The following is a 141,241-nucleotide window of genomic DNA, read 5'->3' on the forward strand; positions in this document are numbered from 1 at the left end:
TCGCATCAGGCAAAGGTCAGAGAAGCCCAAACACTTTAGGACAGAGACACAGGAATCAACCCCTCCCCCCCAGCTGCCAGCAGCCAGGGCTGGACCAGCGGAACCAGGAGCCCTAGCCGGGTCTCCCCCATGGGTGGCAGGGGCCCAGGAACTTGAGCCGTCATCTGCTGCCTCCCAGGTCATGGCACCATTAGGCTCCGGAGTGCGGGACAGAGCCTGGATGCGAACCAGGGCCCCATACTGGCTGAGGGCCTCCTAAGGGTGTCCCCATTGTGCCTTTCACTCCTTGCAGCGTGATTCTCAGAGATGCTCCGGGAAACCTTGTAAAGGGAGCATCACGGGCAAGAGCCCGCTGGAGTGGGCACTCCCGGCAGCCTGGGCAGGGAGGGCACCCTCAGCACATGCCCCACGTCACCCTGGCCAGCCGCCGGAAGCGGCTTCCCTCCGCCCGCGCAGTGTCCTCTGGGGTGACTACGAAGGGACCCTGGGGTCTGCTCACACCCCCAGCCCTGGGCAGGGGCCCAGTGAGACTGGCGTCTCAGCATACCCTGTGCGCCCCGCTAGGGAGCCTACGGTTCACGCAGCCAGGGGCTTCAGGGCCCAAATCCCTGCGCACGAGCCGGGTGGGCCCCCCTCAGCCCTTGCCTCACTTCCCGGGGGGCTTCCCTTCCCCGCCCCGGGAAGGCCTCTGGCCCGGCCCACAGAGCCCGCGGATCCCAAGCCCGGCCAGCTGAGTTCCGCAGCCGCGGGCGCAGCCCTGTCCTGGGGCCCAGCAAGCCCACTCCCCACTGCGGTGTCTCCGGGGCCCGTGGCCCCAGCGCGCTCCCGGCTTCTTCAGGGCGGAGTTGGGGGACCACCACCGGCTAGCCAGAGCCCAGAGCTCTGGTGCGCGAGGGTCCCGGCCGCAGACTCGCCTGCCGCCGCGCAGCTCCACTTCCTCCCTGCGCAGGGAAGGCTCCCCGGGCCGCGGCGCGCCCGCCGCACTGGGCATGCTCAGTGGCTGCCGCCGCCCGGAGCGCGCTGGGCTGGGCTGATCCGCCGGGCGGGACCCATACCGGCCCCCCGGAACCCCCGCCCCGGCCCCGGCCCCGTGCACGCCCGCCCCCGCGCCGGCCCGGCCCCGGCGCCCTCCCAGCCCGCGCCCGCCCCCGGCCCGGCCCCGCCCGCCGCCTCCTTCCGGAACCCGCGAGCCCAACTTCGCGCCAAGTTCGGCTCGGCATCTGCGGGAGCCATGCCGATGATGACCAGGAACGTCCTTCTGGACCTGGAGGAGGAGGACGAAGACGACGGCGAAATCGGTGAGTGGCGGCTCCCCGCCCCTCTGCGCCAGGACCACGCGGGGCGAGCCCGGCCTCGGAGCAGCTGTGCACCCGGAGTTGGTGCGGGGAAGGCAGGCGAGCTGCCCGGAGGCGCGGCCCCGGGCACCCCGCGCGCAGGTGGACGGGCGCGGGCACCTCCTGCGGGCTGGGGAACGGACCGGGCAGGACTGGGTGTGAACCAGGGCCCTGCCGAGGGGCTGCTGTGCCGAGCGGAAACGCGAACAAAAGGGGGCGGCAGGCTGGGAAGGGAGAGGGAGGCGCGCGCCTGGCCGGCCCTCGGGGCTCCCCGTCCGCGGCGCCGCTCGGGCCGCTCCCTGACGCCCTGAGAGGATTCCTTTGCTCCTTTCGCCGGCCAGTCCCGCAGGCTCGGTCGGCGTCCGCCCTTAGCAGCTGCAGCGGTGGCACTCCCAATTCTCCAGTAACTGCAGGACCAACTTGATTGCTGGGCGTGGGCTTCCTTTTTTTCTTATCCGAGCCGCCGACTCCAAAGTCCCAGAAGCCGGCGAGTCCCGGGTCTTGGGGGCTCGTGGAGCTGAGCGGGGACCCCGGGTGGCCCAGCTTTCGCTCGCCATTCATTCATTTCTGCGGGACCCTCCCTCTGGTGCGTATCCCAGCGCCCAGGTGGCTGTGTTCGCTGCGCATGCCTTGAAGCCCAGGTTTTCTGAATCGCAGGTAATGAGCAGATCTTCCCACCTGAGGCTCTGGCTGTCCGTGCCCTCTGATGCAGAACCTCAGCCGGGCACAGTAGCCGGGCACAGGATACATACAAGTGATGGTTGTATACAAGTGAAAAAGTTATAGTGAAATCACCTCCCGCCTGCCGCGCGAGCTGGTCCCCTTTGCCACCCAGGGTTGTGAGCAGGTGACTGGGACCTCCGGTTGGAGATTGCACCCAGCCACGGGTGACATGCGCAGTTCAGTGTGGTGTGGCTGCATAAAATTTGCCTTTCTTGTGGCGGTGAGCCCTTTGTGTTTTTAGTCGCAATTGAATTTTGTGCTGTTTTTTTTCTGAGATCAGATCATGTAGCTCATTTAAGAAAAAGAACTTCTGGAGTCCTCCCCACCCCTCTCTCCAGAAGCCTGATACTCCTCGGTGCAGATTGAAAGCCAGCCCCAGATGTTTTATGTCATGTGACATTCATTTAAATGGGCCTCAGCAGTTTTTGGTTGCTTATTTGGAAATGCAAACTTAATGTGTACTGAAGGGATTTTATATCAGATCCTGTCGATGTCACAGACATGTTACATATGTGTGGAGCTGGGTCCTCTGGTCGTCTGGGCTGTGGTGACTAGCCAGATCCTGCTGACACCACAGATGTGTTACATACGTGCACACCCAGGTCCTCTGGCCGCCCAGGCCAGCTGTGAAACACAGCGCCTTCCTCTTTTGGAGCGAGCTCATCTGCAGCCTGAACTAGCGTGAACTTGAGGGCATGAGAAGCGATGCCTGGAGGTTTGCCAGTGAGGCAGCTTGTTGGCACCAGAGTCCCTGCCTTTCTCACGCTCTCAACCACCATCCCAGAACTTAGGTCCAGGCAGTCCTGGCAGATGTCTGGGGCCCTGGGGCCCTGTGGCAGTGATAGGGACCTTGTGTCTGGCACACCAGGGCTGGCAGCAGTGTGTCTTTGGCTGCTTGCTGCCGGGCTGCCCTGCCCGCTCCTGCTGGGAGCCCTGGGTTTGGCATCTCTTCCTTAGAAGCTGCTGGGCCCATCTCTCCTGCCAGCAGCTGGAAACAAGGTTTCACAGGCCCTGGGAGGAGCATGGGACACTTGCGTGACAAGGCTTGGGTGGTGGGTTGCTGGGGCAGTGTTTGGCCATCTGACTGTGCTGATACCGCCCACCCCCCCCCCCCCCCGTGGCCGACACATCTCCGCTCTGGGTGGACACAGGCTCAGGAGCCTCCGTCACCTGCCATCACTGTCACAATCTCAGCCAGCCTGGTGCCCCACTCCATGCAGATTTCACTGTTAGTCACCTGCCTGTCCTCCAGCACCAGGTGTGCTGTGCAGCATTAGCGAGCAGTCCTCCTATGGGAGCTGCGGGACTAGCAGCTGGGAGCCTGACTCTGAGGCAGTCACAGCTCTGTCCCCTTGGCACGCCTGGCACCAGCAGTGGGAGCTGTGGAGGGATGGCGCCAGCAGTGGGAGGCGTGGAGGGATGGCAGTGACTTGTTGGAAGAGGTTGCCGGGCAGGTGTGGAAGGACCGTGCAGAGTGGGTGCCCAGGCTGGGCAGGCATGAGGGGCTCTACTGGTAGGCTCCTCCCAGGAGTTTAGGGTTTGGAGCTTTGCCCCCTGTGTGTGTTGGAGCTCCCAAAGTCTTTCAAGGAAAGACTGAATGGAAGGACATCCGTGATGGTATTGGAAACAGAGTGTCAGGGTGAGGGCTTTGGAGTGGTTCATGGTGGCCGTGGGGAGAGGAAAGTGAGAACCTTCTGGAAGAGCTCACCTTCCAGGGACTGATGGTTGCAGCTGGAGAGGAGCTGGGTGGCTTCCCATTGGGGCTGAATGGTTTGTTCTAGATAGTCTGGAGAGGAGCTGGGTGGCTTCCCATTGGGGCTGGATGGTTTGTTCCAGATGGTCTGGAGAGGAGCTGGGTGGCTTCCCATTGGGGCTGAATGGTTTGTTCTAGATGGTCTTGGGAGCAGTCAGCCCCGCTTCCTGTCTCAGTGGTGTCACAGCCTGTCCCAGTCCTGGGAGGCCCCCGCAGCCCACTGTGTCCCTCACCACCCTGAAGCCCCCTCTTTCTTCCCGGTCCTGTGCTGTGCCGGCCTCTGCTGTTTGCTAGCTGTCCGCTCATCGGCACCACAGCTGAAGGGCACGTTCTTGGGGGTAGGTCTGTGGAAGTTAGCTTTTCTGGCACTCACACAGAAGACTCCAAATGCCATGTTACAATTAGGAAAAGAGAATCTCTTCCTTACCTTCCCCAGCATGTAAGCACTGGGAAGGCAGCTGTGGGTCAGCTTGCGAGTCAGGTCCCTGATGGTGCTGGGGTAGACCCAGCATGTGAGTGCCAGGTGCCCGAGGGTCAGTGACCCCGTGGAATCCTGGTCTGCGGCATGCGGGATGCCTTCAGCGACCTGAAGACAAGGAGAGTGCTCCTGTACCAGCCCAGTGCTGGGTTCAGGTCCCTGACCTTGGTGTCTGGGAGGAGACCAGTAACTGAACAGGTAATTGCCATAACTGATTAACGCTGCAATCAAGATGTGTATCGGGGAAGCGTGGCACCCAGTGGTACCTGGAGATAGGCAGACCCCTGGACTGGGCACTTTACTGAGGCCAGCCCAGGAGGGATAAGCAGACAGGTGTGGCTGTGGTGACAAGCACTGAGCTGTTTCTAGAGACTTGGTGACTTCTTGGAGATCAGCCCTTGCCCTGAGCTGTTCAGGGGCAGGAGGTTTTGTGTTACAGACACACACGCTCAGAACACGAAGCTCAGAGCTTGTCCTTTAAGCCCGTTCATTCCTCTCCCCCACCCTTCATAAGTGAGTCTTAACTTCCATACCAGATCTGTGCTCAGCATCCACCTCCCATGTTCTGATGCTCACCCTCCCAAATGGCTCCCAGCTCCTCTTGTGAAAGCCCTTGCTCTCGGATGTGACCTATAGGCCTCTTGGAGTGGGAGGATCATGCCTGCACTGCCCCTCCCTGTGTCCTTGTGGGCTTGCAGTGGTCACTGGGGTGGGTCACTCTATGTTCATTAGTTTTGAACACTACACAGCATGTGCTAGAGGCTGGGATTAGGATTCTGGTAGGAACAGTGAGTGCTGTGTGATATTTAGAAGATTTATTTATTTGAAAGATACAGTTATGATATGAGAGGAAGAGATCCTGCATTCACTGGTTCACTTCCCAAATGGCTGCAATGACTGGGGCAGGCCAGGCCCAAATAAGGAGCCAGGGACTTCTTCTCTACGACCGGTGGCCAAGAACTTGGGCCACCCTCTGGTGTTCTCCCAGGCACATTAGCAGGTGCCTGGTCTGTGAGCCCTAAGGGCGGGGATTCAGTAGGGCCCAGGTCTCCTGGCCTGGGCCTTGGACCCATCCGTGAAAACTGACCCTCAGTGGGAAAGACGGAGCAGTGGACAGCAGGCCTGGATACACATGGAGGACATGGCAGAGCACTGAGGCCTGCAGAGGAAGAAGAAAAGAGCAGATTGGACAACTATCCAAGCCAAACGATAACAGTGAGAATTTGAGTGAATGGAGGCTCTAGGATTGACTATGTCAGCCAGTGAAGATTGGAAGGGATCCCTCATCCTTCGATCGGCGAGATTGACAGCATTTCACAACCATTGAAACTGCGCCTGGTGCGGTAGCCTAGTGGCTAAAAAGTCCTAGCCTTGCATGCGCTGGGATCCCATATGAGCGCTAGTTTGTGTCCCTGCGGCCCTGCTTCCCATCCAGCTCCCTGCTTGTGGCCTGGAAAGCAGTCCAGGATGGCCCAAAGCCTTAGCAACCTGCACTCATGTGGGAGACCCAGAAGAGGCTCCTGGCTTTGGATTGGCGCAGCTCTGGCTGTTGCGGCCACTTGAGGAGTAAATCAACGAACGGAAGATCTTCCTCTGTTTCCCCCTTTCTGTATATCTGACCCAGTGGCACCTGGGTGGGTAGCATCTTCAGCCCCAGGCCTTCGTGTGTCTCCAAACGTCTTCTGGAGTTGTGATGCTGTCAACTCCTGGGCCGGGCCATGCTGAAGCTCGGAGCTTCTCCCAGGTCTCCCACATGGGTAGCGGGGGGCCCAAGCACTTGGGCCGTCCTTCACTGCTTTCCCAGTAGCATTAGCAAGGAGCTGGATCAGTGATGGAGTGGCTAGGACTCAAACTTGTGCCCATATGGGATGGTGGTCTTCTCTGCTCCACCACAGTGCCAATCTGCAGACTTCAGTTTTTGAAAGTCTGTCCTTCTCCACATCTGTACCTTCTGCTTCTGCAGTTCCTTTAGCGTCTGACTCCTTCATTTCACACTATGAATGCCTGTGGAAAACAGTGGGGTGCCGGGCATGTAGTGGATGGCCCTGTGCTGACCAGAGGGTCCCTCGCTTGGGCGAGCATGGCTCCGGGCAGCTGCTTCTCTTGCCTTCATCACCAGCGAGGTGGCGTGGACAGCATTGCGCGTGGGCGATGGACTAGGGACTGTCTAGTAATGTGTGTGCATGCGAAACACCTGTGCCAGCTGAACCAGGGAAGGCACTGCTAGGGAACTGCTAAAAGGAGAAGTGTGGGCGGAGCACTGAACTCCAGCTGGCTCTTCCAGCGGGCCTGTTTCACAGTGGAGCTGGGTCGACCCTCTGAATACGTGATTGTAGTAGGAAAGGTGAGAGCATGCAGTGTGAAAGCTCACCCTGGAGTGTCTGATGACACTTCGATGGCCCTTTTAGTCAAGACAGTGTAAGAATTCAAGATTGTAAGGCGTTGTGTCGTAAGGCTCCAAGAGCGGTGTTCTTGATGCCCACCAGTCACGGGAACTTTTATTAAAGCTGCCATGTTTTACTGATTCCAGCAGCAAGCAATTTAAATGGGGAGCGTAAGATAGTTAGATTGCCAGGAGAGTAAAATTTCTGTCGATTGGGCATTACTGAAACATTCAGGGGTCAAACAAAATCCATGAAAAGATGAAATGATCTAAGTGGTGAGACTGGAGACAGAACAGGCCCAGTGTTACTGTCGCAGTCTGTGGGATCAGGCGGATGGAGACTGCGTAGCTGTGTGCATGGCGCCTGTGTGGAGGTGCTCTGCCTGTCTGTGCATGCTGCGATCCAGTGCTTACAGCTTCCACGCTGGCCTGTGGAAGGCCTGAGTTGGTGTCCCCTTAGCCGTGAGCACGGAATGGCAGGGTGAGGGGGAGGGCTCACTGTATCCTGAGTTGGAGCTGATGCGCTCGGTGCTTTGGGCTTTCAGGGAGGTGAGAGCCGAAGGCGCAGCTGTTCCTGGTTTCGGTCTTTGCCCACCAGGAGCGTGGCCGGGCCTGCTCACATTTCCTGCCTTAGATTGAAGTCTTGTTGGGTGCCCTGGGTACAGCTTTCTAAAGAGGGCTTGCTGCAGCCTACTAATGATAGAGGAGCCCATGTGGGTCCTACGGGCCGTCTGACCACTCCCAGGGCGAGCGGCACAGCCAGGGGGCCTTTTAGCAGTGGGATAATCATGGTGTCCCTGAGTTAGCACTATGGCTGTTGGCTTGTTCCTGCTTTCACGTACTCATTTGGAAGACTTCAGTCACAATCTTGACTAATTTTGCCAAGATAAGCAAATCTGCCCCCTTGCACTCTTGAAAGCTGACTATGGCATTTGCTAGCAGTGAGGAGTACACTGCTCTTTTTTAAAAAGCACGCGCAGAGGTTTTGCTGAGCCCAGTGCGTGGGGTTGGTCCTGTCCCGCAGTCTGTATTATCCGTTGATTGTTCACCCAGGACCTCCTGTGGTTGTGCTGGTCAGGACTGGGGTGTCGCAGCAGACAGGACCCCTTCTTTGGGGCAGCCTAGGTTGTGACTGGTGATGATGGAGCAGCTGGTGGCTCACAGAGACTCACATCTGTCTGGAAAGTTCTGCGTGCCCAGGGCTGGGAGTTGGGCAGCAACAGGACAAGGTGTAGCCTGACCTGGAGATGGACAGTGGAGCGGCAGATGTTGTGTGAGCCTGGGCCCGGGTCTCCCGGGGGGGGGCCTCCAGAGCTAGTTCCTGGGGAGAGGCCAGCAGGACCTGCTGCTTGAATCCTGGTGCCCCTCATTCCCTGCCTGGCTGTTCCTAGATCACTTGGCGGCGGCACAAGGGCAGTGAGGCTTGGCTGTCCCTGCCAGCATCCTGGTGCTCCCTTGCGGCTCCCTTCCCTGAGTACAGGGGATGGCACTGAGAACTCGGGCCAGAGGCGGAAGGGAACTGGACCCTGAGGCCAGGGGCTGGGGAGAGGCAGCCCAGCTGGGGGCTGAGGGCTGTGGCTCACTCCTGGGGGGTTTCTGTCCCGTGGAGGGGGCTGGTTCTGGAACCCACGTCCTAGGACTGTCCCAGGGTGTGGTAAGGAACACAGAATGAAAGTCTGCAGGTCCTAGGAGAGAAAAAAAATGGTTTGCAGACAGAAGGCTGTCGTTACTTAATTTCTTTTATGTCAGGATCTTGCATGCCTGCATACCGGAATGGAGCAAACCCTATGTTATTATTCCCTGTTGGACTCTTCACATTATGTTGTCGTGGCCTTTTCTATTCCCTCCCCGAACCCGCTATCCTTATTAATGTTTATTGAATTCAGTGGTATTTTATTTTGCTTTATTATTTTTTTCTTGCGAATGTCTTAAAAACATGTTTTACCTAATTTGAATACGTACTATAAAGGTGGGTTAGCTGCGGCAGCTGTTGGGAGAGTTACTGATGGTGTGATCGCCTCCTGGTTAGGACGCAGGTTGTTTCCTCTCTCGCCTGGGCTTGGTGCTGCTTCGGAATCATCTAGAATGTGGTCTTTTGTGCGAGACTTCTGTCAGCTGCATCGGGTGTCAGTAGTAGTCCAGTGTATTTGAACTTGAAGCATTTCTGGGAAAAGTGTTAGATCTTGGAGTGTATTTTTGGCAGGTGACAGAGTAATGATACTTAACCTTTTACTTCTGATTTTACTTGATTTTTGAGCATTTTTGGTTAAGTTTGTTGCTCTCTGGCAGCTGATGCCATGCCTTGCCTGTGGGAGGAACTTGGCAAATGCTTTCCCAGGTAGGAAGAGAACATGTGAGGAAAACAGAGCCCTGAGTTATGGTGTGGACGCTGCGAGCTCATTGAGCTTGCTGTGGCTGTGTCCTTGACCGTCCCCTGGCCTCGTCCCACCAAGGGTCCAGGGAGAGTGATTTGGGCCCAGAATGGACGGTTGGCAACGTTTGCCTTCAGCAATGGTAATACAAATAGCCACTTGTTTTTCTAAAAGGTCAGCTCTTCCCTTGTTGGTGTTTTTATTTTCCAAAACTGGTAAAAATGTCTTGAACATGACCATCAGCTCCTTTTGGTAACTGGAGAGCTGTGAGCAAAGAAAGTGCCAGTGAGCTGTCCACTGTTACGGCCCATTCAGGCTTGGCTCAAGATGTTGGATTCCAAAATGTTTGTTCATGTACACATGTTCCAAGCTCCCCGGGAAGGAGTTGTGATGACGTGGCCTTCCCCCAGCATGACTCAGCCTGTCTTGAGTCAATTTCCATGTTAGTCATCCTGGCTGCCTGGGGTCTCCCTTCCCAGACTTCCCCACCCGCTTCCCACCTCAGGCTCCCACCCCAGTTCCTGGAACTGCATCAGACTGTGGTGGACTGGAGGGGCCAGCTTTTCTGTGCAACCATCACCCTGGGCTCAGACCCCAGCTTGCTCGTGTCAGAATCTCAGGGTAGACCCTGACGGGGTGTGGGGTAGTCCTCTGTCTCCTCCTTCAGCAGCTGTGGCTGGCAGGACCATGTGTCTCGCTGCATGGCTGTGCTCATCTATAGTCTCCCTAGTCAGGGCTTCTGGCTGTGCTGAGGCAGGCACAGGGTATGAGCCTTGGACAGTTTCCTGCAGTGGGAAGCGGGCCCTTAGCCGTAGCCTGGCACATACACTGGGGCATAGGACAGACACCTACTGGGCTTGGCAATGATGGGGCTTACTTAAAAGCAGTGCCATATGAGTGGAGTGGGCAGAGATGCCATGGGCATGGCATCCTGGGAGCTGGACTCCCGGCCCCTGTGGCTGCTCCCAGCCATCCCAGCCATCCCTGACCTCAGCTTGGCCCACTGGCCTTCCCAGACTGCACAAACACATTGTCAAGAAACATCCTCTTGTCAGGAATTGCAGTGTGTGCAGAGGGACCTGGTGTCTTGGCCTGCACCTTCCTGACTGGCATGGAGCATCCCTGGGCCTGCCGTGCTGCCTGCCTGCCTCTGTGCTTTGTGGTGACCTCGTCGCCCTCCTGGCCCTGTGCTGGGTTTGTTCTAGGCACCTGATCCACTCTGGGTGTGCCTTGTTCCAGGCAGCCCATGTTCCCTGACCTAGGAGCCTGCTGGGCCTGGCTGGCGGTCTCTGGAAGTGAGAGAGGTCAGATGAGTATGATGGACAGGGTGTCATTCACCATGGATAGACTCCCCAAAGTCCGTGGAAAATTGCATCATGACACACGTGTCTGTTGATCTGGGGAGCCCAGGCTCTCGCATGTCCCTGTGTGCCTGGGAGAAGACATGAGCAGAGCTTCTGGTCCAGATTTTAGCAGAGTAAAGAGGAGACAGTGGCAGGGGCCTCCTGTGCAGGTTTTTGGTAAGATGAGCGCGCTAACAGGTTCCACGGGCCTCCGTGGGACGGGTGCTGACGGGTTCCACGGGCCTCCATGAGACGGGTGCTGACGGGTTCCATGGGCCTCCTCTTGTATTTACTTCAGAGGCACAGTAAGAGATAGGGAGAGAGGCAGACTGGGTCTTTCCGCAAAAGGCTGTAATGGCCAAGGACTCTGTCCAGGTCTGCCCTGTGGGTGGCTGAGACCCAAGCATTTGAGTCCCCACCTGCTGCCTTCTGGGTGTACGTTAGCAGGAAACTGGATCAGAAGCTGGATCCAGCACTCTGATGTGGGTTGAGGATGCCCCACTGGTTCCTGTTTCCTTTGGGTATTTGGTTATTCATGGAGATGGAAAACCCAGAACAGGTGGTCTGACTTGAGAGAGGTCCTGTTGGTGCAGCTGCTGAGCTGAACTCCATGCAATGGACCTCTGGACTCCATTCTTTTCCTGATGCAGTGGCAACAGCAACTTCCCAGCTGCTTCACCTCGTAGTGCACAGGGTGACAAGAAACTGGCTCTGTGGATGCTGCACTGGTACCCGAGGCTCCTGAGTTGCCTGTGTGTGGTCTGTTCCTCCTGGCCGATGAAGTTGCATATATGAAAATGGGGAGTAGGGACACATTGCTTTGGAACTTTTGCATTGTGTTCCTGAAGTCCTAACTTGGTGGTGGCATTGTCTGCCAGGTCACTGTGCTACAGTGCTCTGTGTAGCATAATAATCGAAAAGCTTGTGTGTTTTTCTTGAACATTAGATTCATAATACGCTTTCGACTTGGCTTTCGAAAACAAACAAAAATTAAAGCTACTCTGGGGGCTGTCCCATAGCTTCCACACTCTTGGGCCCTTGGGGGTTCTTGGGAACAGTCTGGCTTCTGTGACTGGCATGTGCCTGTCCAGCCTGGAACACTGGGCAGGGCGTGAGGGGTGTGGAGACATTGGAACACTCACGTTAAAATCTTGACTCTGGGCCCAATGTGATGGCTTACTGACTAAATCCTCCCCTTGTAAGCACAAGATCCCATATGGGTGCCAATTCATGTCCTGGCAGCTCCACTTCCCATCCAGCTCCCTGCTTATGGCCTGGGAAAGTGGTCGAGGACGGCCCAAAGCTTTGGGACCCTGCACCCGCGTGGGAGACCCGGAAGAGGCTCCTGGCTCTGGCTCCTGGCCTGGATCAACTCAGCATTGGCCACTGCAGCCACTTGGGGAGTGAATCAGTGGGGGGAAGACCTTTCTCTCTGTCTCTTTCTCCATAAATTTGATCTGCCTTTCCAATAAAAAATTTTAAAATCTTTAAAAAAAAGTCTCGACTGTACTCCTTTTTGGCTGTACAGCCTTATGGACACAGTGGAATCTCTCTGAGCCCCTTTTTTTCCTCATTGTGACGACAAAGTGGGAAAATAGACTTGCAAGATCTGATCTGTAGCAGCTGTTTATATTAGCAAAATAATGCAAACTTTGTAATTTCAAATCAGTGGTAATAAGTAAAATCACATAATTATAGGCATTTATGAGTGGGCCTGTGAATAATTATTGTGCCTATAGGACAAATTTGTTAATTATAATTTGTCTACATTCTCTTGGGTTGGATTCCAGAAGTTAGATTGACATTTTAGTAATAAAAATAATACCCCAAGATTACTAAGTTGATAAAGATAGCATATGGTCCATTAATATATTCCTAATAAGCATTACTTGTGTTCCTGAGAAATACCAAGAGGGAAATGAGCCTGAAGTGCTGGATTTCCACATCTGTAAGTAATTGAGGGGATCCTCTGGTCTCGGTTTGGGCTCACTTGTTGCCGGGGCCCGCGTAGGAATGGGTGCAGATGAATGTGTCCGTTCACCGTCTACAGGAAATAGCAGCCATGAGTGGGGTGGAAGCCAGTGGAAGTTTGTTTTGTGGTTTCTGGTTTTTTTCCTGCTCCGCAGGGTAACCCCTGTCTGAGTTCTTGGAGGATTTTTTTAACCCAGGTCAGTGGAGTGTATGACACGCTCCTGTGTTTGGAAGTTTACAGCCAAGCACACACTGGCAGCGGTGAGTAAGGAGCTGTGAGCTGAGGAGGGGCCAGGAGGGGCACATGCTGAGGGATTGGCTTCACCTTGGGGCGCGGGTCATCACCCTCTTGAGGCTGCCCATGTCACACTGGCTTCCTGGCGAGGACCTGGGCGCAATGAGGCACTGCAGGGTATGATTGTGTCACAAGGGACGAACGGAGGTGACCGTGCTTGGCCCTGCTCCATCCGTCTTTCCAGAGAAACCCACAGGATTGAAGTGTCTGCTCAGTGCCCAGCAGTCTCAAAACCAACAAGGTGCAGGAAAGAGCAGCCGAGACAGGGCCCCAGCGTGTTTGTGTTCGCAGGAACACATGCTGTGAATAAACTAGGCGGAGTGCAGAATGTATTTTACAAAATGTTTATTTGTATCTCCTTGAGAGATCTTCCATCCTTTGGTTCACTACTCAAATGCCTATAGAGCTGGATCTGGGCCAGGACATGACCATGAGCTGGGAACTCCGTCCAGGTCTCCCACCAGGTGCCGAGTGTCACTGTGACCCCCAGGGCTCTTTGCATAGGAAGGTGGCAGTGAGAAGGCAGTTGTCACTCAGCGGGGCACCCAAGTAGGTGGCGCAGACACCCTGATTGGCCCCCAGGGTATGCGCTCTGCCCCTGTGTTGCTCTCACATGGAGGATGTGGCAGTACACTGGAGCCTGCAGAGGACCCTGGTGCCGTAACAGGATAGAAGACAGAACAAATCAGTCAACTGCCCCAGCCATGTGTTGGCAGTGAATATCTGGGCAAACAGAGCCTCTAAGGTGAACTATGTCAGCCAGTGGATTCTGGAGAGATTTCATTGTGCTTGGAGTGGCAAGACCGGCAATAATGCAAAACTGTTGAACTATCAAAACCTCTTGGGCAGGACCCTCAGAGCATGCCCCACTTCGGGACCCTGGGGTGGTGTTGGGTGACTGTCCTCCATCCCAGGGTACAGAGGCGTTGGGGAGGCTGGGTGTGGCTTCTCCCCTTCCCCCAGATACAGGAAGGAAAAAGAGAATGTGGAAATAATGCATTTACAAACCTTCCTGTATCCCTTGACCCTTATCACCCTAGTTAGCCATGTAAAATATGTAATGGTCATCAAAAAACTAAGTAAATCTTAAAAAAAAAAAAGGTAGTGGTAAGAAGGTCAGAGCCAAGGTCAGAGCACCAGGCAAAGTGGGGGCCTGCAGACCTGGAGCCAAGCTGAATCTGCTGCTGACCAGTGACCTTGCCCAGGCCTGCCTAGGCCGAGCGTGCGTTTCTCCAGAATCAAGCGGATCTTGAGACTGCGCCCTGGCTCAGCAGCTCAGGGCAGGAGCCTGCTAAATCCCTCCCGCGACGGGGTGCCTGGCCGCGGCCGGGCCTGAGATGCTGTCAGTCCTGATCTGCCGCCCAGGCAGCGGGGCGTGGAAGGTGGGCTCAGTTGGGTACTTGACCAGGGGTGTTCTGACTCACATCACCAGTGTCTGCGATGGCCAGTAGGCCAGCAGTGGCCCAAGCACTTGGGACATCCTCCACTGCTTTTCAAACTTATTAACGGAGCAGGATCGGAAGTGGAGCAGAGGATACAAACCAGCTCTCTCATGGGATGCTGGAGTGTGGACAGCTTCCTTGACCCACTGTGCCCCAACTCCAACCCCAGAACTCAGTTTTTTTCAGTGGAGTTTCTTGAATGCTTGTCCCACTGAGAAGCCAATGTGTCCTATGGGAGAATGTGCCTGACCAACATAAGCACTGGCTGTTGCATTCCGTTGTCGATGTCCAGGCTCTGTTTACGCATTCAAGTTTTGAAACTGGTGCCTTGTTTGTTTAGCCTGTGCCTCTTGCTCCTTCCACTTGGGGGAATTATCATGGGTATGGCATGTGAAGAACTCTGTGGTCTTGAGAGCATTTTCTCGGGCTGGCCCTGGGGGAGGGGGAGTAAGGACGTAGCTGGCAGAGCCGCACAGCCTAGTCCTGGCCCGCATTTTCCATGCTGTGAGCCCGCCTGCATTTGTTAGTTATCCTGAAAGTAATGGGCTGCAAGGAGTTATTTAAGCAGTGTTGCAAAAGGGGGCCAGGAAGCTCTAAACACAAACTTCCCTGCATCTCCAGCGAATCCAAGGTGGCTTTAGATGCAGGTGGTTTTGAAGTGGCTTCTGCTGGGTGTGACTTGGAAAACAGGGTGGGTGTCTGGCGTGTCTCAAACACACAGACTGGCACCTGTCCGACAGCCTTGTTCCCCTTAAACAATCCTTGACCTCCAGGAAGGGGTTTCCTTGGCCAGGCCCAGAGGCCGCTGCTGTTGCTGGCTCTGTTCACCCACGTGACCCAGAGTCTCCTTCCCAAGGCTGAGCCGGCTGGTGCCGAGGAGGTGGGGAGGGATGCACTGATTGAATTACAGAGGAGGATTTGTGTCGGATGGCCTGGTGGAGCAGCAGCTCTGGCACCGGGGCCGGGCTCTGGCACCATGCTCCTTCTCAGAGTTGGCTGCTTTGAGAACTGTGGAACTTGTCCTGGTTTCTGACCTGTTTGGTCACCTTCTGTCTATTGCTGCTTAGTTACAGCACTAAAACGGGTGCAGATGCTGCTCTGTGGTTCAGGCTGGTAAGCTCCGAGTGTATTTAACTGCATGAGTGCTGTGTTTTGGTTACTGGAAGGTGATGAGAATGCCTAAAGAAAACGTAACAATAACACCTAATACAGGCTGTTTACATGTGGGTTTCGAGTGAAATGCAATACGTGAAACACTATGGCTCAGGTACAGCATTCTGCATGCTGACAAATTGCCATTCATGCTACGGCCTGAGTCACATGGAGCTGTCCCCACAGTTCTGGTCTCGGGTGAGGCGTGGGTGTTGAGTCCACAGAATCGACAAGAGACAGCTACTCATTTGTGAGTTTATTTCTGGCTTAGCTTGTTGAACCCTTTGCTGGAGAAGGATTGCATGCAGTCTGTCGGGCTGTCCACCCATTATCTAAAGAAGAACGCTTCTGAGGCTCCCCCAGCCGTGCAGCCCTGGTGGGCGTGCCTGTCCGAAGTCCATGGGCGGCCTCGGTGGATGTGCGAGTCCATGGGCAGCCAGGGCTGCTTGTTCTCTTCTTCCTCCCATGCCGTGTTCTAGCCATGAGAGAAAGCAGAACTTAGAAGTTACAGGCCTGTGGTGTCCTGCCGTGTTACCTGGTAGTGTCGTCGTGCAGTGTGGAGTTGGGGTCCCCGCAGCAGCACAGGGCTTGGGGAGTTTGACCCCACACGAGCTTAGATCCCAGGAGGGCCTTCTAAGCTGTGAAAGCCTTAGAAGTGGACGCTGGCTGTCAGGCAGCAGTGGGCAGAGACTTGGAAGTTCCAGTTTGGAACACCAGGGGAGTTCATGGCAAGAGTTGGAGCCCTAAGTTTGTCCATTGCCCCTGCCTCCTGGAGGAAATGGTGGGAGGGTTCTGTGTTTGGGGGCAGCTCAGTAGGCCTCTGTGCCTGTGGTCCCCCAGCCTCTATTCAGCTGACTTCACTGTAAGGAGCAGCACAGATACCACGCCAGCCCTAAACCTGAGTGTCTGTCAATATCCCCTACGCACTTGTTTACACAGCGGTGACGGCTGAGGTGTTCCAGGTCATCTGGAGGAGTGTGCTTAGGTCACATGTGAATGCCACACATGTAAGAGGGACTCAGGCACCTGCAGGTAGCCCAGACACCTGCTTGAACTGGGGAAGCAAGACCGGTTCTCCCACGATGTCTGCATGTGGCTGCCACAAACCAGAGGACCAAGGCCACAAACTAGAGATGCAGGGACCTTCTGGGTCATGTTTGTGGCCTCGGTTCACCTGTCACTGCAACCCGACAGAGCTGGAGTCCACCATGAAGAGAAGTCCCCAGTGCAGTCTGCAGAGGCCCCTCTCTGGCCTGAGCTGATGACCTTTTGTGTCCAATCTCGGATGCTGACCGTGTGTCCTGATGTTTGGATCTTGGGGGAGAAGCTCAGCAAGACTTAGAGCTGAGTCGGGCTGTGAATCAGCAGGAGCCGGTGCAGGCTGGCTGTTGGTTATGTGGATCAAGAGTGGGGCACTTACACCAGGAATGTAGCAGCAAGGTGGTCCTTATCCGACATGGGTAGTGCACTCTCCTTGTTTATTCTCAGAGTGACTTTGGGCTGCTGTTCAGGATCCCACTTTGGCAGGTTGATACAACTGAGGCGCATGCACATGGAGTGACCTGCCACGGCTATGGAATCAGCAGGTGGCTGAGCTGGGCCTTGAACTCATGCCTGCTCTGTGGGGGTCAGGACTGGATGATTGGCTTGGGTCTTCCTTCATAGTTGCAGCTGCACCTGCTTCTGCCCCACTCTGTTGCTGGATCTTAAGTTGGTTTGGAAGACTGTGTGCAGGCTAGCTTGAGTTAATTGAGTTTACCTTTTTGAAGTTGCTGTTCAAATGCTTATCCTACACATATCATAGAGAATGGCAAATGGTGACATTTCACTTTTTTGTGCTAAATGGACTTAAGATTAAATGGATTGTGAAGTTTCCTGATATCTAAAGCTATCAAAGCTATCAAAGATTGGACCTAGTTACCAACAGAAAATGAAGTAGAAATATGTAGTATGACCAGCCACCAGTCAGCCCCGTGGGTTTGAATGCAGAAAGGCAGATTCCCCTGACTTCATTGTTTTACTGGATAGCTCCATCTGAATGCCAAGGCGTGAAACAATCACATTTTAAAATAGCCCTGTTCCAAATTGATTTCACTTTGTAACTCACAGTTTATGGTTGAATGCAATGACTTTTTTATACTTGCCATTTGTGATTTCTGTTCCCCTGAGGGCTCTGGTCTCCAGCCCTGCATCTGTTGCTCCTTCGTTCCTCCCTCTACCTCCTTGCCTGTTACTGTCCCCGTGGTCAGTCTCAGTCTGGGTCCCCTTTGGACACTCAGATGACCTCAACCTCTTCCTAGCATCCTCTCTGCCATATTCTCCAAGCAAAGCAGGGCCATCGTGGACTCATTTCTTTGTACACCTGAACTGGGGGCTCCCAGCTAGCGGAACTGCTAATGGAGCCAACGGGTCATCCCCAGACCAGATGAGCCAGTAGCTATGTCATCACAGAGTGGGGGAGCCGTTCTCTGATCCCCTCGCTGCTCCTCTTGGGGTCGGCCTGCCCTGAGATTGCCCGGGCACATGGGTGCACACACACACCCATCTGCACGTCCATGCTGTTGGCAAAGAGAGTGTGAGATGAGCTCCCAATGTCTCACCTCCTAGGCCCCATCGCCTGCTGTCACTGTTGTCATTTGTCTTCTGGAACGTTCCTGGTTCCTGAAAGCGCTCCTACCCAGGGCGGCTGAGGCCGTTTGTTCTCCTGTCTGTCATGGTGTCAGCACCTTGAGGAGGCGGATGTTCCGCGCCCGGTTACTGCTGCTAGTCATGCAGCACCTTGTTAACACTGGTCATACATAAATCAGGGAAATTTGATTTCTAGCTTTCTAATGTAATTTAAAAAATCAAACTTACGGATAGAGGATAAAGTTGTTATGCAAATATATGGAACCAACATAGAATAAACATGGGCATAGGTTCTGGCATCATCTCCTCAGCCTCCATTTATAGGGCCCGAGTAATGACCAGTACTTATAAAGCATATTAAATTCCTTGATTAACGGAACTGTTCCCCCTTCTTTTTTGTTTCGTGTGGCTGCAAAAATGTATTATTCTATTATCATTCTTGCCAAAAAATTCATAAAATGTGTGAAATATTCATAACTGTGTTTTAGACCAGAAGAGATATTAGTATCTTGGTGCATTGAGCAGAAAACGCTTCACATTTGAGTGGCAGGCCCTGAGGTTTCCCTTGAGGCGGGTGGCTGCTGGTGGGTCAGCTCCAAGGGGCTACAGGATTCCACATGCTGTAGACTTCAGGGTTTGAGCTTGCTTGAGCCCCATGGCCCGGCCTGCCCCAGCGTTCACAGGGCGGGCTTCACCCACACAGGTGGCGAGTTCTGGCCTCCCCTGCTCCCCGCCCCCTGTAACAGCTGCTTTCTGCCCATCCGGGCCACACAGCAAGGCACCTCCCAGAACAGTGTCAGCATGTGTTCAGCCACGTCACCGTAGGCTTCAACTCATTCCCTCCCTGGCAGCCCTCGAGGCCTCCCCTGCCCCACGCCACCCACTTCCTCTTTTTGCTGTGTTTCCTGAGCGCCCCACCCTGCGGTCACTGCCTGGTCCCTGGCCCAGGCGCCGCCTCCGTTTCTTGGTGCTCTGGTTCATCCCTGCCAGATGTGGGTCTGCGAGCCGTGGCCATCACCAAGGGCAGCCTGGACTTTGTCAGGACTCTGAACAGATTCTGGGGTTTCCTGTGCTCCCTGCGTGGGAAGGCAAAAACCTGAAGGCTCATTTTTCGAGGTTTACATTTTGGGTTGATTATGGTGCAAATCAAGATGCCACAGGGATTGGTGGCTCTGAGGGACACGTGTGTGTGGGAACAGGGAAGCACCTCCTTCGTGACGTGCACAAGTGAGAGAATGAGGGAGGAGCCGGAGCACCCGTTGCTGGTCTCAGCTCTGCTCTGCGGCGGCCCTGGCTGTGGGCTGCCCTCCCTGCCTTGGCTTGTTGATGTGGTTACAGTGGATGACGGGCTTATTAGGAACAGCTGTGAGGGCTGTGAGCTGCAGTGCGTACGGCGTGCATCATGACACATTTATAGCGCATGTGCAGGTGAGAGAATAGTCATGGTTGTCTGTATGGGGAGCTTATGAGTATTTCTAGAAGATTTGGGTTTTTCTCCATTCTCTGTAATAATCATGTGCTACATTTGGAACTAGAAGAGGAAATGTCAAAGCCTGTTTCTGGTCTCTGGGACAATCCTGACATCTCCTGCGCCTTCCACCCCTGCCTCCTGTACCAGTCCTGAGGCACCACATCACCTGCACATGCTATGCCCTGCACACGGTGCCCTGCACACCACGCTTCTACACACACGCCATGCTCCTGCACACAAGTGTCACCTGCCTATACTGTGTCCCTGCCCAAGCCCTGTTCCTGTATACGCGTGGCTCCTGCACTGTGCTGTGTTCCTGCCCACACTGTGTCCCTGCCCAGGCCCTGTTCCTATATGCGTGGTTCTTGCCCACACTGAGTTCCTCCTGCACACACTGGTGTGCCTGCACTCTGGGTTCCTGCCCACACTGTGTCCCTGCCCAGGCCCTGTTCCTGTATATGCGTGGTTCTTGCCCACACTGAGTTCCTCCTGCACACACTGGTGTGCCTGCACTCTGGGTTCCTGCCCACACTGTGTCCCTGCCCATGCCGTGTTCCTGCCCACAGTGGGTTCCTGCCCACACTGTGTCCCTGCCCATGCCGTGTTCCTGCCCACAGTGGGTTCCTGCCCACACTGTGTCCCTGCCCAGACCTTGTTCCTGTATATGCGTGGTTCTTGCCCACACTGAGTTCCTCCTGCACACACTGGTGTGCCTGCACTCTGGGTTCCTGCCCACACTGTGTCCCTGCCCAGGCCCTGTTCCTGCCCACAGTGGGTTCCTGCCCACACTGTGTCCCTGCCCAGACCTTGTTCCTGTATACCGTGGCTCCTGCACTGCGCCGTGTTCCTGCACTGCGGCATCCCCTGCTTGCGTTCCGACACATGCCACATCTCCTGCCTGCTGGCCTTGCTGGCCCTCTCTAGTTTGTGGCCTCAGCCTCCCACAGTCCAGGCTGCCGTGGACATTTTGGGAGTGAACAGCAGGTGGAGGTCCCTCTGTTCCTCTCACTCTGTCTCTCAAATAGGTGAAATAAATAAAATACGATGTTAAAAAAGAAAAAAAAAAGTAAGAGAAAAAGGAGCTTGAAAAGCCTGGGAATCTGGCCTGGGACTGTGCTGTTGCAAATCCCTGTAGCTTCGATTCACCACAGTTTCCTGTAATCAAAGATCTTGGGTCCACTCACAGAGTTGTTGGGGTAGGAGCATTTGGTTCTTTGCTGTCTGAAGTCTCCCTGTGGGCACTTCCGTTCCTAATTAAGGAGGCGCTGGCATTTTCCTCCGTGGAAAGGGAATGGCTTTCGGGGTTGTTGGCGACCTACTGACTCAGTGTTTCACGCTGATTGCCTGGTCTGTATCAATGTGGGGTGTCTACCTCTGGGTTAGCTCTCCCCTCGTGGGTATGTCAGATTCTTGGGTGCTGAGATTCAGGGCAGCCCCGGACAGCCCTGGCATGCTCTGTGCCCGGAGCCAGGGTGTCTGGGGGTCCCTCCCTGTTCCTCATGCTTCCTGGTGGACATGCTGTGCCCCCTGCCCTGGCACATGCCGCAGCCTTCTCCCTGCTGGGGCACTGTGCCAGGGCCTTAGAAGCATCGCTGCAGGTGGGCTGGCCGCCCGCTGCCTGGCCATCCTTTTGGGGTGATGTGGACGATGCCTGGGGGAGGCAGCCCCTGCCCATCCTGGGGAAGCTGAGGGCCTCCAGCTGAGAGAGCTGACGCAGCCTTTCTCAGGCAGGCAGTGGGTTTGCTGGGGAGTTCCCCGCTGCTTCCCAGCGCGTGACCAGGGAGCCGGAGTTGGGACCAAGGAAGCCAGGAATTGAACCCGAGTACTGATGTGTGTGGTAGACATCTTAGCCGCTGGCCTAATTGCCCGCCCCCAAGGTCTGCTTTTATAGATCTTTGATTTCTTTTTCTCCGTTTTTAAGAGAATTCATTATAAAAACCTGTGATATTCCCTAAAGAAATTCTGACGGGTGGGTTACTGTTTTGTCTCCTTTGATATATTTCATTACTCTAAGACCACTGGCATTAAATTATAAAAATGAGGTTGGCACAGCAGTACAGCATTTGCAAACTCCTCTGCATTCCCAAAGCCCCACAGGAACGCTTTTCAAAAATTCCATCAGTCATGTTATGATGACACCTTCCCTTCAGGAGTTACCAGCACAGGAAGGAGGACTGTGGGAAACAAACCAAGCCTTACAAATCCACTAATAAATAAAATCCCCGGAGCACTAGCTTCTTGAGTCACATGATTTGTTCAAAGATCTCCGCATGTGCAGAGCGTGCTGAAGGAGGGGGAGGAGGCCTGTGCGTGTCTCTGCCCCAATCCCACCTGGGTGAGCCCAGGCGGTGGGAGCAGACGAGGAGGAGGAGGAGAAGGGGGAGGAAGAGAAGGAGGAAGAGGAAGATGCTGCAATGGCAGCTGTCTACCCCAGGGGCTTGTTTCCATGCCGTATGTGTTGACTGGTTTGGCCAGTCTGTTGACCTCTTGTGTGAGTTTGCCAGGACGGTCACAACAGGGCCTCTCCAACTGGGCCTAAGAACTGCCTTGCTGTGGTTCTGGGAGCTGGAAGTCACAGTCAAACGGTCAGTGCGTTTGGTTTCCTGGGCGGCTTTTTCCACAGGCCTCCGTGGGCAGGCACTGCAGGGAGTGTCTGCCTGCTGCCTCCTGTGACGATGGCAGCATGACCGTCAGGACCCAGCCCAAAACCTGTTTCCACTTATCAGCCTTGGAGGGCCCTGTCTGACTCGGTCGCTCCCCAGGTGCTGGTGGGAGGGGTGGACTCCGGACGGCTCGATTTGCAATCGCATTGATCTGTTCTAAGTTTTGTGGACCTGTCTGTGAGTTATTAGCTCGCGGGTAAGACCCCGGCATCCCACGTCACACAGCCTCAGTCCCCTTCCGGCTCCGGCCCCTGAATGCAGCTTTGTGCTCATGCAGTCCCTGGGAGACAGTGTTGAGCGCTCAGGTAACCCGCTTCCTGGTACCCACATGGGTGACCAGCTCGTTCCAGGCTTCTGGCTGACCAGGGGCTGGAAGATCTCGCCTACCCTCCCTCTTTGTCTGATGGATAGGGCAGTGAAGAGCGCAGGGGAGACGGACCTGGTGTCCTAATTGTTGGGTCCTGCCCCTATGAGAGGTGCTTCCTGTCTCCTGCTCTCCAGGCCCCGTCCCCGCCCTGCTGACCCCAGGTGGCTGTCCTGTGGCTTTGCTGTCCCTGCCCTGTGTCATTCTCATGGTGAGCCTACTCTCACCTCAGGGTTGGGAGCCGGGTCCCTGTTCATCAGAGGACCTCTGTGGCTGCCACCTGCCAGCAAGAGGTCTGCTCTCAAGGGATCATGTGTGGGTCCCACTTTACAAAGGATGCTCTGCTCTAAGCTACCCTCATTTTGCACACCCCGACAAGGGCATGGCTGCCGAGGCTCCTGACCTCCCAGGCATCACCCATGAGCACCGTGTGGAACTCTGCCTGTCCGTTGCAGGGCCAGGCGGTCTGCAGAGCTGGTCTCCCTCCACTGTCCACCCTCTGAGAGTATTTCTCCCGAGGCTGCTGACTGCACTTGGGCAGGTCTTTATTGCCTGATGGGGTAGGGAAGGGTGCAGAGAGGGATGTGATGCAGGCCCTGCCTCACTGCCTGGCAGAACCCCAGGCGGCTGGTACCTGAGAGTGTAGATGTGTATGTATTGTGAGTGTGGCTGGGGGCAGGGGGCTGTGCTGCAGGAAGGCCCACTTGGCCACAGGTTTCAGAGGAGCTGCGAGTACTGCTAGATCACATGCATTTGGGTCTCTGTTGCCTGGGAGGTGATGTCAGAACCTGCAGGAGAAGAAGTGACATGTCTCTGATCAACTGCTGTGGCCTTGGACCTATGGGGCAGAGGGGACATAGGGGGTCTTTTGCCTTCTTTCCCACCCTCTGTGGCTGGAATAGGGGCTGGGGGAGGGCATGGGGCAGCTAGACCAGTCCTGATGCAGATGCCCAAGGCCCACTCAGTCCTCTGGAGTGTGATCATCGTGGGCCTCTCGGAAGCTCCTTGGAGACTGTTGGTGAGTGTACACCCAGGGCTGGGAGCCGTGGGGCCTGGGGAGACCATCTGTCCATGTCCTCAGTCCTGGCTGTCATGCTGTGTCTCCTGGCGAGTTCAGGGAAGCAATGTCAGTCAGCTGGCCTGGTCCTGGAAAAGGGACTGGTGCCTTACAAAAAGCTCCATGGTAAGTCTGAGGGACAGGGAGAGTGGGGTCAGCTGGCCTGTGCCTGTCCCACTGCACATGGGACCAGCACGGTGAGTGGGTCAGCTGGCCTGTCCTTGTCCTGCTACACATGGGACCAGCACAGTGAGTGGGTCAGCTGGCCCGTGTCTGTCCTGCTACACATGAGACCAGGACGGGAGTGGGGTCAGCTGGCCTGTGTCTGTCCTGCTATACATGGGACCAGGACGGGAGTGGGGTCAGCTGGCCCGTGTCTGTCCTGCTACACATGGGACCAGGATGGGAGTGGGGTCAGCTGGCCTGTCCTTGTCCTGCTACACATGGGACCAGGACGGGAGTGGGGTCAGCTGGCCCGTGTCTGTCCTGCTATACATGGGACCAGCACAGTGAGTGGGTCAGCTGGCCCGTATCTGTCCTGCTGCACATGGGATCAGGACGGGAGTGGGGTCAGCTGGCCCGTGTCTGTCCTGCTGTACATGGGACCAGCACGGTGAGTGGGGTCAGCTGGCCTGTCCTTGTCCTGCTATACACGGGACCAGCACGGTGAGTGGGTCAGCTGGCCCGTGTCTGTCCTGCTATACATGGGACCAGCACGGTGAGTGGGTCAGCTGGATTGTTCCTGTCCCTGCTATAGGTGGACAGATCGGGAGAGTAGGAATCAGTTGGTTCATTGTAGATGGTGAGGACAGGAACTGGGAAGGGCAGTTGGTAGTGGTGGCTGTGGTAGGTGGCCATGGCAGCTGGCAGTGGTTGTGATGATAACCATGGTAGTTGTAATGGTGCTGGCCGTGATAGTGGCCATGGCTGTGGTGGTGGATGTGGTGTTGGCCATGGCTGAGGTCATGATGGCCATGGGGTGGCAGTGGTTGTGATGGTAACCATGGTGGTGGTGGTCATGGCGGTGGTGGTGGTCATGATGGTGGCCGTGGCGGTGGTTGTGGAGGCGGTGGTAGTTGTGGAGGTGGCGGTAGTTGTGGAGGTGGCCGTGGCACGGTGGTTGTGGAGGCGGCGGTAGTTGTGGAGGTGGCCGTGGCGGTGGTGATGGGAGTGGTGGTGGGTGTGCCAGGGCTGAGGCCAGCCTGGCCCTCTGCACCTGTGAGTCTTTGTGTCATATTCACTCTGCCTCCTCCTTCTCAGGTGATGCGTCTGCCTCCAGGCGGCCCTTTCTGGCCCCTCACAGCCTCCTCCCATCCAGTCTGGGTAAGCCGTGTGCTCTGTGTGTGATCAGCACCTGCTGTTAGCTCCCACACACCCCCTCCCTGTAGTGCTCACCCCTTGTGCATCCCACTCCTGTGTGCTCAGGCCCCAGCCAGAATGTCTGGTCACGTTCCCAGACTGCTCAGTATCAGCCCCTTGCATGGGTTGCTGAAATTCCTGACTCTGGTGCATGAGGTTGGGACCACAGCCGCTGAGGCCAGAGGTGTGTCCTCCTGTGGGCAGCCTGCACACGTGGGGTGGGATCCCACGACCAGACTCCTACCCCTGCCACCTGCCAGGGGAGTGTTTGGGCATCATACATTTGCTGAGGGGATTTGTGATACCAAACACTGAGAGGAAATTCCCCCAGCCGACCTTCAGTGATGCTCAGGTTTTGAGCACACCTGTGGCTTCCCACCCCAAGGCTCCTGCAGTGACTGCTCACCTGTGTGCAGGTGACATGCACGGAGCAGTGGTGTCTGAAGGCAGCAAGGCCATGAAAATGATTTGGGGACTAATGGGTTGTCTTTGTCTTGCCCAGTTCCTGGCTCTGGGACTCCACATTCTGTTAACATATCTAGGTTGCATGTCTGGGCGTCTTTGAATTTGGTCGTTCCAGGCTTTTCCACCAGTTTAAAAACAGGAAGCAAACAGTGCTTGTCGTCTGGCACGCTGTTCTATGTAGGACCTGGCTTGGCTGGTGACTTCCTTTCACTGCAGTACTTTTCAGGTTTGCAGTGTGGTTGGCTGTTTATGTAGCTGTGAAGAGAGGTTTGTCTCAGAAATCGGGGTTGCACCTACCTCTCTGTGGCGGGGGTCAGGAAGCTCCAGGGAGGGCGTAGAGAGAAACAGTTTTCCCAGGTAGAAGATCAAGAGAGAAGTGACTGGGAACCAAGATTGCAGACTGGGCTGTGAGGTCAGGGCCCCCAGGAGGCTCAGACTCCAGACGGATGACCATGACCAATCCCGAATCCAGGCGTGACCGTCAGGAGCTGGCTCGTCCTAGGGCAAGGGGTACTGTGGGAGTGAAGCCACCAAACAGCAGGGAGAATCTTCCGGACAAAATATTCCTGAAATTCTCAGGGGTACACAGAGTAATTTAGCAGGAGATAAAGCTAAAACATTTCTTTAAAAAGTATTCATTTGTATTGGAAAGACATTTATAGAGAGGAGAAACAAAGATCTTTCATCTGCTGGTTCACTCCCCAAATGGCCGCAATGGCCGGAGCTGAGCCATTTCAAAGCCAGGAGCCAGGAGCTTCTTCTGGGTTTCCTACGAGGATGCAGGGTCCCAAGGCTTTGGGCTGTCCTCCACTGCCTCCGCAGGGCACAAGCAGGGAGCTGGATGGGAAGTGGAGCAGTTGGGACATGAGCCCATGCCTGTATGGGAACCCGGCTCTTGCAAGGGAAGGATTAGCCAATTGAGTGCCTGTGCTGGGCCCAAAGCTGGGCCCCAAGATTTTTATGTGAAGTCATCATGTCACATTGAGCAAAAAAGGCCAAAGTTTCGTGATCTTTTAAGCGTAAGTCATGAGAATTCCTTCTCATTTTTATTGCTTCCATTTGGATAAAAAAATGTAACCAACCAGTGAAAGCTGTTGATGGGTAACTGTTATCATGTCCACATCGGAGGACCTATGCTGCCTTCTGGAAAAGAAGAAGAGGAAGAGGAGGAGGGAGGCCAGAGGGGCTGGTAAGTGCACAGGGCACTGAGTCCGGCATTGATGGCCACCACGCCCCTGGCGAGAGATGCCCACTGTACCTGGGCACCGTGTGAATGCACACCCGTCCGGTCTCAGAGCTGCTGTTTCCTGATGGAGAGCATTTACCTGGGGCCGGAGGAGGGCGGCTGCGGCTTCTCTGTGCTGTTGTCTGACAAGGGATTAGTTAGGGTTAGGGTTAGGGTTAGGGTTAGGGTTAGGGTTAGGGTTAGGGTTAGGGGTTAGGGGTTAGGGGTTAGGGGTTAGGGGTTAGGGGTTAGGGTTAGGGTTAGGGTTAGGGTTAGGGTTAGGGTTTGGCCAGGCTGTGGAGGAAAGGGGACGCCAGCCCAGGTTGAGGGCCATGTGGGTTAATACAGCCAGACTGGGAAGCAGTCTGCTAAAAAATGGACATAGAAGTAAAGTGTGCCCAGCAGCCCCACGCCTGGGTATATTTCCAGAAGAAATTCAATCCTGTCTTGGAGACACGGCCACACCCTCATGCGCACTTGCAGTGGTTGCACTGTAGCCAGGATGTGGAAGGGGTGGATATGCCCAAGGATGGTGTGTGGATCAACAGTATGGGATGTGCAGGTGTGGCCTGCTAGATTAATGTCATTTGTGCTAGCAAGAGCAGAGGTTGCCATTGGTGACCGTGTAGGTTCCCTGCAGGATGGCCAGACATGGAAGGACAAACCCTGCTTTATCTCCCTCCCAAGTGAAAGCCCAAAAAGCAAGGCAGGGAGAGCCGAGGGTGGAGCAGGCTGTCGGGGCTGGAGGGTAGAGAAGTGTGGACGTGGACTGGAAGGTTTGCTGGGAGCCAGGCTCAGCTCAGAGAGGAAGGGAGGACTGTGTTCTGTGATTCTGTTGCCCCTGCCAGGGTGCGTGTCTGTCAGACCCATGGGTGAAGCCATGCAGCTGTGTCAGAGAAGTAGTTTAAAAGGAGGAGAAGGGTGCTGGTTTGGTTTAGAAGTTGCATAGTGTCTGGCAGCATTTTGTGATCTGAGTCTTAGCTTGGAGGGACAGGGCACGACACAGCGTTTGGTCATCTGTGCTTATTCCTGTGCTGTGAAGGGAAGTCGAGTGTGTCCTGCACAGGTGGCTCAGCCTCTGAGCTGTAGTTTGCTTGCCAGAGAACCAGAACTGCACTCACTCAGCTACACTGGCCTGCTCCCGCAGGCTGGCTGGCTGTGGGAGGTGCTGCACCTAGTTCTCGCCAGGAGCCCCAACCTGCCCCTTGGAGAGGTTTGTGTTTCCTGGGGTGCTTGGGAAGAAAGTGTTGGTGCAACACACAGCCTGGTTGCCCTTCTGGGTCCCTGAGCAGTACAAGTAGGAAGGTTTTGTACATGATGGCTGCCCGTGTCTACAGACAGCTTGCGCCTGCACTCTGCGATCTCCCCAGTACCTCGATGACTGATGGCAAAGTGGGGGAATCCTTCCCTGCTCAGCCCAGATGGCCAGTGAGGCAGCAAGAGCTGTGCCCAGACATGCTGGAGACACGTGTAGGGTCTGAGCATGGTGGAGTTGCCTGTGTCCCTCCATTCATGCTCCAGTTCTGCGACTGCTTCTAGCCGTGGTGGCCGAGTCTGCAGGTGTGAGACCTGTGTTGTCTTGAGGAGTACTCACCTTGGCTTGTGCCTCCTGGGGAGGTGTGTGTCTGTCCGTCCCAGGTGGACTGTGAACGCTGTCTAATGTTCTGGCACGCACATAGGTCTGAGATTCATTGGATGGCTGCGGGAGTGCGTGAGTGAATATTCTGGAATCTCGTTAGGCTGAGGAACGACACCCCCTCCTGGGCCCTGAACTCCCTGGTCCCCTGTTCCTCTGTGCATGGCCCACCCTTCTGTGGAGCTCTGTGCGTCCAGGGCCGCTGTATGGCTTGCCTGCCCCTTGGCTCCCCCCGCCCTGCTGTCGTCCCTGTCACCCTGAGCGTGTGGGTCTGTTGAGGGGTCTGGTTCCCAGGGAGGCTGCGTCCAGGGCCGCTGTATGGCCTGCCCCTTGGCTCCCCTGGCCCTGCCGTCGTCCCTGTCACCTTTGTTGATGGATCTGGTTCTCGGAGAGGCTGTGTCCAGGGAAGGCTTCCTGGATCTCCGAGTAGCACTCAGTGCTTTCCTGGTGCCTTCTGGAAATTACTGCGTCCCGTGGCTTCTGTCCTCTCTTGCTGGGATTCCTTCACTGCCGGGAGCTCCATTTTTACTTGAGACCTGCACAGGCGGGAATGCAAGCACTCCGGCTGCTGGTTCACTCCCGAATACCTGGGAACTTCACCCAATTCCTTGCCTGTGGGTGGCAGGAGCCCGTCTGTTCCCAGGGCTGTGGAGCTGGGCTCGGTGATCAGGTCCGGAACTTGGGCGTCTCAAGGGCTAAGCCAGGGCCGAGTACCAGTCATGGCTGCTGTCCCGTGGCAGCGTCCAGCCATGGAGCTTCAGCTCCTGGGTCCTGTCATGCCCGTGAACCCTGGAGCAGCTTCCCTGTCCCACCTGCAGTCTCAGGCCTGGGACTGCCTCTTCCTTGTCCTCTGTCATTGTCTGGCGGAACCTTCAGCTCTGCCTGCAGAACTGTCCCGTGCTGCCCTCTGTCTCCACAGTCCCCCTCGCAGGCTGAGTCTGTCACCTGGCCCTGGACATAGCTTCATAACGAGCCGTTGTGTGTCAGGTACAGGCCATGTGCCCTCCCTTCTCCCTGTGTGGTCACCCTGGGACCACCCTGCCCAGGGCCTCCCTCTGCCGTCCCCTGTGTTGCAGCCCTGATGTCCCCTTCTGACCACCAGACAGGGTCAGGGGCTGATGAGGTGAGTGAGAACAGTCATGATGGTCCACGCTCAGCAGGTGCCGACCCAGGAGCCTTCTGTCTGGTGTCAGGCGGGAATCCTGCCCCTCACCCACTTTTGTAAGGGGAAAGAACAAGATGTTTGTGTTTTTGTAGTTTTCCACCACTGGTTTGCAGTGTGTTCGTCACCGGAAGACTGAGTTGTCCTGGCTGCCCTCAGACTTCTTGCCGTGAGCCCACGGTTTTGCACTTGAGTTGATGCCGCTAGTGGCTCCTCCATGTTCACTGCAGCTCAATTCACAATAGATAAAAGATATCGAATTATCCCAGCTGATGACTGGAAAGATTTAAAAATGTAAACATATACATATATGCACACAGCAGTAAAAATGAGTGGAATCCTGTCTTCTGCAACAAAATAGATGGAAACCACTAGGCTTGGCGAAACAAGCTGGAATCACGTTTTTCCTGGTGTGCTGTGCAGAGAGGAGGGGCTTCGGGGCTGTGCTGTTGCTTTGCCCTTGAGGAAGAGAGGGGCTTCTTCCTGTTTGTTGTTTCCTGAGATCTTTACCCGATGGAGTGTTAGGTCTGTGATAATGAAGGAAATATGCCATTGCAGAAAAAAAAAATACAACATACGGCAGGAGGGGCCAGTGCTATGGCTCAACAGGATAATCTACCACCTGCAGGCACTGGAAACCCGTATGGGCATCGGTTCATGTCCCCGTGGTGCCACTTACATACAGTTCCCTGCTAATGTCCTGGGAAAGTGGTGAGGGATGGCTCTAGGCCTTGGGACCCAAGTGGGAGACCTGGAAGAGCTCAGCTCAGGCCATGTGAGGAGTGAACCAGCAGATGGAAGATCTTTCTGTCTCTCCTTTCTGTAAATCTGTCTTTCTAAAGAAAGACAGCAGGAGGAGGACAGGTGGGGAATTCCAGGCAGGCGGGAGGGTGGCGTATGAAGGATCACCAAGCTCCCACATCTGAATTCTGAACAGGATCTCTGCCAGTTTCACAGAGAGATCTGGGGTCTTGACGGCTGCAGGCTCAGCAGCCGGGGCGGGTGTATGCTGGGCCCGGCACCCTCGGCAAGCACGGGCTGCTCTCCTTTGCGGCCTGTCCCGCCTGAGCCTCTTGCTGCCTGCGGCAAGGCAGGGAAACCTTCGGGAGACCCCGCCTCTGTTGCTTTTCTGTCTTCCTCTGAAATGCACACTCACATATATACATGGGCATTTCAGATGCATACATAAGACTGGAGTTTTATAATACACATTTGCCAAGTGTTATGGAAATAAAATTTTTGTGCCAAAATAAACTCGTTCGATTCCCTTTCTCCGGCCTTTTGAAGTGCTGCCACATTTACATACCGTCACATGATCTGTGGCTCGTTATCTGTGTCAGAGGGACTGGCTTGCATAGTGTACAGATATGTGGTTTTTGTTGATCTGGTCAATGGTGTCAAAGCTCGTGGGGATGTGAAGATAAAGGAAAACATGAAGTGCATGGGCGGCAGAGGCGTGTGCCCCAGTGCCCAGTGGGCTGCCTGGAGGAGCGGATGCCGCCCCGAGGACGCCGCCCTGAGGTCGGCCGAGTCCCCCAGACCCTCAGCCTTGCTGGGCGGGGACTTTGGACTGCGCTCCATGCGGTCAGCACTGTGGATGGGCCGGTGAAAGTTGTTTCTGCTGCCCTTGATAACCTCTTATCTTTATTGTTTTATTCCCATTTCAGAGCAGTCTGTACTTATTATAAAAGTTCACAGTGCATGCCTTCTTAATCTCTCTAGCTGACCCTCCCTCCTCCAGGCTGGGGCATGTGGGGGCTGGTCCTTGAAGGTGGGGGCCTGGCTCTGTAATCTCTCTGACCCCCTCCTCAGGGCCGGGGGATGTGGGGGCTGGTCCTTGGAGGTCTCTGCACGTGTGTATGGGCTTCTGCCCGCTTCCTTCACGCAGGCCGGGCCTGCAGCTGAGGGCGCTGGGAAAGCCTGTGCTTTTGTCTGCATTTACAGAAAGAAGGCAAGGCAGCTGGTTCATTCCCCAAATGACTACAATGGTTGTAGCTGAGCCAATCTGAAGGCCAGACCAAGAAAGTTCTGGGTCTCCCCACGGTTGCAGGGGTCCAGGTACTTGCTGCTTTCCCAGGCCATCAGCAGGGAATTGGATCAACAGTGGAGCAGACAGGACACAAACTGGCATCCATTTGGGATTGCCGGCATTGTGGGTGGGTGGGTGGGTGATGAGCCGGCTGTGCCACCGCACTGGCCCCTAGCTGTTTGTTTCTTTGCTTCTTTCTTTCTTTTTGTGGTAGTGGTGGTGTTTTTGTTTTAAGATGAAAAGAAAATTGGGTGTGAAAAGTGTTCATGAGGAAAAAGCAAAGAGTTAGATCAGAGTTAGGGCAAGAGTGAAGAGGCCTTGGGACGAGAGCCTGGCACTTGCGGGAGCAGTCAGGCTGAGAGCTGGGAGGCGATGAGGCTCCCAAGGGAAGGCTTGGGGATGGGGGTATGCGGCTCCCAGAGGAGGGTTTGGGGGAAGTGTGGCTCCCAGAGGAGGGTTTGGGGTTTGGGGGAAGTGTGGCTCCCAGAGGAGGGTTTGGGGTTTGAGGTTTGGGGGAAGTGTGGCTCCCAAAGGAGTGTTGGGGGATTGGGGGAAGCGGCTCCCAGAGGAGGGTTTGGGGTTTGGGGGAAGTGTGGTTCCCAGGGTAAGGTTTGGGAATTGGGGGTGATCAGCTCCCAGAGGAGAGTTTGGGGTTTGGAGGAAGTGTGGCTCCCAGAGGAGGGTTTGGGGTTTGGGGAAAGTGTGGCTCCCAGAGGAATGTTTGGGGTTTGGGGGATGCAGTTCCCAGGGGAGGGTTTGGGGTTTGGGGGAAGTGTGGCTCCCAGAGGAGTGTTTGGGGTTTGGGGGATGCAACTCCCAGGGGAGGGCTTGGGGTTTGGGGGATGCAGCTCCCAGGGGAGGGTTTGGGGGAAGTGTGGCTCTCAGAGGAGGGTTTGGGGTTTGGGGGATGCAGCTCCCAGGGGAGGGTTTGGGGTTTGGAGGAAGTGTGGCTCTCAGAGGAGGGTTTGGGGTTTGGGGGATGCAGCTCCCAGGGGAGAATTTGGGGATGGGGTTGTGCAGTTCCCAGGGCAGGAGCTGGATGCTGTGGCATCATTTTCATAACTGCCGAGGTAGGTGCCTCGGTGACAGGTCTCAGGTGGCCCAGATCTCTCCGGCGACTTGACCCTGTCCAAATGATGCCACGCTAGTATTGCCTGGACTGGAAATGCAGGTGCTGTGGCCACTCCTCCATCACCTGGGAGGGCTGCTGCTCGGTGCTCATGTGGAGGCTGCTGGGCTGCTGACCAGGAAGGCAAAGAGGCCCCACCGAGGGGGCCTTGACCCCGAGCCTGAGTAGCACCTGCACCAGTGAGGCCGGCTGCTCAGAGGGAAGTTTTCATCTTAACCCGTTACTTGGTTGATGGCCTCAAGTGGGATCTAAGCAGTGAACATCGTGTTGGAAGTCACGTGCGCCCGCTACAGGGCACACTCAGCACTGGGCTCTGGCCGGGGCTGCCAGGTCCCTGAGTTCCCTTTGCTTTCATTGTTGGCCATGCTTGCTTATGCTGTACCTCACTTCTGACGTAGCAGCACACTGAGTAAAGCCCGCACTCCTCAGGCTGTTGCTCCTCAACAAACCAGAGTGGACAACAAACCCCTCCCTGTGCGAGTAAGTGACTGGTGTTTCTTGGGCATGAGCACTGCACCCACATTCACACGCTTGACTCCTTTTACCCCAGACAGCTGTGTGTGTGTGTGTGTGTGTGTGTGTGTGTGTGCCATCCAGCATGTGGGTGCTTGTCGCAAGGAGTAAGGGAGCTGGGGGCTACCTGAAGAGGTAGTGCCCATGCCAAGAGCCAGCTGGTTTCTCTGTGGGTGTCTGATGCCCTGGCTTCCTGCTGCTTGCTGTCCTTTGTTTAAGTTGTCCTTCCTACCACACAAGTTTTAGATTACACACAAGTTTAGTTTATTCTTTGAAAGCAACATGGCCTTCAGTTCATTGGGAACTGGCTCATGGGCAGACCGGAGAGTTAGGGTACTGTTGAGACTGTGCTGGCCCGGGCCTGGAAGAGCTCCTGCTGGGGAGGGAGGGACAGGGGACAGGTCTGCCGACTCCGAGACAGTCCAGCCCGTAGGAGGCAGCAGGGGTTTGAAGGCCCGTTTGTTTTCCTTATGGTACAGGAGATGGTAACTTGGGTTGTCCAACTGAGCCACAGGTCCCAGTGCCTGGTGAAGCGGCTCTTACCACCCTCCTGGCTCCAGAACCTTCTAAGGAACTGCACTTGCTAGATGACAGCTCCCACCCTGCCCATCCACTGCCTTTCTGCCCTCTGTCCCTCTGAGAGGGATTCCTCCAGGTGGCCCATGTAACTGGGACCATCCTTGTTTCTCCTTACTCAGCACAATGGTCCTCACTGGTGATGCATGCTATGGCATATGTCAGGATTTATTTCCATGTTGACGTAGCATGTGCAATTCCATGGTGTGCTTTGTTCATGCCTGGCTTCCACTGGCCAGTATTGGGTTGCTTTGCCTTTGGCAGGTGAATAATTGGACTAAGGGGACGACAGTTTCTGTTTAAGGATCTACTTTCACTTCTAGGGGTGTAGCCTGTTTCTTACCTAGTTTTTGATCCACGTGTTGATATTATAAAAGACATTGCTGATATATTCTGTGTCATGAATGTTCTTCCTAAGTCGCTGCACACAGGTTGATGTAAGCAGTCAGGTGTGTTCCTCAGATGCGGAGTCTGAGATCCAAGAATGCAGCTTGTGGAAAGCAAGCTTACGTTGCCACCAGGGAGCCCTCGGAGCCCGGTGCCCTGCTGGTGTGGTTATTAACAGCGCTTCTCTGCCAGCTCGACACTCAAATGTGGTGTGCTTGTTGCTGTGCTGCGAGTATTCACACAGACTCCTACAGCCGAGACCCACCCCTGGTGCCCCAACATCTTTGATGGCTCGTGTCTCTCTCCTTCTTGCATGGAGCTTCTCCATTGGCTCATCTAAGCTTAACTCTTTGTATGTGCATTCTGCATTTTTAACTGATTTTAAGATGAGTCAGTCTGTTACACCCTTGGCTTATGCTTTCAGTGTTACCTTAATTCCTCACCAGTTTCGTAGCATCAGGGAACCCTTGGATAATCCATAGCAGCTCAGAGGACAGATGCATTAAAAAAAAATCCGATTTTGAAATTGGATTGGAATTCTCATTGACCTCTGGTAATTCACCACCTTGCATACTTTTCATCATCTGTAAAAACAGGGACAAAATAGAATTAAACACGATGAGATGCCTAGAAGTATCAGGCACAAAATACTAAACTCAATAAATTCCAGTTTGTCTCTTCACATCACTGAATCTGTGCACGTGACCTTAATGTGTGTATTTATAGAGCTTTTTATACCCTGCCTGTGAGTTTCCGTGTGCATCACTGCACCAGTCCTATGAGGTAACCAGAGAGAGATAACCTAATAAAAGCAGTGCCCAAGATTGTGCGGCCAGGAAGGAAGGGGTCAAGGCTTAAACCCACCCGGGCCCCACGGGTCCTCCCCACTGCTGTTTGCATCTCTCTTGATGTCATCTTATCTGCCCTTTCTCCCATATTCATTGTGTCTCAGATAATTTCCATGCCATCCAGTCAGAGAACAGGTCAGCTGGGCGCACCTACCTGCCGTGCTGGTGCTGTACGTTAGATAACGGGTGGGTGCCTGAATCCCTTGATCTTTGTTCTCAGGACACTGTCGTGGAGCAATAATGCAGTTTTTATACACGTGCAGATACTGGCTCACTTTATTGGCCAGCTTATCTAGGTGTTAGTCAGCTTTGCTGTGTAGGCTGACGGGTGCTGTCGGCGCCTCTCACTGGGAGACAGGAAGTGATGGGAGTTGTGATGAATACGCCGAGGCCCCATCGGCTTCCCTTGGGGCACATTGAGTTGGCCTACTAGATAAATGTCAGAACTCCAAGTTCAGCCACACTTTATTAACTGCACTGATAATGTTTTTCAGTGTGTTTTTATGAATTATATTTCCTTTTAACTATTACTAAATTTAGGAAAAATACACATTTAGTAGGTTTCTTTTAAATCAGTGACTTTTACCAAGAACAATCTGGTTGATTTTTTAAAATGACCTTTTAATTCCACATTTCTAAGAACTTAAACATGTTTCATTTATGTTTGTAAGTCAGGGACACAGAGTGAACTCTGTCATCCACTGGTTCACTGCCACAACTAGGACTAGGCCAGGGCATGTAGCACAAAGCAAGACATGGTGGCAAGCACCCCCACTACCTGAGCTGCTGTGTGCTGCCTCCCGGGGTGCACAGCAGCAGAGCTGGAACTCCGGCGGGCATCCCAAGGGGTGTCCAGTCGCTGTTCCAGACAACCCTGCCCCACCCAGTTGATAGGAGTCTTACGGCGCTCCACAGTCCATCTGACCTGGCACTTAGAGAATGATGCTGAAGTTAACGAGTTAACAACACCTCAAGTGCCCTTCCTGATGAAGAGAGAACTGTCTGGCTCTCTCAGTGCCCCGAGGACCTACTGGCATGGCATGTTATGGAGCAGACGGGCACTGATGCTCGTCCCTGCTCCTTCCTGTGCGTGTGTGTGAGCCTGCCCTGAGTCAGCTGTGTCGTCATGTTCTGAACCCACTTCTCAGCTCCTAGTCTTTTTCTTTTTCTTGCTTTTTAAAAGGATTTTAATTATGTATGTTTTGAGAGGCAGAGTTATGGAGAAGGAGGGAGAGACAGAACATCTTCTGTCTGTTGGTTTACTCCCCAAATGATCAAAGTGTCTGATGCTGGTCCAGGCTGGAGCCAGGAGCCAGGAGCTTCTTCTGGGTCTCGCACGTGGACACAGGGGCGTTGGAACCTCTCCCTCTGCTTGCCCCGGTGTGTTAGCAGGGAGCTGGATAGATGCGGAGCAGCCAGAACTCAAGATGGAGCTAGTGAGGCGTGACAGCCACACAGGCAGCGGCTTGATAATGCCAACCCCTTCAAAAACTTATTTTTCCTTGGTCTTTTAACAGAGAACATGGAAGTCCCAAAGCATTTATGTTTGAAAGGCTGAAATTAACTAATCATGATTCATTGCAGGTATTATATTTCACAGAATGGGGCATGGTGATACACTAGAAATATACTATAAGATGGTAAGAAAAAGTGATTTGTATGAAGATGAAAATAAAATGAACACGTTTTGCCCTCTCAGCTGCCCCTATCCATTCTTTCCCTGTTGTAATCAAATGTCTCCCATGTCACCTTGAGTTTGAAGGCTGTATTTTTGCTGAGAAATGAACTTTTTCGGTTCCATTAGATGACGAGAAATGAGGATAGCGGACAGCAGGCTGTCAGAGCTGTTATGTTAACCGCATGAATCCTCCTGCTGGGGCTGGTGGCCCCGCAGCTGCTCCAGTTCTCACTCTCTGCAGTTTCTCTGCCCGTTTCAGTGTGTGGAGGGTGTCTGGAGCCCTGGCTGGCCGTGCTTGTTCCGTGTAACCCTTCAGGCTGCGTGGGTGTCTCTAGTTGGGTGGTGCTTTCGGTGTGTCCTCTCTTTGCACAGCCCATCCCGTCCTGGTCCACTATTGGTTGGGCCGTGGAGAGGCCGGCCATCTAATCCCACAGTGCTGGTGTGGAGAGTGTCCGCAGTGTCAGGTTCCTCAACCTTCTGGCCTCAGAAGCTATAAATAGACCATAAGGGTCAGTGCCTGCCTGGAGAAGGTCAGGCCTACTCCCACCTGACCCACCCTGGGACACACGGCTCTGCTCTGTCTGTGAGCTGACAATGGTCGCTGCACGAAAGTGACCTGGACAGCTACTGCCCTTTCCTGACCCTGGGACCCAAGTCACCAAGGGGGACAGACTGCTGCTCCAGGCAGTCCCTCAGGCCTCCCTGGTTGTCAGGTGTGTCCCCTGGAGCTCACCTGCAGGGGCCCCTGGGAACACTCATTTGTGCTGCCTGCTCTCAGGTCACTGAGGGATGCACACATAGAGGTGTTAGGTCAATGTGCCCTGTCAAATCTAGGCTTCAGGAGCGCGCCCAGTAAGGGAGCACCCCTGGCAGGCGCCGAGGGTCTGAATCCCGGTGCTGTTGCTGGCTCCCAGCTGTGGAGCTGAGCTGGTTGGCCTGGGGCCACTGGAAGGCCGCTGAGGGCAGGTCTGAGCTAGCCATCCCATTTTCAGAGCTTCCCTCTGGTTAAGATAACGTAGATAGGAAAGCTCTGGACCTGCTCTGGACCTCGCAGTGATGAGCCCTTGCCAACAAGCACTTTGCACTCAAGCTGCGGAATTTGCAAGCTAAGCCTTTCTGCTGCCTTTTCCAGGTCAGAGGCCCCGAGGGCCCGCCTTGACGGTGGTGTCAGTCTCCTTTGTCATGTGGTTGGCTTGTGGAGGAAACTAGGACTGGTGATAAATGCCGCTGTTTCTAAACATGAAATAATCTCTACTGAAACTTGCTTACTGTTTGAGAATGGCTCTTTGCTAACATTGTCTCTGTGTAGCTGAAATTGGATCGTTACATATTTCAGTATTAATGGCAAAATATTTGAAATCTCTCCCTAACTGACTTTAAGTTTTCCACATTTATGTGAATCAGAATCCGGCCAGTGCTGTAGACAGTGCTTTCTTCTCCCTATGCTGGACGGCCACTCCCGCTGCTGTCCAACACCTGTCACTGCTGGGCGGCCCCTCCCATTCCTGCTTGTCACTGCTGTTGGGAATGGGGCTCATGGAAGCACTCTGCCCTTGGTTGCTGGCCGCTGGACACTTGGGCTGCTGGGCTACTGAGCTGAGCCAGTCCCAGCTGAGATGTTTCATGATTGTAAGATTCACACCACTTTTTTCTAAGACTTGGTACCAAAAGAGAAAGTTAAAGAATTCGCTACTGTCTTTTTAGATATTGATCATGCATTCAATTGATGATTTCAACTTTGTTTAAAATGATTAGAATTGATTTCATCTTGTTTACATTTTTAAAATGAACACTGGTAAATTTTCTTGGATTCTATTATATTTTCTTTTTAAAGATTTATTTGCTTAAAAGATAGAGTGATATGAAGCGGGTGAAAGGTTTTTCAGTCACTGGTTCACTCCCCAGGTGGCCTGGGCAGTGCCAGGAGAGGGGAACTACATGTGGGTGCCGCGACCCTGGGACAGGAACTGTCTGTGGGTGCTTTCCCAGATGTGTTAGCAGGAAACTGGGCAAGAAGTGGAGCAGAGGCCAGCATCACACGTGTGTCGTACAGTGAGCCCGTGACGGTCACCTGTGCTGCCCACGTGTGTCGTACAGTGAGCCCGTGACGGTCACCTGTGCTGCCCACGTGTGTCGTACAGTGAGCCCGTGAGGGTCACCTGTGCTGCCCACGTGTGTCGTACAGTGAGCCCGTGAGGGTCACCTGTGCTGCCCACGTGTGTCGTACAGTGAGCCCGTGAGGGTCACCTGTGCTGCCCACGTGTGTCGTACAGTAAGCCTGTGAGGGTCACCTGTGCCACCCAGGCATGTTGAACACAGGCTGACTGCTTTGCTGCTGGTGCTGCAGTGGCAGCCTGTGAAGCGTGTGTGTTGCATCTGCTGCTCGGCTGATGGATTTGTGTGTCTGTTTTCAGTGTTGGAGACCTTTGAGCAGAGTGTCAGCTCTAGCTTCGGATCCCCAGACAGCCTGCAGGATCTCCGGTCCCCGGCCTTTGTGAGTACAACCTTCCGGGGTTTCTGAGGGTAGGTCTGGCATGGACTGCCGGCCGGGCTGTGCTCCAGGCTCCATGTCCCGGAGAGCCGAGCTGGTTCTCCGTGCTGCTCCTGCCGTGGCTGAGGCTGTCGCTCCCACGACTGCCACCCCCTCGTGGGCAGGGCCGGTCAGAGCCCGGTGCCTGGGTGACACAGATGTGCGTTCAGGGGTGTGGGAGTTCTGTTGCTGCTGCCGAGCAGGGAGGGGGATGCTCCTGCTGAGCTGGACTTGGGGAACGAAGACGCGCGTTGGCTGCTGCTGTGATCGTGTTAGTGTCATGTTTCCAGACAGCACGGCGTTCCAGCTGCCACGTGCAAATGTCGTTGTGGGACCGATGGTGTGTGAGCCTGGTCTTGCATCCCAGGTAGTTATTGTTCGTGCAGCTCCTGCCTGGCTTGTCTCCTGCTCGAGCAGCACAGCCATCTTCTCTGGTCTGTCTTCGAGTGTGACACAAGCTGCCACCACTAGAGCTGGCACGGTGTGTCTATGTTACGGACAAGCACGAACCACCGGCTCCTGGCGTGCGGGGCTGCCCCACTCGCTCTTGCTAGTCTGCTGGGGTGTGAGGGAAAGAATCAGCAGCCCTCTTGGCGTTCAGTAAGACTTTTGGTGAAGGAAGCATGGGAGTGCCCCCGCGTGGTTCTGTGGGTCGTCCAGTGTGCCTTGCACCTGCACCTCACTCCTGTCCCTGCTTTGCTCTCTGACTGCACTTCTTTGTATTGGAAAGGTAGAGTGAGAGAGGGAGGAAGAGAAAGGATCTGCTGTCCACGAAGGACTTGAACCGTCTCCTGCTGCTTTCCCAGGCATGCTGGGCGCGGGACCTGAGGTGGAGCAGCCAGAACCCAGCGGTCACTTCTGCATGGGGTACCAGCATCACAGACGCTGTGCCCACAGTGTAGAGCTGGACTGCCTCGTGCCAAGTGTTGGGGACTTCTAAAAAAAGGCCGCAGCTTTTTATTATGGCAGCAGGGTGGCCATCATCTCGCAGGATGGCGCACCAAAACAAAGAAAGTGAGGGTTTATATACTTTACAAAGCCATAGTGCAGGTGGTGGGAAAGCAGGTGCACGGAGTGCAGAGTAGCCGAGTTTCCACAAGGTCAGAGCGGCCCATGACAGTTCCGAGCACAGGGTAGGTAAGTTGCTCTACTATGAAGAGTGAAGGACCAGGCAGCATTCCAAGGGACATTGGGGCCAGGCCTTCCACGACTCCGGGCCTGTGCACAGCTCTTAAAGTCCCACAGCTAATCTGAAAGGAGCGAGGGCAGCACGCCATTGGCATCTCCAATGAGTGTGCCCTTCACTTACGCAGGTTCCCAGCCAGGAACGAATGCGCCCTGGAGCAGGTGTCAGGGCGTTGCAATACAGAGCTCGGCGTGTCTCAGCCGGCTTTCTCCCAGCCAGGGCACGCAGCTCAGACTCTGCCCCTAGCTCCCCGACGCCCAGGCTGCAGTTCTCAAAGTGTGCAGGCTGCTTTTCCCAGCGGGGCCATCTGGGGCCAGAACACTGAAGCCCAGGGTCTGTGTGGCCTATGGGGACCAGGGCCTCACCCTAATCTCACCTCTTCACATCTTGATGCCATCGAGAGCTGTCTGGACCCTGTATCAGGCTGCCGGGATGGGGTCTGCATGCTGGCAAGTGCCCTCTCTGACTGTATGTCGGTGCACCGTCCCTGGATTGCCTGGTTCCTGTCTCCTTAGTGGCTGCCTCTTTCTGGAGCTTGTGGTAGATTGTCCTCTGGAAACTGGAGCTAGCTCAGGAAACGTGTGTGACCCACGCTGTCATAGTCGTGGTAAATGGGGGTGTGGGGAGAAGAGGGGGAGAAGAGGGGGATCGGGGAGTCAGGGAGCTCACTTTGGGAACCCATTTTGTAGGCAGATGGTTATGGCGTCAGCGAGAATGGGGCCTCCAGCCCTAGAGGCCGGCAAGCTTGGGCACATGCCAGGATGAGGCCTGGGAAGTTCACCCTGCCTGGATTTTTAAGTGGAAAATTTGTGGCAGAGGGTGGGGGTAGAGCCAAAAACAGAAGACAGACTGGAAGGCGAGGAGGTGAAGGCAGCGGAAGGGCTCTGCTGCCAGGGCTCTGCTTCCTGGCCATGCCCAGGGAGTGTTCCCTCGAAGTGAGGTTCTGTTGGGGTGTGATCCTCATGTTCTGATGCCATGCAGTGCGTTTACACATGTGGCCCCAGAGGGAAGGTGAAAAGCTGCTACTATTGCTACTCATTTATTGCCTTTGCAATTTCCGCTTTGGTTCGAAATGAGGCCCAAGAGCAGGCCCAGGAGGGCAGCGCTGGGCGAGGGGACTCAGCCACTGGCCCCGGCAGTGTGGGGCCTGGGTCAGCACCGCAGGCTGTCGTGAACCCCGAGTGGCCAAGACAGCACACCCCCCTCATTCCCAAGCAGCATGCGTGACCTCACATCCCTGACCTGCTTCTCTCCTACTTCTCTGCAGATGTTGGGGGATGGACTGGCCTGGGGTTTGGTGAGCCCTGTGGCAGTGCTGAGAGCACTCGACTGGATGGTGCTTTTGGAGGTGGGGAGACAAGATTGGGTGTGAGGCGTGGGAGGAGGCGTGTCGAGGAGACCTGGCACTCTCCACCTGGAGGGTGTGGCAGGTGCAGGCTGAGGAAGGCATGCAGGAGGAACGCAGGTCTGGGAGACTGCAGGCCTCAGAGCTGTGTGGCTGTGAGCTCAGGAGGGGACATCGGCACACAGCTGCAGAGGGGGAGCAGCCAGGGAGTGAGGTCGAGGACAGGATGAGGTGGTTCAGGGGCAGGGCCCGGGCAGCAGGAAGGTACAGGAGGAGGGATGCTGAGCAGGTTGTGTCAGGCACAGGCATATGCTGAACATACCCTGCTGGCTTCAAGTGGCTGGAATGCCCCGTGAGAGAGGGTGAAGCCCCAGGGCGCTGGCCTGCCCAGGGCCTGGAGTCCCGGGGAGGTCCAGGCGGAATTAGCTTTAGAGGCTTGACGGTCCAAGTCAGCTGAATTGCTTGTTTATCGTTTGCCTGTGAAACAGGAGCTCCCGTGGACTGGCAGCTGCCATTTGATGCTCAGTTGGGGTGCTCAATGTCCCTGGAAGCCTGTGCAGGAGGCTGGAACCCCAGGGTGGTAGGAGGGTAAGATGGAGCATCTGGGAGGGCCTAGCAGGAGGTCTTCGTGTCTCCGTATGAGCCTGTGCAGGCAGACTCCGGAAGGCCCAAGGCCCCGGGTGAGGGGCGCTGAACATGGCCATGCGTGTGCATGCACAGAGCTGCGGCGTGGAGGGCAGGCACTGCCATGCTCATCCCGAGGAGGGTGCACTGTGCAGCAAGGGGTAGAACGCAGGGGGTGTTCTGGCCACTCTCAGAATCTGGCAGCTGGGGGTGGGAGAAAGGAGAGGCTGAGCCCCTGCAGCAGGGATGGGATGGAACGCCGACCCAGAGAGAGGGTCTGTGTGGTGGGCTGGGCAGCTGGAGGATCACCCTTACTCCCCTCTCCCTGCTGAGAGCACAGGAGCTGGCCCGGAAGTGTCTCCCAACATCATCCTGATGTGGAGTTCCCCCAGCATTGAGCGTCTCTCCCGGCATCCCTGAGACTGCAGAGCCCCGGCAGGCACCCAGTGGGTGTAGCCGTACTGGACGGTGGAGAGGGTATATACACAGATGGCACCTTGGAAAAGGCAGCACGGGAAGAGAGGAGGCCGTGGAGTGGGTGTAGACACAGCACGTCTCGGAGGCCTGTGTGTGTGGAGTGGGTGTAGACACAGCACGTCTTGGAGGCCTGGGTGTGTGGAGTGGGTGTAGACACAGACAGCACGTCACGGAGGCCTGTGTGTGTGGTGTGGGTGTAGACACAGACAGCACGTCTCGGAGGCCTGTGTGTGTGGTGTGGGTGTAGACACAGACAGCACGTCTCGGAGGCCTGTGTGTGTGGAGTGGGTGTAGACACAGCACATCTTGGAGGCCTGGGTGTGTGGAGTGGGTGTAGACACAGACAGCACGTCACGGAGGCCTGTGTGTGTGGAGTGGGTGTAGACACAGACAGCACGTCACGGAGGCCTGTGTGTGTGGTGTGGGTGTAGACACAGACAGCACATCTTGGAGGCCTGTGTGTGTGGTGTGGGTGTAGACACAGATAGCACGTCACGGAGGCCTGTGTGTGTGGTGTGGGTGTAGACACAGACAGCACGTCTCGGAGGCCTGTGTGTGTGGTGTGGGTGTAGACACAGCACGTCTCGGAGGCCTGTGTGTGTGGAGTGGGTGTAGACACAGCACGTCTCGGAGGCCTGTGTGTGTGGTGTGGGTGTAGACACAGCACGTCTCGGAGGCCTGTGTGTGTGGTGTGGGTGTAGACACAGCACGTCTTGGAGGCCTGTGTGTGTGGTGTGGGTGTAGACACAGACAACACGTCTCGGAGGCCTGTGTGTGTGGAGTGGGGACAGACACAGATAGCACATCTCAGAGGCCTGTGTGTGTGGATTGAGTACGGACACAGACAGCACGTCTCGGAGACCTGTGTGTGTGGTGTGGGTGTAGCCACAGACAACACATCTCGGAGGCCTGTGTGTGTGGAGTGGGTGTAGACACAGACAGCACGTCTCGGAGGCCTGTGTGTGTGGAGTGGGGACAGACACAGACAGCACGTCTCGGAGGCCTGTGTGTGTGGTGTGGGTGTAGACACAGATAGCACGTCTCGGAGACCTGTGTGTGTGGTGTGGGTGTAGACACAGACAGCACGTCTCGGAGACCTGTGTGTGTGGTGTGGCTGTAGACACAGATAGCACGTCTCGGAGGCCTGTGTGTGTGGTGTGGGTGTAGACACAGACAGCACGTCTCGGAGGCCTGTGTGTGGTATGGGTGTAGACACAGCACGTCTCGGAGGCCTGTGTGTGTGGAGTGGGGACAGACACAGACAGCACGTCTCAGAGGCCTGTGTGTGAGAGGAGGAGCTGTGGCCGTGGTCAGAAAGAGTTCTCGATGGCTTTGGAAAGTGGACTTGGCAAGGGATGGCAAGGTCCAGGATGGCAGCTGTCAGCATGGAAGCCAGGCTGCCCAGGACCCCGGCTCGTGTCCTGCCCTGGCTGCATTTGTTCCCCTGGTGTGATATGGACGCACAGGCTGGGGATGTGAGCTGGGAAGCAGCTGGGGAACAGGAGGCAACTGAGTCCTGGAAGTCATGGGCCTGGTCTGTGCTCAGGGAGCTGACAGGAGTTTTTCCCCAAGGGGCTGGGCCGTGTTCTGGAGTGGCAGGTGCAGGAGGAGATGTCGGCCACCCTGTCCCAGAGGTGTGGCAGGGCCGGAAGCCACCCTGTCTGTGCTGGCTCTGCTTCCCAGTAGGTTCCAGAATGTTCTAATCATACTCTGTAGCCCTTCCCCTGAGGAGTTCAGGGAGCATCTTTTTTTGTTTGTTTGTTTTCTGAGAGCCAAACCTGTACTCAGTTCCTTGGAAGATGTTTTGGTTCATTTTAGAGTCAGACCCGGGTCCTCCTGCTCGTCCCAGGAATCTTGTGAGATTCCCAGGGCCTGCATTGGTCCACTGGGATCTCCCTACAGGGCCCAGGGGTCTGGGAATACGCAGCACCCTCCCATGGGTGTGGTACATCTCATGGACTTGGCTTGCCTTCTCAAAGTAGAGGAGTGTGATGACAGCGTTGAAGCTAGAAAAGGCCCGGATGAAGTGCCAGGACTCTCACAGGGAAATGGCAGACATGCCCAGGAGTGAGAGAGGCTAGTTGGGGTGTTTGCCCGGGGAGCAGTCTGCCAGGAATCTCAGCCTGAGAGCTTTTGTGCTTCCGAGAACAAGTGGAGATGGAGCGTGTGTTTCGTGCCACTGTGGAGGAGCATTGAGCTCATGTGGCTAATTCAGCAGCTGATGTCCTTGGTCTTGGGTGGAGCCCAAGGCCAAAGTGGGCATCCCAGTGGGCAGAGATGTTCTTGAGAAATTGCTCTCTGAGCTTCTGATTTTGGAAGGCAGATTTTCCCAGAGAAACGCGATCGTAAGTGGAGATCACACACGTGATTAACTCAAACATGTGGGAGTGAATGAGTGGAGGATGTGCCAGCTGCCTGGTGCCATGAGGAGAGTGGGCAGTGGGTGCTGAGGGGGCCGTGATGGGCTCAGGCCTGGCTCTTTGCCTCCTCGGTGGAGTTTGCACTCAAGCGACTGCAGCCTGCTGAGCAGTGCTGGCTGCTCACACTCTCAGCTTGTGAGCAGCGTTTGCTGGATGGAAGCCACATCAGCTGAGCTTTGAGAGGGACTGCATCACCGGGTTGGGTTGATCTCACGGTGATGCTGGGGCTGGGACAGGTGGACGCTGTAAGCAGACACTCTAGCTGGAGCAGCACCCTCTGAGCATACAAGAGAGACAAGGAAACGAACAGGAAGGGAGAGTCAGCCAGCTTCCGTCTGCCACTGAAGTCAGCAGCTCCATTCATGTGGACGGCAGGAACTAGCGTTCTCAAGCCACATTCCTGTTTCCATGTGCATTAGAGGAGAGCTGGGTCAGAAGAGGAGAAGCTGGGACTTGAACCTACGCTCCTGTATGGGAAGGGGCGTCGCAGGTGGCAGCTTCACTCCCTGTGCTGCAGCCAGGAAAGATGGAGCCAGCATGCATTCACGGAAGGGCCTCTGCCACTGTGGCCTGAGCCCACGCCTTTTGTGTTTTTTCAACGGGAGCTGGTGGAGTGGGAGACACTTGTGGTTCTTGATTTTAGTAAGGTGTGTGGGGAAAGTTGCATCTAAATACAGAAGGTGGGTGTGCATTTGGTCTTGTGTTTAAGACGCAGTTTAAGGAACCTGCACCGTGCACTGAGTGCCTGGCCGAGTGCCCTGCTTGGCTTCCGGTTCTACTCCCTGCTCGCGCACACAGGTGATGGATGGCTATGGCTCAGTACTTGAGTTGCTGCCTCCTGCATGGGGGCCCTGGATGGAGTCGACATGGCTCTTGCGGTTGGAGCTTCCTCTGCTTGTCTCTCTGTCTCTCTAGTGAGTAAACATCTACATTATAAATGTGGGTTGGGAGATGCATTCCTGGAGAGTGTGCTTGCCTGGGCAGCCTAGCTGATGAACGCTGTCGAGGAACTGGTGGAAGCGTTTGCTACAGGAGCCAAATATCAATGTGAAAAGAAGTGAATTTCTGCCCCTCATTCATAAGTACCAGCCACTTAACTCATAGCCATGACTGGCAGCTCCTGGCTGGTGGTATGCAAAGGCCAAGTGTTGGCTGGTCGAGCTAAGCAGGAACTGAGCTTACAACAGCAGCATCAGAAAGTTCATGCAGATCCTGGCAGGTCCCTGCCCCATGAAGTCTGGCGTCTCCAGTCCCCCCAGCTGTCCGTGACCTGGGAATGGCAGAGTCGATTGCAGACGAGTGACGCAGAGGGCTCTGGGAGTTCTGAGCAGAGAGGGGTGCCAGGGTCCACTGACCCAGCCATACAGCAGTGCCTCACGGCTCAGAGTCCACCTGTCCCAGCCCCAGCATCACCGTGAGATCAACCCAACCCGGTGATGCAGTCCCTCTCACAGCTCAGCTGATGTGGCTTCCATCCAGCAAACGCTGCTCACAAGCTGAGAGTGTGAGCAGCCAGCACCGCTCAGCAGGCTGCAGTCGCTTGAGTGCAAACTCCACCGAGGAGGCAAAGAGCCAGGCCTGAGCCCATCACGGCCCCCTCAGCACCCACTGCCCACTCTGCTTGTTCCTTTTAGAATCGCAGTGTCCTGGGCAGGGGCAGCCATCAGCAGATGTCCACATGGGCGTGTGCATAGCGACTGCATGATGAAGGAGCTGCATTTTGCTTGCCTTAAGAGCACAGTTATAACATAATAATACTACATGGAGTCTGGTGGCGCATTTATGGGCACTTGCAGTCATCTGAGTGCGTGGCAGACAGGGCTACAGGCACCGAGACAGCCAGGGCTGTCCTGCACAGTCCAGCCACCCCTGCTTGCTCCCTCTCAGATGGCAGGTGCGGATGTCTGTGCCATGTGCCATAGAGGCATGCCCGTTCCAGGCCTTGGCAGCCTCCTCAGGTACCAAGGATGGCCAGCCAAAGCTAGACTGCAGACAAGTAGGTTGAACACTTACTAGAACATTGCTAGAATGTTCAGTGGAATAGGAATAACTGTTGAAATGATGTGGTATTGTGTCCAAGCCACTCTCAGCATCTCCGTTTGGCAGGGACGTTTTCATCCATGCTTCCATTTGCTCAGTCATTTGCAGTCAGCTTGTGTGAGTGGAGCATCCAGCTGCTGACCCTGGGCAGAGAGTGGGCACTGCTTTGCTCTGCCCCTGTTGTCCGTTCGACTGAGGGGAGCACTGTGAGGCTATGGCTACTGTTAGGTGAGTCCCAGCAGCTCCTCATGGAGTGCCGGAGACTCACTGGCATGGATGGTTCTGTGTGGGTCCCTGGGCCGATGACTCTAGCGAGAGGGATGGTCAGATAGTTACACAACAGCTTGACATTCAAACTTGTGACAAGTGACATTTAAAACATGGAAGGTGCTCTGAGCTTCTGTAAGGAAGACACCTGAGCTAACCGGGGAGGTAGGGGTGCTGGGTGAGTGTGCCAGGGTGCTTGGTGAGGAGGTAAGAGGCAGGGTGGCACTTCTGTGGGCAAACAGGAAGACAGGGCAAAGTGCTGTATCCTGGAGCCCAGAGCAGCTGTGACACATCCGAGGGGTGAAGGGTGAGGTCCCGGCTCGTGTCTGCCTCGAGGAAGGCCGTTTCTAAGCCCTTTGGAGCCGGGTTGGCCTGTCCTCTGTCACCCTAAAGCAGAGCTCGAGCGGGTGGGTGGTTCTGGTGAGCTCAGCAGGGAGCTCTGGATCACACCCTGGCGATGGGCTGAACACAGCAGTTCCTGCACTTCAGTGGAGCGCGCACACATGCACACTTCTGTGTGTTTTGTCACATTATGTAAATCACATTATAAATGCAAAATCAAGAACCAAAACAAGTGGTATAAAATAATAATTCTAAAAATGTGCTTCTTACACTTTGCACTTTTAAAATGCTGACCTCAGAGTTTGTTTTATAATTTATTTATTGAGAGGCAGATGATGGGGCAGGGAGAGAGCAGGAATGAGCCTGCTCCCCAGCCGTCCACTGGTTCTCCAAATGCCCACAGTGACCTTGGATGAGTTAGGGCCAAGTTGGGAACCTGTCTAGGGCTCCCACATGGATGTCGGGTACTGAATGACCCGAGTCATCCCTGCTGGATGCCAGAGTGCAGGGGCAGCTGTCAGGGCCCACCAGCTTTGATGTGGAATGTTAGCCACTGGGCCAAATGGCCACTGGTGGGACGTACCCTGTAGTAAGATGCACCAGGGCTCATGCTTCGTCCTCGTCGGGCACTCCTTCCCTGCCCATCCCCAACATGCTGCAGAACAGACATCTTAGAAGGGTAAAGAGAAGGAGGAGGGCTGTGGTGGCAAAACAAGCTGAGTTCTTTGCTAATGGGCATGAAGGAGAGTTAAGCAGGTGGCATGTGCAGAACGCACAGGTACGAGCCCTTCTGCCACGTGATTGTAGGGCGCAGCTCACCCTGAAAACACCGCTTGTCAACGCAGAAGAGCTCTGATTGCAAGACAGCAGCCAAATGCATGCACCAGCCAGATGGGCTGTGTGAGGACGTGAAGTGAGGTCCACCTGGAGCTGGCACCCGGTCCTGGTCTGTCCACGTGGGACAGGCTGTGTGAGGACGTGAAGTGAGGTCCACCTGGAGCTGACACCTGGTCCTGGTCTGTCCGCGTGATGATAAGAGGCATGTTATGCTAGGTCAGGATTGTGATTTGTTTATACGCACTGAGGGGCCTGAATTGTGGGTTTGTGTGTGTGGACGAGCCTTCTGACTTTATCAATTATGGTTATCAGTTGGGAGATTGAGTAGGCGATGCAGTCTGCAGGGCAGTTGGGAAAGCTGAGAGACTGGGCAGGAGGACGCCACAGGTGTTGCCTGACTTAGGTTTCTTGTTCACCTGCAGCTGTTTGGACAGGTGCTTCTGCAGAGGTGGGTGTGAGGCTGGGTGACTGTGCTGCACCCTTCGCCTGTCCCCCATCCTGGGCACCAGCTCCGCTTGAGGCACTGTGTAGGGTCGCGCCCCTCCTCAGCAGAGACCACGTCTGTGAGCCTGAGGGCCGGAGGGCAGGCACAGTGTCAGCCCTTTTCCAAAATATGCTGGAACATTCCATGTTTTCTTTTCCACACAGGAGGAATTCAATGGAAAACCCGACTCCCTGTTTTTCAACGATGGCCAGAGAAGGATCGACTTTGTTCTCGTGTATGAAGATGAAACCAAAAAAGAGCCCAATAAGAAGGGCACAAATGAGAAACAAAGGGTGAGTTTTGGCCGTTTTTATTTCTCTTTCCAAATAATCTTCATAAACTTGTGAAGTCAAAACAGCACTGTTTGATCTAAGCAGTCAGGTGGAGCTAGTGTTCACACTCGGCTCTGAGGCTGGGCTGGTCCCAGAGCTGAAGGCTGTGCCCTGTGTGCTGTGGGAGAGATTTGCTGGCTGCCTGACCAAGCAGGTGCTGACCAGATGTGAGCAGGTGCTGACCAGGTACTGACCAGGTGCAAGCAGGTGCCGACCAGGTGCTGACCAGATGTGAGCAGGTGCTGACCAGGTTGGGAGAAGGAGGTGAGCATGACTGGTGGAGATATGATGTTAGGCAGCCCTCAGCACCTGCTCACAGTGGAGCGGCAGGTTCCCTGGGTGCGTTGCCAGTTGTCCTCACAGCACAGTGAGGGGAGGCCCGCTCCACAGATCAGGATGGAATGCAACCTTGACCATTACAGAGCTGACGTGAGAGCCCAAGATCATGGACATGTACACCATGTACAGGATGAGGGTCAGACTCATCTACTGTTCGAGAAACTGAGCTTGGACCCCGTGCTATGTGCCCTCCATCCATTGCCAGTCAGGGCCAGGGTCAGACTCCATCCTGCCTGGACCCTGAGCCTGTGACCCCACACTCTGTGTGACCTTCATCCGTCACCATTTGAGCTCCTCCTCCTACCTTGTGCTGTACCCCAAGCCGTTTCAGGGGACAGCCTGTGGCTGTCTGGCTCCTGGGCCTTCTCTGCCTGAGCCCCAAGTGCACTGAACCAGTTAGATGAGTGTCCCGTCACTGTTGCTGTCACCTTCCTTGGAAATCCTCCCGTTTTTCATGGTTCCCACACACAGTCAACACACCCAGTGCTGTGTTTGCCCCTCTGGACTTCCTTCCCAGGTTATAGTGATGTTATCTTTCGGTGTCTGTCTTGTTTTAAACCAAGTGATTTAATCTTAAATTGTGTGGTCCCTGCCCTCTGTTACTGGCTGGTTTCTGGGGAGGTTATGTTGAGAGCCACCAGAATGAGCACAGGCCTAGACTGTGACAGGCTGATTTTGTCACTCATAACTGAGGCTGCAGCACCCAGTTCCACAGGTGACAGTGACTTTAAGGAGAATAGCAATTCATTGGTTCTGCTGCCAGTCGCACTCTGCTAGTTCAGCCTGGAAGTCCAGGCTGGACGACTGGGTGGCTCGTGAGGATCAGAAGAGGCTGCCCCAGCTGCTCTCATGCGGTGGACAGTGAATGCATAGTGCCAGGTGGGGACAACTGGGGGGAACACAGCTCTAGACTGAGCAGCCTGGGGGGGTCACAGGGCTCTAGGCTGGACTGCCAGGGGGCACACGGCTCTAGGCTGAGCAGCCTGGGGGTGGTCACAGGGCTCTAGGCTGGGCAGCTGGGGGGGGGGTGGGTCACAGGGCTCTAGGCTGAGCAGCCTGGGGGTGGTCACAGGGCTCTAGGCTGAGCAGCCTGGTGGGGGGTCATAGGGCTCTAGGCTAGGCAGCCGCGGGGGCAGTCATAGGGCTCTAGACTAGGCAGCCGGGGGGGGGGGGTCACAGGGCTCTAGGCTGGGCAGCCGGGGGGGGCGGTCACAGGGCTCTAGGCTGGGCAGCCGCGGGGGCAGTCATAGGGCTCTAGACTAGGCAGCCGGGGGGGTGGGTCACAGGGCTCTAGGCTGGGCAGCCGGGGGGGGCGGTCACAGGGCTCTAGGCTGGGCAGCCAGGGGGGGTCACAGGGCTCTAGGCTGGGCAGCCGGGGGGAGTCACAGGGCTCTAGGCTGGGCAGTTGGGGGTCACACGGCTCTAGGCTGGGCAGCTGGCCGTTCTTTTCCTTGATGTTCACTGGCTGTGTGGTATTGACAGATTTTCTTACCACCATGTGCTGTGTTGTTGAAATCTTGGCCTCCCTCAGATGTGGTTGCAGCTTCAGGATGTCGTGTCATGGTTTCCCTGGCTGGGTGGTTTGTACCTAACGTACTGGCTCACCTTGCACCCTGTGGGTCCCAGTACTCAGTAGGATCAGGGCCAGACCCAGGCTAAATCTGATGGCACATGTAGATGTCACATAAACGTTCTGCCCGAGTTCAGAGGTTAAGAACCCTTAACTGAAGTGTCTTCCCTTGTAACCCAAGGTGTCTGTGCGAGCCAGAGCCGGCCTCTGCTCACAGAATGGGATCGTGCCTTGGAGTGAGGTAGCTGCGAGTCCTTCCCTCCAGACCCCAGGGTGTGTTCTGTGCAGGCACGGCCACTACTGTTCGTGCAGAGCTGGGACGAGCACTAGGTAAAGTGGATTGAGCAGATCCAATCCCGTAACAGATCAGGGAGCAGCTGTGGTTGTGGGTGAGCGCCTGTGAGCTGCTTGCATTGTCACAAGCTCTGCAGTCCCCTGAGAAGGTATGGGTGCCAGGGAGTCTCACCCACCAGGAGCAGAGGCACCAACGTTCATGCTGCAGGCTGTGGGCTCCCGTGCAGAGACCCGGGGAAGGAGTCCAGCTTTCGGGGCTTTCAGTCTCGGTTTGCCTGTGTGCTACTTCAATGCTCAGCCTCAGGATTCTGCTTCTATTACCTGGAGAAACTCCTGCAAGTTGCACTGTACTGTCAGGCTGCACTGCGGATTTAGAGCAATACCAGGACAAGGCAATTCCCAACTTCTGTTCTGTTTGAAAGATCTGTTGATCTGAAACATTTTGCAGGGTTCTTCTAAGCAGTGCTGTTGGATGTGATCAGACCACAGACCCCCAAAAGCACAAGCAGTTCACGCCCTCCGTCTCTGGGTGGCCGTGTGGTGCAGTGGGAGGCTGCTGCTTGCATCACCAGCGTGCCTTCCCAGCAGTGGCATTCCAGTGCAGCTCCCCACTGATGCTCTTAGGAGAGCACCCTGGGGGAGGGGACCAGGCTGGGGCTCCTGGTCCTGGCTTCAGGGTGGCGGTTGCAGCCATTTGAGAAGTGAATCAGCAGATAGAAAAACTGTCTCTCCCTCTCTGTCATGCTGCCTTTCAAATATTCTTTTTTTTTTTAGTCTGATCTTTCCATGAGCAAGAGAACTCTTCTCTAACCCAGCCTCCAGCTGGCATGCAGCTCTGATTTAGTGGGAACACTCGCAGCGCTTAGCACCTTTCTCCAGAAAGCGCTACCGTTCACAGTGTGACTTCTCCCCAGGAGGCGCTGTTACTGCTGCAGCAATACTCCCTTAGCCTGGGCTGTTCTAATTGCATAGTGCCAGGGAGTGGTTTTTATTGCAGGTCCCAGGAAAACCAATCTTAAAATGGCTTCAAGTGCAAATGGAAACTATTGTTTTCTCATATACAAAGCCTTTGGAGAGAGCTGCCTGGGGTTAGGTGACAGGTGACATCGTGGCTTTGCAGCTGTTCTGTCCTGCCCTGCGGCCCCCCAGCAGGTCTGCTCCCCCAAGCTGACTGAGGTGGGTGCTGAGGTGGGTGCTGTGGCTCCAGGGGCTCAGAAGCAGGAAGGGGGAGGTCCAGCTGTCCCCTGGGCTCATGGCTCACCTGGGCTTTCTTCCTTGTCTGAGGGCCCTCACATCTGTTCTCTTGGGGCTGTAAGTAATGAAGTGTATTGTTATCAACTGCACTACATTATTTGAAAGGCAGGGTTATACAGAGGGGGGAAGAGAGAGAGAAAGAGAGAGAGAGAATCTTCCATCTGCTGGCTCACCACAGCGGATGGCCACACCAGGCACAGTATAGGTTGAGCTGAAGCCAAGCTTCTTCCAGGTCTCCCCCATGGGTGCAGGGACCCAAGGACCTGGGCCACCCTCTGCTGTTTTACCAGGCTCATTAACAGGGAGCTGGATTGAAAATGGAACAGCTGGAACTCGAACCAGTAACCATATGGGATGTTGGCATTATGGGAAGCAATTTAACTGTTAAACTACAATGCTGGTCCTAAAATTACTGTGGCTATTTAGCATCTTTTGTGGTTCACTACAAAACTTGAGGAGACTTTTTTTCTCCTGCTTGGTAGAATGGCCTTGAGTCTGCACATCACTCTGAGTAACACGAGCATTGCTACAAAATTAATTCCTTGAAGCATGACCTTGGAGTGTGTGTGTGTAATCCTCATTGTGGACGTTGTGTGTTTCCTTGATTAAGTCTGTTCCTAGGCAACTGCATTGGTATAGCTCTTGTAGATGGAATTGCTTTCTTGGTTGCCTTAGCAGTGGTTTTGTTACTGCACATATGAGAAAATATACTGACTTGTGTGTGTGGATTTCATACCTCCGACTCAGTTATCGGCTTGAGGAGGTGCAGGCTTTCTGCAGGTGACCCGTGCCACCCTCATGCAGGGGTCCCTCCATCTCCGTTGCTACGTGGCAGCTCCTCATTTTGCCCTGACCCTTTCACTCTGGCTGTTGAGAGGATGGTTTCATTATTTAAAGTTTCAACCCAAGAAAAAATTAAACTGGGATCTCTAAATAAATTGCTGTGTCTTCTGGAGAGAACTCGCAAAGAGGAGGGGAGATTGAACTGACTGATGATTGACTCGGAGGGGTCAGGGCCGTTACGGAACTGGGAGAAGGACCTGCCAGTCTGTCCCCAGGAGGCCCGGGGCTCAGGTGAGGATGCTTGGTGGTGGTTAGAGTTCGGGTTCTGGTTTGGACTAGGGCTAGGCCTAGGGTTAGGGTTGAGGCTAAGGGTTGAGGTGGTGATTTCACATTAGAGGCGTAGCCAGTCTTTTCTGAGGTGGGCAGGTCCCCGACAGGCTTCTGACAGGTCCCCATTTTGCAGTTACTGCACATATAGCCATTTACTTTAGCAACTTGACAAATCAAGGAAACTGGTTTGATCAATTTTTTAAATATTCTGCTCGTTTTTTGTGAACTGTCATGCCAAAGGAAAATCACCTGAAGCGTCTCTCGCTAAGGATGCCAAGGTGATGCAGCCACATGTTTGAGCAAACAAAGAGTGTCCTATCTTTGATTCCACAGTTTCTAAGTATTTATAATTGGTGTTAAGACAGAAGACATTATAACCCAACTCCAAGGTCTCCCAGTTACCCTCAGAGAAATCAGGTAAATAGCTCAGGAGTGAGAACCAGATTGGAGCTTAAGCTGGATAAATCAGTGCAGCCTTCCTGGGCAGTGCGTATTAAAGAACTTCAAACTGAATACCACAGTTGAGTTAATGCTCTGTTTCCACAGATGCACACAGGGTGTTCTGCACAGCTAGCCAAGGGAGGGCAACATGAGACAGCCTAGATGGGCAGCGGTTTGAGGTTGCTTAGGTCAGTCTCTGGGAGAAACAGGATGGCCCTAACAGATGCCCAGACCTCCAGGGCTTCCTGCACCTGTGTGCCTGCAGGTGCTGCACTTCCCCCGGTGACCCCCGCCCTTGGCACACTCAGAAACGGGGCACGGGTGAAGGGAGGTTGAATGGGCTCAGCGCCTTTGGAGGGTGCTGAGGGTGGAGCTGGGCAGCCAGGCGGTACCTAAGAGCCTGCAAGCGGAGCATGTAGTGGCTCTTGGCGCTCCAGGACAGGGCCAAAAGTATCCACAGTACAGCCAGGATCCCCATGGGCAGGTTGGCCACCCGTGTGGTCAGATGTGTGGTGCCCAGCAGCAGCAGAGGCCTGGCTCTGAGGCCTGCAGGTGGGAGCCGAGTATGTTTGCAGGCCTAGATCAGGGATGGGCTATGGCTGATGTAGCCGTGGGCTTAGTGTTCTGTGGACCGCCTGCCTGGTGAGCCACCCATTCCTGGGATTGTACAGTGCACTCAGAATGAGGTCCCCCGGAGTGTCCCCCCTGCAGTGCTCTGTGTACTCAGAGCGAGGTCCTCCGGAGTGCCCCTGTGCAGTGTGCCCTGTGTACTCAGAGCGAGGTCCTCCGGAGTGCCCCTGTGCAGTGTGCCCTGTGTACTCAGAGCGAGGTCCTCCGGAGTGCCCCTGTGCAGTGTGCCCTGTGTACTCAGAGCGAGGTCCTCCGGAGTGCCCCTGTGCAGTGTGCCCTGTGTACTCAGAGCGAGGTCCTCCGGAGTGCCCCTGTGCAGTGTGCCCTGTGTACTCAGAGCGAGGTCCTCTGGAGTGCCCCTGTGCAGTGTGCCCTGTGTACTCAGAGCGAGGTCCTCTGGAGTGCCCCCGTGCAGTGCCCAGACCTCGCCTTTATCTCCTCGTTGGGCACAGCTGGTTCTGTTGTTGTTTGTCTTTGGCCTTGGCTCATCTGAAGACCTCACAAATGTTGTGCTCTTTCCACAGAAAAAAAGGCTAAAGTATGAGTCGAACCTCATCTGCTGCGGCCTGGAGCTGGAAGCGACACGATCGGTGAGGGACAGGGCTGTGTGCCTTGCCACTTGGAATGTGTGTTGAACAGGGACTCATAGCACTGGCCACTGGGGGTGCTGCCTGCCGCGCTTGCTGGTAGCAGCCAGCAGATTTGGTTGTTTTTGACTGCCAGAGCATTTTTTTAAAAGAGTACATGATGATTTTTGTTCCCTGTAAGAACCTTTAAATTTTTTTCTTTAATTTCAACGAGGAACGTTGTCTGAGGGAGAGAGCTTGTTGTGGCAAAGCAGATGAAGATGCTTCCCGTTCTGTTCCCTCTAGTGCTCCTGGGAAGGCAGCAGAAGATGCCCCAGTGCCTGGGTCCCTGCTGCCCAGTGGGAGCCCGGGATGGGACTCCTGACTCCTGATGGCCACCTGGCCCAGCCCTGGCTGCTGTGGCCGTTGGAAGGATGAGTCCGTGGAGTCACTCTTTCTTTCCCCGTGACTCCCTCCTTTTCCTCTGTCACTTTGCACTTCAGTTATCATTATTACTATTTAATTGAAAAGGCAGATTTACAGAGAGAAGGAGAGAAAAAGATCTTCCATCTGCTTGTTCAATCCCCAGATGGTGGCAATGACTGGCGCTGAGCCAATCTGAAGCCAGGAGCCAGAAACTTCTTTCAGATCTCCCACGTGGGTACAGGAGCCCGAGGACCTGAGCTGTCCTCCGCTGCTTTCCTAGGCCACAAGCAGGGAGCTGGATGGGCAGTGGAGCAGCCGGGACACATACCAGTATATATATGGATGCCGGTGCTTGACGTTGGAGGATTAGCCTGTTGAACTATGTGCTGGCCTCTATTTTTTTTTTTAAGATTTATTTTGTTTTTTATTGGAGAGTCAGATATACAGAGGAGGGGAGACAAAGATTCTCCGTCCATTGATTTGCTTCCCAGGTGGCCGCAACGGCCAGAGCTGCACCAATCTAAAACCAGGAGCCTCTTCTGAGTCTCCCACACGGATGCAGGGTCCCAAGGCCCTGGGCCGTCCTCGACTGCTTTCCCAGGCCACAAGCAGGGAGCTGGATAGGAAGCGGGGCCACTGGGATTAGAACTGGCGCCCATATGGGATCCCGGCACATGCAGGGTGAGGACTTTAGCCGCTAGGCTACCATGCCAGGCCCTCAATTTTATTTTAAGAAAACAATGTAGCAACAGCTAGAAAAAGTATTTATGAAAGAATTATTTTGCAGTTTTGTGTGCTTTTTCCTTTATATCATATATGCATTTCTAAACAAATATAATTTTTGGCTTTTTAATGGCCCCATTACATGATAATGAGCAGGTGTAGAATGACTTAATCTAATTTTAGGTTTAGAGAATTTAAATTTTTTCATTATTCTACCACTGCAGTGATTTTTCTGTTGTTACTTTAAGTGACTGATTTGGATAGCATGATGGACAAAGTAGTGAAGGTTTTTCTTTATTTAAAATATTGTTAGGCCTGGTGCAGTAACCTAGCAGCTAAAGTCCTTGCCTTGCACACACGGGGATCCCATATGGGTGCCAATTCTATCCCAGTGGCCTCGCTTCCCATCCAGCTCCCTGCTTGTGGCCTGGGAAAGCAATCAAGGATGTCCCAAAGCCTTGGGACCCTGCACCTGCGTGGGAGACCTGGAAGAGGCTCCTGGCTCCTGGCTTCAGATTGGCGCAGCTCTGGCTGTTGCGGCCACTTGGGAATGAATCCGCAGATGGAAGATTTTTCTCTCTCTCTTTCTGTATATCTGACTTTCCAATAAAAATAACTCTTCTAAAAAATATATTGTTAGCTTTATCAAAGAACTGTGATGATGATTTGAATTTCTTAGTAGTTGAACCAAGAAATAAGGTAAAAGTGTACAATGATATTTCACAGACATCATCTGTGGGTGTGTCTCTGTGTGTGAACATGTGTGTACACGTGTGTGGAATCCACCCGCAGACCTAGCTTGTGCTGCCCCTTGACCTGCCTGCTGGTGTGTGTGCTGCCCTGCAGGTCCTGGACGACAAGCTGGTGTTTGTGAAGGTGCACGCGCCGTGGGACGTGCTGTGCACCTACGCAGAGATCATGCACATCAAGCTGCCACTGAAGCCCAACGACCTGAAGTCCCGGTCCTCGGCCTTCGGCACTCTCGGCTGGTTCACCAAAGCCCTGCAGGTGGATGAGAGCATTATCAGGCCCGAGCAGGAGTTCTTCACGGCCCCGTTTGAGAAGAGCCGGATGAATGACTTTTACATCGTGGACAAGGATGCCTTCTTCAACCCGGCCACCAGGAGTCGCATCGTGAGTTGGGGGCAAGTCCCACGGCTTCCAGGGCTGTGTGGAAGCCTGCTGTGGGACAACTCGTGTTCTGGCTGGCTTGCTTTGAGGTTGAGAGCTAAGAAAATAGATGTGCCCCTGTTAGGGTGCAGGCATTGGTCGGTGGGGGTCGGAGGGTCCTCAGCAGGTGCGCCACGCCCTGTGTAATAGGTGTGCCTAGGAGCTCCTGTTAGGGTGCAGGCAGCGGTTGGTGGGGTCGGTGGGGTCCTCAGCATGTGTGCCATGCCCTGTGTTTTGGAATCCTTGCAGGTGTACTTCATCCTCTCGCGCGTCGAGTATCAATCGGTAAACGTGAAAAAGTTTGGGATTAACAGACTTGTGAGCTCGGGCATCTACAAGGCGGCCTTCCCCCTCCATGATGTAAGTCGAAGGCAGAAGCACAGCAGAAGGCCTGCCATGTGCCTTGCCTTGGACAGCGGGGCGGGGCTTCACTCTCTTCCTCCCTCAAATAGCGATCGTGTTCTGGTGGGTTCCAGGTCCAGTGAGGGCAAGAATGGGTCCAGGTGTTGAGCAGGTACTGAGTTTAAAGGAAGGCATGAGTGAATGAGTCGTGTCTCAGTGGATTTGTGAGGCCGAGCCCCTGAGCAGTTGATCTTCTCTGCCCCTTCATAGCTGACAGCCGTGTGCCTTTGCCTTCTCACCAGTAAAGTGGGGGTGATAGTAGAACCCCCAAACAGAATGGAAGTGCCGTGTGAGTGGCAGCCACCAGGAGAGCATTATTTGGGTAGATTTGATATTCTTGTTTTTATGGTTCTCTGTGGGTGGCCTTTCCCAGTGTCCCAGGGCCCGTCACAGTGTTGGCATCCCACACTGCCGTATGTTAAGGGTCAGTTGCTGAGACCCCCAGAGTCGCTCAAATTCAAGTGTTTCACTAGCTGATGAGCTCTCTGGTAGATAATTAAAATGTAACTGCCTTAGACCTCCAATGAGTGCATGAATCCAGCAACGTTGTATCTGATTCCATGGTTGAAATAAATGTTGCATTATGTCACACGGTTACTTTTTGAATTAACTGTTACCACTATATTGAATCTCTTTAAAAAAAAAAAAAGAGGCAAAAGTTGAGATTGACATTTGCTGCTCTGTGTTGTGCCCGTCTGTGCTTCGAGACAGAAATGAAATGCGGGGTGCAAGGTAATGACACCAGGGCAGGGAGCAGCCGGAGGAGCAGGTGCTGCGCCTCAGCTGAGGCCCGCTGTGGTGTCCAGCCGGACAACCGTGTGCTCTTGGCTGCCTCCATGACGCTTGCAAGGCACCTTGCAGGTGGTCAGTGTTGTGAGTGTGCGTCTAGATGCTGGGCTGGGTAGTGCCCAGATCTTCTCCAGGGGTGCCTCTTGTGGTTGCAGTGGCCCCATACCCAAGCCAGAGATGGGGTGGGAGGGAGCTGGCTGAGCTTGGAGTCAGGCTAGTTTGTGAGATCATGTGCTTCCAACCATGACACTGAGTCCAGCTGGAAAAGAGGCTGCTGGGCTTGAGCAGACATGGCAGGTTGGTTCCTCGAGTGAGCTGTTTCCTTGTTTCTATAGGCCCTCGTTCCCTGCTGTGGCACTTGGGGATCCAGTTTTTCACTGTTTAATACTGACCCCCCTTGTGGGACAATAACATCCTTGGGTGTCCCTCCAGGCACCTACGATGCTACCTCCTTCGCAGATGGCTCAGAGCAGTGGTCAGGGGTCACTGAGCGTTCAGCAGAGGATCCACTCCTTGCAGCCCCTGGGGCCGTGGGGGGAATAGCCAAGGACCAGCCTGAGAGCCCGTGCCTGTAATGCCCACCACGGTGTTTTTCTGCCCCTCAGTGCAGGTTCCGCTACCGCTCAGAGGACCCCAGCTGCCCCAACGAGCGGTATCTGCTGTACCGGGAATGGGCTCATCCCCGAAGCATTTACAAGAAGCAGCCACTGGACCTCATCAGGTGAGTGATGGCAGAGAGGGCCAGTGAGACACGCGGGCATCTGTTGTGGTGTACACTAGGGTGCCCCGTGACACCCACCTGTCACGGCGCTGAGGGTGCCCTGTGATGCCCACCTGTCATGGCACTGAGGGTGCCCCATGATGCCCACCTGTCATGGCGCTGAGGGTGCCCTGTGACACCCACGTGTCACAGTACTCGGCGTCCTCGTGATGCCCCAGGGACCCACGCAGCAGGATCTGGCTCAGGAGGGGGCACAGATGTGTCTGGGGGTGGGGAAATCTTAGTTCCCACTGGAAGGGTTTCTTGAGGGAAGCCAGCTGGTGACCACCCTGCCTTATGTAAAGTGCCGCTTCTGGTCAGGCCTCACTGGGGTAGAGAGCCTATCAGGAGGGCCTGATGGGTGCACAGGAGAAGAAGCAGTGAGCCCTCAGGCTGAGCAAGCTGTTGGGCAGGAAAAAGCAATGTTGGTGACTTGATCCAACCCTGGACATTGCCCACAGAGATCAGGATCTGGAGCACCTGGCGAAGAGTGTGGCGCAGCTGTGTGTAGAGGAAGGCCTGGCCGGGGCTGGGGCAGGTGTCCTGGAGCTCAGCATGTCCCCACCATGTGCTCAGAAGGTGGTGGCCAAAATGGAAAAGTCTGGAAGCCACATCCTGCCCCCAGTGTAGTACCTGAAGCTGTAGGTTAGCTGTCTTGGGGAACAGACTGCCACTTCCACCATAAAATTCTGCAGGTGCTGGCCGTGCCTTCGACAGTACCAACCTGCAGCCCTTCAATATCTGGCCAGTGCTCTGAATGGGCAAGCAACTTTGAAGATTCTCTCCAGCTTTCTTACTTAATTTCTGTTTAATTAGAAAGGCAGAAAGAGACAGGTAGACAGCACACATGGATCACACTGCTGGGTCACTCCCTACATGCCCACAGAAGCCAGGATGGGCCAGATCACAGCCAGACGCCCAGATCTCAGATCAGTTCTCCCAAGTACTTGAGCCAGCACTTCTCCCCAGGGGAGCACTAAGACAGCCTTGGGCACTCCACGTGGGATACGAGCATCCCCGGGGACCCTAAGTGCTGTGCCAGACCCCCGGCTCTAGGTGTGGCACAGGCAGGGGGAGTGGCTAATGTTCATGTGTTCCAGAAAGCACCGCAGGAGAAAGGCTGAGAAATCAGACCCGTGCCAGGGTCACCTTCCCTGCACCCAGTGGGGCTCCGTGTGTGGCTGAGCACAGGCAACAGCCCCATCCCAAGATCATGTCCCTTCTATGTCCCGGGCTGTGGTTGTAGTGCTGGTCCCACACGCATCGGCGCTGTGAGCAGTGGCCAGTGGCTCACCCTCTGACGTCTCTGGACTGTGGGTTGTGCTTAAGACCTGGCCGGCTAGGCAGAACCTTGGGTTCAAGAACCACCTCATGCTGGGTCTGCCGCTGCACAGTGGGCCTGGAGCTGGGACGCCACCAGCAGGTGCTACGGACAGAGGCCAAAAGATAGTGGCTGGTTGCTGGGGTGGCACGTTAGCCATTGTCTCCTGGTACCAGAGCCCTGACTTTCTGCCTGTATCTGCCTCTGTTGATCTTGCTTGCATAGCCTCTCCCAATTCACCCCCTCGTGCACTCTTTGGGCTTTGAAACCTTAGGGTAAAGTAGACATGCTAGATTAAAAATCCCCAGCAGTCGCTACACAGTCCTGGACGTGCTGCTCCCCTCCTCCCCGACGGGCCCTGGGGGGCGGCCTCCTTCCCCCTCACCCCCCGGACACAGTGGTCTCCCTCTGTGTGGTTCACATGGGTTCACATTGAGCAGTTGAAGTGTTTGATGGAAGCAAAGCAAGGTCACATGTACATGACTTCCTTACGGTGGTCGCACTGTCCTCGGGGGCCTCGCAGTGTGTTCTGCAGCTGAGGGTCAGGGAGGGCATCGCCGCGTGGTTAGCGGTTGTGTCTTACTGTCTGTGGTTACATGGTGTTCCTGCTAAGCAAGTTCCTTCGCCCGCAGAAGCTGAAGCAGGTGGCTGTACACGGAATGTGCATTGTCTCACGCGTGTCAAGGGCTGTGGTGGTGGAGCTGGCATCTCCCCTCCTTCTGCGCACCTCAACCCTGGTCTCCCCTGCCCCACAGGAAGTACTACGGAGAGAAGATCGGGATCTACTTTGCCTGGCTGGGCTACTATACTCAGATGCTGCTGCTGGCCGCCGTGGTGGGCGTGGCCTGCTTCCTGTACGGCTACCTGAACCAGGAGAACTGCACGTGGAGGTAACCGTTTGTTCCTCGCTGCCTTCCTGGGGGGATTGGCCATATGCAGCTCAGCTTCCAGAATGTTCTAGTGAGAGAAGCCTCCTGCCAGGGTGCCCTTGTAGAATAGCTAAGGGAAAAGGAGAGTGTTCCATGGATGGTGCAGCCCAGCTCCGGCAGGAAGAGCCTTAAGAATGAACACTGCGGGATTTTCAGACAGCACTCTGAAACAGGAAGAGGGGCTGGCGGGGATGTTGCCTTTGAACCTGCAGCCCTCGAGCACCCCTGCCTCGGGCCTGTCCCCAGGGACCAGTGCAGCAGTGGCATCTGTGTTCAGAAATGGCTTCTCATGCCAGCTCGGAGATGCATGTGGAAGAGCCCAAGGAAACAGCAGTAGTGTGTGTCTTCCACCGTGAAAAAGCATGCTGCTTACAGTGTGAGAATCGGTGCTTGGTGGTGGGTTCAGATGCCAGCTGCACCGCCCGGGGGCATCCTGTGGGTTCAGATTCCAGCTGCGCTGCCCAGGGGCATCCTGGGGCTGGAGTTTTTCTTATTTGGCCCACAGGGCTCTTGCCATGGCCCTCTGCTGCCTTCAGCCTGTGACCGTCTGGCCTCATTTTGGGCAGCAGCCGGACCAGATGAGCCCGTGACAGGATTCAGGCACCGACTATACTGGCAGGCTCAGGGGTGCAAGCTCAGGGTTCAGGCATCTGTGCCCATTTGGTTCAACAGACGACCAGTTCTTCTACCCATCGCTGATTCTTTTCAGAATGTGTGTTATTTCCACTTATTTGAAAGTCAGAGATCTTCCATCCTCTGGTTCATTGCCCCAAGTGCCAGCAGCATCTAGGACTGCACTGAGCCTAAGGCAGGGAGTAGCTGGGAGCTGGTTCAGTTCTGCCACGTAGACAGCAGGGACCCGGGTACCTTACCCGTCATCTGCTGCCTGGGGGCCAGCTCGTGAGGGAGACAGGCACCTTGCCCTAAGACCATGGTCCAGACTGTTCGTTGCTATCAGCGCAGGTTGTAGTGTTCACGTGAGCCTTGTGCTTCTTTTCTTCCTTCACTTTTGAGTGTTTTGTTCTCTTTGGTGCTGTTGCAAAGGTAGTTGTTTCCCTTGCTTCATTTTGGCTTATTTGTTGCTAGAGTTCCTGCTGCCCTGCCAGACTGGCTTGTTTGCGCTCACAGCTCTTTGGAGGACTCCTCAGGAACGCTGTCTGTGATGTTTTGCCCGCTGGTGAATTGAATCCTATGACTTCTTCCTTTCTGTTCGGAGGCCTTTGGTTTACTCTTCCTCCTGCTTGCCCTGCCCAGCACGACCTGAGGCGTATGCTGCTTGGGGTGCCCTTGGCCTGGGTCGGACTGCATCAGTACCCCTCTCAAGCAGGATAAGGCCTCTTCTTTCCCGAGAGTGTCTGGATCCTGGCCCCCGCCAATGCCCCGTGCAGGTTTAGTCCGTCGTTCTGTGGCTGTGGTGTTAGGGGTTGCCTCTCTCTGTTGATTCATTCTTGCGTTGCTGGATGGACCGTGGTGAACCCTGCTGTATGACGCTTTGCAAGTGTTGCTGGATTTGGTTTCCTCATATCCTCATTTTTACATTTATGAGCATGCTCAGAAGGCAGTCTGCAGTTCTGCACTTTAGTTTCATTTTGTTGTTCATTGGTTGTTGTCGGGATTGGAAGTGATAGCTGAATTTGAAGCAGTCTAATTCAGGTTAGTGCCAGTTTAGGGTGAAGACGTTTCCCTGGGTGCTGATTTCGTCACCCCCTCTTTGTGTTGTTAAAACTTCAGGCAGGATAAACCCAGTGTCACGGCTTTGTGGTTATTGCTTTAAGCAGCAATCTCTTAGCTGTGATCGGGCAGTCCCGTCTTCCTGGAGGTGGATTCGCGTGACGGCTGAGTGTCCTTGTGCTTAAGCCAGGGATGCGATAGCAAGGAGCCTCCGTGGTGTTTCTGGTGGGGCAGGGCAGCTCGCCACAGATTCCTCCACGTTTGGTTGACTGATTGGGTGGAGGGGCGGCATCTTTGTCCTGTTTCTGAAGGCCACGGGATGGGGTACCGTGCTGTGGGCATTGAGCCCGCTCTGCCCTGGTGCCTTTGTCTTCCCCTGCTCCTGCGGGATGGCAGATTCGCCTGCGCTGGCTGAGTTCTTCCTTGTGCTGTCCCTCTGCTGTGTCTGCACTCCGCAGGCATGGCCAACTGGGTGCTTTTCAGGAGCTCTTCCTCTGCTGATACCTAAGCGAGACGTTGTCCACATTCACATCTTGGTGCGTTTCTTATCTGAAGTCTCTTCATTGCTGTGTATGGGAGGTCCTGGGGTGGGTTCTACAGACCCCTCGTAGGAGCTGTTCTGTTTGGTGATTTTAGGTGGGTGAGCTAACTTCTTTGTCTTTGGTCTCCATCAGTTTGGCTATTAGCCAATGACTAGGTTAGCGAGGGACTTCATGGATTACCAGGACCAATAATTTTCTGTTGTCTGCCTGTGCTGAGTGCCATGCGAAAGTGATTGGCACTCCAGTCTTCACCCTGGCCCTTCTTCCCCTTCCTGTGCTGTCTGCAGGGGAAGAAGGGAGGAACAGCCGGCCACGTTCACTGTCCCGGCCATGAGCACTGTCCCGGCCATGCAGTGTCCCAGCCATGAGCACTGTCCCGGCCGTGAGCACTGTCCCAGCCATGAGCGCTGTCCCGGCCGTGAGCACTGTTCCGGCCATGAGTACCGTCCTGGCCATGAGCACTGTCCCGGCCATGAGCACTGTCCCAGCTGTGCGCTGTCCCGGCCATGAGCACTGTCCCGGGCATGAGCACTGTCCCGGCCATGAGCACTGTCCCAGCCATGCAGTGTCCCGGCCATGAGCACTGTCCCAGCTGTGCGCTGTCCCGGCCATGAGCACTGTCCCGGCCATGAGCACCGTCCCAGCCATGAGCACTGTCCCGGCCATGCAGTGTCCCAGCTGTGCACTGCTCACACATGCGCTTGGCCCTTGCAGTCTGGGACTGTATTGGAGCCTTACAGAGACGCCTGCAGACAGCACCTGCCCTGATTCTCCTTTTAAGTCTGATGGCCCTGCTCGAGCAGCTGCAAGGCCAGTGACTCCTCCAGTAGCTCTCAGTGGACAGCTTGGGAACTGAGCATGCGCTCAACAAAACAGTGAATCCTGCCTGGAACGTTGCCAGGGAGCTAGCACAGTCACTAGTGACGGCTCTGCAGTGGCGGCGTGGCTGCGTGGCTGCGAGGAGGTTGGCTCCTGGGGCTGCCATGAAGCTGGGGACTGGCTGTGCAAATGGGGGCAAGTTAAAATGTCATAACTGTCACTGTTCTTGCAAAGATTGAGCCATATGCTTCGCCCTGCTCGGATCACAGGCACAGGGACAGGACGAGAGCTTGGCACAGATGTGACCAGTTGTGATGTTGCTTCTGTGGAGAGGTGGCTGGGAAGCGGGGAGACTGGTCTTGGCTCAAGTGTGCAGGAAGCCTTGCCCTGCCCCCTGGTTTCTGCTGGCATGTGCTGGCCTGGGTGTTAATATGTAGGGTTTTGTTCAAAGGCGGGCAGGCAGGCCGTTCTGTCTGAGTTGCACCTCTGACCACTCCTGCTGCTCTTTCCCTTTGGGACGTTGTCCTTTGGTGATGTCCTCAAGGGAGGCCACACGGCGTCTCTGGGTCCCTAGTGGTCTGTGCCTCTGGGTTCCTTGCTGATGGGATCTATTCACCCTAAGATGATCTGAAGACCCTGGGGTGGTTCTCTCCCTCCGGGTTAGGCTGCTGGCGTCCTCGCTTTCCCCCGGAAGCAGAGAGCCTGGGAGATGGCCGGGGCTCAGATCCGTCTCCCTGCGGCTCTCCTGCTGTGCCAGCACTGAGCATTGAAACTCCAGGACCTCTCATTTCTCTCGTACTGGGCCAGTACTGGTCAGCCTTGTGGCCAGAGCGCTGCCACTGAGCTCTGCTTCAGTCCCTTGGTCATTCTGCTCAAGGCCGTGCCACGTTCCTCCTCGGGGCGTTGGGGCCGTTCCAAGCCTTCAGTTGTCTCTGCAGTCTACAGCCCACAAGGGAGAAAACTTACATCTTTATATCCGTTCTTCCAGTGCTGGCTGTGGTTCTGTGTCTGAACCACCTTACCCATCTGGAGTTAGACGTAGCCCTAGAAATCTTACGTTTTAAGCTATTGAGAATACATTTTTAAAGAATGGTTCTGATTGCTGAAGGCATAGCGACAGAGTCCCAGCTGTGTCCGTGTGCATATTTTGTTGTGTGAGCCTCCTAATTCTCGCCATGTACCTCAGGTCCCTTGGAGTGACTCACAGACTTTCTGGGGGTTGTTTCCGCACGCACTGTGCTGTGGGGCACTGGCCACTGCCAGCAGTGGGGAGGGGTGTTCAGGTTCTTCGCAGCGTGCTGACCAGGCCACCTCGAGGCCTGGTTTCATGTGAGACTCAGTTGGTTCTCTCACCACAAGTGGCTCCTGTGCGGTACGGTGCTGCTGGAAGCAGGTCATGTTCACAGATCTTATACATTCCCTGTGTTCTTCAGCAAAGAAGTGTGTAACCCCGACATCGGAGGCCAGATCATCATGTGTCCACAGTGTGACAGACTCTGTCCCTTCTGGAAGCTCAACATCACCTGTGAGTCCTCCAAGGTGAGTGTTGTGGCTCCAGACATCACTCTGCACTATTCCCCACCCCCATCATCATTTACATCTGTAACAGACGAGCGGTCTCTCCTTTCCCTTGGGGTCATTCAGAGAGAATTTTTCAACATTCAGATGTGGGGGAATGGAGCAGGCCGTGCCCGTCGTGCTTGTCATGAACGGTGAAGTGGGGCTCTTAGTCTCGGGGGGTCTTGGTGAGGAGGCGGCGATGGCCAGGCAGGAGCTGCAACACAGCTCATCCAGGGACACCTGTAGGAGGCTCACAGACGGGGAGGCAGCCGAGCCCTGCCCCATTCCCCTCCAGGGTGTGCCAAGCCTGTGCTGGGTTTTTCAGACATCCTATTTGTCGATGTGTACTGGGCAGGTGTTCTGTAGATAAGGGTCCTTCAGATTGTACCTGGAAAGGGAATTGGAAGGCAGCGGTACGTGGGTGTGTACCACGTTTGTGAGGCAGCTGTACGTGGGTATGTACCACGTTTGGAAGGCAGCTGCATGTGGGCATGTACCACGTTTGTGAGGCAGCTGTATGTGGGTGTGTACCACGTTTGTGAGGCAGCAGTACGTGGGTGTGTACCACGTTTGTGAGGCAGCTGTACGTGGGTGTGTACCATGTTTGTGAGGCAGCTGTACGTGGGTGTGTACCATGTTTGTGAGGCAACTGTACGTGGGCATGTACCACGTTTGGAAGGCAGCTGCATGTGGGTGTGTACCACGTTTGGAAGGCAGTTGTGCATGAGTGGAGACCAACTACATTTGAAACCCAAGCGTGGCTTCATCATTTTCAGTAGCTGTTTTCCATGGCCTCTTTGGAGGCCACACCCCCTAGACTGCGGTGTTCTGATCGGGTCCCGCACCTGCACATGGAGCTATGTCTCCGTCCGGCCCTGTGTCCTGACGCAGCCTCTCGCGCTCCATGGACCCTGCCTGGCACCTGAGCTGGGCTGCTTTCAGAGTGGCCTCTTACTCTCTTCCCCAGCGTCCTCTTTTTCTTGAGTCTTAATTTCCACACATTGGCAAAAGCACCAGCACCCCTCACCCTCATCCCCAAACTGTGTTCTCTCCTGGGAGGGCCAGCACGTCCCTGCCTGAGCCTGGCCTGCTGGGGAGATGCCCTTTCTCCCTGCCCCTGTTTTTCCTCTGGTGCCCTGCTGTGTCCCTGCTGCCTTTCCCCAGAGAAATAGAGCTGAGGACACACAGGCCAGGTAGCTGCTTCAGTGCACATGGGCAAAAATGTCGGGACTGGCAGAGTGGCATCAGGAGGGAGACTGGCACGACGTCCAAGATGGGAGTGACCTTGGCCAAATCTTGTAGCTAGTGGCCTTGTCACCTGGGGGCCGTGTTTAGTGGGACCTTCTGTGTAGTTGCCAATGAAAGACAAGTGTCGCATGAGCAGACGGCCTGGGAGGATGGTTCCATGGAAGCCAAAGCGGAGATCAGAGAGACACGGGGTCTGTGGGTTCTCCCACCCTGGGGAGTAGCGGCTGCCTTTCCTAGCCACTGGCCTGTCTTCCCCACGCCCTATGCCTCGCACGCTGGCCGCTTTGTCTGGGGCCACGGTCGTGGAAGGTGCAGGAGACGGAGCAGTGCTCACACACAAAGCCCTAGGGCATCATGGCAGGGTCTCCCAGGAAGTCTCCAAGGACTGCCTTGGCCTACACATCCTGGCTGTGGCGGACACCTGCCTGTCACCCAGGAGGAGTCGTCATGGACTTGACAGCAGGTCTCAGGGACGGCGTTCTTGGGTGAGGTCCTCAGTGGAGGGCCTGCCTTGGACGGGAAGGGGAATCCGCTGCAAATATGCGAGATGGAAAGAACACAGGACAGCAAGTGCCGTCACTCCAGCCGCCCCCTGGGAAGAGATGCTGCTGGGAACTACAGTGGCTCTTCGGGGAAGGCTTGGGCTGGCATTGCGGACCAGCAGGGCATCCTGTATGGGCACCGGTTCAAGTCCCGGCTGCTCCACTTCCGATCCAGCTCCCTGCTAATGCATGTGGGAGAGCAGTGGAGGATGAGCTGAGCTGCCCTGCACCCACGTCGGAGACTGGAAAGAAACTCTTGGCTCTGGACTGGACAAGCTCTGGCCTTGGGGCCATTTGGGGAGTGAACCAGAAAGGGAAGATCTGTCTTGCTTCTCCTTTGGTCTCTGTAACTGCCTTTTAAATAAATAATTTTTTTTTAGTCAGTCAGGTCAGCTTGCTATGAAGAAGGGCGGCTGGGGTGGAGGTAGAGCTGGTTGGGAAGAAGCACAGATGGCAGCACAGGGCACGCCTTGCACGCGTCCGAGGCCTCGGGGGACGGATATGGACTCATCATGTCACTCTCCTGTCTTCCAGAAACTCTGTATCTTTGACAGTTTCGGGACCCTGATCTTCGCAGTGTTCATGGGAGTGTGGGGTAAGTTACTGTCACCAGTGGGGACACGGCTGCATCTTCAGGGCTGCGTCCCTGGGCTGCGCTGCCTGCCACGAGGGCTGAGTCCCTGGGCTGCGCTGGCCGCCACGAGGGCTGCGTCCCTGGGCTGCGCTGGCCTCCGTGAGGGCTGCATCCCTGGGACCGTCGTCTTTGTCCTCCTGCACAGCACACAGCTGGACAGGGTGACCCTGGAATCTCTCCAGGAGGGTCTGGGGGCAGCAGCCAAGCTCTCAGGTTTTCCCTCGAGGCTGGGCTGTCAACGGCCACTTCACCTGTACCTGCAGCTATGAACCTGAAACGGCTCTCTTAATGTTGTCCATGCTCTCGCAAGGTTGAGAAGCGAGGGCAGAGTATGTTCCCGGGGAGAGCTGGAGTGACCGCAGGCCCTTAGGAAGGCAGTGGGGGACAGCAGGTGTGGGGCAAAGCAGACAGGACGACAGGTGGGACTGTAGTGGGAGTACGCGGAGTACTGTGTGAGGGGCCCTCGGGGGACACATGCTGGCCTGCCCAGACTGCCTCCTCACTGTGGGCCTGTGCCCCTAACCACCAGCAGTGGGGAGTCGATAGACATCAACATCTTCACTCAAGGAATTCTGGCCTCCCTCATAAACCTTGACGTCACACTGGAGCTCAGTGAGCATGCCCAGAGCACCAGGAACCTTGGTGTCCCTGCAGACCCGCTGACCCTCTGTTGTCCGTCTCTCCTAGTCACCCTGTTCCTGGAGTTCTGGAAGCGGCGCCAGGCAGAACTGGAGTACGAGTGGGACACGGTGGAGCTGCAGCAGGAGGAGCAGCCGCGGCCCGAGTATGAAGCACAGTGCACCCACGTGGTGATTAACGAGATCACGCAGGTGCGCCCCTGCTGGGGGCTGGTCCACCAGGCTCCCCGTGGAGCAGCCAGGGCCCGAGCACAAAGCACAGTGCACCCACTGGTGATCAGGAATCAGCAGGTGCGCCCTTGCTGGGGGCTGCCAGGCTCCCCGTGGAGCAGCCAGGCCCCGAGTACAAAGCACAGTGCACCCACTGGTTATCAGGGGTCACGCAGGTGTGTCCTTGCCGGGGGCTGGTCCACCAGGCTCCCCGTGGCATCCCCCGGGGCTCTCAGCAGCTCACTGGGTGTCCTGTTCATGTTGCGCATGTAGTAGAGACGCAGCCCTTTTCCAGACTAACAGTGAAAACTGTACGTCCTTGGAAGTTGCCTGCACTCGCGGGATATGTACAGCCGGGGCAGAGGGATCCGCATGCAGGCTGCTCCGGCCACAGAAGTGCCTCTGAAGGTGTCCCCAGATGCAGGCTTCCTGCATGGGGACCAAGCCGTCCAGGGTGCAGCCCCTAGGTGAGCTGCAGGGAGCATGGGAGCACCTTGGCTTGTAAACGGAAAAAATGCCAGTGAGCAGAAGCAGTTGGCATCATCTGCCATAACGAACATCCCACTCTTCCCTGAGACCAAGGTCAAGGTGTGCGCCCAGGAAGGAAGTGCTGTTGACCCAGCCACAGAAATCATAGCTGTGTGGAGCCCAGTGGCCATGTGCACTGGCCAGGCGGGCAGCAGCTGAGCCATGTAGGGGCTCTGTGATGGTGGCATAACCACCCATGGCCTGGACACAGTCGTTAGAACTGGGGGCACAGATGCCCAGTGCGTGCAGGTGTGTGGTCATTCCCACAGCCCAGAGGAGCTCAGCACAGCTGTCTCAAGCCGGTCATGGCAGACACACGGCTTGCTTCCCAGCTTGCACTCTGCACGCTGCTCCAGGGTCCATGCCCCTGCGGGGTGGTGTTGGTGTCAGGAGGCCACGCTTGCAGGTGCCTCCAGGGGGCGCAGGAGAACCATTCCTTCTTCACTCAGGAGGAAGAGCGCATCCCGTTCACCGCCTGGGGGAAGTGCATCCGCATCACGCTCTGCGCCAGCGCCGTCTTTTTCTGGGTAAGTCTGTGCAGAGTGCTCCCGGGGCGGATTGCTCACATACGCGTTCACATGGAGGAAGCTGGGAGAGGAGCCAGTGGTCCTATAGAGCTGTGTGGCTGTGGCAGAGGGCAGCTGTGGAGGGGCCAGGACGTCCGTGCTGCTCAGACCAGGGGTGCTAGATTCCCTAGTTCTGGGGAGACCAAATGGGGTAGGGCGTTCCCAGCAGCAGCACCCCAAACAAAACATCCCATGTGCCCATAACCCACGGGTGTCGCAGGAACTCGAGGAAGCCAGGGAAATCGGGTCGGCACAGGATCCTGGGGCTAGGTGGAATTTCTAATCAAAGCTCTGCTTTGAGATTTGATGGTGGCACTGGGAGACCGAGCCAGAGGTGGGAGAGCACTCTTCTCGCTGTCTCTAGTGATGTAAAAGCTGAGAGTTTTGTTTGCTGAAGCAGAGGCAGGTTGGAGCCCGGCACTGCAGTCCAGACGTGGGCCCACGGTGGTGATGCTTGGTGGCTGAGAATTGCCAACGCCACAGACACGTAGAGACGGTCCCCTACATGGAGCTGGCATACTTGTCAGCTGTCCGGGGAGAAAATACAGGTTAGAGCCATCCTTGGAGGTGTGTGCACTAATCAAGTCCAGGAACAGTTTTTTAAATAAAACATGAAAAGATACAAGTAAGCACTGATTGGTACACCAGTCCCAGCAGGCAAAAGGAGTTTCTAACTTAACAGCAGTAGAAGTTGCAGAGGATGAGATTTCAAGATCAACAAACTTAAAAGCTAAAGTTAAAACACCAAAGGAAACATCCTCTAAAAAAACAATTTTACTTGTTGAAAATCAGAGTTCCTGGGAGTGGGGGAAGACAGCGAGGTCTTCCCTTTGCTGGTTTACTTTACAGATGGTTGGAGCTAGGCTGCTCCAAAGCCAGGAGCCAGGAACCTCTCCTGGTCTCCCACACAGATTCTGGTGCCTGAATTCTTGGGCCATGCTCTGGACTTTCCCAGGCCACAAGCAGAGAGCTAGCTGGGAAGTAGAGCAGCCAGGACATGAGGCAGCGCCTGTGTGGGATGTTGGCAGCACAGAGGGAGAATTAGCCCGCAACACCATCATGCTAGTCTTAGGGTTAACATTTTTTTAATCTTTTTTAAAAATTTTACTTCTTTTGATTATTATTATTATTATTTTACGATACAGTTCCATAGGCCTGGGATTTCCCTTACCCTCCCCAAGTCCTCTTTCTCCCACACTGAGTTCCCCTGTAGTATGACTATAGCATAGTTCTTCATACACAGTCATATGTCTATCAGTGTGGGAATGGACGAAGGCAGAGAGTCCAGCATCCTGTTGTCAAGATATAGTTAGCAGTTTCATTGGGAGTCTGTCTTTGATCTGGAAGTAGAGGTGTATACTGCATTGTATCTTCACATCTGGCTATGATTATGATAGACTCCATTATGCAGTTGCTATACATCCCCTTAAATGAAAAGCCAAAAAACAAAATCACCAACAAGAAATAAAAAGAGATTAAAGAAATAAATTACTGAATAACTAATATGTCACTGAAGAAATGAAAAGCAATATCAAGAACCTTCTTGAAGAAAATGATGCTACTGTATGATCTAAAGAATTTAATGAGAAAGTGTTTTGAAGAGATGACACTAAAAACAAAAATCAAAATCCATGAGCTATAATTTCTGCTGATCTTTGTTGGAGAGATATGTCTCTTGTAGGTAACAAGTAGATAGGTTATGTGTTTTTATCATGTCTACTAATCAATGACATTTCATTGATGACTTTAAGCCATTTACATTCAGGGTTAATATGAATGGGTGGTAATTTAGTCCTGTCGTTTTAGCAATGAGTTGTTCATTGATTTAGTCTTATTGTTATTTTACTGGGATGTTGTACGCATTTGCCTTTGGTTTTGGTGGGCACTATTTTTCTTCTTTGTCAAGAGAACATTTTAAAGTTTCATTTGTAGGGCAGGTTTGGAAGAGGCAAATTCTTTTAACTTTCTTTACTGTGGAAGAATTTTATTTCATTTTCAAAGACAAAGGAAAGTTTTGCTGGGTGCGTTATCCTGGGCCGACAATATTTTGCTTTTAGGATCTGGAATATGTCACTCCATCTCTTCCTGCCTATAGAGTTTCCTGTGAGAGATCTCCTGTGAGTTTAATTGGCATTCCTTTATATGTCAGTGGATTTTTTCACGTGCACATTTAAGGATCTTTTCCTTTTGTTCAGTTGAAGAGAGCTGGATTATCATGTGTCGTGGTGAGGAACGCTTTTGATCAACCCTGTTGGGAGTTCTATGCCCCTCCTGGATATTTTTCTAGATTAGGGAAATTTTCCCTTATTATTTCATTGAATACATTTTTTATTTTTTTTTAAAGATTTATTCATTTTTATTGGAAAGCCAGATATACAGAGAGGAGGAGAGACAGAGAGGAAGATCCTCCGTCCGATGATTCACACCCCAAGTGAACCGCAACGGCCGGTGCTGCGCCGATCCAAAGCCGGGAACCTGGAACCTCTTCCAGGTCTCCCACGCGGGTGCAGTGTCCCAATGCATTGGGCCGTCCTCTACTGCTTTCCCAGGCCACAAGCAGGGAGCTGGATGGGAAGTGGAGCTGCCGGAATTAGAACCGGTGCCCATATGGGATCCCGGGGCGTTCAAGGCGAGGACTTTAGCTGCTAGGCCACGCCACCGGGCCCAATTGAATACATTTTTAATTCCAGCTTATCTTTCTGCACCTTCTGCATAACTCTTAAATTTGGCCTTTTAATAAATTCTTGGATACTTTTTTTAGCCTGACCCAGCTCTGCTTTCCAGCTTTTTGTTTGCTTCCCCCTGGTGACAGGAAATACCTTCCAATTCTGAGATTCTTTCTTCTGCCTCCTCCATTCCATTTTGGAGATTCTCTACTGTACTTTTAATTTGTTCCACTGTATTCTTCATTTCTGATATGTCAGCTTTCATTTGATTCATTTTCTGTGTGACATTCCTTGAATTCCTATATTACATGCTTCTCGTTGTTACAAACAAGTGTTTATAACAAGTGTTTTGAATTCTGTATCCTCCATTTTCTCAATGTATTCCTCGGTTAACGCTGAGGTTGGCAAGGGGTTTTTCTCGTTTGCAGGGGAGTCTTCAGTAATGCTCATTGTTTCTCTGTCTCTTCTTTTGCTCTTGGTCACTGTACTTCTGGTTATCAGATTCTTCTCCTTGGGGCGGGTTTCTAAGCTCTGTCACCCACAGGTCTACAGTTCGATTTTACTTATTGCGCTTGGTACACAGTCACTTGTGCCACTCCCTCTAGCAAGTTCCAGGTCTGGGCTCTTACGTTAGATTTCCATCATGGTCTCTGTAGCCCCAACTCCTGGCTCACCACTCACATTCCTGAGGTATTAATATGAGGCTGCACCATTGATTGTACAATTTTTCTCCCATTTCTGGTGGGAGGAGGTCCCAGGATTGGGGAGACACCAGGTGTCCTATATAGCTAGGTTGTTGGTGGTAATGATCTTGCAGGAACCTGTTGGCTGTTAGGTCTGAGGGCCACATGGACCTATTTTGACCAGTATGATGCCAACGTCATATTATTTTCCTGTGGGACCAGTGTAATGCACTGAGCTCAGTGAATTCATTCCCAGCTCAGCGCATGCACAGCTCACTGTTGTCCCTGCAGTCTTAAATTCTTTGCCACACTGTACGAAATGGTGCCTGATGTGCCACTACTAGAGTTCTTGGTCTGCTGACTGTTAGGTTTGAGGGCTACCCAGTCCTATCTTGGGTAGAACCTGTAGGATGCCACGTCATTGCAATTCATTGAGCCAGAAATGAGTTCCTTCCAAGCTTAGTGCATGCACCATTCTGTCCCATAGCCTTTGCCTCCCTACAGAAAATGACACCTGATTTGGCTCTCCTGGGGGATCTGGGCTGTGAAATTCACCCTATTCCCACACCATGCATCAGGGATCTGCCGCTCTGTCTCTGCTCCTGGTCAAATCAAACAGACCAGAAGGACGGGCAGTTCTCTGGGTTCACCTCCTGAGCTCCAGGTGAACGTCCATTCCCTTGTTGCTGGTGGAGTTCTGGCTTCTGGTGGAGTTCAGATCGCTGACTGCTGAATGCTGCAGGGCTATCAGTCACTGCAGCACCACACCATTGTATCCGCTGCTTTCCCGTGTCTGTCGGTCTCCAGGCACCCCTCTGCTGTTGTTCTGTCCTCTCCTATTTCCTGGAATGTGCCCTCTCTGCTTCACACCGGCTGATGTTTCTCCATCTGTTTAAACGTGTCCTCACCCTATTCTGCCATCTTGATTCTCCCTAGGATTAACATTAAACCCAGAGGGAGCGGGTGCTCAGCCTGGCAGCCCAACACATCCTGTCTTTCAGATCCTGCTGATCATCGCCTCGGTGATCGGGATCATCGTGTACAGGCTGTCGGTGTTCATCGTCTTCTCTGCCCAGCTGCCCAAGACCCTCAATGGAACAGAGGCCATCCAGAAGTACCTGACCCCACAGACGGCCACGTCTATCACCGCCTCCATCATCAGCTTCATCATCATTATGATCCTGAATACCATCTATGAGAAGGTGGCCATCATGATCACCAACTTCGGTGAGGCCCTGGGGAGGGGCAGACTGTCTGGGTGAGGTCCTGGGCAGGGTGGACAGTCCTAGGTGAGGCCCTGGGTGGGGTGAGGCCCTGGGGAGGAGCGGATGGTCTCGGGTGAGGTCCTGGGCAGGGTGGACGGTCCTGGGTGGGGCTGTGTGTTCCTGGATGAGAAATGCATCGTGTGCGGCTTCATAGCCATCAAAGAAGCAGGGACGCCCACTGCCCCATGCCGGCTCCCTGTGAGGTCAGTGCTGAGTCACATTTCAGGGACACAGGCTGGGGCATCTGGCTGCTGAGGACAGGTCGTGGCTGTCTCTATAGCCTGTAAGGGGACAGGCTCCCGGATCCAGCAGCCAGGGCAAGCAGGACGTGGCCATGTGTCTCCCAGACTTGCTGGCTCTGTCATCTTCAGTAAGTTTTCTTCTCCCTGGCCAGTGTCCTGGGCAGCCACTTAAGCACTTAGTGTCCCTGTCCTGCCCAGGCGCAGCGCCACGCTCTCCTGTGCCATGAACATGGGTGCCCTGGCACCGGAGCAGCCCTGTCCTGCCCCTGCTCGGTGCCATCCTCCCCAGTGTTCCCTGGACTCAGCACCGCCCTCCCCTAGCCCCAGCTCAGCCCTGTCCTGCCCCGGCTCAGCCCTGTCCTGCCCTGGCTCAGCCCTGTCCTGCCCCAGCTCAGCCCTGTCCTGCCCCGGCTCAGCCCTGTGCTGCCCTGGCTCAGCCCTGTCCTGCCCCAGCTCAGCCCTGTCCTGCCCTGGCTCAGTGCCTCCCTCCACTGGCCCCATTGCGGCCCTGTGCTGCCCCGGCTCAGCGCTGCCCTCCCCTGGCCCCAGTGCAGCCCTGTGCTGCCCCAGCTCAGCCCTGTGCTGCCCCGGCTCAGGCTGCCCTCCCCTGTATCTCACAGAGCTGCCCAGGACACAGACCGACTATGAGAACAGCCTCACCATGAAGATGTTCCTGTTCCAGTTCGTGAATTACTACTCCTCTTGCTTCTACATCGCCTTCTTCAAGGGCAAATTTGTGGGCTATCCCGGGGACCCTGTCTACTGGCTGGGAAAGTACAGGAACGAGGAGGTGCGGATGGGCCGCTGGGGGCTGTCCTTTGTGGTCCGTGCCTTCCTTCTTGTGTAGGCTTGGGCAGGAGAACAAGCAGAAACCCAGGGTGGACGGGCGTGCTGCAAACCATAAGCGGGGCTGCCTTTGTGGCGTTGCAGTGTGACCCTGGCGGCTGCCTCCTGGAACTCACCACTCAGTTGACGATCATCATGGGCGGGAAGGCCATCTGGAATAACATCCAAGAAGTGCTACTCCCGTGAGTGCTGGCTGGCGGGGCTCGGGGGAAAGGGGCGGGCAGAGCGCTGAGAAGCTCCCCTGGCCTCCCTTGGCCTCCCTGTCCCCGTCACTGCTGGGCCAGCGGGAGGGAGTGCCTAGAAGCCCCCGCTGGCCTGCCCTGGCCTCCCTGTCCCACCCGGGCCTCCCCGTGGCTGCTGGGCTCTGCTCTCTGCTGGACCATCTCCCTCTCCTGCTTGGCATCGCTCAGCTGTTCCTCAGGGGGCAGCCCTGGTCTGGGGCACAGGGTAGTTCTGCCTCCTGCTTTCCGTAGCTCTGGGGCGTGGGTACGGCACACTGCAGCGTCTGACCTCTGGTTATTTGCATCCTGGAAGGACTCTTTGGAATGCTGGGAAGAGATGAACAAGTTGACTGACCAGAGGAGGGGACAGTGGCGTGGAGGGGGTGGCAGCGGCTGCTCCGTTGACCCTGGCCAGGGTCCGCAGTGCTGCTTTACAGCATGTCTGGCTGCGAGGCCCGCAGGCCGCCTGGTGGTCGGTGCCGAGTGTGCAGGGCTCAGGCCTCACCCTGGACACGCACGTTCTGACCTGCCACCCGATTCCTCGGCAGGTGGATCATGAACCTGATCGGCCGGTATCACTCGGTCTCGGGATCGGACGACCTGACCCCGCGCTGGGAGCAGGACTACCACCTGCAGGCCATGAGCACGCTGGGGCTCTTCTATGAGTACCTTGAAATGAGTAAGTGGTCAGTGTAGCTCTTAGGTCAGTGTGCGGAGCTTGGGCGGCCAGCAGGGGGCGCACAGTAACTAACTGCGTATCCAGTGCGGCAGAGACTGTAGGACCACTCATGAGCTGGCCACGTGTGGCCGTGTCAGTGTGTGTTCCCAGCTCGGGGTGTACAACCATGCAGAGTCGGTCCGGTCCACGCAGGCACAGCTGCTGGTCCGTGCAGTTGGGCACCAGTCACTGCAGAGGGAGACCTACAGGGGCATGACTACATGCCCCCTGGCAGGTGTCATGTCTGTCTGGGGCCTGCTGGTTTCTGCCCCCAAGTGACCTCAGGGACTGGGGACCCTTCCTTCCAGCATGAGCCAGCTGGAACCCCGTCCTCCCCAAGGTGTGTCATCCTGAGTGTCTCCTCCGCCACGCTGCAGCTGCGAGTGGGTCTCGCTGGAGTGGGTGTGTTCACACCCTTTGTTACGCATGGCATTCTGATTCTGATTGGAGGGCTAAGAGTTCGCAAGCTCTGTGTCTGCTCTCTCAGCTCAGCACTGATTGAATGATAGATTTAGGGTATTTTTAAGCTTAGAATAGAAATGAGGGGCACGCAGTGGGGGTGGTGGGCCTCGTATGCATGCGTGAGGATTGGTGTGTATACAGAGGCAGCCCCAGGGTTGCCCTTTGAGGTCTGCAGATAGAGGCAGCGTTTACTCATTCACATTCTATAGATGAAATAATTGCTTTTAAAAATATGCGTTGGGCACGCAACACAGCGGCTGCCCTCCGTGAGCCAGAGCTTGGCTGCGGCCTCTTCCGCCCGCTGCTCTGCCGCAGCCTGGAACCTGCGGGAAGTTCGTCTTGGCTTCCTTACCTTTCGTGACCTGGTTTGATTGGGGCAGAGCCTCACGCCTGAGGCGGATTCGCCGTGTGTCCTCCTCTGCAAGGTATTCCCGCAGTTCCGAAGTGAGTCATAACTGAAGCATCTTAGGGAGCCCTCCGCGGCATTTATGCCAGCGCCCTTCGGCTGGAAGCTGGTACTTTAGCCCCACTTCAGCGGGGGTGGAGGGAAGTTATTTTTCTGCAGTTGATTGGCTACATGAGAGAAAAGATAGACAGCCCTGCTTTGGGGAGGGGTTGGCAAGACTTGGGATCGCAGCCTGATTCCAGTAGCTATGAGGTGGAACAGCAACTGGTGTCCAGATTGACCAAGATTGTCATCCCATTCGGTGAGTGACGCAGTACCGACTGGGCGAGCACCGTGAGCATCCCTGTATGTGCAGCCCGTGCCCGGGGCCCTGCCCTGAGCGAGGCTGCCCGTGTGTGCAACCCGTGCCCGGGGCCCTGCCCTGAGCGAGCCTGCCCGTGTGTGCAGCCCGTGCCCGGGGCCCTGCCCTGAGCGAGCCTGCCCGTGTGTGCAGCCCGTGCCCGGGGCCCTGCCCTGAGCGAGCCTGCCCGTGTGTGCAGCCCGTGCCCGGGGCCCTGCCCTGAGCGAGCCTGCCCGTGTGTGCAGCCCGTGCCCGGGGCCCTGCCCTGAGCGAGGCTGCCCGTGTGTGCAGCCCGTGCCCGGGGCCCTGCCCTGAGCGAGCCTGCCCGTGTGTGCAGCCCGTGCCCGGGGCCCTGCCCTGAGCGAGGCTGCCCGTGTGTGCAGCCCGTGCCCGGGGCCCTGCCCTGAGCGAGGCCTACCTGTGATCTGCTCCTGCCTGGACCAGAGCAATTGCCTCCCAGGTCCACGTCTAGGAATGACCTTAGTCAGTGTCCTACACACCCACAGCCCCACCTCCCCTCCTACTGCCACCTTCCTCTTTCCTCCAGCTTCATCCAGCTCGGGGCCACACCTCCAGGTCGGCCACACTACTGCTCTGGGCTCCCAGGGCCCTGCCCCAGCCTCCATCCAGCTGTTGTTTCTGCCTTTCCCGGTTGTGGAGGCCTCGGCTCTCCCCACAGCCGCTCTGTGCTTTGCCTCCCACACCAGCAGCCCTTGTGCGTACCTGGGCCAGGCAGCCAGCATGCTGGACAGAATCCGAGGCGGGGTCGGTGGTGGCTCCTAGGTCCTGTGCGCTCTAGCCTGCAGTGACCAAGCTGGGAAACCCGTGTGGTGTCAGCTGACTCACGTGCTCTCCCCACCTGGCTCTGGGAGGCTGTTTTCCGTTTAAACTTTGCAATTCTTACTCTTGTGTGGATTTCCCACTATCCCACAAGGCTTTGGGTAACTTGATATGCACCATGTTTGGGCCTGGCTCTGACATCAGGGCACACACAGGCCACCTAGGGACAGCACTCGCCAGCTTGCACGGCGGACCCTGCCCACACCTACATGTGGCTGTGCCACGCCTGGCTCTGAGGCTGAGTGTTGATTTCCAGTGAGGCGGCTGACAGCAGACGCCAGCGTCACCACCGGTCGCTGGCAGGGTAGCCGCAGCAGCTCCAGCCCTCGACTGACCATGAATGCCTGCACAGCGGGCCAGTCCTGCCAGCCCAGCACCATCCCTGCTTGTGTCTGAGCAGTCCAGCCACAGGGCCCATCAGCCTTGTTCCCATTAGGGGAACACCAGAGACACGGAGCCCTCAGCCAGCTGCGGTACTGCCCTGCTGGCAAAGCAGAGGAGCATCCAGCAGATTGTGCGGGAGCGTGCGGGCGGGCCAGGCAGACGAGGGAGGTGGGGGGAAGGGAAGGGTCAGGGGACCGTTAGGTAAGGCTCTCGGCCTGCTGGGGATACTGCAGTGGGTGAGGTGAGGGTTTTCTGGAGGGAAGGAAGAGAGGCAGGGACGCCGGTGGTCTTTCTGGTAGCTTCCTGCTGGACAGGGCGTCATCTTGGGGGTCTAAGGACCATTTCCCCTGGGGCCTGGAGGTCAGCAGGTGTTGAGAGGAGGGCTTTCTGGTGTCCTGGAGGACGACCAGGGTTCTAACTGCTCCTGGGTGCTGGCTCAGGTAAGAGAAGCCTTCCTCTCAGAGAAACCCACAGGGCCAGCAAGGTGAGAGGCTGAGGAGCACGTGAGGCTGTGGCAAGGGAGCTGGTCTCCACAGAGAGCACCCCGAGAAGGACCTGCCCCATGGCTCCCCGAGGGCCTTCCTACAGCGACTCGGTCACTGTGCAGCACCCTGACTCGCTGGTTGGCATGTCAGTCTTGGGGGTCAATGCAGAGCTGCCCTGCGCGGTGTCTGCAGGTCTTAGCCATCAGGGGAGGACTCTGGCTGCTGCGTCCGGCCGTCTCTGGGAGGCCTGCAAAGTCAGCTGTGAACTGCTGTGCGAGGGCCTGGGCCTTCCCAGGGCAGCCCAGACGTGGCCAGTATTACCATCTCCAGGGAACAGCTGCTGCTGTAGGACTGTGGCACAGTGGGGCATCACGTCCAGAAACTACTGTTAGCTCAGCAGGAGGCTGCTGATGGAGCAGTGCTTATAGGGAACGAGGGAGGGCCACAGGTGGACGCATGGTGGCGGGACCCAAGGGCTTGAGCCATTGCATGGTACCTCCTGGGCTGGGCATTAGCAGGGAGCTGGATCAGAAGCGGAGGGGCCAGGGTCATGAGAGTTTTACAGCTTTTTATTCCAGGTTATCACCCCGAGTGAGGTCAGCGTTCCAAGCAGAGTGAGGACACGTTCAGGAGCCAAGGCGGAGGCCACCCTGTGAGAAGAGAAGGGAGAGCGGGAAGAGGGGAGAGACAGAGGAGAGAGGTGTCAGTAAAAAGGAGAGGGCAGAGAGCCAAGACAGCAGAAGGAGGGGAGAGAGGAGACTGGAGGGAGGAGAGAGAAGCAGGGAGGAGATGCATAGAGGACAGAGAAAGGAGAGGAATTAGGAGAGGGTAGAGTGGAGAGAGAGACGGGAGGAATCAGAGAGACACATTAGAAGAGACAGCAGGGCTCAGGGTCTCGGTGACCTTAGGTGAGCTCCTGCCCGGGTGCAGCACCCAGAAATGTTAGGGGAATTAACCAGGAGGACAGTCAGGGACCAGAACCCATCTGCGGCATGGGGTGGAGCAGAGCCTGAGAGCAGGAGCCTGCTGCTGGAGTGGGGACACAGGGGGAGGCAGGGCGGAAACCCCCCAGGCTGGGAGCCGCAGCGTGGGGCAGAGCAGTGGGGCTTCCAGGGGAGTCAGAGGAGCCAGCTCCCGGCTGGGGCATGGCGGGGCGGGGCAGTCTCTTCTGGGCTGTTAGGGTGGGGTGCAAGGACAGGGGTGGTCAGCGAGGAATGGGTGGCTAGCACGCGTGGGAGATGTGCCATTCAGGCACACACGCCAGTGCAGACGGCCCCGTGGGTCACAGCTTCCGGACATGGCCACTTGCTTCACCGTGTCTCTGGCATCTGTTGTGACCTGGCTTCCTGAAGTCCCACACATGTGATGTCCCCCCTCCTGGTCTCTTGTGCGCAGCGTCTCCCAGCACGGTCAGCTCCACGCTGAGCTGGAGTTGTCTGCCGGGCCTCCCTCCCCCGCATCCATGTCTGTGTGGGAATCCATCCCTGCTGTCGTCATCTCAGATGTCCACAGGCCCTTCCACCTGCGCATCCGTGATGTGTGTGTGTCCGTTCCATTGACAGTTATTCAGTTTGGCTTCGTCACCTTATTTGTGGCCTCTTTCCCACTGGCCCCCCTGCTGGCCCTGGTGAACAACATCCTGGAGATCAGAGTGGACGCGTGGAAGCTGACCACCCAGTACAGGCGCTTGGTGCCAGAGAAAACCCGGGACATTGGCGCGTGGCAGCCCATCATGCAAGGAATAGCCATTCTGGCCGTGGTGACCAACGTGAGTAGACACATCAGGCTGCCTGGGCCTGGCGATCAGTTGAGAGGAGCCGGCAGTCTGCTCGTGCCGCACGGAGGCCCTCTGCACACCGCAGCAGGTCTCAAAGCCGCCGAGCTGTGGAGGGAGGAACGTTTAGTCCGTTGGAGTCCAGGAAAGGCCGCAGCCTCCTGTCCCACCCCACAACCCCTGGGCAAGTGCAGACACACACAGACATGTCCACGTCCCGGGGAGTGGCGGAGCTGTTCTGGCCAGGTGGATTTTGCAGCAGGAAAGCCCCCAGTTGCCGTTCTTGTGTGCTGCTCCGTGGCCTCACCGTGTGGCTCAGCCGGATGTCCAGGCAGGTCCACACCATGCCCTGGACATGGCTGATCTTCCGCTCCGTCATGAGAGGCTCGCGGGCTCCATTCACGCACAGAGCTTCGGGTTCAAAGTCCTCCTTCCCGCACCAGGCTTACACACTGGCTGTCTGAAGCCTGCCTCGCAGTCATTCAGAACCTCGACCCTCTTGCAGACACTAGGTCTGACAGAACTGGCCCCACTGGGGAGCTGTTTGGGGAACATCTCAGAGAAAACCTTGCACCCCACATGTTTAAAGCTGCTTGCTCTGGTAGAGCCACAAGCCCATGTGAGTCCCCAGGACTGAGCAGCGGGCCCTCGTGGGCTTGTCCAGGCAGGTTCAGCTAGTGCAGGAGGCAGCGTCTGAATCGGACACTAATTAAATTCAGATAAAAATTCAGTTTACAGTTCTGTTTTTATGAATAGCAGTAGAAATCAGTTTCATATCCTTTGGTTACTCCACAATTACCTAGAGCCATTTTTTCCCATAATATTGACTTCTCTGTGACTGTGAACGTCTTCTAACTGCTGTACAGTTTGAGTCAAGAAGCATTTACTGGTTAACTGGAGCTGCAGGCTGGCTTCAGACACGCCAGTATCCTTAGATGGGAAGGAGAACCCGCTCCACTGTAAATCACGTCTCATAGAGTGATGGAGGTTTCTAGAACGGGCTTGGTGATACGGCAGCTCTGGCCTCACAGCTCTGCCCCTGCACCGCTTCCTCGCTCTGCCCGGCAGCCCTGGCCTCACAGCTCTTCCCCGCTCTGCCCGGCAGCCCTGGCCTCACAGCTCTTCCCCGCTCTGCCCGGCAGCCCTGGCCTCACAGCTCTTCCGCGCTCTGCCCGGCAGCCCTGGCCTCACAGCTCTTCCCCGCTCTGCCCGGCAGCCCTGGCCTCACAGCTCTTCCCCGCTCTGCCCGGCAGCCCTGGCCCACGCCTCCTTTCTTGTTCCCCTCACAGGCCATGATCATTGCTTTCACGTCAGACATGATTCCCCGCCTGGTGTATTACTGGTCCTTCTCCGTCCCGCCGTACGGGAACCACACTGACTACACCATGGAGGGTTACATCAACAACACCCTCTCCTACTTCAACATCGCCGACTTCAGAAACAGAAGCAAGGGAAACCCGTACACGGGGCTCGGGAACTACACCACGTGCAGGCAAGTCCCGCTGTGGAATGTGTGCTTTCCCTTGCAGGGCTTCCCTTGGCGTCACTTGACCAGTTGCTTTGTTCTCAGGGATGAGAAATTAAAGTTAACAGAGCCAGGGTTAGAATTCTCAGTCCCGTTCAGAAGGCTACCGTTGCGGCCGGCGTGCCCGAGGCCTGGGGACGCCCCGGGCTGCCACTGACATGCAGCCTGAAGCCAGAGGAACAACAGCAGCCCTGTCACACGCAGACATGGAAGATCAGAGACGCAACATTTTACCCAGCTTTTCTTCTCATGAGCACATGGAACATTCCCTCGGGTAGATGATATTGATAGGCCTCTAAACAAGTCCAGAAAAAAAAAACTATATATTCTGTGTCTTCCCTGAGCACAGTGGAAAAAGGCTAGAAATCGACAGTATAAACCTCAGAGAGTGTGCAAATAGAGCAGGTTGAGTAACCACTGGACAGGTGAAGTCAAAAGGGAAATTTAAAAATTTTTGAAGTAAAAATAGAGTACAGTGCGTCTGAACCTGTGGGATTCAGCACAAAGAGGGCAGAGTGTAGCAGTAAGTTCCTCAGAGGGAAAAATAATAACCTAAAAATATGAAAAAGATAAAACTGGCATTTAGCTAGAGGAAGCCAGGCAGGAAAGAAAGGCTGAAATCAGGAAAGGGAAGGATTACCCAGAACATTCTGACATCCCTGAAATGCAGAAGATCAAGAGGAACTGTTAGAAACAGGAAGGAGGGCCCGGCGGCGTGGCCTAGCGGCTAAAGTCCTCGCCTTGAAAGCCCCGGGATCCCATCTGGGCGCCGGTTCTAATCCCGGCAGCTCCACCTCCCATCCAGCTCCCTGCTTGTGGCCTGGGAAAGCAGTTGAGGACGGCCCAAAGCCTTGGGATCCTGTACCCGCGTGGGAGACCCAGAGGAGGTTCCAGGTTCCCGGCTTCAGATCGGCGCAGCACCGGCCCGTTGCGGCTCACTTGGGGAGTGAAACATCGGACGGAATATCTTCCTCTCTGTCTCTCCTCCTCTGTGTATATCTGACTTTGTAATACAAAACAAAAAAAAGAAAAGAAAAAAAAGGAAACAGAAAGGAACGGCCGAGCTTCTGGACCCAGAGAGCCTGCCAGGAGGGAGTCCCTGGCCCGTCAGCAAGTGTCAAGACTGAACCAGTAGTGTGTCCCGCAAGCGGGGACTTCACTACGGAATGTGAGCCATGCCCTCAGGAAGATCTAACGCCAGCTCTTGGTGGACTGTTCCGAAGGGCTGAGAGGCAGGGAACCCTTGCAAGAACACTCCTTGAGGCCAGCTCTAACGTCATAACTGACTACAGAGTGGAAGCCAGCGCTGTGCAAGGCACTGCACCATGATCAGCAGGCCTGCCAGCAGGCAGCTTGACACGCCGAGTGACCCACATGTGGCCTTGCAACAACAGAGCCAGGCCAGGCGTCCGGTACAGTCCAGGCTGCCATGGTGTGTGGCTGCACCACATTCAGGAGAAAGCAGGGCCGTCGGGGATCAGGAACTGCTGGTACTCAGTGTCGTGCTGGAAGCCTTAGCCACGGGAGAGAGAAAGGCTGGAAACAACATGTGCAGACAACGATTTTATATGCAGAAAAGACTAAAAATAGCAAAAACCTGACAGAGCTGATGAGCAAATTCAGTAAGTTCCCAGGGTACAAAAGCAACACTTTCAATCAGGAAGTCAGGCAGTCCCCAACAGCTGCCTCTATGCAGAAAGAAAATCTCTAGGAGTAAATTTAATCAAGAACATGAGTGACTTCTACAAGGCATATTCAAAGATACTGATGGGAGAATTTGGAGGGGACACACATGAAAAATGAAGATTTAGTTAGAAGCATTTTAACAATCGTAATCCTTCCAGTTACCAAAGTGATATTGGGATCTATCAAGATACTAATAATATTCTACAGAAATAGAAAAGAAAAACCTAAAATGTTTATGAAACTGGAAAAGACCTTGAATAACCAAAGCAATTCTGATTTCAAATCAAAACAAAACAAAAACTAGCATCACAGTACATGACTTCAAACTATACTGCAAAGCTGTAACTAGCCAAAAAACAGACATGGAGACCAGTGGGACGGACTAAGGCAACAAGTGTGCCCACTGGAGAAAGGAGACAGAACCGGGACAGCTGAGGACCTAGTGTCACCAAAGTCAGCTCAGAAAACCTGAAACTTGGAAACAACTCAATTAGACAGGAGCAGCCCGTCCGGAAGTCAGCCCGGCAGAGTGGCTTCAGATGTGACCCCAGCATCACCAGCGACAAAGGCCGACCAATGGATTCCACCAGACCCCCAGGCACCCTCATCGAAGGAAGCAGTGGAGAGAGTCACGTGGCGAGGGATGAAGTTCCTGAATACGTAAGGAGTGCAAACAATTCAATGGGGAAAATGTAACTGAGCAAATGACCCAAATAGACACTTCTTAAGAAGTAAAAAGGCCAAAATGTATCAAGAAAAACCACTCAATAACCAGGAAATGCAAACTGAAAACAAGCTGAGCTGGTTCCTCATCACAGAAGGGCCTTTGTCAAAAAGCCAGAAGTCATAGAAGCTAATGATACAGAGAAAGAACTCCCCAACACTGTTAGAAATTCAAATTAGAGCAGCCTGGATGGGAAAAGCGTGGAGCTTGCTCCACAAGCTAAGCCACGTCTGCCCTGCAGGGCGTGCGTCCCAGGGAAAGGAGAGGCCCCTGCACGCTGACACCCACGCGACTCCACCCACTCAGGTGAGGGAGGCAGCCCACGTGGGTGTCCCTCCCCGGTGCAGGATGCAGTGTGTTCAACGTCCCAAGCTCTGGGATTGAGCGAGCACTGAGCCACGTGTGGGTTCTTTCTGTGACCGGAAGGGTCTGTCTCCTCACACAGGTATCGTGACTTCCGGTACCCACCCGGGCATCCCCAGGAGTACAAACACAACATCTACTACTGGCATGTGATCGCAGCCAAGCTGGCCTTCGTCATCGTCATGGAGGTACGAGGAGGGGCCCGGGGGCAGCAGTCCTGCCCAAGGGTTGTCAGGTGGTGGTTCTTCCTGGGCACTAGCACATGTTGACATGAGGGCATGTCACTCCTGCCTGACCTCAAAACGCCTACAGCGCTGTCCTTACCCAGAGGAAATCCACCACCCGCTCGAGCAGGGGCAGAGCAGGTGGCGGGCACCAGGACACGGGGCCATGGGCAGCGTGCTGGGCTGCGACGGGCTTTTTCAAATTTAAGTGGTGGCCTCAACTTCTTAGAATATTTTTATGACTTTTTACGTACTTGAAATGCAGACACAGGGAGGTTCCATGCACTGGCCCACACCAGGTGTCCACAGCCACCAGGGCAGAGCCCAGGACCCCAAGCTCGTTCCTGGTCCCTGGTCATCCCTTGCTGCCTCCGCAGGTGCTAGTTAAAGATGGGACCGGAACTCCGTGGAGGCTAAGGCATGTCTATGTCTAACATTAAGCAGCCCTCCTGGGGGTCCTTGTCATTCAGGGCTGGGAACCCCCCCACCCCTCCTGAAGGCTCCAAGGCCTTGTCTGTGGCTGTCCCCTCTCTGCCCCTCCCCCGGGGAGACACCTGCTACCTGCGCCCTGTGCCGTACCCCCACACCACCACCACCAACAGCCAGCGAGTTCCGGCTGGCCTTTACTCTCTCCACCTGCCTTCCCCTCGTGCTCAGCCAGTGTCCAGGGAGGCCGCCCCATTGCACCTGCCAGCAGTGCTGTCGCCTGCAGCCTCCTTCCCAGCCCTGCTGCTGGCACTGGCCCAGCAGCACCACTTCCCGCTGGGTTTCTGTCCCCTGCCCCAGCCACAATCCTCTCAGTAGCCGCAAGGCCTGGTGTACTCTGACCCTGCACCATAGCCTCTCCGTGTTACCCCTCTCCCCATTAGCTTCACTGCATCCTTGTCTGGGAAACTCCAAAACTTTCGCATAGGTGGGGCGAGAAGTTGCAAGCAGGCACTGGGCACAGAGGCTTACAAGCCACCCCGTGCAGTTCCATGTCCAGACCTAGGGTCTGGGACCGAGTTCTGCCACCTCTCCCGATCCGGGCAAGCACTGGGCACAGAGGCTTACAAGCCAGCCCATGCAGCTCCATGTCCAGACCTAGGGCTGGGACCGAGTTCTGCTGCCTCTCCCAATCCAGTTCTTGGTGCTGGACGCCCCCAGGCAGGCAGCAGGGGAGGCTCAAATGTTGCTACCTCCAGGCTCCCGGCTGAGCAGGTGGAGCTCCTGTCCCTGGCTGCAGCCCCACCTGCAGGTGCTCGTGCAATGGAAGACCACTTGCTCTCTCTTCCTTTCTTCTCTTTGTGTCTCTCCCTTTCAAATAAAAGAAAGTGAATAAATAAACACTTAAAAAAGTTAAATATTGGGCTTGGCAGCGTGGCCTAGTGGCTGGGGTCCTCGCCTTGATCCCATGTGGCCGCTGGTTCTAATCCCGGCAGCTCCACTTCCTCTCTATCTCTCCTCCTCTCAGTATATCTGACTTTGTAATAAAAATAAAATAAATCTTTAAAAAAAAAAAAAAAAAAAAAAAAAAAAAGTTAAATATTTTAAAAAACATTCACTTTGGTCAAAAACTTGAAATTTCCCAAGTAAACGTGTCTCGTCTTCGCATGCACTTCTCGGGGCCTGCTGTGGGGTGCCCTGGACAGCCTGCTTGTGTGCCCGTGGGGCTAGTGGGGGCCAAGGGCTGCGGTGCCACCTGCCCACCCAGTGCCTGACGGCTCTCTCCTCCGCCAGCACATCATCTACTCGGTCAAGTTCTTCATTTCCTACGCAATCCCAGACGTGTCCAAGACCACCAAGAGCAAGATCAAGAGGGAGAAGTACCTGACCCAGAAGCTGCTGCACGAGAGCCACCTGCAGGACATGACCAGGTCCATGGGGGCCATCGCAGAGAAGGTGGTGGAAGCCGTGGACCCCAGCCGACACCCCAAGGTGGAGTGAGAACCCCGCACCCCTAGACGGACTCTGAGGAATCAGCTGTCAGAAGAGACAGCCAATCACCTGTGACAATGTCAAGTGCAATCACTCTGCTGTCTCCAAACGTGTCGTGCGCCAGCCAGGCAGCAGCCACAAGGGACAGAAAGCTGCCCACCTGGAGAGCCCAGTGTCCCCTGCGCGGGCATCTTGGGATTCTGGCGGCCCTTCCTCCTGTGCTGTCCTCCCTCCCTCTGGGCTCTCCAGCTGTGAGCACCTTCGACTCCAGGTGCTTCTCATCCTTCACCCTGTTCCGGCGTCACCTGCCACAGCGTCATCAGGGACCCAGCCTACTCCCTGTAATCGCCAGGAGCCAGCACAGCACTCGGGGTGTGCACCCTGCTGTGTGGCCGGTGGGAGGACATGGGGTCCCCACGCCCCATTTTTGTCCATCACGAGGCAAGCAGGCACGCTTGTGAGCTGCCTTGAAGCTTCCCTGTGCCAACAGCAGCACCACCTCTGCCTGCCGGCATGTTAGGTGCGGACTCCCCCAGCGCTGTCGCAGGGGGAACATGACGGAAGTTGGCCGAGGTGCAGCCTCACAGGATATGGCTCAGGCCAGCCTGGGTCATCAGTGGACTTCCGCCCAAGGCAGAGAAAATCCACATCAATGACAATCTCATTTTCATCATCATCACGGGAAACACACGCCCATCTTCAGATCCCCACCACGGGGCCTGACCTAAGCGCCACCCGTTCGACACCAAGCTTGACCTAGCAGCCTGAGGAGGGGCACTGCCTTGCACAACCCAGTCTCTGCTCCCCCGGCCTCTGGGCTGACATGCACCCTGCCAAACAAGCACAGACAGCCTGGATCTCCACAGAGCCTGCTGCCTGCAGCTGGAGAAGGGCTGGGCCCCCCCAGCATGGCCCATGCTCACTGTCTGGGTGGGCTGGGCCCCTACTGGCTCTGCCTGGGTGGGGTGGGGTCTGCACCATGACGGTGCTGAGCAGGATCCTGTAGGCCATGGCTCTGGCACAGGTGTCCAAGGAACCCTCCCGCCCGATGCACACGTTGGAATAGGCGGGGAGGAGGGTGAGTGAAGTGTCAGTCAGAGGCTCCGGGAGACCGGACAGCCAAGGCCCCATCAGTTTTCTGGGTGTTTGAATCATCCTCACCCCCTGCTGATCCCATATGGGTGCACCTGCACAAGCTGCAGCCCCTGTTCCTCATGCAAGGTGCCTCCCCTCTCGCTACCTCTCTCTGCTTGGAATCCCAGGGCTCTGCCTGCTAACCTCAACCTGGGCAAGCAAAGGCTCTTACCTCACCTCTAAGCTGCCACAGAGTGCAGCTGTGGGAGGGAGGGAACGCCCCCCCACGGCTTAGCAAACTGCCTAGAAGCTGAGCAGAGCCCCACCCCTCCCGGCTTCCAGAAATGGGAGGGCGGGGCATGTGGAGCCCAGCTTTGCACCTGCCCGGGGAAGCCCTGGGCACTGTCACCTGTCCGTCCAGCCTGAGTGGCCCTGGGCTGCAGCCTTAGACCAGGTTCCCCGGTCAAAGAAACCTCCATGTTGTTTTGTCTTCTAAATAAAACCATCTTGTAAGACGTCTGTCACCAGAATCGCCCGTCCTGAGTTCACAGGGACCTCGAACGGTCACGGAGCGTGGCAGGGGAATCAGGCTGGGCTGTCCCCGGAACCCTGTTCTCACACCGTTGGCTTATGTCCCTGTGGTAACATGTGCAAGGAACCCAAACCTATGCAGATCTGAAACTCGCTGGCGCTTTTCACACACTGTGGCATAAGGCAAGTCTGTAATTTTGGTTAATTTCTGTGCATTATAATGTTCTTTTATAATTATAAGCATTGTAATAAATTTTGTTCTTACAAACAATCCCAGGGGCCGTTCTGTGTATGTCTGGGTGGTTTCAGGGACAGGAGCTGGTGGCTGGGGCTGCTGACCTATGACCTTCAATCCCTCACTGGTGGTATTCTCACCTGGATCCAAGCACGGGGTTTTATGGAAGGATGCAGGATGGGTCTGCCACCCGCATGAGCAGGACCAAGCCCCACACAGGGCACTGAGTGCACAGACCAGCGGGAACCCAAGACCACAGACCACCTGTGCTCACAGGAAGAGGTCTTGTGCTCAATAAGTCAGGTTTGCAGGGAAAATCATCACCCACCCAGTTCTTGTCGCCTGTCTCTGGAAGAATCTAGCAGTTGCTGCATGGGGGTTGGCCTCGGGCTGCAGTGCCCAAATCCACTGCCTAGGACGCTGTCGTCACATCAGCGCCAGCTGCAGGCCTGGCTGCTCGTGTGCCCGGGAAGGCAGGCTATGATGGCCCCGTGCCTGAGCTCCTGCCACCCAGAGGGAACTCCTGGCTCTGGTCTGGCACCGTCCTGGCTGTCATGGCCATTCGGGCAGTGACCTGGCAACTGGAAGGTTGCGCCATCTGCCACACCTATGGTAAGCTGCCTCCCGGCCCTTGGGCTCCCCTCGACTTGCATGGGGCTTGGATGGACAAGCCTAAGGCAAGCTAACATGGCAAGTGCCCATCAGCCACTGGCCTAGAGCCAGTGGATCCTGGAGGGTGCTGTGGGGGCACAAAGGCCAACATGTGACCTGCTGTCTTCACTCTTCTGTGGGCATGTAGTGGGGCTTGCCAGGTGCCTGTGCCATGGGATGTGGCTGGGGACAACGCAGGAGAGGCTGGGAATGCTGAGCTGTCAGCCTGGGACCAGACACTGCCCCTGGGGATTTTGAACACCAGGTTCACAGGGCATTATTTTAGTTTCTCACACAGTGGGTTTGTTCCTATCAAAATCATTTAAGTGTCTCAATTTCCAATACAAGATAAGATTCACATGCAAGTCTTTGGGGTTCTCATAACTGTAAGTGAAAGTTCTGATATATATGCTTTTCCAATAAAAATAAATCTTTTAAAAAAAAAAGGAAAGAAATTGGGGACTGAATCCCTGCTCCATTCAGGAGCATCCCGGAAGCAGCTGGTGATGGCTCACGAACTGTGGTCCTTGCTATGTTACCCAGGGACCCACACTGAGTTCTGGACTCTTAGCTATACTCTGGCCCAGCCCCAGGGGTTGTGGCTATTTGAATAAGCCAATTCATTGTTTCTCTCTTTCTCATTCTCACTTTCTCTCTTGTGCTGCCTTTTAAATGAATACAAATAAGCAAAAGTTAAAAAAAAAAAAAAGTGTAAATCTACCCAGCTGTAAGACTCACTCCATTGCTGTAGTGATGGAGTCTGTATGATCTCAGTGGACAGAAACACAGACCAACGGAACAGAACATCAGAATTAACCATGCAGAACAGCCTCCTGAGTGCAAAGCTGTAAAGGCAGCTGGACCCAAACAGAGAATCTTCACGTGAGGGTTTGCCACACGCGAGAAAGGGAACTCCAACCTAAGCCTTGCGCCTTCCACAAGAAGTAACTCGACCTCACCTGGAACACAGCTGTGAGACTTGCAGGAGAAAACACAAGATCCATGTCCTACACGCCAGATTTAGCCAGGACTTCTCAGGCAAGAAATCAGAGTTTGACAAGATTAAAAACTGTTGCTATGTGACAAGGTTGTTAGAAAGATGCGATCCGAAGGTTAACCTGAAGGAATTCTTCAGAAAACCCATCACCTGGTGCAGAATTCACATCTAGGACAGAAAGAATATTCAAAATGCCACCATAACAAAAATGTGATTAGAAAAGGAACATAAGACATGGAGAGGCACTTCACTGATGATGTGTGCGCAGAGAACAAGAAAGCAACAAGACGCACAGCATCACGTGGAGAAGCCAACAACTTTCTGAACTGGGTGAAGAGAACCTGCCAGGCCAGCTGTGCCGCTTCCCTGGTCAGTGAATCCCTTTGGGTAAGGGGCACCTGGGGCTAAGGGAGCCTGACCAGAGGCTGCGGCCTGCCTCACATCACAGGGTTCAGTTGTCAGATGCCCAGAGAGGCTTGGGCTGTCCAGGCCAAAGCCAGGAGCTGAGAACTCAGTGCTGAGGCCCCAGGCCCTAAGCGTCACCACTGCCTCCCTCCAGTCTTCCTTAGCAAGAAGCTGGAGTTGGGAGTGAGCCCAGAAATTGACTGCCCTCTCCAGTGTAAACTGGTAAGCCCCGCGCCTTCCCTGGACCGTCCCAAGGTGTCCACACATGGACTACTTCACTTAGAAGTTATAACGTACAGCTTAACCATTTAATCAAGCTTTCCCACAAAGGTTCCCATCCCTGACTACTTAGTGATGGCCTGCTCTACTCTGAGGCCACAGAGTAACCAGCCAATCAGACACCTCAATTCTGTGGCTGAACAAAGACACACGTAAGAAAGCCAAACTCTGAAGTGAGTCCAGAGCAAGCAGCCCAGGCAGAGAGGCCGAGGCAGCCATGCTACTCAACAGACAGATGGGGAGTGAGGGTGCTGGCGGCAGGTGCCCAGGTGGAAGGACAGGTCTGGCGGATCCCCCTCAGAGACTGTCCCAAGGGTTCTTGGCCAGGCAGCTTTGTGGAAGACAGGGCAGCAGCTCTGCCAGTTGCAGGAATGTGGTGGGAGTTGCTTCCCAGTGGATGAGTACTGACACACAAGGTACTACTGAGGGAGAACATAATGATTATACAGAGAGAAGTGCGAAGCTTTCCCACAGAACCACAGGTCCACAGACGAGGGTGAGGACACACACCTCACGCCAATCCAAAGATCTGAGGACAAAAGCCAGGTCCATCTGCCCACTACTCAGTTACAAGCTACTTGTATTTCAGCAGGCTGTTTTAATGCTTAATCTGTCATTTCCAAAACTGATCATACTTGCATGTGTATATATTTGAATGTCTAAAAATTATACTCATTTCTTTTTCTACTTTTTTGAGTGCCTGCTACGTGCTAGTTTCTGTCCTTTGGGTAAGGCTGTAACTAAAGTAATCTGATTTCCACTTTTGTAAATTGAAATATCCATCACAATGCAACTAAGTAAAAGCAGTAGAAACGCATGTGCATAAGCTGATTGGGGCGACAGACTGTGCCAGACCCTGGACTGGCAAGCACACACAAGAATCAGGCCTGGGATCACCTTAGACGAAGTTTCTTTGGAGATCCCACCAACTGAACTGTTGATCTCAGAACCCCAACCATGAAGAGACTGTCAGCCAGTGGGTTCTGAATAGATTTCATCGTGCTTGGAACGGTGAGACTGGCAGCATTTCAGACCTGTTGAACTATCAAAACTGCTTGAGCAGGACCCTCGGGGCGTGCCTCACATTGGAGACCTGGGATGGGTGGGAGGCTGGGTGGGGTTTCTCCCTTTGTTTCTCCCCTGAGCCCAGATAGAGGGGGAAAAAGTGATGATATTAGTGTGGAAACAATGGTCTTACCCACTTTCCTGCAGCCCTTGACCCTTTGTACTCTAATCAGCTATGTAAGATTATAATAAATAAATAAATAAGGTGCACATACTGCCTTCACTCCCCCTGTTTGCTGACGGCTCCCAGGCTCCACACCGCAAGTTAGGGACCATGTGCCACTCCAGGGGCAAGGCGCAGCCTCCCTGGGTTCCTGGCAGCTGAAACCTGCAGGGACACAGCTGGCATCACAGGCACTGCCAAGCACTCCACAGGGACCCCAACGCCGGGGTCTTGTAGCCGAGTCAGGGTCCAGACGGGAGGATTCAAGCTGCACCGGGGGAAGACAAAGCACAGAAATGGGCAAGACACCTCCCGGGACCCAAACCAGCCCAAGGGTCAGGTGCCCGGGGAAGAAGGGTGAAACCATCCCTGGGGGTCCTCTTGGATGGGGGCTGGGCACAGAAACCTGGGCAGCAACAGTATTTCTCTCTTCTGACCCTGCACCCTAAAGGGCCCTCTGGTGGCCACGCCAGGGAAGCCCCTCCTACTCTAGCACTGTCCACTGCAGCCCATTTCAGGTGGTCTCAAGCCAGAGCCCATGTCCACAGCTTCCTCCTCGATCCCATCCTCACACCCCGGGCCCTGATGCCCCTGGCCAGCTCCCGGCCAGGAGCCCCCTGCTAAGCCAGGGAGGGTTAGAACACTACGACGTCATTGCAGGCAGTACAGACGGTGAGCTGGACAAGGGAGGCATCTGGGGTGAGCATCCAGTTTAGGATTAGGTCAGCTCAGTGGATGGAGCACCAGTGCTCAGGGACAGGAAGCCCAGGGAGGGGACCGAGCCTAGGAGTGAGGCCGGTGACAGGCACAAAGGTGGGCCGACGCACATGGGTGCTCCAGCTCCCCAGGGCAGCAGCCCCGCCCCACACGCAAAGGCAACACGTTTCTCATAGCCTGTGGCACTGCCAGGGCATTTCACATTTCCATCCGGCGCGCGTGACACTTCAACACAGGAAGACTCACTGCACTTATAGCTCACTGCTGGTGAAAAGCTAATCTTCCTTTGTTGTCTGCCCCCTTGCCCACCTGCCAGGAACTGTTCTCCCAACTGGAGCCAAATTGCCTTAAGATGCCCTTTGTCCCACAATCCATGTAGAGAGTTCACTTGGCCATGACTAGATCATCCTCACGGCCCCATTCTTCCTGACTGACACCTGCTCCGCCCACGGGGCTACTCTCAGAGTGAGGGAGCTTCAGAGTCAGGGCATGTAGGTGGCCATCGGAGGGGTTAAGTTACCTCACCGAACCTTTACTACGCAGCAAGGAAACTCCTGCCCTGATCGCCATAAAGGAAAGCAGAGTCCGAGTTGCCGAGATGGAAGTACGGAAGGCTGATCTCCCAAAGCAACTCCTCAGAAACATGCAGCTCTGACAGCCAGAGGCAGCACCAGATCGACTCCAGAACTCCCAGTTCTGTCCGGCAGCCCGCCATCACAGGGGACTTACTTGCTAACTGATCGTGGCTTGCGGTCTCAGGGATTCAGAAGTAACATCATAGAGGCACCAGAGTGGGAAGACTTAGGAAAAGAAAAACTATTCTTTGGTTGCCTCTAGGGGGCAGCAGAGAGCACTCAAGCCTTTCAAGATGGCTCGAGGTTGGCATGAATACAACAGGCCCTCACCAAGGAACTCACAGCCTCACTTTGTCCAAGAGACGTCCTATGGGGTGGATAACGTTCCAGCGACATGGGCTGGATGGTGACGCAGCAGGTTAAGCCGCCCCCTTGGACACCTGTGCCTTGTGCTGGAGCGCCTGCATCACATCCCAGCTCTGATTCCCTGCTAAAGCACCTACTGGGACGTGGCCTGTTATGGCTCCCGTGCTTGGGTCCCTACAGTCCACATGAGAGGCCGGACGGAGTCCCAAGCTGGTGCCTTCCACCGGGTCCCAGTCACTATGGACTAGGGAGTAAACCAGCGGATGCGAAATCCATCTGTGCCACGGTGCCTTTCAGCTTCAATCACAGGCTCACCAAGTTGAGCCTCGTGTGGCAGTTCCGAAGCCTGAACCCAGAGTGACAGCAACGCCAACGACCAGGGCTCTGGGAAGTCAGCTGCTGCTCACATGAGGGCCATTGCATGACACAGTCTCTACTCTGTCGGACCAGCAACGCTTAAAGGACAGACAGCAAACGAGAAGGGCAGCGGGTGTGATGAGGAGTGGGCACCGGCTTCCCCAGGCTCAGCCAGGCTCAGCCCAGATGGCCCCTATGCCCATGGAGGCTTCTGACATCATCTGCTCTCTGTCCTCAGGTCAGAAACCCTGCAGCTCTGTGCGCAGCAAAGTTGAGGTTCCATGTCCACGGGCACTCAGAGGCCTGCCTTTCTCCCACCTGCCTCTTCTCTCCCTCCTGTCCCATCTGGCAGAGTACCACACTTCCACACACTGTGGCCGACACATCCATGAAACGGCAGTCATCAGATTGACAGCTCTTGCTTTTCCACAGAGTGCAAATCCCTTCAGCATCTGGCTAAAGTCACCGACCTACTCTGACCAATCGCACTTTATGTAACTTTGGAAACCGACAGGCTACCCGGAGACAGGAGGACACAAGCCCTAGGCCAAAGTGCAGGATGGAGCCAGCACAGTCCAGCTGAATAATGGACACACCACCTGCAAGAAGGAGAGATTCCGAACAGTGCCCAGACCGTGAGCCCCTGCTGCTCCCACACTGACCCTGTCGTCGCTGCAGGGAGAGCGAGGGAAGGTGGCCCAGGAGCACCGACTCCCCCTCTCAGTCTGAACCTGCAGGTACCACACATGCAACACAGGGTAACATCCCAGCATGGAGCGAACTCTTATAGAGCCAGAGAGCAGCAAAGGGAACGTGGGAGGGGTTCTCCTTGTGTGTTTGTTCTGTGAACCACACTCCCCCCAGGCCTGACCCATGGCCATGGGGGGAGAAGCCAGAGACAGCACCAGCAGACACTCCAGCCAGAAAGAGCATTGGTAGGGCAGTGGGAGGCCCTGGCTGCAGGTGGGGGTGACAGGCACGGACAGGGCAGTGGGAGGCCCTGGCTGCAGGTGGGGTGACAGGCACGGAGGCTTGCAGGCCTAAGCATCTTTCACCCAACCCAGACAGGTCAACGACACACAGAGGAAGGCAGCTTGGCAAGTGATCACTGGCAGGATGTTCCTGCAGGTCACCCAGGGTTCTTGCCTCATGGTTTGTTTGTGTGTAAGGGTGTGAGTATGGTACACATGTGTTTGTGTGTGTGCATGTGTGCATGCAATCTGTGTCTGGGTGTACCTATATGTGTAGCATTTGTACAGGTGGGCTTCCTTGAAGGTATGTCCATGCATTAGAGGTACAGGTATTGTGAGTGTGTGTGTGTGTGTGTGTACATAGTTGTGCATATGTGGTGTTTGCATGCGTCATACAAGCACAGGTGTTTAATGTGTGTGCATGTGTGCACCTGCCCATGTGTGCATGAACAGGCATACGTGCACACCTGTACATACATGTTTGTCTAGGGTGAGCACAGGCTCGGCCCCTTGGGTCCAGGCCCTTCCCCTCCCCGAGGCCTGTGGCTTTCCTCCTGGCACCACAGGTGGATCAGGGCACCTCAGCGAGCATGAATCCATGCAGGGGAGAAAGAAACAGCTTAGGAGCAAAGAGGTGTACAAGATAAACAAAAATGGACTCAACTGAACAGAGAAAAGGAATTCAAGATATGCAAAACAAAGTCCTCAAAGAAATAACAAAGAAAATTAAAAACATGAATCAATAAAAGCAATTGTAAGAAAAACCTAGTTGGAGACACTGAATATTTTTAAAAAAATCATTGCTGAAATAAAGAACTCAATCAATAAATTGAACAGCAAAATAAATGGAACCCTGGAGCAAACTGAAAAACTGAAGAAGTGAAGGAACCTATGGGGAAATGATTAGACAGGGCTGAAGAGCAAACTAGAAAAGATGCAGTTAAGATAGTTGGAAGAAGTCAGTGAAAACGCCACGAAACAGATCCGAGCCAGGAAGACTGACCCATGAGCGGCCTTGTGAACCCCAGCCACAGAGAACGCAAGGGTCCCACTAGAGGATGGGCAGATGGAGCAGACGCTCCGTGCAGCCACTGCCAGCCACTCCGCCACACACAGCTGGCTCTGGTCCGGGAAGCGCCATGTTCCTGGAGCAAGGTGAGAATGGGCTGCTGCAGTCCCATCACGGGCAGCTGCTGTGGTGGACAGGTGGTGAAGGGAGGCCGAGGTGGAGCTGTGGGTGGACTCCCTGACGCGGGGACATACGGGCCCTCCTGTTGCTGCTGGACGCCTCGGGATGGGGTGGAGGTCCGGGTCCCGGGTTGCAGCAGAGTTCCTGCACACCTGCCCAGTCTGTGGCGCCACCCCTTCCTGCACACTGTGGACAGGATGTCTGATACATAAGGCACAACTTTTGAAATACAATAGTCAGGAAAAAAAAAAGACCAGAAACACAGTTCAGAATCCATGGAATCCTATCAAATGACCAAATATACGGGTCTTGGGAATTGCTGAACGTTTAGGGAAAAAATGAATTAGAAAACCAATTTATGGTCTGGCACAAGGGTTCAGGCCCTAAATCCTCGTCTTGCAACCATCAAGATCCCATATGGGCACCAGCTCATGTCCTGGCTGCCCCCACTTCCCATCCAGCACCCTTTCTGCAGCCTGGGAAAGCAGACAAGGATGGCCCAAGCCTTGGGACCCTGCACCCACGTGGGAGACCAGGAGGAAGTTCCTGGCTTTGGATTGGCGCAGCACTGGCCATTCTGGCCGCTTGGGGAGTGAAGCATCGGACAGAAGATCTTCCTCTGTCTCTCATCCTCCCTGCATATCTGACTTTGCAATAAAAAAAAATCTTTAACAACAACAACAACAAAAAGGCAAGATCAGACTTCAACAGCATGAAGAGACGCAGTGCACATCCCAAAACCTCCGACCCAAAGCCCCTGTTAATAAATGCAGGTCACATAAAGAACTCTGTAGACCAACATCCCTGATGAGCATCAATGCAAAAATCCACAACAAAATACTAGCTGATCAAGGCAACACCACATCAGAAAGTTCATCCACACAGACTAAGTAAGGATTTATCCCAGGGACAAACCAACATATGCAAATCAATAAATGTGATATGTCACATCAACAATATGAAGGCTTCAAACCACATGATTATTTCAAGAAAAGCAGAGAAAACATTTGATAAAATGTTTGTTAAAAATTTGATAAAACACAGCATCCTTTCATCATAGAAAAAAAGCTTTTAATGGGGTAAAGGGGGAACATACCACAACATAATCAAGGCCATATATGACAAACCCACAGCCAGCATTATCCAAATGAGAACGAGCTAGAGTCCGGAACGACACAGGTTGCCATGTGCAACACGGCCACTCAGTTAGTGTGGGAACTGCAGCCAGACCATTAGTCAAGACGAAGAAATCCAAGGAATTCAAAGTTAAAAGCAGGAACTCAAATCCTCCCTCATTCAGAGAATTTGACTTAATTCCATCTTTTCCAATATTTTGGGATAATTACACAAGCATTACACTTATTTCCACTTCAAATGATCTGTAGAATCTAGGAGTGAAGCTACTGTCCTCCGAGTGTTTCTCTGATGGGAGTTCTTACTGCTGCAGCATTGTTATTCATCAGTTCAGGTTTCCTGTATTAACTGGACGTAATTTCGGTAAGTTGTATGTATCTAAGAATTTGTCCACATTAGTAGGGGTTTTCAAATGGTTGTTTAGTTACTTGGAGTTCTCTATGTCTCAGTTTTCAGTTCTACTGTTTCCTCTTTGTTTTCTGTTATTTGAAAGCATGGTCTGTTTGTTGATCTGTGCAAAATGCAAGTGTATCATTCTTCGGTGGTTTGTGTTTTTGTAATTTGGCTACCATGACCTTCCCTTGGTGCTGTGTAGGCTGGGAGGAAGATCACCCAGACACTGCAGAACACCAGCATGCTGAACCTCAGGAACTTGCCTTCATTCAGTGTGTTGGACCGGTTCCTGACAAAGAAAACCACAGTGAGGTTTCTCAGGTATCCCACAGCATAACAGAAGGCAATGACTGAGCCCACATTGCACATGATGATGACGCGGCCATGCTCAGAGTGTGCATCTGTGTCAAAGGGAGAAGATGTTCCCAGCCACCACAGATAATATACATGCAACATGGAAAGGTCCACACCACCCGGTCCACCCGGCTCCTCCTCTAGCTAGCTGGCTCTCCATGTGATCTCCCTGCAGCACACTCTTTTTCCCTCATGATCTTGTCTGCCTCCAAGGCCTGGGCCAGCCTCCTCCTCGCCTTCTTCACCTTCCAGGCCTGCCGCTGGATGTCTCCAGGAGTCACCTGCTGCCTGGAGAACTCCTGGGACAGACCAAGACCCACCAGGGGAACAAACATGGACGAATCTGCGGCTGGGCCAGAGGTGCACTTAGGCCTGCTCTGCTGATGTCCAGCCCCAGTGGACACTGGTGATGTGCCTGGGATTCTGCACACAGGAATTCGGATGGTGTTGGCAAAGTCCAAGGGGCTCAGTAGCTGTTGCTCGCTGCTGCAGGCCCGGACTCCCTGGAGCCGCTGGACTGCACACAGCTGCTGTGGCTTCCGCAGGGTGTCCTCTTGCGGCAACTGTCGGACCTTGTTGCTTGGGTGGGCAGTGACACAGGTGACTGGTCTCTGAAATACGCAACTGGTGAGCTTGCTGGAGAGCACGCAGCCAGCACCACGTGTCTGTGTAGCCTTCGTTGCACGTACCCGCGGCTGCCTCCGCAGCATGTCGGGGACTATACTTCTTTGCAGCCTCCCCAGAGTGGGCCGGGTTGGAGAAGAGTCGGGCCTGGGTCTTTCCATGGTCACAGCATTGGCCTTGCTCGCTCAGCGTGGAGATGCTCACAGCTGGTGGCACCCTGGCAAACACTGTGAATAACATTCTTAAATATCAGTGGATAAGAAAGAACTTTTAAAAAAATTATTTGTTTGAAAGGCAGTGTTAAGGAATAAAGAGAGATCCATCTTTCACCTGATGGTTCCCTCACTCCCCAGATTATCACAATAGATGGTGCTGGGCCAGAGCAAAGCCAGGAGCTGGGAGCTTCACCCGGGTCTCCCATGTGGGTGCAGGAGCCCAAGCACTCGGACCACTTCTGTTGCTTCCCCAGGCTTGTCAGCAGGGAGCTGCATCCGCAGTCCAGCCATCACACGGAATGGCAGCACTGCAGGCGAGAGTGTGACCAGTCCTGAGAAAGAACTTTGCAGAGCTACAAAAAGCGTCAACACCTTGGGATACATTTAGGAAAGGATATGAAAGATGTTTACAATGAAAATTAGAAAACATTAACAAAAGGAAGACACACAAAAAATTGGAAAATCTCCCAGGTTCATAGATTGGAAAAATGTGTACAGTGTAAACAAAATTTCCATACTACAGAAAGCAGTGTATAGATTCAGTGCTGTTCCAATCAAAATACCAAGAATAATCTCCAGATAATTAGGGGGAAAATCTTAAAATTCATATGGAAGCACAGAAGACTCCAAACAGCTAATCTGATCTCAGCAACATGATGCTGGAGGTATCACATATGCTAGACATACTCTAGAGCTGTTATTGAGACAGCTTGTTGATGGCACTAAAACAGACATGTAGACCAATGAAATAGAATAAAAGCACAAGAAATAAATCCATGTAGCTACATCCAGCTAATGCTTGAGAAAAGGGGCTAAAATAACCCCTTAGAGAACGGACAATTTTTTCAACAAATGATGTTGTTTGAACACCATTTGAAACAAGAGCCCTACTTTATGCCCTAGATAAAAATCAACTCAGTGTGGATCAAGGATCTAAACCTAAGACCTGAAACCAAAAAATTATTAGAGGAACATAGGGAAAACAATGGAAGACATTGGCCAAGGCCAACTTCTTGGACAAAATTCCAGGAAGCACAAGAAGTAGCAGCCAAATTGACAAATATGACTACATCAAGCTAAGAAATGGTCACACAGTAAAAGCACTCACAAAGAGAGGAGCGACCAGCAGAATGGGAAAAGTGCTCGTCAGGATGAATGTCCAGAACCAATAAGGACTCAACACAAAGCCAGCAATCAAGAACTGAGCAGGGCCTGGTGGCCTGGCCTAGCGGCTAAAGTCCTCACCTTGAACGCCCCAGGATCCCATATGGGTGCCGGTTCTAATCCCGGCAGCTCCACTTCCCATCCAGCTCCCTGCCTGTGGCCTGGGAAAGCGGTCAAGGACGACCCAATGCATTGGGACCCTGCACCCGCGTGGGAGACCCGGAAGAGGTTCCTGGTTCCCGGCTTTGGATCGGCGCGCATCGGCCCATTGCAGCTCACTTGGGGAGTGAATCATTGGACGGAAGATCTTCCTCTCTGTCTCTCCTCCTCTGTGTATATCTGACTTTGTAATAAAAATAAATCTAAAAAAAAAAAAAAGACCTGAGCAAAGGACATGAGCATGCATTTGAAAGAAAGAAATGGAGGGGCCAGCACTACTCCCTCATATAGTGCTGGCAATCTATAAGGACCCTTGTTCAAGTCCCAGCTGTTCCACTTTTGATCCAACTCTGCCAGCATACTAGAAAGCAGCAGAGAATGGCCCAAGTACTTGGGATCTGTAATCACATGGGAGACCTGGAAGAAACTGACCACACCCACGCACACCCAGGGAGACTGGCCACACCCACGCACACCCAGGAGACTGGCCACACCCACGCACACCCAGGACAAGACTGGCTACACCCATGCACGCCCAGGGAGACTGACCACACCCATGACACACAAAGGGCAACAAGTAAGCACACTAACCTAGACTGGCTAACCTCAACTTTTGTCAAATATGGATGCTTTTGTTGGTTTTGGTTCTTAGTGGGAGCCACTCTTTCCTCACTTCTTCATCTTAGCTGTAAACCAGAAATTCTAATATTCAGTTGTAGCTTTCTTCCTGTTCTGTGTTATTTTTAGTGAGTTGCCAGGTTCCTCTGGGATCCGTAGCATCATTGAAGGGGTTTTTGCGGAGAGGAACAGGTGCGAGACGTCAGTGTTGGGAGGGTAGCGAGGCGGTCAAGAATCTCTGTGGGGCAGGCATTCCACAATGGCCAAGACTGCAGAAGAAGCCTGTATCCCACATCACATCGTGCTGGTGCACACCCTGGGAGACAGCAGGTAACTGCTCAAGCACTTGGTCCCTGCCAACCAGCTGGAGAGTCAGATGGAGGTCCTGGCTCCTGACTGGCTTTGGGGCAAGCCCAGGTGTGGTGAGCATCTGGGAAGCTCAGCACCCGATGGACAGTTCTTTCGATCTGTCTGTCTCTTTCTGTCTTTCGAATAAAAATTTTTTTTAAAGATTTATTCATTTTATTACAGCCAGATATACACAGAGGAGGAGAGACAGAGAGGAAGATCTTCCGTCCAATGATTCACTCCCCAAGTGAGCCGCAACGGGCCGATGCGCGCCGATCCAAAGCCGGGAACCTGGAACCTCTTCCAGGTCTCCCACGTGGGTGCAGTGTCCCAATGCATTGGGCCGTCCTCAACTGCTTTCCCAGGCCACAAGCAGGGAGCTGGATGGGAAGTGGAGCTGCCGGGATTAGAACCGGCGCCCATATGGGATCCCAGGGCGTTCAAGGTGAGGACTTTAGCCGCTAGACCACGCCGCCGGGCCCTGTCTTTCGAATAAAATTAAGAATCATCTTCCAAATGAAACAAAAAACATTGTTGGCAGCAAGTGTGCGAAGAGGTGAGAACAGCCACCCCTGGGAACCTGCAAGCTGGGGAGAACCCGACTGCAAGGGACTTTTAGCCCCTGCAGTTAGGTGGCAACAAGTCCTGCTAACTTGACGTTAGCAATAGGACAGGGCAATCCTGGTTTGCTAGGAATTGGCTCTCCAGATTGCAGACACACCCATGTCACCACAACTGTTATCAAGCCTGACACACTAGCTGCCACCCACAAACGGGAGCTGATGCTCTGTGCTCAGGGCAAGCCAACACTGGCCTCACCGTGCTATCCAGGCACCTGCTTTCCCCACATGCCTCCATCGAGCTGTCTGGATTGCACAAGAGGCTCGGCACAGGTGGAAGCCTGGCCATCCATGGCACCTGCTTGCTGTCCTCATGAGGACTCCAAGCTGTTGTTTCTGTCCTGCCACCGGACACAAGGGGCTCGAGCCCCCCAAGCAATTCTTTCCAGTCCAGCAGGAACAGACACTCGGACTTCCTCACTCGACATTCCTGGAGCGAACGCAATTCTCAAGACCAAAAATAGCCACCTCAGCCGTTGCTGTAGCCTTAAAGGCCACTTTTTAACCTTGCATATAAGAAAGAAGAATCCCAGAAATACTCATGTTTCTGTTTTGAAAGACGATTTGCTGGGACATGAAGGTAATATGATTTATTGAAGTAAATCTGCATTGCAGTGAGCCCATGGCACACGAGCAGGGCGCTTGGCAACAGGCTGACAGCCTGCTACTTTGAGCATCCCCTCCAGCTTCAGGACCTCCCTGTGTCTCTACCCTCGCCCTGCTCACAGAGGAGACCTGTCCTCTCCAAAGAGGTGCCCGGGGACCCCATAGAGCTTGAAGCTTCATTGCTAATCCTAAGGTGGGTCAGCAGCTCAGGACTGCAAGGTGCCGTTGGCGCCTTAATGACGGAACACAAGCAGGGTGGGGTCACGTCCCAGTCTGGGAGATCTATGCTCCCTCTTGGAGCACAAGCCACTGGGCTGCACTGCACATACATGTGCACACCTGCTGAAGGCACAGCTTCCTCATCGCCGCTCCAGTAATCAGAGATCAGCCTGAGTGCCCCCGTTCATCCACTGCATCAGCCAGGGGCCAGCTCTGTTCTAAGGACCTGTATATGATAGAGTAAGAATACAGGCTTGCCTGCTCTGCCACCCAGCAGCCAGACACTCGGGCTCTCTGCACTCACACATTAGTAAGATGGATCGGGACAAGGCGAGGGTGCACGCCTATGAAACTGTAGCATAAAATAATAACAAACAGAAGTACAACTGAAAAAAAGACCTCTGGCTGTAACTCTTGCAAACACATAGTTAGATATATATTTTTTAAATGTTCACGTAGTGTATCTTCCTCTAAGAATGAAGCCTGAAGAGGCAGCCCAGACACAACCCTGCACTGTGGTTTTATCGTGGCTACAACAGCCAGCCAAATCCTGGTGGGTTCCCCACCTCAGGCACATTGTCAGAAAGCCCTGCAGCTCCCAGGTCACCATAGCCCCAGCCTGCTAGGATCGCATTGTGTCGCCGGGAACTGCTGCCTGGGCTCCTCCAGCTCTGGAAGCTGTGACACCATTGGCTTGTGGCCCTCCCCACTCTGTCTTCAAAGCCAGCTGGGCTTGTCCATCTCGCACAGCCTCTCTGGCCGCATTCCTCTCTGGCCACGATACTCCTGCTCTTGTGGACTCTTGCATCAAGTCCTTCTAGGGTTACTGCGGGACAATGCCCTTATTTAAAGGCCGGCTTACTGGCAGCCTTCCTCGCCCTCACTGTGTAACCTGACACACTCACAGTTGCCAGGGGTAATTGACCCCAAGGCAGGTGCAGCATTATTCTATCTTGCTCACTTTCTGTGTCAGCGACAGGGCTGTTAGGTTGGGGGACCATTTGAGTTTTACCTGAGGCTGACAGGGAGACACTGAAGGTCTTCATGTCCTGGAGTGACATGCATAAAGCTGTATTTTAATAGGGAATCTGTGAACTGGAGTGCAGCAACAGAGGGTTGGCACTGGGACAAAGCGGGCAAGTTGCTGCATTCAACATCAGCATCCCATATGGGTTCTAGTTCATGTTCCAACTGCTTTACTTCTGATCCAGCTCCCTGCTAATGCTCCCGGGAAAGCAACAGAGGATGGCCCAAGTCCTTGGAACCCTGCACCCATGAGGGAAACCCAGAATTCCTGGCTCCTGGCTCCAGATCAGCTCAGCTGCAGCTTTTGTGGCCATTTGAGGAGTGAACCAGCAGATGAAAGATCTCTGTCTCTCCTTCTCTAATTCTGCCTTTCAAATTAAAAAATTTAAATATGAAATATCTACCAAAATTTTATTTTAAAAATTAAAATTAAAAAATCATTTTTAAGACAAGAAAAATATTAAAATATGTTTACTCTCTTGCAGAAAAACAATGTGAAATTCATGGATAGTTTGTTTCATAGTATGTAATTGTCAGAACTTTTTGGAGATCCCCAATACCGGCATCAGAATTCAGTAAGAATGGATGGAGTGGCAGACACAGAAATAGAGAAGCCAGCAGACTGAAGGTCATTTCTCAAACTAATCCTTCGAAGCTAGATGCATGGGCGGTGGAGAGGGAGAGGATTCTGGATGAATCTGGGTTTTCTGATGTGGCTGTCCAAGATGAGGGCTGCGACTTCCTGTTCAGCAGGGAATGCCAATGACGAGAAGTATAATACCACTGCTGATCAGACACGACACTGAGCAGAAACCTAAAAGGACTGCAGGGATCAGCCCCCAGACATCTGGGGAGATGCATTCCTGCCGGAGCAGGAGAGCTGGCACTCAGCACGATGCTGGGCGCGAGCCTGCTGCCTTGGGGGAAAGCAAGCAATCCACTGTGACCACAGGCTGGGCTCCCAACAGAAGGAACAGACAGGAGGCAACAGGGAACTCCACCTGGTCACAGGCCAGACGGCTGCATCCACAGCGGACTGCTTGGCTAGTCTGGATCCCCAGGCACAGGGACATACCAGGCAGCCAGGTGGGAGCTGATAGGAGACAAATGCTGCAGAGATGAACCCGTAGGACTGAACCCAAAGTCCACCAACTCAGCTATGCCTCCCCAAGCCCCGGGCAGCATGAGGAGTCCAGCAGCACCAGGCATCAGTCCACTCTGTCAGAAATCACCTCCTACTGATCCCTACAACTGCCCTCTTAGCACCTCAGCCCTGAGGAGAGTACTCCCACAAAACAAACTCCTTCCATGTCCCAGGGAATGAGTCGTCCACCCATCAGCCCACCATCGTTTATCCAGCCACCCACCCACTTGTCCATCTGTTCGTTCATCCACTGGTCCACCATCCACCACTCATTCGACCACTTTCAGTCCACCCACCCACCCATCCATCCATCCATCCAATAAGAGCTATGGATCACCTGCCAAATGTGAAGCTCAGAGCTGACTTTTATTGCTCAGGAGCAACACAGTGAGTACCCCCACCCAAAGGCAGCATTGGGCCTAAGTGCAAACCTTCCTTACTTGAAGTTTTGCTTCAGAGACGGCTACACATAGGACTTAGTAACCATTAGGCCATTAGGTCACAGAAGCGTTTGCTTGTATCATTAGTAGCCATCAGGTGTCCCCTACTATGCTGCCCCCTGGCTTTCCACTGAAGTCACCCCCTCCCCCAGGCCAACCGCCTGCTGTGCACAGCCTGGTCCTTGTCAGTATTCTCCCCTGTCACTGCGCACAGTGAAGTGTAAGATATTAGCCTGCCATTGTATATAAATGTGTCTCAGGAAAACTCATTTCCAAGGCTCATTTCTGAAAATGAATCCCAAAGAGAGGCAAAAGCTTATTTTTTGTCTCCACAAACAATGCAAACCAGCTCCAAGGCTTGAGATGAGAGCCCTGTGAGGCGCATTTTATGACCATAGGAACCCCAAAGCCACCAGCACACAGGGGTGTTATCTAACAGCCCCCAAAGAGCCGAAATGGAAACTGAAGGAGCCCCTCGAGGCCTCCTGAGGCCATGGACAGCCCAGCTCTACCCCACCTCCATTCTCCTATTTGTTTTAGTATGGTTAATAACACGTGGCCAGACAATCATTTCTGCTATTTTCTCTCTGGTGCCATTAAGCTTTAATTTCCTTGTTTTAATAAGACAGTGACTTGTCTGACCCTGGAGCTTTTCCCTCCCAGTTATCTACTAAAGGAACACTTCATTACCAAGTATGCTCCCCACATTTGTTACTGCCCCGTGACTTTCTGACCACTTCACTCCTAGGTACAAAGCAGCCGACCACAGGGACACCCTGTGCGTCAGCCCATCTCAGAGGGGAGCTCCAACTGCCTGTGCCCCTCACCCTGACTGCCACCTGTCCCCACCAACCAGAAACATGAGTCTATCCTAAGGGAAGCAGGCTAGCTTTGGGGTGCTTTGGAAACTTCACCGCTGCCACAGGACCCTGTGCTGTGCGGGAGCAAAGCCAAGGCAAGGCCAACACAGCCTGCCCTGTGGCGCCCACGTCTGGAGCAAACCCGGTGACTTCCTGGAGCAAGGACCCAGGGAGATATCCATCCCGGCGGTTCTCACCGGGCCCTGCCCCAGATGTTGCAAAGACTCAGTTTACCAGCTCTGAACTAGACTTCCCAGGTTCAAGCTCTGGCTCATGTCCCCCTTCTGTAATAAACAGAAATAAAATGGGACTGGTCTGTTCCTTGTGATGATTAAATGAGCTCATCCAGGTCAAAGACTCACATAGCGATCAGCAGAAGCATCCAACTAACATGAGTCGTCACCGTGTTTATTATTGCTCTCTGGTGATGGGTTGAATTTTAGCACAGCTATCTTGAACTACTGTTAATTCTCATGTTGTCTTAAGATTTAAACATTTGTGGATCGCCTCTTGGCCTTTTGGCTAAGATCAAGTGTAAACATCTATGGAGGACAGGGCTGGAAACAACTGACCCAGCAACTGCAATCACCAGCTGATTGGGGTGATGGATTGAGCTGGGCTCTGAACTTACAAGCAAACACAAGAACCGGGTCTGGGATCACCTCAAAGTTTCTTTGGGGATCTCCCCAATCAAACTGCTGGACTCAGAGCCCCAACCATGAAGAGAAGTGCAGGTTTCACCATCTGCCATGGAGTGCACATGTCAGAGCCGAGCCTCCTCAAGGCTCAGACAGAGCAGTGGGCAGCACAATCAGGTGCCCATGAGGATATAGCAATCTATTGAAACCTGCAGAGTACACCTGGCACCACAGCAGAGGACAGAACAAATCAGTCAACTACCCCAGCCATATGTTGGCAGTGAAAAACTGGGCAAACGGAGACTCTAAGGTGGACTGTGTCAATCAGTGGATTCTTCAGTGACCTCATCGTGCTTGGAGTGGTGAGACTGGCAGCAATTCATGACTGTTGAACTATCAAAACCACTTGAGCAAGACCCTCGGAGCATGCCCTACATCGGGGACCTGGGATGGGTGGGAGGCTGGGTGGGGCTTCTCCCTTTATCTCCCCCATTACCCCAGATACAGAAAAAAAGAGAATGTGGAAATAATGGTGTTACCCACTTTCCTGTAGCCCTTGACTCTTTGTGCCCTAATTAACTATGTGAAGATTGTCAAAAATAAAGAAATAAAAAAAAAGACTTAAACATCTGGGAGGTAGAGTGCTAGAGAGGCATCTCCATTCCCTGGTTCACTTGCCAAATGCCCTTGATCACCAGGGCTGAGCTGGGCTGAAGCCAGAAGCTAGGAACAAGTGTGAATGCAGCTGTGGGATGCTGAGGGGCTGTGGGGCGGGCCCACAGGCTCCCAGAGCACTGTTCCTGCAGAGACTGAGACCAGCCTAGGAGCAGCCGGTTCTACTCCCAACAGCACAGTTTGGGAGTGACAGCAGCCTGAGGGATGCTGCCTGGGGACAGATGCCGAGCCCAACGCAGGGAGACAGGACACGGCTGGGCTTCCAAGGCCAAGCACCCACCGCACCTGCCACCTGTCAATTGTGAAGACTGCAGCATGGCTACTTCCCTCTGCTGGCTTCTGGAGAGGCCTTGTTCCTTCCCTCAGAACCCAAGCTTGCAGACAGTGTAAATGTCATAGCCAACAGAGTCTGTTCCAGGCATGTGAGACAATAGGATCGAGGTTAATGAGCTCCTGCCTGGGATACCGACCCAAACGTGAACAGCTTGCAATTGGCCATCCCTCAGTGCTAGCTCTAACCAGCCCGGGGCCATGAACGGGACCCTTCACTCCCTGAATGCACTGCACAGCCACACAGAGCTTCCAGGCTTGTCCTCTGCCTCTCAGCAGCACAGGGGAAATTCCGGGGAGACTAGGGGATCGAGCACAGCCCCCAGGATTTCTAGCTCAGCAGGTCCCATGGGAAGGGACAGGCCCTGGCTTCAAAGAGCCCCTCCACTTGATCAGCACGCCCGCCTTGTGTTATTTTGCGATCGCATATCCAGATGATGAAAGATTTGGTCCCAGTACTAAGTTTACATAAAATAAACATATTTTGAATAACACCCCCCATCTGGCTCCACTTCTTATAATTCCCTCTGGCACCACTGCCTTGGAGAAAACTTCTCGTATGGGGAATTCTCCACAAAGCCCAACACTGTCTATCCATGAACAGCAGCACAGGCAGTCCATCAGACCACCAAGGCGGCACTGCCAGGAGGCAGCCAGCAGCCAGGGCAACACAGGCTCACCCCATCCCTGGGGGCGGTCAGGGTGAGGCCCCACCGTGGAGCCGGGAAGCCAGGGCACAGGCAGAAGCCACACAGAGAGACAGCAGAGTCTGAGAGCAGGAGCTGCTGTAAAGGGGGGTGGGAACTGAAAATACGACGGCAGGCAGGGCCCTTGTCAAGGGACTAGTGCCCTGAAAGTTCTGTTCCCTTATCTACCCCATAGAGCTCAGGTCAACCCTGCCCATCCAGACCGATGCCGGGTGGGGCACCTTAAGACCAAGGAATTCAAAGAAAAGTGGCCGAGTGACTGTGCCCAGGCCACCCTGAGATGGTGTATGGCTCAGCCACCCCGAGTCCTCATGGGCTTTCAACGTAGCAGGCGAGTCCCTGTGGATGCTGCCGTGGAATTACCAGGCTGAACGTTGGCTCGAACCGTCACATCACAGGCAACAGACAGAACCCAGAGCCCACGGAGAGCCAGAAGCCAGGACCGCTGCCTTCACATGCACCAACACTAGGGGGAGACTCTTGATCTGAGAATTCTTACCTTGGTCACCTTCCCAGGGTGGCCAAGCCGGCAAGCGAGCAAGAGAACAGGCTGCAGCAAGTGCACAGATGGGAGGGAGGAAGGAAACCCGACTGACTGACCAGCACAAAATGCCTAGAGTCACTGAGAAAGTCTTAGAGAAAATGAAGATGTAAAAGCTACAGCCCTTGGAGCCAGTGCTGTGGTTAAGCCTTTGCCTGTGGCACCGGCAGCCCACAGGTGTGCCAGTTTATGGCCAGCTGCTCCGCTTCCCGTCCTGCTGCCTGCAGATGCACCTGGGAAAGCAGAAGCAGATGACCAAGTCCTCAGGCCCCTGCACCCACGGGGGTGATCCAAACGAAGCTCCAAGCTCCTGGCTTTAGACCAGCTCAGCTCCAGCCACTGAGGCCAGCTGGGGAGTGAACCAGCAGATCCAAGACCCCTCTGTCTGTCTCTCTTTCTCTCTAAATGTGCCTTTCAAATAAAAACAAAACAAAAAAGAAGTTACAACTCCCAATTCATTAACATTATCAGTTATACATCTGTGTTTTTATAACAAAAACAAAGATACATCAAAAACTTCACAAAACAGTGGGATTAAAGGTTCATTTTCCTGCCAAAAAAAAAAAAAGTCTATGTAGTTTTCATGAACATTTTTTGAGCCTGTAAGGGCTTCCAGAGCTTGTCAATAGACGAGAGCCTGGGAAGTGGACGCTGAGGCCAGCAGGTGCCAGCTGCATCCCCCTGTGGAGGTCCCATGCCGACTCACAAGCATCTCATTCCAGCAGGCTGCGAGTGCTACCACCTTGAGGCAGATGACCTAATACAATGTTCCCATTACACACGCTTCGGAATAAATTTGGAAAATGTGAAAACTGTAAGGGAATGAGAAAACCACAACTATGCCACTGTCGAGAGCTTGCCATTTTCAAGCTTTATTTTGCCATTTTGCCTAAAATAGTTGAGCTAATACTACATATCCTTAAGGCAAGGAAAATGTACATTTCTTCTTCCTAGTGGTGGGAGGGAAGTCACTGTCCTTCATTCCCCTTCCCCAAGCCACCTGCTGTGCCACCTGACCCTCACCACCTGCTCACACTCATCATGGCGCACTTGGCATGCCCACTGGCCATGGCCATCACTGGGCCCAAAGGGCCTTGCAGGAGTAAAGCTGGCTCCAGCACTACCCAGCTTACCAGTGCAGCCACCTGCTACACTGAGGGCAACAGCTACACTGTCTATAGAAGGACACCATGACCAGTGGCCGCCCCTGCATCACAGGGCTTGGGCCCCCGACTGCCTGCTGGCCACTGGGCCTGGGAGTTGAACTCCACATCCTGAACTAGCTCTTCATAAAGCCCATGAGACGTGGCTGCCAGGAAGGAATTGGACTGATAAATAATCCTTGGGAGAAATGGCTAAGAGGCCCAAAGTGGACAGAGAAGGGGACAACGCTGGACTGGGCTGGGACAGTGACGCCCGTGAGGGAGGAGCGAGGGCAGCATGGAAGACAGCAGCAGTGAGCATCTCAGCCAGAGCCCCGGGGTCAGAGCCAAGACCGGCAGCCTGGGGCGCCATGGGCACAGGGCAGGTGCGAGGTGTAGCTGCTGGAGGCTGCTGAGCGCAGTGCCTCCGTCCAGGCCCAGGTGGTGCCAGCTCCCATAGGCCACTGCAAAGTGGAGCCCAAACCACTGAACTCACCCACCACTAAGAAAATCCCCAAGGTTCTCCACGGGGTTGAGGGGGGAGGCAGGGAGGATGGGTCTACAGAGACCCAAGTCCTGGACCTGGAGCCTCACAGCCCTCAGCCGTGGGAGAGAGGGAAACCAGCCTGCCCTCCAGTGGACAATGTCAGGCAGGCCACTCAGCGTGAACACCCGACTTCAGTTACCATGGTGTCAGCACGAGGTGTCCTGGGGCGCGCTGCATAGCACCCGCATCACTGCTCTGCTCACAGCCAGCCTCGGAGGATGACACTTCAGCTGCAGGTGCCCAGGCCTGTTGGAGCTGTGTGTACATTTTAGATGGCCGTCCCCCTGCTGCATAGACACCGCAAGCATCATGCCATCTGTGCATTTTGCTCATTTTCTTGGTATCTTTATTTGGCTGTAACACTGTCAATCTCAAAAGTCAAACACATTTGTCTTTCATAGTTTCTTGGATACCCTATCTTTGTTTTGGGGGACTTGCCTGTCACTATATTTCCAAAGAGCCAATAAAATTTTCTATTTTCTTATTTCTTTTTTTTTTAAAGATTCATTTTATTATAAAGTCAGATATACACAGAGGAGGAGAGACAGGAAGATCTTCCGTCCGATGATTCACTCCCCAAGTGAGCCGCAACGGGCCGGTGCGCCAATCCGATGCTGGTAACCAGGAACCTCTTCCAGGTCTCCCACACGGGTGCAGGGTCCCAAAGCTTTGGGCCGTCCTCGACTGCTTTCCCAGGCCACAAGCAGGGAGCTGGATGGGAAGTGGAGCTGCCGGGATTAGAACCGGTGCCCATATGGGATCCCGGGGCGTTCAAGGCGAGGACTTTAGCCGCTAGGCCAGGCCGCCGGGCCCTATTTTCTTATTTCTTACAGTTAGTAATTAAACCTGGCTCAAATTTACTTTTGTAATACTGTTTTTTAGCAGAGTGACACCATGCTTCTAAAGTAGATGTTTCTAAAGTGTCTAAAGTCCCCACCTTGAATGTGCTGCGATCCCATATGGGCGCCGGTTCTAATCCCAGTGGCCCTGCTTCCCATCCAGCTCCCTGCCTGTGGCCTGGGAATACAGTCGAGGACGGCCCAAAGCTTTGGGACCCTGCACCCGTGTGGGAGACCAGGAGGAAGCTCCTGGCTCCTGGCTTTGGATTGGCTCATCTCCAGCCATTGTAACCACTTGGGGAGTGAATCATCGGACGGAAGATCCTCTCTGTCTCTCCTCTGAATATCTGCTTTTCCAATAAAAATAAATAAATCTTTAAAAAGAAAAGTCTCTGCACAAAGCAAACTCAGCTTTGAATTATACTTTCCTTCAACGTTGTGAGGTCCTCCCATGGCCTGGAAGCCACATGGCCTTGGCCCTCTGTGCAGGTCCACACTGCACTCGGCCAGCTGGGCAAGCCAGGCCCATCCAGAGCTAGGCTTCTAACCCAGCAGCTTCTATGGGCTGTTGGGGACTGAGGCACAGCACAACAGGCAGGCTCAAGCTTTCTATCCCGCTGGTCCGGAGAAGGGAGAAACCAGACTCGTGCTGCCCAAACTCCCCTCACTGCAGCTGGTGGCCAGGGGTACTAGGGACAGACTCAATCAAGAAATCCAACCTCCACGGAGGCAGTGCATGTAGCAGAGTTCACAGCCAAGACTTACCCGGTTCCGAATTGATGCCACCCAGTGGCAAGTGCTCACACACACCCTGCTCTCTGAGCAGCAGGCTCAACACTGGCCTCCTGGGCTCGTGAAGCACAGTGTGACACCCCATCCCCCCAGGAAGCTCGTCAGAGCCCTGGGCATGCTGACATCACACTGGTAATGAAATGCGCAGCTGCCATTTGCTCCATTTTACAACTCTGAAGTAGGGGCCAATGAAGTGGCACAACAGCTTAAGCTGTTACCTGCAGTGTGGGCATCCCATTTGGGCACCAGTTCAAGTCCCAGCTGTTTCACTTCCCATTCAGCTCCCTGTTAATGTGCCTGGGAAATCAGTAGAGGACGGCTGACGTCCCTGAGTCCTGGCATCCACATGAGAATCTTAGATGGAACTCCAGGCTCCTGGTTTTTGTCCTGGCCCAGCACCAGGCGTTGTAGCCACTTCAGCAACGAACCAGCAGATAGATCTACCTTTGCTCCTCTTGTTCTATTTCTCTGCCTGCCATATATTTTAAAAAACACCCTGAGTAGCAGCCATGCCAATGCCGAGTAGACGATGGGGAGAGACGCCAGAGGGGAACACAGTCTCCTACGGAGAATCAATCCCAGAACACTGGAGCAGAGCACGTAACTGGCGGCCAAGTTGGTGCAAAGCGTGAGCAGCTACTGGTGACAGTACACATGCCACCTCTGTGAGCCATGCTCCGTGCACAGGGATGCTTGGATGAGGCACTGGGAGCTGTTTATCCCTGAGGTTGTCCGTACCTCCCACTGTGAACCAAATACAAGTCCAGAATTTAAACCCCAAGTTTGAGAACTCAGCCCTGCTATTGCATCAGTGCCCGGCAGAGGCAGGAAATGAAAACCCTGCCAGTGAAGTAGAGGTCACATGCTGGCCCCTTTGTCACAGTGACAGAACCAGGGCAGCCTCACCCTCTCTGGGAGGCGTGTCAAAGCTCTCTGGGGGCTTCTGCAGCCCAAGTCCAGCAGAGGGAAGGTGGATGCCAAGGGTGATGTGTGAGAGTCTGTGAGAGTGTGCCTGTGTGTGTATGAGTGTGAGTTTGTGTACATGTAACAGGGGAACAGGGTGAGGACAACCCTGAATCCAAAGAACAAGCACCCAGCCTGTTGTTCCCCATCTTCTGTCTCCACAAGGAGCTGCCTGTGCAGGGAGCCCAGCGTCCACCACACACACTTGGTCCAGAACTGGGAGAAACTGGAGGAGCCTGGCTGCAGCCCCATTGCTGCCGGGGTAGGCAGGAGATGAGCCACACCCTGCCCCAGTGGCTGCACTCAGACTAGCATGCCTACAATAGGACAGTGCCCTGGCTTTGCAGGTGGTGTGCCAACTGCACATTGGGACACGCAGGAGGAAACTGGAGCGGGGTGTTCCAGCAGGGCAGACTCCTCCACTGGTTCTCTCCCTGAGGCCCTGTCAAGGCCAACAGTGCCGGCCAATGACCATCTGATGCGCTGTCTCCACAACTTCCTCCACATCTCATAGGACTAAGCTGTGCTCGCCTTCCCCCATACTCTCATGCAAGGTCTGACCATGGCACACAGACTGGCAGGTGCCCACACCCCTGCTGAGAACACTCCACAACAGCAGCACAGCTGGTTCCCCAACACTTCCTGCACTTGAGAAAGTTACTTTTGAGTGTCAATATTCATATTTTGTTGTGGTTTTAAAAGAAACGACTTGAAAAGTCCAGGTCTACTGCCATGAACATGTCAACCTGACGTACCATCTTCACAATCGACCTTCCTTTCTAGCCTGAATAGTATAAAACCAGTACATTTCTTGTATACTGAGTGTGGTCATCAGTAATGCTTTCAAAATTTGTAATTCTGGGCTCAGGGGGATAGCCTTCTGGCTAGAGTCCTCCCCTTGAATGCCCCGGGGATCCCATATGGGCACTGGTTCGTGTCCTGGCTGCTCCACTTCCCATCTGCTCCACTTCCTGTCCAGCTCCCTGCTTGTGGCCTGGGAAAGCAGTCGAGGACGGCCCGAAGGCTTGGGACCCTGCACCCGTGTGAGAGACCCCGAAGAAGCTCCTGGCTTTGGATTGGCTCAGCTCTGGCTGTTGCAACAACTGCATCGTGAAGAAAGGCCCTTGTGTATGTGGTTTACATGAGTGTGTTCCCTCCTAATTGTCTCTCAGCACATCATCAGCGTGGGTGACCATCAGCTAATGCTGGCTGTCATGTTTATCGGCGATGTGAAGGAACTCACCCAGGGCAGAGTCACTGCACATTCCGACCTGGAGGCCAAGCACCTGGCACCCTCCTTAGTTCCCTGTTTAGACTGAGTGCTCTTGGAGTCCACTGACTGGATGAGAACTGCAGAGGCTGGGCGAGTCCTGCCTCCAGGCAACAAGGACGTCTCCCCACTCTACCCAGCCACCTTCACATTCGTCACACCCACTTGCTGCTTCCATGTCAAGACCACAAACAACAGAAAGAACAATAAACAAGCCAGAGGCCTCACACTCAGTCTGACCACATAGAAGCAGACAGATGAGGGTGGTGGAAATTGCACGCAGAGAAGGGACAAGCCAGCTCGTCCCCCAGGAGTCAAGGGCAGGGGCTCACAGCCAGAGGCCCTGCACTCAGACACATGAACAGTGGGTTCCCTAGCGCCACCTGTACTCCAACACTCACTCTAAATGGGGAAAAGCCCACAGGATGGATCCACCCACCACTCACTCACAGAGCACCTGAACCTGTAGAACCAGAAGAGCCACATTAACCAATTGTCCTCCACGCAGATGCCAGCCATGTGCACCAGGAAGTGGCATGTCAGGCCCACACTGCCTCTTTGCAGACGATTGAGTTTGTCTTACTACTCACTTACCCAACAAATTTCTACAGTGTACCCACAAGAGCCTGATTCCTGACAGGGTGCCAGGCCTGAAACCAGGCACCCGCATCAGCTAATATCCAGGGGAATACCTAGGAGCTTGCATCAGATGACAAACAATTTCAAAACAGCATCATCTCCAAGCGGGTAATTACAGTGCCGTGTATATCTGAAGCTTGAGTGTTGTGGTAACACTGGCGGGGAGGGGTCCCTTAACTTGGTTTTGAAGCAAAGAACTAGCTCATGGGAGAGCTTGGAGACCCTCAGAGAGGAGGTATTTCCACTGAGCTGTGAATGGGGTCTGACATACACACCAAAAGCCCAGGCTCCTATAAACACTCAGAAGTCAGCAAAGCCTGTGATAGGCAATATTCTGACGACTCTGGTTAGATTCTTTGGGTGTTGGTGACCCTGAAGATTTGTAAGGAAGCTAATTCTCCAACCTTGTGTGGCTCCAGGAGAGCTGAAAACGAGGGCCACCCAATGCTTGCCCCAAATCACAGTGGACTCAACGCACAGAATCCGAAGCTACAGCTCAGAACACAGCGGGGGTGGGCTGACCCACCCACACCCGAGCAGTGACGTTAGCCATCCCGGGAGGGTATGAAGAGCCAAGAAACAAACAACTGGTTACTGGGCGGCTACCCAGCTGGGCTTCACAACGTTTGGACTGGCATGAAGAAGACTGGCCAATGACTGACAAAGAACCCAGAGGGCAGGGAGGGCTACATTCCCAGTTCCCTTTCTCACCTCCTGCAAGTCAGCCATTTAGGCTCCTACGCAGCTCACCCCCATCTCATCTTGTATGCCCTTCTCGTTAAGAAACACCACTTGGCCCTAATCAAATGCTGATGTGCCCTCATTTGACACAACTGTATTTCTACCTTTGTTCCCCTGACGACTGCTGGTTTTGGAATTCCAGGTCTAAGAGCTATCTGAGCAGCATGCGTTTCTCAGCCAGCCGCCTCTGCGCTTTGCCTTTGGTTCCCCCACTCCCACCAGCATCTAGACCATTAACTGCCATGTATTGGCTCCTGACCAGCGGCAGCCTTGTTCGCCGTGCACTTGGCAACCCCATTTGAATGCTGTTGCCACCTCATCATTTCACACACTGGGCAGCAACTTGCCACTCAAGGGGACTTGGATAAAACCTCACACCAAGACCCAGTTTGCACAGAACAAGCTTCACAGCACAATCAACTCGCAATGTTTACTCAGGTACGCAGCAAGCCACACCAAGACCCAGAATGGAGAGGACGGCTGAATTAGGCAACACTTACGCCGAGATCCAGGACATGCTTGTGCCAGTTACAGACGCTGTTATTTGCACGGCACACATCAAGAGTTAAATCATACCATAGAGAACGTCTCAATTCCAGCAACCCCTCTTAGCCCAATCAGCTATTTCATCATGAAATTCGATACCTCATCACCAGAGGTCATTAGGCAGGGAATGATTCCAGAACATTCTTCCCTAGTGGCAGAGTACTGCCCCCCCATCTCCCTTTGGTAGGCAAGCACTTGGATCTTCTGACTTAAAAAAAATTTTTTTTAGCTTTATTTCATTTTATCTGAAAAATAGCAAGAGAGCTCCTGTGAAAAGTTCACTGCAGAGATGCCTGCAGGAGACAGGATGGGGTTAGGAGCCAGGCCCAAGAGCCAGGATGGGGCCAGGAGCCCCACCCAGGAGCCAGGCCCAGAAAGGCCCCTGGAGCGTGAACAAGCCCACAAAGATGTCACTGGGTCTCTCTCCCTTTCCCTCATTCTGCCTTTGAAATAAACCTTCAAGTAAGAGAAGTGCGAAGGGACCAGACCACCGCTGCCCTCCTGGGAGTCCCGGCTGTCGCTGGGCTTGCTGAGCCACACAGGCCTTTCCTGAGAACCGGCTGACACAGCAGAGCACTGGGGCCCTGGAACTGTGCAAACCTCACCCCCATCAAACTGGGCCTGGGCGTAGGAGTGCAGGGTCAAGCAGCGCACAAGAGGGCGAGCGGTGGGTTAGTCCAAAGGGTTCCATCTGGGGAGGAGGCTACAGGAACCCGGTCTGCAGCCAGCACACGGGAACCCAGGCTCAGGACCAGAACTCGCGCTGGAGGGAGGCTCCGAGTCCAAAGTGGCCTGCACTACTCTCCCAGGGGCAGCCCACATCTCCCTGTGCCCCTGAATGCGCGGACAGAGGACTTCATGCCTCCATGTGCCCACCCATCCTGGCCCCGGGGCACAGCCCAAGAACTCAAGCCACCGACGCGGGACCAAGAGACCTGGGAATGCGTTGCGAGATTCGTGGTGGAGCCCCAGTCCGGTTTCAAGGCCTTACCTGGTGCACAGGTGGTCGCTCGGGAGACCCAGTCCGGGCTATCCTCTCCCACAGAGTCGCCTCCTGACGTTAGGGTGTGGTCCTTGGAGCTCGGCCTCGCCCGCACCTTGTGCCTCCTCAGGGTCTCCTAGGACCAGGTGCCTCTCAGCAGAGACAGTTTATCATGCACACCTGTGTGGTTGCAAGATGAGCCTGGTCTGTGCCAGTGTGTGCTGGAGTCCTGGAGGCGGCATTGCCCTACATGCCAGGCTGGGGCACAAGTCGCGGGCCCATGGATGCACAGCAGCAGCAGCAGCCCCTTCCCCTGTGCTCCAGAAAACGCGTGGGCGTACCAAGGGCCAATGTGGACACAGCTTCCTGTCCCCTCTCCCATTCCCCCCTGGGAACAGGGGGCTCCGGGCTCCCTCCACTGCCATGGCGACTGGTCCTTGTCCCGTCTTCTCTTGCATGGTACTTCTCCATATCCAGAGGTTAATTTCGCTGGCTGGGGTGGGTGGGGGGTGCCTTCCTCATGCGGGCTCCCTGCTGCAGGCCATAGGTGCCCATGCCAAAAGCTACACTCACGATTCTTAGATGACGCAATCAGCCTGATGAGCAGGCGTCTGAAAGCACCATCAAAGTGCACACAGCTCAAGGCAGCTGGAATTCACAAGCTCAGGTAGGTTTAAAATCTCCCACATGTGATGTAATTTCATTAAACTCCAAGGCCTTAAAGAAGGTGGTGTGAATTTCAGGATCAAGGCAGTTGTGCTAGATTGAAATTACCCATTAACTGGTGGCTGGTGGGTCACGGTCAGAGATCAGGGCCTTCCCTGTGTATTGAGCAGGGTGGATCAGAGCCTCCTGCCCGAAACAGAAAAGCACACGCCTCTTGGCTGACATCACTTGGGAGGTGCAGTGCAGCTGGTGGTGGCAGCCAGCCCTGTTCCTCATCCCAGCAACGGGGATCACAGAGGCAGAGATAAAGGCTGGAGAAGGGGGTCACGGTCAACATGAGATCCACTCAGCTGCATGGAGGCAGAGGGTGGTGGGAAGAACTGCAACGATGGCGACAGCCCAGGGTGGGAAGGAAGAACACACACGCAGGCTGGCTCTCCTGGCACTCATGGTTGTGTTGGCAGGCACTCAGCAGGTGTGTAGATACAAAAAAAAAAAAAAAAAAAAGGAACAAAGGAACAAAAAAAATCTTTGAGGTTATAAATGAGAGGAGGTGCCAACAACCACATGTACAGTAGTAACAGGGGCCACTCCGGATCATTCCAGTAACAGCCCGCCCATACTTTGGGTCGGTATTTCAATTCCTGCCAGGTGTGTTGACTTTAATTTTTAAAGCTGGGGCTAGCACGGGGTGGGCTAATCCCCAACCCTTTGGCACTGCCACCCCATACAGGTGTCTATTAATGTCCCGGATGCTCCACTTCCAATCCAGTTCCCTGCTTATGGTCTGGGATAGCAGCAAATGGCCCAAACGCTGTACTCACATGAGAGACCTGGAAGAAATTCATGGCTCCGGGTTCCTAGCTCCAGCCTGACGTACACTCAGTTGGCTTCCAGCTTCAGACCAGCTCGGCTCTAGGCATTGAAGCCATTTGGGGGTGTGAACCAGCAGATGTCTCTCTCTCTCTCTCTCTCTCTCTCCCTTTCAATTAAAAATAAATAATAAAAACAATTAAGCTGAACCGGAAAGACCCTGCTCAGTCTTAACTCTCCATGGTAATAGCAACCTACATCATGATGAAAGCTGGTAGAAAAAAATTGACAACTGAAAATCACCAAAATAGCAGAAATCTCATTTTCCATTGACTGAGATGGATTTTGCCCGACACTTAAGAATCCCTGATATGGGAGTGTGCCTGACAATCAATGGTGTCTTGCAATGCTATCCCTGAAGAGCATTTTCCTGTTACCCACAAATGATGCATCGAAACGCACCAGTTCTGCACACACAGACATATCTGTCCTGGGCGTCCAGACAGCCACAGTGAGTCCATGACGCTGATGATGCCTCAGAATATCACTTGCCACTCCAGTTTCCTGGAATTGCTTGATTTTCCAGAATTGGGCCAACTGTGGTGACCATCAGTGGTCATATGTGGCTGTGCAGATTCAGAAATTCATGTTGAATAAAACACGCCTTCCCAAGAGCACGGTGGTCATATGTGCATTGTGTTGGCTGCCATGGTGGACCATGGGTTCACAGGATGGCCAGTTCTTCAAGTCGGAGCCTCAGTGTAGCAAGTGAGCTCTCTTGGGGCACCAGTTCAGTGGCATGAATCTGAGCAGAGCTGCACAGGCCTCCTGGCTTCTCTAACGCCCCATGTATCATTTATGAGGACTGGGACTAGTGAGCATGTACCAAGGTGTGCAGTCAGCCAGCTCTCCCAGTTGGTGTCTTAATGATCAGGACCCTGCGGTTAGGTGCTCATGTCTTCCCTTCCCAGCTTCCTGCCAGTGCACACTCTGGCACACAGCAGTGGCTCCACAGTGTGTCCCTGGGTCCCTGTGCCCACTCAGGAGCCTGGGCTGAGTTCCCAGCTCCCACCTGTAGCCCATCCAAGTCCTGTCTGTGCCAGGCATTGATGGGGAATAAACCAGCCTGTCAAGTAAAAAAAATACTAAGGGTGATTGGGAACAAAGAGATGGGAGCCTGATCAGTGGCCAGGGGACAGGGAAGGCTGACCAGTGGGAGGGGGCACCTCAAAGGACAATTAGCAGGCCACTGGACTAGGCGGATTGAGCTTGGTTGGTTGGTTTTACTGGAGAGAGGAAAGTATGGATCTGATTTGAAAATGAGGTGAAGAGTAGCAATCCTTGAGGCAGATGTGTGGCACAGCAGATAGGATGCCCCCTGGGACACCTGCATCCCTTGCCTCTCTCAAGGCCCAGCTCCACTTCCAACGCCAGCTGGGTGCTATCCAGGGTGGACACAGCCCCTGCACAGCCTCTTGGGGTGATCCAAGTCCCAGAAGAGGGAAACCTGCCACCTTCATAAAGGGCCAGAATCTGATCTGGCTGCTGACTCAGGGAAAACCACCTCAAGTCACCAAGTCAAGAAAATTCTTTTGTACTTAAGAAGTGAGAGAGAGAGAGACAGAGAGAGAGAAAGAGGAAGGACGAAAGGAAGGAAGGAAGGAAGGAAGGAAGGAAGGAAGGAAGGAAGGAAGAAGAAAGAAAGAAAGAAAGAAAGAAAGAAAGAAAGAAAGAAAGAAAGAAAGAAAGAAAGAAAGAAAGAAAGAAAGAAAAGAACAGAACAGAAAAATCTGGATGATTTCCAGCATGCACAATTTCAAACAGGGCAGGAGGCCGGGAGGAGAGGGTCTGTGCCCAGGTCGGAGGGTCACTGGGCCGGCAGACTTGCAAATGCCAAGCTCGTGTGGCTTTCAGGCCTGGCCATTTTTGGAGGCCAGTGGGTGGAAGGGAAGGAGGGCTCTGACTCCACAGCTTTCACTGGAGTTGTCTGGATCCTGGGTTCACATGTCTGTGGCAGCATGCCTAGCTGGGCCCCTGGGCGCCAACAAACCCCCTATGTTTTGGTTCTCCCCTTATCTTCTCAGCCAAGATAAGGATGAAATGAGCACACTGCCAGAGAGTGGTGAAGCAAACACACATATTAGGTGGGGGCTGGGCCAGGCCCCTCCTGGCTCGCTGCACCCAAGGCAGCCCAGGTGCCCACAGAGGAGGCACCCTGCACACATGTGCCCATCACAACACACGTATCCTTGGGTCCTACAAGGGGACGCCCTCTGCTCCTTTGGAGAACAGGACACCATCCCTAACTAGCTTCAGAAAGCAAGCCGGGGAGTTCTTTGTGGACACCCCATCCCACATCCCAGTGCCCAAGTTCAAGTCCAGGCCCCTTCCTTCTGTCCAGCTTCCCAATGATGCAGACAAGGAAGGGAGCCAGCAGGGAGAGTTGGATCGAGCCACCATCTTCCAGCTTTCCTCTGCTGACCTGGCCCCCCTGCTGACCCGGCTCCCATGCTGACCCGCAGCCGCCCTGACCCCTGACCCCACTGACCTAGTCTCCCTGCTGACCCAGCATCCTTCCCCCGCTGACCCGGCCCCAGCCACTGTGGACCTCTGGGGCTGAACCCATGAGAGGGAGCCCACTATCTGCCTTTCAACTGAATGTTAGCACAGGAAAGCATTCTACCTCTCTCTGCCCTGTGTTCCAAATCTCAAATGCATCTAGTCGATTCTCTTTCCATGTAGACATTGGAGTGGCCATCCTGGGCTGGATACTGCTGCGGGTGCTGGAGCACAGAGGAGGAGCAGAGCCCAGGTGTGGAGCGGCTGGTGCTGTAGGACTTCTCAAAGTCTAACATTCCTATGTATTTTATGGGATGTTTTAAAATGCAGCTTGTGGATTCGGTGATTCTGGGATGGTATCTAGGGTTCTGAATTTCTTACAAGCTCCCAGGTGGCAGCTATGTTAAGGGTGCTGGAACCACACTTGGAATGCTCAGCAGTTACATGTGGAAGGAACTGTGCGAATCCCATTAATCAAGGGCTCAGGCCCAGCTACGGCCATCGTGGTCAGGGGGATGCTCACCATGGACGTGAGTAAGCCATCTCTAAACTCCAGGCACCGCCAGAAGGAAGAAGCCTCATCTACTCTCACAGTAGAATGTTTTTCTCTCTCCCACACACAGCACACCTGTGACCAAGAAGCTTACTTCAGACTGAAAGACAAGAAGCCAGGCGCGCATGCTCACGCAGCTTCCTGGTCCTGCCATGTCCCTTGTCCTAGCCAGGACTCACAGATCCAGGAGGCAAGAAGAAGAGATGGGAGCAGCACTGCAGTGACCCACCAGCAATGGGCTTGCTCCCCACTCCCGAGCTTTCTGCTCCTTGGCTCATAGACATCTTAGTCCCAGAGCGGGGAACCCTTCCACCAGGACACGAGGCCTACCTGGAAGTCAAGTGCCACTGGACACAGTTGGCTCCTTGTGCCTTTTAGTTCAGAGGGAGTTGTGGGCTGGTCGAGTAAGGACTACAGACCACCCGGGAGGACCTGGACCCTGCTTCTGCACCCTGGAGTGAAGAGAGCTTGCTGGGAGCCCAGGAGCCCACTCAGGTGTCTTGATCTGGAAGAGAAATTTGAATGAAGACCCACAACCTGCGGCGGAGCTCATGAAAGTTACAGGAGCACAGAATGGGTGGGAGAAGGGAGTCCTGAATGCTGGCAGTGACCAGGTGACCACTGCAGATCTGAGAGCAGGATGTGTCCTGAGCATCTCCTCCCTGGTGTTCATGAACACATTCATGTATCGAACTAACCTGTGCCTCCTTTCTGGCTCGCTTCTTCCATAGCACAGAGGTGTTAAGTAACATTGGCATCTGCACGCTGCTAAGTTTGCATCTCAGAATCCTGTCAGAGCTAAGAGAAAGCAGCTCTTGGGCACTTGGCTTGCTATCCCTGGGAGATTCCTAAACAGTGACAGCAGGATAAGTGAGGTTACAAGATGGCCGTCTGCATTTGTCAGTTAAGCATGGTTTAAGGGATGGTGTGTGTGTGGGGGGGGGTGGCAAGGGGAGGCCTTGTGACAGGTGGCTGTGTCAGCCTGAGGATCTAAGCATGCCTGACCACTGGCCAGACCCTGTTTCTAGGAGTGCCTATGAGGGTCTTCCTGGAAGAAAGCCTCTTCTGACCAAGCTGACTGCTAGAGAAGGCCTGCCCTCGCCCAAGTGGGGACCCTGTCCCCGTGGGTGAGGGCTGCCTGGCACGCAGCAATCCCTCCTGGGGATGAACATGTGTCTCCCTGCTCTCAGGCACCAGAGCCCCAGAGTCTTGGGCCTGTACACTTGGCATTTGCCCCAGTAGGCCCTTCCCTACTCAGCTGTCAGGCCTTGAGCCTCTCACTGAATGAACTACATCTAGTTACTGCTGGTATACACGAGAGCCAAGTATGTGATGGGCAGGGTTGGGCTAGGCCCCAGCATCTGTTGGTTTGTTGTAAAAGAGGAGCTGGAGACAGAATTGACCCAGCAACTGCATCAGTGTGCCTGTAGGCTGATGTGGGTGATGGACTAAACTGGACCCTGCACTGGCTAGCACACACGGGAATCAGGTCTGGGGTCACCTCAGACCCTCTCCCGCCCTCAACTGAACCACTGGACTCAGAACTCCAACCATGGGGAGAATTGCAGGATCTGTGGTCTGACCATGGAGTACACATGTCAGAACTGGGCCTCCTCAGTTGTTGAAGATGGTGTAGTGGACAGCATGCCCAGATGCACATGGGGGATGACAGTCCATTGGGGCCAGCAGAGGACATCTGGTATCATAGCAGAGGAAGGAGGGCAGAACAAATTAGGCAACTCTCCCAGCCAAGCACTGACAGCAAGTATCTGGGTGAGTGGAGACGCTAAGGTGGACTGTGTCAGCCAATGGAGCTTGGAAGGATTTGCTCATCCTTGAAGCAACGAGACCGACAGCATTTCAGAACTATCAAAGCCACTTGAGCAGTACTCTCAGAGCACACTGCAGATCAGGGACCCTGGGACGGCACTGGGTGACTGTCCCCCACCCCCAGGCACTGATGCAGTTAGGATGCTGGGTGTGGCTTCTCCCCTTCTCTTTCCCCTTCCCCAGCTATAGGAAGCAGAGGAAAAAAAATTGGAAACAAATCATTTCATGCACTCTCCCTTATTCCTCAACCCTTCCCACCCTAATCAGTGGTCCACATGGGCATGCATCCTTCTCAACTATGTAAACATCAAAAATAAATTTTTAAAAAGTAATTTAAAATGAATGAACTGTACCACCAGCTGTCCTGGTTCTCAGCCTGCGGGACACCCCACACCCCAGCGCTGTCTGATCCAATGCTCCTCCTACCCGTCTATCCACCTCCCTCTTGCCCCACACCCTATTGATTCTGAATCTATCAATCTCCCTCCCCATGCTGCCTCTCTTCCGACAACTGGTAGACCAGGTCGTGGAGCAGGAACTGCTCACTGCACACAGGCAGGAAAAATCTGGAGTCTGGCATAGTGACTATCTTGCAAAACTTTGCTTATGTATTTGAAAATCAGAGTTACAGAGAGAGGAGAAGAACCACACAGAGAGACATCTTCCATCAACTGGTTCCCAAATTGCTGCAGCAGCCAAGACTGAGCCAGGCTGAAACAGGACCCAGAAGCTCCGTTCCTGGATGCAGGGACCCAGGCACCCAGGCACCCAGGCCACCCTCCGCTGCCTTCTCAAGGACATCAGAAGAGATCTGGATGGGGAGTGGAACAACCAGAATCAAACCAGTTCTCATGCGGGATGGCAGTGCCCAGGGCACAGTGCCCCACTGCGCTGCACTGGCCCCGGTGGTATACTTCAGTGCTGCTCTTCCTTCAGCGCTTCAGGCTTTTCCCCTAAGCTCCTCCTCCCACACAATCATAATGTCCACGATATGCTGTGTGTTTGTGTAAGGAGGTCCTTTGCAGACCACAAGCTGTGACACGTAAGCTCTCGGCCCCACAACTCCCGCCCCACCTTCCAGCTCCACAGGGCCCCTTGCCAGCAGCTGTCTCCCACCCTGCCCCCAATGTTGCACCCCATTCTGCAGTCAGTATCCTACCCTCTCTTGCTGACCAGGAGGCAGGGACCTGTGTCATGAGCCCTCCAGGGACCCTCCAGCATCTCTCCTCTCCCCAGCTCCAGCTACGCTGTGCAGTGCTGCTTGACAGCCTGGAGAAGTGGTGCAGGGGAACAGTGACGGGCAGCGGCTTTGTTGATGGCCAGATGTGTCCTCTAGCCCACAAGTCCAGCAACACAGGGACATGCTGCCAGCTGCTGGCCACCGGCATTTGCGACTCTCTTAACCCAGCCATCTGTTGAAGAATCTTGCTAGACATCAGCATTGTTTAGGTTTTTGTTTTTGGAATTGGTGTTCCCACATGTGTTCTCCCTCGTCACCAGCCGTTGCAGTCACTTGGGGAGTGAATCATCGGATGGAAGATCTTCCTCTCTGTATAGCTGACTTTCCTTTAAATAAATAAATCGTCCTTATCAGAGGACGATTCAAATTCCCTGGCCAGTCATTATTGACAGGGCAGTCATTATTATAACGGGGCAGCAGGCAAGAGGGCTGGTAGACACAGTCTCCCCCAGTGCCTGGCCGCTGCACACAGCCTACAGATCCTGTTCCTAGAAGTCACAAAACCACACTCCAACATCACAGATGTGCAACTAAGGACTGCACCTGCAGGGGCCGGCATGAGTCTGAGTTTGGGGCCCACTGCAGTGGGCGGGCCCCTGGCTGCAGGAGACAGGCCAACAGGCCAGCACACAGCTCATCTGTTTGAATCTCTAATTCCCATGGCCATTCTGAGGTGTCCCCTCTTCGCCATTCCACAGGGGCAGAAACTGATACCATTTGTGAACAAAAGACAAAACGAAGGTGAACAGGTAGTTGGAGAGCCAGAATTGGGTTCTGAGGAAGTTTACAGCTGCGAAAGACTGGAGTTGACAGGGCGAGTAAACATGGGTGGGCAATTCGGGGCCTCAGGGAAGAGAGGAGGCTGGAGGCCCTGGCCTGAGCAGTGCAGCCTCAGGAAAGAGAGGAGGCTGGAGGCCCTGGCCTGAGCAGTGCAGCCTCAGGAAAGAGAGGAGGCTGGAGGCCCTGGCCTGAGCAGTGCAGCCACAGGAAAGAGAGGAGGCTGGAGGCCCTGGCCTGAGCAGTGCAGCCACAGGAAAGAGAGGAGGCTGGAGGCCCTGGCCTGAGCAGTGCAGCCACAGGAAAGAGAGGAGGCTGGAGGCCCTGGCCTGAGCAGTGCAGCCACAGGACCCAGGGAAGGACACCCTGCTGAGCGGGCGAGGCCCAAAGCTTCCTCAGGGTGGGCGCCAGCAGAGGTTGTATCGCAGAGGTCAGCATCGCAGAGGTAGGCACTGCCAAGCTCACACTGCAGAGGGCACAGTTTAGAAGGAGTCTAAGCAGCCACATTGTTGCCACCAGGACTGGCAACCTTGATGCCCTGGTGAAGGCCAGGCAGGAGGAGAGGGAGGCTGTTCAAGAAAATCCCAGGTCAGGAGAATCAAGAAGGCGGAATAGGGTAAAAACACATTGAAACAGACGGAGAAACATCAGCCAGTGTGAAGCAGAGAGGGCACATTCCAGGAAACAGGAGAGGACAGAACAAGAGCAGAGGGGCACCTGGAGACCAACAGACCCGGGGAAGCAGCGGGCACACTGGTACCGGGGTGCATATCCTTAACTGTGTGTCAGCTAACAAACAATGTGCCTATGCCTGGCTCTTGTGCACATGATTCATTTGTATAGGTAAGCACGGTGTCTTACGTAACACGCGCATTTTCACAGCCTTTTAAATGCCTAGATTCATGTTTGTAGAGTTCTGGCACTTGATCGTGTCCCAGACACAGCTTCTAACAGACATCCATAACTGACATAGCACAACTTTCAGCCAAGGCCACAGGGATAAACTGCGTCATCTCTAACGGTGTGTGTGTAAGAAACTTCTTTAAAGATTGGTTTATTTAGTGGAAAGGCAGAGTGATCCAGAGACAGAGAGGGAGACAACAGGAAAGACAGCCAGGGAAACATTGAACCTCCACCGCCTGCTTCACCGCACAGGTCCCTCCCACATGGCAGCAGCGGCCGAGCAGCGAGCCGTCATCAGCAATTCCCCAGTGTACCCCAGCAAGAAGCAGGACCAGCTCAGAGGTGGGAGTTGGTCCCAGGTACTCCAGAACGGGATCTGAGTATCCAAAGTGACAGCTTATCCCCGCACCAAAAGCTTTCGCTGAGATGTTTTTAGTGCAGGGTTAGCTATGTGCAATGAGAAGCAGGCCAGGGCCGGAGGAGACAAGCAAGATGAATGGGGCAGAATCCCACACAGGGGCCTGGCCCTGCCGATGTCTCCCTCCGGCTGGTGCCATGGAGCAGGGGGTATGCCCCACTTGTGATGACAGCATCGGCCCCAGAGTGCCAGCGGGAGCCCGGCTGCTCCACTTCTTTTTTTTTTTTCTTTAAGATTTGTTTGTTTTTATTGCAAAGTCAGATATACAGAGAGGAGGAGAGACAGAGAGGAAGATCTTCCACCCGTTGATTCACTCCCCAAGTGGCCGCAATGGCTGGAGCTGAGCCAATTCGAAGCCAGGAGCCAGGAGCTTCTTCTGGATCTCCCACATGGGTGCAGGGTCCCAAAGCTTTGGGCTGTCCTCAACTGCTTTCCCAGGCCACAAGCAGGGAGCTGGATGGGAAGCAGGGCTGCCGGGATTAGAACCAGCGCCCATATGGGATCCCGGGTGTGCAAGGTGAGGACTTTAACCACTACGCTATCGCACCGGGCCCCGCTGCTCCACTTCTGATCCAGCTGCCTGCTGACACACCTGGAAAGCAGCAGAAGATGGCTAAGTACTCAGGCTCCTGCACGCACGTGGGAAGCCCAGAGGGAGTCCCAGGCTCCTGGCTTCAGCCGGGCCCAGCCCTGGCTAGCACTGCCATTTAGGGAATAACCCAGCTGATGGATGGTGCCACTCACTCTATTCCTTGCGCTCTCACTCTGCCTTTCAAATGAATCAAAAAGTCTTTTTTTAAAAAGGAGGAGGAGAAGGAAGGCCCAAGAGTGGGACCTCAGAAGGAGGGACATGCCCTTTGATTCTTCTACTTGCAAAGCTGACACACGCCACAGAGCTTTCCGTGGCCTGGCCACACATGGACGAGAGAATCTGCTGTTTCCGTGCATCGGAGCGCACGGACGGGAACTCACACAGCCTTCCGTGGCAGCCAGCCTCCCGATGCACGGCCGTGAGTTGCAAGCAGCGGAAGCCCAGGAGGCTTCGTAATAGTACACCAGGGCGTGTGTTTCGTTTTGAACAGGCCTGGGTAGTAAAAACCAAACAGCCATCTTCCAGCTGAGATGCTGAGTACAAAATAAAGCTATCTTGACAGGCTTCCCCTGTGAGACTGGCATGCAAAGAACTTCCTCCTAGTTATTTATCCAGTTGCGGTCAAGGAAACATAAGCTAAATGAAAAGCCCTGGTGTGATGTGGCCTGAATACAGTACACCTAATTTTTTTTAAAAAAGATTTTATTTTTATTGGAAAGTTAGATATACAGAGAGGAGGAGAGACAGAGGTGAAGATCTTCCACCCGTTGATTCACTCCCAAGCAGCCACAATGGCTGGAGCTGTGCGAATCCGAAGCCAGAAGCCCGGAGCCTCTTCTGGGTCTCCCAGGCGGGTGCAGGGTCCCAAGGCTTTGGGCCGCCCTCGACTGCTTTCCCAGGCCACAAGCAGGGAGCTGGATGGGAAGCAGGGCCACCAGGATTAGAACTGGTACCCATACAGGATCCCAGCATGCTCAAGGCAAGAACTTTAGCCACTAGGCTATCGCGCTGGGCCCAGTGCACCTGATTTTTAGTGTGGCTCAGTAGATTGTGTAGACAGTGCAGACAACAGCCTGCATGGCAGTCACACCCAGGACTCGTTCACTGCTCATGCCAATGGGGGGAGCTGGTAGAAATCACAGCGGGAAGGGACCACTGCAAAGCAGCAATTGCCAACCTCCCATCCTGACAGAACACACAGGCTCAGCAGGGTCTCAGTATTGGGCTCTGAGAGCAAACATCCCTGACAAGGATGACACGCAATCATATCCGTAGGAGACAGTGGACACAGACCAAAACAAGTCAGCTAGCATCACACGGAGACATCACAAGGACATTGCAGGCACAGATGGCAAGAGTGGGGCTGGAGGCTGCGCTTCCAGTCCAAAGCGAGCCCCTGTGCACCGTACGTGGTGGGCAGCAGCAAGCCCAGTGCCTGGGGTAGTTGCTTATGGCCAGAGCTGAGACCAGGAGGATGCTTGGAGAGGAGAAGTCCCTGCTGCTCGGCACTCGTCCATACAGCCTCAAGAGTCCTTCTTCTTGCACTTCTGAGCTCCTGACACAAACCCCGGCTGTGGCATTCACCTGCGCGAATCCTAAAGGCTTGCTGGCCGTACGCATTAAAGCTCTCTGCAATGTGTCTGCCTGCTGTTTCCCCAGATAGCCTGTCAAGTCCTTCCAAAGAGAGCTGCCTTACCCATCAAGGGGCCCCAGCACACAACCCACCATGGCACTGGGTCAGTGCTCTGCAAATACCTGGTGATCTTTAAACAGACCAGACAATAGCAACACAAACGGACAGAATGCCAAGGGCCTGTGGAGGTGGGGGTCAGCACGCTCACTTGTGCTTCACACTACAGGCCAGGCAGAGCTGGGGAGCAGTGGACTTCACACTTGGATATTTTGATGGTCATCCATCAGCCACCCCTTTTCCCCCTTTGGACCGGTCATTTACTCAATCCATGACCACCCAGCACCAACCACGCTTTAGGGCGACATCACCAATTGCCACAGCCTGCCCCCATAGGACGCAGGCCTGTTACTGTCTATTTCATTCCAAGCACATTCACAGAGATTCTAAGATAGGCTTCATGTTTAAGACTGAGCCAAACAATGGAGCTTTTTAATTTTACCATTTAAGTGTAATCTCTCCACTAAAGAAATAGCTTCATTTTTCCTTATCTCAGAGATTTACTCTGGGATCCACCTGGCTTACTCCTCCAACTTCTCTAGTAATTTGCTAAGTGCCACTTGTGATTGTGCTGGAGTGGGCCTCATATTCTCCGAGAGCCTCAGATGGCCTGCAGACCCCTGGGCACTGAGGTCTCCCCATTGTTTTCCCTCAACAGATAATGCTTCTCATGCGGGAACCCAACTGGGATCGTCCACACTGACTCTGAAAGCATCGTGTTAAGAGGACCACTCACGTGGTTGATAAAAGCATTTCACTGGCAACAGACAACATCCCAGCGTTTCTGGAAAAGCAGCCTTGTCCATCGAGGTGAAGGTAAGTAGCAGAAGCCTCTGAAAGCTGGTGGAGCCGTTGGCTTCTTTCTTTCTCTCCCATTCACACACAATTTCCAGAGACAGGGAGGTCGTTCAGTAAGTTTGCTTGAGCTCAAATAAGATGAGCTTCCACCAGCCCTTGCTGTTTCTCCGTTTCTGCCCATAGATCAAAGCAGAGAACCAGCCATTGTGAGGCAGGAGGCCACTGGCTGCCCCTATGCTGCCCTCAGAGGGGCCCCATACCTCCCTGGTTGTTCTGTTGGTGATGTTGCCCACCCCAGGAGGGCGGACTTGGCACTGACCCAGACAGCAAGGATAGCTCAAGAGGAAACATTCAGCGCCATCTCATTCAGAGACTGGCATCACCCCACTGCACACAGCTCCCTGCAGACACAGCCAGCCCCTCACCCCACTGCACACAGCGCCCTGCAGACACAGCCCCTCACCCCACTGCACACAGCGCCCTGCAGACACAGCCCCTCATCCCACTGCACACAGCGCCCTGCAGACACAGCCCCTCATCCCACTGCACACAGCGCCCTGCAGACACGGCCCCTCACCCCACTGCACACAGCGCCCTGCAGACACAGCCCCTCACCCCACTGCACACAGCGCCCTGCAGACACAGCCCCTCACCCCACTGCACACAGCGCCCTGCAGACACAGCCAGGCCCTCACCCCACTGCACACAGCGCCCTGCAGGCACAGCCCTAGGTTCTCACAGGCTAGCTAACTGGCCCTACCTTAGTCCTCATTCTGTCCCTTGCATTGTCACCCCAGGATAAGGAATAAACAGCACTCACTCCTGGCTAAGCCAGGCTGCCATTGCTTACCCACAGGATGTGCTGTATAAATCCTTCGTAAGCCAATGTCCTCCCACTTCGTCCACCCATCACCTTGGTCTCCCTCCTAGGCTTACAGCATCGCACATCTAATGAGGAGCTCAGAAGACACTGGCCTCAGAGCCAGGCCAGCCCCTGCCCACCACCCCTTTCTGCTGCCAAGGTTCACTGCGAGCCTGTCCACCTTCCTGCCTGCCCTTCCTTCTCCAAAGCTGCTCCAGAAAGGCCACCTCTCCCAGGAACATATCTGTCCTGGTTTGGGCCAGGCATTGGTCACATCTTCCTGGAACTCCATTCCCTGTCTTCATTCTGTATTTATGTTTTATTTGAGTCCCCACCCTGCTGTTCACACCCTAATCCCCCATCCCAACCCGGGGTTCTCAGCGGCTGTCATTAGCATTCTGTTTGTTCTCTCTCTCTCTCTCATTGTTGAGTGAGTGTACACTGTCGTGATGGTAAGAGAGAGACCCTTGGCACTCACTCTTTCCACAAGTGGATCCCAGCCTCCTGTTGCCATGGGGGCTGTGGTGCTCACAAGGCCACGTGAAGCTCTGCAGCCTGCCACAGCTCCCCCCTTCCAAAGGAGGGTGACGGGGAGAAGGGAGACATGCCCCATTTTCAGAGGAAGACATAGCCATGAGGTAGGGCGGGGTATGCAGATCACCACACTCACGCTGCACTGCATCTGAGTTGAGCTGCTCCCTGGGACTTCTCACTCAGCTGCTGCCCCCAGCACTTGCCCACCACCGACTCTATCCCTACAGGTCACAGGACTGGCTTACCCCAGTATCATAGCAGCAGAACCAGCAGGTAGGAAATTCTCTCTGCTTTTATAGATGGGGGTCCAGGAGTGAGCGGTAAAGGGACCTTCTGCAGGTTGCATGGGTGGGAGTGGCTGTGGAGGCCTGGCCCTGGCAAAGGCCTTTCTGTGACGTCTTGTGTCCTGGCCCCAGCTGTCCTGCAAGGCCCTGTGACTGCAGACTTTTCCAACCAACAAGGTCCAAGTACTGGGCAGCAGTCAGATCTGCACTATGTGGTCAGTGCTGCCCAGGAAGGTGAGATGAGTCCCCATCCACAATGATGCAGTCCCTCTGCAAAGCAGCCCAAAGGAGCAGGGCATCCCAACTGTTAGGTCAGCAGTCCCTGAAACTCCCACAGAGGGAGCGGAGGGTGTTGCCCCAGATGCCCCCAAGGGGCCAGCTCTGGGTCCCCCTCAGGACCCAGAAGCTGCTCATAGCCAAGGACACCCAGGGATCCACTACTGCTCAACGTGACCCATTGCTGGTGCAAACCACATTACAACTCATTGCTCCTGGCTACAACAGCTGAAATACACAGGATGTGGGTGACAGCTGTGTAACCCACCAGGAGCTCTCCACCTCCTATCAGGCCAGGCACCCTGGGTCCTGCCCACTGACTTGCCATCACCAAGCAGCAACAACTGGGGTAACTGGTTTCCTGGGTTGCAAGGAACAGGAGGGAAAAACTGTCCTCCAACCATGGCATCAAAGTGCACACAGCCAGCCATTCAGCACCAGTGTGGACCAGCACCAGTGTGGACCATGTCCCAGGCAGTCAGCAGCAGTATAGACCAACACCAGTGTGGACCAGGTCCTAGCCAATCAGCACCAGTGTAGACCATGTCCCAGCCGATCAGCACCAGTGTGGACCATGTCCCAGCCTATCAGCACCAGTGTAGACCAGCACCAGTGTGGACCAGGTCCCAGCCGATCAGCACCAGTGTGGACCATGTCCCAGCCTATCAGCACCAGTGTAGACCAGCACCAGTGTGGACCAGGTCCCAGCCGTTCAGCACCAGTGTAGACCATCCCGGGGTGAGAGCTGTTGCCTCGCTCCTTAGACCAGGTACTTACAGAGGCCTGACTTGAGCTTCCCACTAAGGGGCACTGTGTGAGGCAATGGTGATGGCTGAAGACGGGTTCACACTGACAATGTACATGACTCATGCTTAGTTCTCTGTTCTCGGCTTCAGCCGGGCCTCCCCCCAGATGTTTCAGTTATTTGGGGGAGTGAACCAGAAGACAGCAGCCCCCTTTCTGCTTCTCAAATACAATTTTTAAAAGTTGTGCTTATTTATTTGAAAGAGTTGGAGAGAGAGAGAAAGACAGAGAGAGGGAGATCTTCCATCTGCCAGCTCTCTCCCTACATAGTCAGAGCTGGGCCAAGCCAAAATTAGGAGCCAGGAGTTATCCCGGTCCCCGAGTGGGTTGCCATGGTCCCGGCATGTGGGTCATCCCACTGCTTTCCCAGAGACCATTAGCAGGGAGCTGGATCAGAAGTGAGGCAGCTGGACGAGACCCTGTGCCCACATGGGATTCCATCCTGCAGACCGTGATGGTACCATGGGATTCCACCGTGCACAGTGATGGTACCATGGGATTCCACCGTGCACAGTGATGGTACCATGGGATTCCATCCTGCAGACCGTGATGGTACCATGGGATTCCACCGTGCAGACCGTGATGGTACCATGGGATTCCACCGTGCACAGTGATGGTACCATGGGATTCCATCCTGCAGACTGTGATGGTACCATGGGATTCCACCGTGCACAGTGATGGTACCAGCTGTACCACAATGCTTCAAATAAGCTTTTTTTCTCTTTTTTTTAAGGTTGATTAGATTTCCTAGGCAGCAAATGCAGGAATGCTCATTTTGCAGGAAAGAAGTCTTAAAAATAAGATCTGAAAAGGAGAACTAAATCCAACAGACACTAGTATTAGCAGTACTCACTGTTAGAGCCTGTGTTCTGTTGGAGTGTGTCTGGTCCATGGAGAAGGGCTGCTCCATGTCATGGCTGGAAGGTCTAGGAGTCCAAGCTTACAGCTGCCTCACCGAGCCCAAGACAGCAAGCCAGAGTGTCACGCCCTCCCACGCGCCAGGTCTTAGCATAATGTGTGCAGTGCCAGGACACATGCCTGCTTGTTCCAAGGCTGGGCCAAAGACAGTGAGTGAGAGATCCCCAACAACGCACCACACACAAGAGAAGCATGATCAAGCAGGCTTCTGGCTGAGTTTTTAGGAAGAAAGAGAGCTGGCTACCAAGGCTGCCTCCCAAGAGATCTTACACGGCTTTAACCAAAGGCACCATTTCTCATGTTTGCCCAGTTCCAGGCTTTGTGCATATGCCAACCAGCTTAACCCTCATGATCACCCTGAATGTGGAATTTCAACTCCATGAGGCAGATAAGGCAGCTGCAGCCAGGCACATGAGGCATTGCTGAGGGCCCAGGTTTGCTCAGGGGCCTCCCAGTCCTGATAAACTTCTCTAAGGATGCATGGGCAGAAACGCCGGATCTAGACAGCAACTGTAATGACCACTTTCATGACAACTCTGAAAAGTGTTTGGCAGCACTGACCTCCACTGCCGCTGGTAAATGCAAGGGAAAAGACAGAGAGAACCCAGTACACTTAGACAGCAGCACGCTCTCCTGCTCTGTCCCAAATAACCACTCCCGTGTGGGTACAGTCAACCCTCACGTGACTAACATGTGGAGCTATGCAAGTGTCAGCTGTTTCACCACATATTCCACAAAGCCTAAGAAACCTGGCAGTCCTTATCGTAGAGACCCAGCGTTCCTTCTTTTTCCCGAAGTGTACAACTTGGAGGGCCACCTGGGAGACGCATAATATTAAATGGTTCATGTTAGTAAACACCAAACAGCTCTTGTTTGTAGTATCAGTTTCCTCCTAATAAAAGACACCAGCCACACACCCTTATAGTTGAGGGAACCTAGATTATTCAACACCACTCCGAAGAGTCAGCATCCAAAACATCACCAAGATTGTGCACCCAAGGACTCCAGCTGCTCCAGCCAGCAGAGGACAGCACAGGTGCGCGCCCCTGCCTGCCCCGAGCTGAGGCTAATGAACACGGGTAAAGGGACCTTCTGCAGGTTGCATGGGTGGGAGTGGCTGTGGAGGCCTGGCCCTGGCAAAGGCCTTTCTGTGACGTGTACACTGTCGTGATGGTAAGAGAGAGACCCTTGGCACGGGAGAGAGGGGACACAGCCAGGTGTTGAGGAGATCGTTAGCTGGGCTCCGGAGGGCACGAGGCATCAGGAAGACAGAGGGGACGCCGTGAAAACTTCCAAACCAAGTCTGTAAGGAGTGAAGGTCTGCCCTTCCTGGCAGCCCAGAGAGGGGGTCCCCGGGATTATGGGCTGGTTTATGCTTTTATTTCACCCCACAGTTAACCTGCAGGAGACAGAATTCTCAGGTTCCAGACCAGCTGTGTGAGGCTGTTCCATCCCAAGAAAGCACACACAGAAAGTGACTTTCTCAACAGCAGGTGATGTGAGAGACGAGAGCCAGGGCTGCTTCCCCGGCTGAAACCAGTGGACTCTAAGGCCACACAAGCTACCTGACTTGGCCGAGAAAGAAGATGCCCCTTCCCCCGCCCCTTCCAGCAAGGACAGCCTTTCCTCCCGGGGAAAACTCTGCACCTGCATTGCTTCTTACGACAAAGAGCCACAAGAGGGGACCAACTCACACCGTCCTTTTCTCCTTTGTATAGGATCTGCCCTGGAAAATTCGAGGATGAATAATACATTCAATTAGTTCAGCACTTTCCTGGAAATGTCTCTGAAGGCAGATAACAGATCTCCATAATCAAACTACCGCCCACTCTTACATTCTACTCCATCTCTCCAGCGGGGAAGGCACTGCTTATACACACATTTGGTTATAAATACACACATCTATTTTTATCTCACTTTCCATGCGGGATATGGCTTTTGCCTTCCATACATCGCAGAGAGAGAGCTGCCTCTGTGAGGCGAGATGATGATTCACTGCTGGCGAATCCCACTAACAGCGTGAACGGCACCCGGACAAGCTGCATGGACCTGGGGCTTGGAACATTTTACATTGTTTTCACTTCAATCAACAGACTTTAATTCAAGGAAATGACTGACTCCTAACTGCAAACTTTCAAGAATATCTTCTTTTTTCAGGTTTTTTTTTTTTTTTAATTGGAAAGTCTGATTTACGGAGAGGAGACAAAAAGAAAGATCTTGCATCCACTGGTTCATACCTCAAGTGGCCGCAGTGGCCAGAGCTGAACCAATCTGAAGCCAGGAGTAAGGAGAGTCTTCCAGGTCTCCCATGCCGGTGCAGGGTCCCAAGGTTTGGGGTCATCCTCTGCTGCCTTCCCAGGCCACAAGCAGGGAGCTGGAAGGGAAGTGGAACAGCTGGGACATGAATAGGCACTCATATGGAATACCAGTGTGTGCAAAGCGAAGACTTTAGCCACTAGGCCACCGCACCAGGCCCACTTACAAGAAGATCTGAAGGCTGTTTTGGGTCCCAGGTCCCACCTGTTGGAATGTAACACAGTTCAGAGCTTCAGACACAGGACCTCCGACTAAACATGCCGTCCTGATCAGGTCCGTTTGCTGTTGACATGAACCGCCTCCCCTCACTGTCATGAAGATTGTCCTCTCTCTGTATGTGTTCACCGATGGCCACCGTGTGCCAAGGACACAGCGGAGCACAGGGGTTGTCCCGACCGAGAGCTAAGGAGACAGATGTCACAGGGGCCTACATGATCCGAAGGGGAGGGGCTCGGTGTCCTCCCAGGGGTGCAGCATCAGGCGAGACGGAGAAGAAGGCCTTCCGGGGATGGCCCAGCTGCTGAGGGTGGCTGCCGGAGGGCCACAGCAGTCCACAGCACAGCCGCGAGCTGCCAAGTCACCGAGGCTGCAAAGCCCACCTCTGCTGTCTGAAAGAGCTCTGGCAAGGCACCACAAGGCAGAGGTAAGCACGCCATGCCACCAACACCAGCGGGGACGTAGTGTTTGTACTACCATGATTTAGATTATATCTAAACAATATGTATTTATGCAAAAATAAGTATAAAATATGTACTATTATAAAATTCATGTACTGCATATTTATAGTCGTCTAAATATACTTTGTAAATCTATAAAGGATATGTAAAACATGTTTTATCTATTATATATTGCATATAGCATTCTATATACATGACTTACATTGTTATAAAGCATATTATTTCTGTGAAATGCATTTAACATAAATCATGTATTCATACATATTACAAATGTAAGCCTATTACACACTAAATGGTACACTATACTTAACAGGTAAACAAAAGCTGGGGTGTGTCGCCCGCGACTCCTCCTCTATTCCCAGCCTCGCTGTGGTCACGAGGGAGGCAGATGCACCCGGGACTGTGAAGTCCTGCCCTCAGGGGTGTTTGGCGACTGAGGGACTGGCACAGCAAGCAGCTCTAAGGAGGACAGCATCTGGCAGAGTGCAGGGCTGGGGAGGGGTGGGAAGGTGTCCTCGCCACAGGGCAGCAAGCAGGGGGTCAGCACGCCCCTCCTGAACCCACCCTCGTCACCGAGACCACACTGGACTGGCACAGGCTGGACAGTGGACGCCCCCCAGGGTGCACAGCGAAGCAGCAGCCTGTGCTCATGGCCCTGCCCCAGCCCCGCCTCCCCACAGGGCTGCTCTGGGGGGGGGCATGATGAGTTAGCACCAGTCACCTAGTGCACCCCATGCAAGAAGTCGCAGGCCCTTGGCACACACCACCCACCACATCACCGACACACCAGCAGGGCACAGGTCTCAGAAACAAGTCGGGTCACAGTGCGTGTCAGGAGTGACCATAACAATAAAAACCAAGGGGAGAGCAAAAACATGGAAAAAGACAGAAAGGGGGCAGGAAGCACCCTGCCAAGTAAACACTCTGAGCTGGCAGCTCCTCCCAGGGCTGTGCCAGCCACTCCCTCCGGGCAGATGAGGCAGTGAGGAGTCCCACTCGCCTCCGTGGGAACAGGCAGAGCAGGCTGCTTCCCACTCCCCGCATGCTGCAGCTTTTCAGATGGATGTGGGCTCGCCCGGTGCACTGAGCCACTGCCTCTCCGTGCTTTGCTTCTGTCCTTAGAGCTCTTCGCGCCTGGCAGCTCAGTCAATGACCTTCAGTTCTGCTTCCTAGGGAGACGCCATCCGACTTGGATCTTAAAAGGCCAGAGCAGCAGGTGTGAGCCCAGGAGGCGGGAGACAGCTTTCCATGGGTGGGCCCCTTCTGCAGCTGACTGCTCTCTGCCCTGCCCCTCCCTCCCACCCACACACAGAAATCCACACAGACCATGAACATTTTCCACTGGGAGTGAGGAGAAGTGGGGGCTGAGTGGGAGAAGAAACAAAAAAGCAAATCTAGACATTGCAAGGTAAGTCTTGTGCCCTATGCAGAAAGAAACCAGGATGCGCGGCTCTGGCCAGAGTGGCCAGGGAGGGTCTGCACAGAGGTAGCCACAGACCCAAGCAACGAATCCCACAGCAGAGGTTCCACTGTGAACACCACAGCCAGCCCGGGAGCCTGCCGGGACTCCAGGAGCAAGGCAGAGCACCTGCCGAGCACACAGAGGGAGCTAACTCCCCTGCCTGCCCCTCCTGCCCGGCTCCTCTCAGAGGGCTGAATGAGATGTGAACCTTCGCCCGGTGGCTGCCCACCTGTACGCACGGCTGAGAAGCTGACAGGTGGCCACAGCTGGCAAACCGGCTGGATTCCCCGCATTCTCAAACCCACTGGCTCCTGGGGAGCTGGCATTAGGCCTGCCAAGATTACATGTGCTCTGTGACTTTCTTGCCTTTACTGACACTTCCATGTTGTCTACAGTGGCCTGGGCTCTGCTGTGGGCACTGGCAGTGCAGGAGCCGGGAGGGGCCACCTGGAGCTGTATCCAAGTAGGTGTCACACACTACACTGAGTCACCGGTGAACTGTGAAGGGTATCAGGATGAAAAGGGGCTGGCATTGCAGTGCAGCAGGTTAAGCCAGCTCCTGCGATGCCAGCAATCCCCATGACTGCTGGTTCGCCCCTGCTAGTGCACCTGAGAAGGCAGGACAAGACTTGCAACTAGTGG

General features: G+C 54.3%; 1 protein-coding gene and 1 long non-coding RNA gene across 3 annotated transcripts; one reads left to right on the forward strand and one right to left on the reverse strand.

Moving 5' to 3' along the window:
- Positions 1–1,148: 1,148 nt before the first annotated feature.
- Positions 1,149–88,785, forward strand: ANO6 (anoctamin 6). Of its 2 annotated transcripts, XM_058655752.1 has the most exons (21): positions 1,149–1,298; positions 24,690–24,752; positions 38,851–38,930; positions 49,153–49,281; positions 55,486–55,551; positions 57,523–57,810; positions 58,096–58,206; positions 59,643–59,758; positions 61,874–62,008; positions 66,513–66,618; positions 68,964–69,024; positions 69,751–69,893; positions 70,889–70,966; positions 75,356–75,581; positions 76,482–76,651; positions 76,792–76,889; positions 77,477–77,607; positions 82,126–82,331; positions 83,627–83,829; positions 86,718–86,823; positions 88,579–88,785. In XM_058655752.1, the coding sequence occupies exons 1-21, from the start codon at positions 1,232–1,234 to the stop codon at positions 88,783–88,785; spliced, it is 2,790 nt and encodes a 929-aa protein (XP_058511735.1). In that variant the 5' UTR covers positions 1,149–1,231. The 2 variants fall into 2 exon arrangements, with proteins under 2 accessions (XP_058511735.1, XP_058511736.1); XM_058655753.1 differs by lacking the exon at positions 24,690–24,752.
- Positions 88,076–119,777, reverse strand: LOC131478111 (uncharacterized). Its single transcript, XR_009244303.1, has 3 exons — positions 119,637–119,777; positions 88,669–88,807; positions 88,076–88,155 (listed from the first exon to the last, which is right to left on the reverse strand). It is a non-coding gene; the product is annotated as an uncharacterized LOC131478111 (long non-coding RNA).
- Positions 119,778–141,241: the final 21,464 nt, after the last annotated feature.

The sequence above is a fragment of the Ochotona princeps genome, chromosome 27 (genome assembly GCF_030435755.1).
Source record: "Ochotona princeps isolate mOchPri1 chromosome 27, mOchPri1.hap1, whole genome shotgun sequence".
NCBI classification, from domain to species: domain Eukaryota; kingdom Metazoa; phylum Chordata; class Mammalia; order Lagomorpha; family Ochotonidae; genus Ochotona; species Ochotona princeps.

Bases quoted from the DNA above. Each gene is read 5' to 3' on its own strand.
- ANO6 (XM_058655752.1), top strand. From the start codon at position 1,232: ATGCCGATGATGACCAGGAACGTCCTTCTGGACCTGGAGGAGGAGGAC. The intron at 57,811-58,095 runs GTGAGTTGGGGG...GAATCCTTGCAG, and splicing joins CGGCCACCAGGAGTCGCATC to GTGTACTTCATCCTCTCGCG. The intron at 82,332-83,626 runs GTGAGTAGACAC...TTCCCCTCACAG, and splicing joins TTCTGGCCGTGGTGACCAAC to GCCATGATCATTGCTTTCAC.